Source organism: Lonchura striata, chromosome 2 (genome assembly GCF_046129695.1).
Source record: "Lonchura striata isolate bLonStr1 chromosome 2, bLonStr1.mat, whole genome shotgun sequence".
Classification (NCBI taxonomy): Eukaryota; Metazoa; Chordata; class Aves; order Passeriformes; family Estrildidae; genus Lonchura; species Lonchura striata.
This window is the reverse complement of record NC_134604.1, coordinates 71,501,177-71,645,355: the sequence shown is the minus strand read 5'-3', so window position 1 is coordinate 71,645,355 and position 144,179 is coordinate 71,501,177. Positions and strand designations below refer to the sequence as shown.

Here is a 144,179-nt window from a genome sequence, read left to right as displayed (position 1 = left end):
TACACCAAGTGTTTATGACCTCTTTGCCAACAGACACCAGAACTCAACAGCACATACAGGAGACATGATGACTACTCCAAATCTGCAATTAAATCATTTCACCACTAAAAGAGACCCTCCAAACAAGTATAAACTGAAAAATAACTGCTGCTGCAGTGAACAGCCACATTATTGACAGGGTTTTGAACAGCATTGGAAACAAAAGGACTAGAAACAAGCTAATTGAGTCAGAGAGAGACAGACACATTACATTGCCACTGACTGTTTGTCCAGTCTCCTGATCTCGTGTTTCTGCCAAAAGGTAGGTGCTTGTTTCAAAACAAATACCACAATACCATCCTAGAAAAAGGGCGAAAATATTACCTTTCTGATAGTATTTTGAATTGTGAGTCCACCTGAATCCAGTACACAGTCCAAAGTCAGTCAGTTTGATATGCCCATCGAGGTCTATCAGAATGTTGTCAGGCTTGATGTCTCGATGGATAAACCCCATTTTGTGCACACTCTCTATGGCCAAAGTGAGCTCTGCAATATAAAATCTAGCCAGACGCTCTGGGAAGACCTCCATCCGAATCAGCAGGCTCATCATATCCCCACCAGGGATGTAGTCCATCACAAAGTACAAATTGTCTTTATCTTGGAAGGAGTAATAGAGTTTAACCACCCACTCATTGTCTGCCTCAGCAAGTATGTCCCTCTCTGCTTTGACGTGAGCCACCTGATTCCGGTTCAGCACATCCTTCTTTCGCAGAGTCTTCATGGCATACAGGGCATGGGTGTCCACTTTGCAGGCCAGGCATACTTCTCCAAATGCACCAATACCCAGAGTCTTGATTTTCACAAACATAGATTTGTCCATTTTGGCCCTTTTAAGTCTGTTGTAGTTGGACTCCTTCTGGTAGAGAATTTTCCTCATTTGTTCCTGTTCTGCTTCACAGAGGCCAGCCTTTACAAAGGAAAGCAAACCATAAGAGCTAGTACCATAATATTCATGGCAAGAGAAAAATAAATTAGCATTCCTAAAACACATTTCTCAGAAAAATTAACCAAGAACCAGAAAAGATATATTCATGAGGGATATACTCTCTTGTCTGTCTGTTGAGGTATTTCTGAAAAAAGGGCAAGTTCACTGTGCCCAAACTTCTTGTCTGAATTTGAAATATCTGAGATTGCTATGCCTGTCTCTTTTGGCTGAACAAGAAGACATAGGACAATATTGTCAGAGAGGGGAATACAACGTAACAAACCTGACCATGGGATTTGGTTTACACCTTTCAAATGTGCACTCAGCCACTGCACTCCACTACTTGTATGTGCACTTAAGCCCATCTTAATTTAAAATGAAACTTAAAGCTATGTGTAGCACTTCACTTTGTTCATAACAGTTCCCCAGGGCAACTCACATTAACTATTCCTACCTTGGGCACTATTTGTTTGGTTTTGTGTTGCAATTAAAAAGCTGGTTTTGACCTACACATTCCCAAGTGCCTTGGAACCTTCTTTAGAAATTGTGTTTCTTCTTCTGCCATAAGCATCCTTCACTCTCAAGGTTTTTAGATCTCCTGAGCATCTGTTATATAAAAACTTCTCTTTTTCTCCTCCCAAAATACATACATAAAATCCTCATGACCGGTCTCCCCTCAGCCACTGCAGCCCAGACCCTGGTGCTATTTCCCTCCTAAATGTATTCTTTTCCCTCTCCACCCGAGCTGTAGAACAGCTGGCTTGTCCACCTCCTGCCTCCAGAGAGTCTCCCAGTAACTGCAAGTAACATTTCACAGGGCTGGGGGGGAGAAACCTCCTGGAAAAGAAAGAAGCAGCAGGATGCAACCAGACTTTCCCCATCTTTCAAGACAGAGCCTGCAGAGTACCAACTCTACTAACTTCAGTGTCTGGCCCTCTGCTGAGGGCCACTGGTGGCCTCCATCAGCAGAAACCCTTAGGCTGACCCCCAAGCTCCTCCGATAACTCACTTTCTGCAGCATGCTCTTTTCTTTCTGCACACCCCCAGTTCCAAAATCCTGAGTTAGTTGGCATCAACTGAACTACTTTTGAGAGAAAAATCAGCACCTGGTGAGAAGGGGCCATTGGGAAGGTGGAGGAGGCTGAAGCTGACTGATTAGCAGGCTAGAAGCCCAAGCATACACCCACAGAGCTGCTGCTTAGGCTGATTTAATTTCACATCTGTAGTCTAGGTAGCTAAAGATGAATGTGGGCAGCCAGACTCTGCAATGAGATCTCCACGGTATAAAAATTAAATCTGTATGAATAAAGGATAGGGTAAGTCTACAGAAACTTCAGAACAGGTAGGATGAAGTTTCAGAATGAAGGAAACAGCCAAATCAAAACAAGGTATACTGTTTTTGAAATGGAAGATAATTAAATCCACCCATAATAGAGGAAATACTTTATAGGATAAAATAATGAGTGTACTCTGTTCTTGCTAATTCTAGAATAATGCAATATTAAGATAGTCAAAATTTCCTGCATGTCAGTGATAAGGTTTCTATGGGAAGGAGTTGTTTCTGTTTATACCTGAATTATCTCTGAATGAGGGAAAGCTGAAGAGTCAGAAGAGAAGAACTAGCACAATTAGATACTGTTATACCTCTCTACAAATCATTCTCTATCTCAGTCTCAGGAAAATACTCACAAAACTCAAGCAACACAATACAACCAGTACTTGTAGAGAGGACAAACTATTAACTGTCAGTAAAATGCCAACATTTCAAGAGCTTTTCCAAGAATATTCTCTTAATTCTAACCTCAGTAAACAAACTCCTGAGTTTTCTGGTACAATGTAAGCATCGAATCAATTGACTCTGGAAACTGACTGTGCTAGGGAAGATTGGGTAGTTAATTATTACCCATTATGCATTAATAACAGCTTTCCTTAGAGCTTATCCTTTAATGCAAAAGCAGACAAGTCATATTCCAGTCATGCCTGGGAAGAAAAAAACTCCTCTTCCAGAAGCAAAAATTAAAAACAGAGCTGCCAGACCAACCATCAGAACTTGGCAGCTTTGTTTTAAGCAGCTACAGTTAGGCATGAAAGAAGTTCTATCACTATGCTAAAATGCATCTCCCTGAGACCTGCTTCTAGCTAGAACAAGTTCTGGCAATGGTCCCAAAATCAGTTCAAGCTGGTCCAATATGGTTACTTGCATGACATCATTACTTACATGTCCTCAACAGACAACTTTCAGTCAAGTATTACACAGTCATCTGAAAATATGGCACAGTGACTGCCAAGCTGAGCCATGCTTTGGTGAATGGGCAGCAATCATGGGACAGTGAGGAGGAACTAGAGCAAAGAGTTTTACAAGAGCTGACAAAGTATTGCCAGAACTCTCAGCCTCAAGCCTGCATTCTAAGTTCTTACCTATAATGGGGGGGTGGGGGGGGAAGGGGCTTGCATAATTTTACTTTTCTGGTACAAAGAAGTATCATTTCACATCTCAGGTTTTTCAAACAGCCTCCCAGACTTGCATCCACACTTCTAAAGGGATACAGTCTGCTACAGGGAGGTGTCTTATACTTACTACTTCAGTGGATTCTGCCTTTACCATTTTTTTAAAACAAATTAAAAATAGCAATTATCAGTTTGACCCTATTAGATTTTATTATAACAAAACAAGAATTACTTTTGCCATTTCTTGCTCCAATTGTAACCTTCTGTTCATTTTCTGCTGGTAGGTCTTTATGACGTTCTCTACATGCTGCTCCATGTAGAACTTGAAGGCAAAAGGTGAGTAACTCTTTATTCGGGATTCTCGCTTTTCCTCATCTTTGCCATTTTTTCGCACAGGCACCGGAGACGTCTGAATCTGCTTTTTATCTTTGCTTGGTTTTTCAGCTTTAGTGCTCTTGCTGCTTTTATCATTTCGCTCACTACTCTCTTCAGCCTTGTTGCTTGTTGAACTGGGGACCACACGCAGGGTCTGCTCCATGCCCTTACACAAGGAGTTGATATCAAACTGCTCAGAGGTGCCGGGAAGTAACAAATGCTTGGGATAGGGTGGGGGTGGACACCGCAGCTCCTGGTTACCATAATCCACATCGAGCTGGTAGGCATTAGCTGCTCCAGGCGGTGGCACATGCTGCTCCATGATCTCCAAGCCATCCACAGCCGGTGCCTGTGCAGGCAGCCACGCAGGGTGGGACGGTCCCACTGCAGTCTGAGGCTCTGGTCTCATCACCCGCATGCTCTTCACTGGCTGGAGGATGTGAGCAGACGTGACTGCCGTGATTGTGTTTGGAGATGTAATGGAAGGATCGGGTTTTCCTGGAGGAACCTGTCTCATAGACACTGTCACTTGTGGCTGTTGCTGGTGGTTGTTGAAGGAGTTTGTTCTGCTTGGCACCGTGGCATCAGGTCTGAAGGATACATGTTGCCGTGGAGATGTTTCTATTCCTGGGTTTTGTACAGAATCTCTGCGTGATGGTGCTGCTGCCTGCCACTGCTGAACTTGAGGATTGTTCATGTCATAGAGGTCCATGTTTAGGCTATTTCTAGATGGAGTCAATAGATTTTGTGGTGGACTGTCTGAAAAATCATTAGCAAAGGCTGGACCTCTGGATATCACATGCATTTGATGAGAAGAAGGACTTGTCTGTTTGTGATGAGAATGTGAGATATACAGGCTTGCTGGTGCCTGCTGAAATGCATGACCAGTATTGTTCTGAACAACTGCCCCTTTATTTTGGAGATTGGCATATCCCCCCTCCTGCTGCATCTTGTTTTGGAAGGATGGACTCCGCTGAACACCATATCCCATAGGCTCCCCCTGCACCATCATGTGCTGCCTGCTGTAATGCTGGCTGTTGCAGCCATGGGACACCTGCAGCTGCAAGGCCTGACTGCTGTGATTAGCCACGGGATAATTAATCACAGAAGACTCCATATTTGCAGGGTATGCTTTCTGCTGAAGGCTTGTTGGTGTGCTGTGAGTGCCTACACCAGCAGGTCGCTGTACAGGAGCAGTCATAGCTGAAGACTGAGAAGTAGAGATTAAATAGTCCATGTATGGCCTTGGAACCTCAGTAAGCATATTTGCACCTTCTGCTCCAAAGCCTGTCCCTTCATAGGCTGCATTACCAATCTGATGGTAGGACGGAAAAGATTCATTTGATCCTTCAAAGCTTGGCCTGCGGGTTACATTATTTGGCACAATACCCTTTCCTTTACAAAAAGAATACAGAAGAACGTTAGGAAACAATTCAGATGAAACAATTACTTTGTATTACTCATGCATCTATACATACATACACACACACACATGAACACTGCTGAGGGAGTATGTGTTTTAAAAACACCTTTCAACATCTAAATTAAACAATAAACATATGAAGTTATAGGTGCCAAGGATTCTTACTGATAATGAGCTCCTGGCTCACAATAATGGTCATGCCAGGAATCATCAGGAAATCCTACAAAATCATGAAAATAGAAGCACAAATTCCCTAACTATGAACTCATCAGACTACTCTACAGCCTGTTTCCTAAAGCTGGACTTTGCTCTCAGACAGGAGGAAGCTACAGAGCAGTGTTAAGTACAATGGAAGGAAAAAAGCTCCTGGAAGAGCTTTCCACACAACTTAAAGTCAACAGTGCTATAAGCTACTGGGCCATCACAGAGTCCATCTTCTGCACAGTGAGCCACCTGCTCACACTTGTTTTCTGTTTACATCTTTCTTTTCTTCTCCTTCATTTAAACAAAGGCATCATACAGGTTGTCCTGTATTCCTTCCAGAGTACCCCCTGATATTACTCATTTTTCATCTGTTGGGGAGGAAAATCTTTCAGGGTGTCAACATATTCATCTTATTTTGAAGAATGTGCAGAGACAAGATAGCAGCATTCCTACAGTGGAAGTGTTAATGGCACTTTTCATCGGTTCTTTGATCTGAGGACAAATTGCAGGTGTATAAAGCATTGGCTGTGCTAAAAAGACAAGGGGAGACTCTGTGCTGTTGTTACATTTTTGTTCCCCTTCTGGTTCTTTAGCTCTCACAAATCACAGGACTTGGCTCATTTATGCCTAAACCACTTCCTTTTAAAAGCCCAACTTCATAAAGCCTGTAAGAATAGCCATTCTGAACTAACAGGCTTGAACAGTGCACTACAAGCTTTCTGCAGTACAGCATGCCCCAGCTGGGCTGGATGCAGCACACCTGAGCACAGCTGCTGACTCCTCACCTTGACACACAAGCCCTGCTGCCTTCGGACACACAGGGACATGCACGGTATTAAGACAGGTCTCTGCACACTGAGGGTGTGCACTACACTAAATGACACCCTCATAAAGAATGCAATGTTTTGAAATGGAATCAGGTTGGACAAATAATCAGAGATCTTTAAAGTGAAATCTGTAATTGGCAGCTCTTTTTCCTGTGATAACACAAGGCCAGAATTACTGAGGCTGTTCTTACAACACCCCTGACAGCTCATCTGCTGGGACACCGCGAGATGCACTGATGATGCTGTAGCAATCCAAAGCATTCTAAGAAGTGGGTACTCTGGCCTGGAAGTGGGAGGCAGCCATAAGACCCATTTGTCATCTCTGTCAGCAGGATTCATGCTGAGCCTTGGGTGCAAGCTGACTTTGCTTTCCCTTATCAGAGGCCAAAAGAAAGTAGCAGCAATAACTGCGCTTCTTCGGGACACATAATTCAGGTGTGCAAATAATCTTGATGTCAAGAGAGATATGATGTCCACCTCCTAGATTTATACACCAGTAAATCTGTTCTGATCCAATGGGGGAATATCTGGATTTGAACAAGAGATTTCTGTTTAAGAAGGTGAACTGTGAATGTGTACACAGACAACTCTTTGGAAGCAGGTGGCCTTGCAAAGCCAGGTTCTCTTCACTGGAGAGACTGCTGTGGAACACTGCTGTCCAACACTTCTCCCCAGCAGTGACCCTACTTTAAAAACTAGCTTATTGCAAGAATGAAGAACACAATTTAAAAAAACAAACAAATAAACAAACAAACAAAACACCAACAAAACAACAAATCATGCTTACCTGGTGAGGTTTGCTTAATTACACGTACTATCTGTTCATTTCTAGGATCCAAGTAGCTCATCTTACTGATGTACTCCAGGGCTGCCTCAATACTTCTGCTCCCTGTCTGCTTCAGTGCTCGGACAGCCATCTCCTGTACAAAGCAAACCAGAATTGAATCATGTTGTGACAAAACCCAAGCACTGGACTGCAAGCTGAAAAGCAGTAAGTGTTCTTACATTAATAGGAGCATTTTAAATACCAGATCACAGCTGCCTGAAGCCAAATAGACTCATATTTTGAAAGCATTTGCATGCCTTACACAAAAAAATCATAAAAAGAAAATAAGAAAACATACAACCTACCCAGATTCTAGCAATTAAAGAAGTCTCAAATTAAAATGTGTACTTCAAGAGCCCTTAAAACAATCTTTGAATAAGGAATGGAAAAGCCAGCATAGTTTCACACTGGACGAAATAAAAATTTAGCTGTTAATATTTGAAAGCATGTCCCTTAATCACACCTGAACACAGTAAAAACTTTATCCTTTCACAAATACCACAAAGAAGCTAATTAGGCAGAGGTTGATTTCTGCTCCCTAGAGTCCACAGGGAAGAAAAACTGCTCTTTTCAATACAGCTGGGACATCATCCACTATTTGTTTGGAATATGACTGGGCATCCCAAACTGAAAGCTACACTGTCAGTCTTTTTAGCTATAATTTATTAACAACCACAGTTAGCAACCCCTGCTCTACTCTACAGCTCCTAGCAGTTTGTTTATTCTTTTACTTATAGCTCAGGTATATTAAACACCCTTCAATGACTTGAGCACCGCATGCAAAGCAAAATTCATAAATCCTCAAGAGGCTGAATGGTCTTTTCTGAAATGATGGAGAAACTGAAATCCAGAGCTTTAATGTTGAGTTTCACTCACAGAACTTCACCCATCAAAAAGTTGGATACCTACTCAAAAGTAGTTGCTGAGCACTACTTTTCCACAATCACCTCCAAAAGGCAATTCATAAAATAGATATAAGAGGAGATAAACCTTAGTGACACATGATTAGACAACTAGCTTGAACTAAACTCCCAGCTCTTAGATGGCTGAAGCTGAATGAAATGAATGCCATCACCAAGGATTTGCCTGCAAATGTCAGTATCCTATTCCCTTGCCACTTAACTGCTATTTTTAGGGGAATTCTGTCATCACAACCTGCCCACCGAGCACTGAATCAGAGGGAGGTCGTGCCTCCCTGGCTTGGCTGCCCGGTTGCAGATGTGGCAGCTGGGTTGGCACTGGTGCATGGCTCTCCCGCGGGTCAGTTCTGAGCCCTGGCTGGCAGTCGGGAGCTCCAGTTGGAGCAAAGGGTGGCTCTGCTGCACTGTACACGTCCAATACCCACTAACTGTTTACTTAGCAAGGGAGACCCATCTCAGATGACACCAATTCACACTTAGCACAGAGCCACATGCTGGCACTTGGCATCTTGTTTTGCTTAACTCAGACCCCTCCTACTCCCCCCAAAATGGCAGCAGTTTCTTCATTACTCAGAGATTCTGCTTGTGGAATAGCTATAGCAAGCTGAATATTTTTCATACAATTTATGACTCATAATTCATAGAAAAGCAATAGTTGGTTTCACATTTCCTATAGCTGAAATACTTCACTGGCATCAACACATTACCAAGGACAATTTTAAATAAACAGAAAAATATTATGTATGAAGGAAAGAATTTCCCACAATGTTTTTTCCTCTTTCTTTTTTTCTTCTTGTGGATACATTTCTAAAGTATTAGCAAATTCACATCCTAGTGCTCACCATTCTCATCATCCAGGGACTCTGGGGTTTACAGCTCTGTTCCACACGGCTGTTAACATACTCTGTCCCATTTACAGCAGCTGGATCTAGCCTTAGGTCACAAGTCTTAGTTTCTTAAATTAAATGTCCTCTATAAGCACATTTGGGCTGGTATGGATGTTGGGTAACAATTGTATTAATGATTAATAAAACAGCCCACATGGTCCATTTCTCTCCCTCTGATCTGTGCTGGCTGTATACAATTCAAAGGGGGTAAAATAGGAGAAATGTTATCACCAGCATATTGATACCATCTCTGAAAGCATACTGTAACTTTCTCCTCTTTTGCCATTGCCTGTGTCTGGAAAGTAAGAGTAAAATCAATACTGGTCTTTCTGAAACAGCATGTTCTACATTCAGAACAGTTTAGGGAACTCATATTTAAATTTCAGTGGGAAAAATGTGAGGCTACAGGTACAATACATTCCACTGAGCACAGCTGGATAACCTAAGAGGCCAGCAAGAGCTAGGGACCAGCAAGTGTGTCAGTGGCAATCTCACCCTTGCAAGCCTCCAGTGCAACAGCAGCCCTGTGCTCCAGCTCCCCACTTCTCATCTTTCACTAGGTCAGCTCCCACCCTCCAAAGGGTTTCCTCATTTGCTCACTCTGCTTGCTCTGCATTTACATTACTGTTGGAAAAAATGAAGTAAGTTTTTTTTGTGGTTCAAAAGAACACCCATGATCCTCCTGTACAGCATGCCACAGCTCAGGCCCTTTACCCTGTAAGAGATGCCAATATCCTGAGTTTCTGTAAATAATGCATAAAAACCTCACATCAGCTCCAAAGCTCCAAGCAAATGGAGAGGGACCAAAAAAAAAAAAAACAAACCACCAAACCCACCAAAAATCCACATACAAATGGAAAAAGATTTTCCTCAGAGGCAGATCACAGATAATCACAATTCTCCACCTAGGAGACAAATCCCTCTGGGGGCATGTGATACTCAGGGAGAGTGGAGGGCAACAAGAAGCCCCAGCAGCGTTGCAGCTGGTACTTGTCCTCCTCTGCACCGCTCTTCCTATTGCCACTGTCCATGCCCACGACTCTCTTCTCTCTGGCAGTCACCAGAAAAGAGCTCCATTACCTCCAGCACCTTTTCCTTAGGGACAGAAGACATGCTGATGTGTGGCTGAGGATCACAGAGAGTGTGCTCTGCCCAAGGTGGCTCCTGGCTCCTGAGGCACAGTGTTCTTTCTATGTGCAACACAGGTATGAGCTCTGCTGAGCAAGGGAGCATGGCTGGCATGAGGCACCAAGGGGCTGGCCTCCAGGAGCCTGCTGAAGGGGAAGTTGGCTCCCTGCAGGCAGCTGGCGCTGGGGCCTGGGCGGCATTTGCCAGAAATCAATATAAGGACTTTTTTGAAGTCGAGGAAGAAGGGCAGAAGATGGATTAAACAATTATACTGGTTGGAGAGCAGAGGCTTAAGTGAGATGGAGGGTGTTTGTGAGAAGCAGCAGAATGGCTCAAAAAAGAGGGAAAAAATTGATGCCAAAATCTTACAAATCAATACATAGACAGAAGGGCTGAGGAAATGAGGACAGACACTGGGCAAGGATAAAAGTACCCAGCTACAGTGATATGGATGGAGACGTCTTGATTTTACACCACTCTTACCTTCATAAGTAAGATTTTACACACACTTAACCTTTTTAAGTATCCTTTAGAAAAAGAAGGGAAAAAAGGGAACTAGAAATGAGCCAGAGGAAAAAAAAAGCCACTTGGAAGTGCAGCCAATGCCAAAACACTCAAGTAGGCACAGGATCAAATCCAGCTTCCACTGAGGTCAACAAAGATTTCCATTAACTGCAAGGTACACTGCATCAGGCCCTCTGCTTTAGATTGTTTCCTTCTCATGAGGCCAAGTGCTGTCAGCCGCAGTACGGGCTGAGAACCTTGGCTGCTGGCTGTGCTCTGCTGCCCCACAGCAGCTGCCAGGCCCACGGAGAAACACCAGCCACTGGCAGTGTGCACAGAAACCACAAGAGAACAGAGCGCTCCCAGCCCCAACTCATTCTCTGTATTCCCTTTGGAGGATTCCAACATCTCTGTGCAGGGCTTTTATGCACCTTTTTGCTTCCAGACATCACTAACTATTAATGAAAAAAATCAACCAGAAAAAGTAAAAGGTGAAAAGCTACAAGGGGGAATGCTAATTTACAATTAACTCTAACAAAGCGGTAATTAATTTAACAGCTGCAATACTAAAATGTGATTTCAATGCTCAGCTATGGTTCTGGACAGATCTAATGGAAAACCAAAGTCAGGCCATGAACCAAAAAACAGACTGAGGAAACTGCAGTATCCCAAATTTGTGGACTCAAATACAAAACCAGGAGGGTGGAGCTTCCCAGCTAATTCCTACAGTGGGCTACCTAAACCTGACTGCTGCATGGTCCACATGCTCTCTGTTATTTCCCTAGTCTTGCACTGGTAGATGGCAGCCTTCCAACAGATCTCAAGATTTTGCTACAAGGAAGGCCACCTATGAGCTCAGATGCTCAACAGGAGAAATCCTTGTTTGATGGTAAACAGATATTTGGATGTGTGCACATAAAGACTTCATCGCACTCTGTGCTCTGCAGGCAGTGTGAAAGGCTTTCCCTGTTTTACCCTCCTGCCTGGCTGCACTCCGCCAGCATTGGCAGAGGTTTGCGTTCTTGCTGTACTACAGGGTTGTCCAGCAACATTTTTCATTCAGAAAGCTCCTCGTTGCCAAGATGTATTTATCATCCAAGTGAAGATTGCACAAGAGGTTACAATAAGTAAGATTTTTTTCCCAAGAACATTGTGTCTGAAGGAGACAATAGGTCCTCCAAAATTTGGCAAGGGTAATTAATTGCTAACAACAACAAAATTAATTACTTGCTTTCCATTCACCAAGAAGGATAGGTGACAGATGCAGGAAACAGATACAGGTTCCCTGCAGAAAGGAAAAAAAATAAAGCTCATGCCAAAAGAGATGATCCAGCATTGATTACAAACCTTTCTGCAATAGCCCCCTATTGTAGGATTTTTCATTCATGATTTTAAACATGCAAAACCCAAGCAGTTCAGGAAACAATGTGTAAAACGTATTCTACCAGAAATGCTCCACAGAACAGAAAAACCAATTTTGCAATATTTTCTCTGTAATTATTCTCTAGCTGGACATTTAATCCAATTTTGTACTCTACTTTTGTTTTGCCTGTTTTCAGGTTGCTAACATTAGGGGCTAAATTTTGCACATAAATTCCCATGCCTACCATAACCTTGATTAAAGTATTCTAGCTGCATAATTAAGATATTATCCTGAGTATCATTAGTGCTTTTCAGTTTTAGTGCAGCAGAAAAGAAGGAGGAAATCAGCAGAAGCAGAAACCTACCGAGTGCTGAAGCATCACTTAGTCCATTCCGAAACCATGTGACCCATTCAGAAACAAATGGACATCTACCCCCGATTAGTTAAGCCGCCGCTACTCCTGTTACAAACTCCTCCAAAGCCATCCTGCTTAGGCAGCAATAAACCTCACTCCCAGCCTAAATTATGCAGTGTCATTATACTGCCTTGATTTTAGTTTTGATTGTCTTTTGACAGCAGTTCTGCTGTTACATATACAGTGAGCCCCCTTCGTCCTAATGGATTCTCACAGCTTGGCCTCCAGGATTGAATAGGTTTTCTTCTGTTAAATGGGAATTTCAATCCCTTTACTGGTGTAGTAGCCTGTCTCTGTATCAAGAAAGATCAGACAGGGACATGATTTTGATAAGAGGTGCACACACCATTCTTGATGACATGCCAACAGTGGTGGAAAAGTCATCCCTGTGGTAAAGTCACTTGGGGCTTTAATCCTGGCTTTTAGCCCTTGCTTACAGCATTTCTACCTTTTGTGCTCCTCAATTATTTTTAATTCTGCTAGCACTCCAGCTCTGAAGGTCACCCATTCTTTTGGCTGGATGCTTTAGCTCTGCTTTGCACTGACTATGCATTCCCACCTCACATTGTCAGAGTGCTTCCTTCCTTCTTTTTTTCCCCTCATACCAGGCTTACCAGGGGTTAAAGTATGCAGAAGAGACACACTGTAGGACACAAAACTGGACAGACAGAAAAAGAATACAGACACATGACAAAATGTAACACTCAGTAAATTAAATCACATTAACATATGAAAAAAATGCATGACTGTCAATTAGGAATGGGGAATTGGAGGTAAGGAACAACTTACTGGACAGTTTTTATATACATTTGCAAGGGATATTTGCAGAACTAACAAAGAGAGTATGTGCAAAAGACAGAGGGAGGATTTTGTAAATTATACAGTGCTCTGGTAAATGCCCTATCAGAAGAAAAACAAATAAAAATAAATCTAATGTGACAGTCATTGCTATGCCACTGCTCATTCTGTTTGCCTTCCAACACTTTTAGTCTTAATTTAGCCAGTCACCTACAGAAGATTGGTGTATTTACTACTCTGTTTGTACAGTATCCAGTACAATGAGGTCCTGTTATTGTTGTGTTTATGGTAGCAGGATAACTTACTATTAAAGTAAGGTAATTAAATCCAGGACAAAACATGCAACTTTCAGTACTAGGCAAAAAGATGTTGGAGGGTTGAAGTGTCAATTCTACTGGGTCACAGAAACCCTTGTATCATGACTATCACAAACCAACTTTGAAATAAATTACCTTAATCCTCAAAGCCACAGAATATGACACATTCCACAGAATCACTACAGCTGCAAAAAACCTCCAAGATCATCGAGTCCAACTTTTGACCAAACATCACCGTGTCAACTAGACACAGGAATTATGGCTCCACCACCTCCCTGGGCAGTCCACTCCAATGTTTAATCACCCTTTCTGTGAATAAATTCTTTGTGATGTCCAACTATATTCCTTCCATAGCTCTACTTGTTATTGCTGTGGAAAGAATCAGACAAAATAAAACAAAAGGAACTAGATTATCTGGTTACTTTTTTTCACTTACAAAACCATTCTTTTGGCGATCAAAGTGTTTCTAATATCTTTTAGGATTTAAAACAGCTCTGGATGGTTAAAAATCAAACAAATGAATCAGACAAGTGGTATTAGCCTTAGAGTGAATACAAAATTCTCTCACAAATATCACAGAAAAGACTTTTTTACTTCTCCTTAAGTTGGTGACTAATCAAAGCTATTTAAGTTCTTCCAAGACAAGAAAAAAGTGCTATATAGATTTAGCAGCAGGTACTTATAAAGAACAGCTACCATAACACCTTCATCATCTTATAAAGGATAAGAGTGAAAAAAACCAGAGTTGAGAACAGCAAGTGGAAATATGATGTAATTTCTCATCAGATGTCTTAAAAGGTACCAGTTACATCAAAATACTTTTTAACACTATGCAACTTATACTACCTAGAAGCATAGAACTACTTTTATTTTTCTTTCCTGGTATTTGTTTGTTCTTTTAACTAAGCCTGTATACTCCACTCCCCCACCACAGCTCATTGCAAGACACACTGTGTTAGGCCATGGGCATTTCACAGGAGACACCTCCTGTTTTACACTATAGTCCTTGCTTTCCACAAGATGTTCAAATATGGCTCTTCCCCTGAAAAGGAGAGATATGAACTTCAGGCTATAAGCCAATCCACGGTCCCAAAGTTAAGACATTTGGAAATAAACCAAGCACGACTGCTCAACATATTTCCAAACAAATGCCTCTAAAATGAAGGAAATATTTATAACAAGACATCTCCAGACAAAAAGTGCATATGTAAACACTTCAAGAAGCTCTGATGAACTATTCAAGAGATGCAATCTGTTTAAAGAGAAAACACACGTGCACTGCTATGTCCGTTTTCAAATCCAATCAGAAAACTTCATCAAGCACCCCCTGTTGACGTCCCAGAAAGTGTCTATGTACTGACACACATACAGGTATTACATAATGTCTGCACATCTGTGTAGATTATTTCCTTTTAAATAATCTAATTTCAAGTGAGACCCCTAAAAGCAATATGTAAAAATATACACTTATTGTACCTTTTCTGGAAGCACATCAGGCACTCTGGAAAAGATTTGGAAAGCGGGAGGCTGAAGGAAGCTGGAAGAGGTCCTGCTCCAGGCAACAAAGTTGCACTCTGCACAAAGCTCAAGTGCCATGAAACAACAAACAAGCAAGGAAAGACAGACCACAACATTAAGAATAATAGAGTGAGTGAAAATAACTAAGAGCCCCCATGAATACCACTCTTCTTTCTTTCTTTCAAGTAGTCTGGGAAGAAAAAACTGACCTGAGTCTCTTCCAAGCAGGACACAGGCATGAGAGGAAGGGGAGCAGGATATAGAGAGCTTTATCACAGAGGCAACTTAATAGACAGACCTGAGGAACAGTGACAAATAACCTGTTCTCCCTGTCCCACCAGCCTTGGAAAAAGCACATTTGTGTCTGAAAAGCTGATGGCACAAGCCTTGCTTCCCTAGATATTTGGTGAAGGGAGTGATACTGTAAACATCCAAGACCTGTGATCTGCTGCCTACCTCAAAGGCTCTAATGCCCCTTTCTCAAGGCACCTGCTTGCTCCCGCAGTCTTTCAAAGAGCACACACTCCTGATTTAACAATCATACTTGGCCAACAGGAATAGGCAATAGTAGTAGTTCCCTGAGTACAGAAAATTCCCCTTCTGGAAAACAAACTGCTTCAGATCCCACATTAGTAGAGAGCTGTAAGGAGTGAGCACACAGAATACCATTTTGAACATATGCAGTACTTGGGAACTATTTATACTCCAAAATTCACAGAGGTCAGGTTTACATTAACGATAGAATAAAGGAGGGGGGGAGAAATGTGTATTTGTACATCTGCAGTGCTTGAATTATCCCCTAAATGCACAAAATCTTTTCTATTGTGATGGCACCCTGAAGCCTTTTGCACTGTGCTGAGCTCTACAGACACAAGAGAAGAATCCTATTTTGAAATGGATTTCTAATTTAAAACAGAACAAACAATTGTATATACTGTTGTATAACAGCCATAACTGTTCCTCATTACTCTTTGAGTATGCTCATTGGAGAGCTATTTAAACTATCTAGAGTTCAAGTCTAACCAAATGACCCATGTCAGGTCCATCAACAAACAGAAAGTTGGACAAATCTCTCCTAACCTTCCTTAGCACTGCAGCAGGAGCACTATAATGTTCTAATTCAGAAACCTTATAGTGAGTCAAATCATGTTATAAGCAGCATTTACAAATTACTGCGCTGGCAGGTTTACATTACAGAGCAGCATGGAGGAGCTTTGCTTACTTCATGCATGAGTGAACGCACATGCACACATGTGCAACTGTATACATAATCCCTTTCCAAAGATCCTATTTTACTTCCCTGAAATCCTCTCACTTTGGTTATAGAAACTGGGAACTTCCCACCCTCGGGATACAGTCTGTGTTTCAGCCTGGGCTCCAGTTGACTTCTGTCTGGCAGCCACTGTAGAGACCTGCAACCTATCACGCAGCGCTTCAGCCACATGCCTAGCATTAACTAGTGTGGCTTAAGAGCTTCTGATCCCACAAGGCAAGGCACAGCACTATTCCTCCACACCTCTAGTATTGAAAAGGTAAGGTAACATCCTACAACAGCTTTTGAACACTGAGGGAAAGGAAACAGAGGACAATAAGTAAACAATTTCAAATATAAGCTCATGAGTTGTCTCAAACCAAGCACCACCATCATCTCCTGTAATGTTCACTGAAAACCCCTTCCAGGATCCTCTTCACATTTTTTAATAACTACAGGTGTGATTGCACTCATCATCCCCTTTTCATTCATTCCCCTTTTCCAAACACTGGCAAACTCTGAGGCTTGCAACTCTAACTCAAAACACAAGAGTTATTTACCTGGTATTCCAAAGCAAATCCTTTCTACACAGCACAGAAGTCCAAGACAGTGGAGAGTACTTCACTAAGCCTCTGGATTTTAATTTGCATTACTAAGTGTTGAATGCCACACCTCCCATCTCCCTGTTTTCTACTTTCTTTATCCAACAGTAAAGCAGTTGACATAAAGAGAACTAAACAATCCTTTCAGCAGCAGCACTGAGCAGCAGAATTTGCCAAAATAGCAGACAATATCAGATGTAACAGCCTTTATAACTGGGAGGAAGGTATGCACAAGGCAAGAATTTTCAAATTCTTGGTTCAAAAACCCAGTCACCATTTGGTTTGACACTTTCCTCTGGATTGGCATGATTTACATCTAGAAAGCAACAATGAATCCAGAAACTCAATTTGAAGACAGAATTCAGCTTGAAAAGACAAGACCATTAACACACACAGAAGTATTTTATTATCACTTCTTCATAAAGCACATTGATGTAATTAGCAGAGCAGGAAAGGTGCTGTGCATGTCACCAATGCAATGAGAAAGTTTTCCCACCCAAGAGAATGGGTAGACTTCAGCCAGACTAATTCCTCCACTTTTGCCCGTCTGATTCAGACTAATGAAACACGCAAATTCAGCCAACAGTGCTGATATGAATACCAATGTAAGTATTAATTTTAAGGATATTAATAACACTGCAGCAAAGAACTTATACAAGTTCCTGGGGAAAAAATCACAGCAAGCTGCCTTCAGGAGTTTATTGATTCCACTAAAATCACACAAAATCTCAACACACATACAACATAGCAAAGAGCCTGCTCAGAAGGCATCTTCAGTGTTGAGGTAGATTTGAGCCCAGCCTCCAAGGAAAGGTGCAACACACAACAGAACAACACTGTTGTTTCCAGAAAGGTGCTCCAGGACACTGCCAGGTGTGTGCCATGAATGGTGTATGAAATCTAGCCATGAATAAGAAATGAACCTCCAGCTCTGCACTCTGGGAGCCCAAATGAGGATCCCTACACTCAAGGTGTGCAATCTTAAAACCAAAAACCCACTAATTCCTGATGCAATGTATCTTAAGTCATTAAATACATTAAGATAACAAATTCCTGCAAGAGCAGCACCTTGCTGTGCAAAAGCCAGCTGTCATTCAAGTCTACTCTTGGAATTGGGCTCTCTCATGGTCTTTCAGGTGGGATATTTTGTGGTACTGAAATTTATACTTACTAGCAACAAGGGTATATTTGCTGCAAGACCAGCAGGCCGTCCATGCCCTTCTCTAACCTTCTTTTCACATCCTGAGCTGTGAGAATGATAGCATGACCCCTTCCTGCTACCACACATATCTCCCCTCTTTTCTTTTTTCTTCTCTTTTCTTTTTGTTTCTTACTCTATCAGGGTAAGTAAATCAAGCTGGATAGAATAGCAGTTCAATGAAGGTTTCATGATGAGCTTATTCCTCTTCATTAGCAGCAAGTGATGTGTTTGCTAATTTTGTTGCTCACACATTAGCAAAAATGCATTTGGCTGGCATTACATTTACATTAATGCTATTCATGTATCAAAGCATTTCTTTTCAGTGGCCACAGACACCAAGATGAGGGCTTCCTATTGCTCTTCCTTCTACTAAAAAGATACATATATATTATGTAGAAAACAGGACTTTCACAGATATTCACAGATTTTACAAATTATTTCTTACATAAATTGGATATTAGGAACTTTTAAACAGGATATTTAGACTTAGCAAGATGAGTTATGGAGTGTGCTGTCCAGGAATAAAACCCCAAAGCATAGAAACTAATTGTGTCAAAGACTGGAAGAGTTTTTTTGTGCTGCCAGAGACAACTATTACCCACAAAGTTACATGGTACTGCAAATTTGCAGTGCATTAGTACTGATTATTGCATTTCTCCATATTCAAATCCACACACTGAATTTTACACCTATTCTTGTTAACAGTGCCTCTATCATTTTTAGTGAGCGCTACCTACTTGAGGCATTACAAATTTTCTTTTACTTCAAAAGATTTTAACATTTAAAGAATGATATTCCCCTACCTGCTTTTTCTTGTAATATTATATAGTGGTTTTTTCGGTTTTAAACCATTAGAACTTTGAAGTGTTGTTTTAAAGCCTCAAAGGCAAGGAAAATTCAAGTGAAGACAGCAAAATTAGCAAAATTAAGTTGCCCATTGATATTCAAGGTCAAGTACTAACAATTTTTCAAACAAGGTTCCAGAGAATTCCTGATATGGCCTTTAGAAGTTTATGAGAGTTTGGCTCCCCTAATTTTGCTTTGGGGAGTACTTTAAAAGAACTTATAAAATCTCCAGGCTATCTGATTGGAATGCATTACCAGTGAACTGTTCTCTCCTTTGAGGATTTGTACCACAATGGGACCCCAACAGACATCAAGCAGTAATGCAGAGTCTAAAACAAAGAATATATCTGAGAAATACAGCTCTGCTGTGAGACAAATGACAGTTACTTTCTCTCTCAGCCTCCCAGTGCAACACAGCACGCCTCACGTGACTGAAGAAACATCTGGGTTTTATCTTGAGATAGGATTCCTAATATTTTTCTGTAGAGACACTTAAACACAGAATGCAAGTGCTGTGCAAGGCAACTTGCCATATTTATTGTTCAGAGTACAAAGAGGCAAAACTTTTATATAAAATACTATTTTAAATAATTTTCTTGGCATTTTGAATTTTATGTGTTAATTGTAATGCTATCTTTCTTTTTTCCCCCCAAATTCTCATTCAAAAATGTAAAAAGGTATTCATTCAGCCTTTAAGATTTTAAAATCAATATGCTCAATCTTGTAATGCAATATACACTGCAGCACTAGGGATCTCATTAGACATTTTCCTGAAGTCTCCATGCAGCTCTTAGTTGCATTAACTACATAAAATAAATACATATAACTACAGCTCCAAAAGTAAGAACTGCTAAACAGCACTGACTGTCATTTAATTATTTTCAAGGCTACAAAAATATCTTCGCACCAAATACTTTATACAACTCAAAATTACCACAACTCTCTGCAGTTGCGAGACAAAACTCTCAAATCTACCAATGCTAGAGGCAAAAAAAGAAAAAGAGAAAGAAAAAAAAAAAAACCCTCAGCCAGATAAAATATCTTAAGGTCTGGCTTTTTACATGTAAAGCAGCCGCAGCAAAATTATTCACATTCTTAGCACATAGCTGACCAGGACAAGATTCCACAGAGAGGTAAACAATTCCCCCAAGAGAGCAGCTGCATCTTCTTCAGACTAGGAGCTACAGGGACTGAGGGGTGCAGAAAAGGGAGAAATGACCATTGAGGTCCCCAAAACTGATGAGAAGCATGAAGAACAGACTACTTCTGCTCTGTGATGCTTCACTCCACTGTTCCTTTACAGTGCTCCATGAGAATACAGAAGTGTAGAAAGAAGTAAACAAATAAATAAATAAATTAAAAAGAAAAAATTCCTTTACTGTGCTCCATGAGAATACAGAAGTGTAGAAAAAAGTAAACAAATAAATAAATTAATTAAAAAGAAAAAATTCCTTTACTGTGCTCCATGAGAATACAGAAGTGTAGAAAAAAGTGTAGAAAAAACAAATAAATAAATGAAAAAGAAATTGAAGCCAGTTAGTAACACACACTTTAATTAGTGTCCTAGAGGAACACTGTATGCAGGAATCCAAGTCCAGTTCAACACAAAAGAGTAGTGGATAAATATTACATAGTGTTGAACAGAACTGAAAGGAACTGAAACAACTAAGTCATCCAGCTTTGCTTTTATTGTGCAATTATTATCAAAAGTATAAAGTATAAAACTATTTCTTTCTAGGTTTTCACATTATCTCTGAAATTGTCCTTTCTAAAATTGTTACTTTTTCCTTAACAGTATCTTTACTCAGTTCACCTCAATGTTACTTCTGATGGCTGCCAGCCAAGTGGCACACTTTAATAGTCAAGACACACAGTCCCGAAGAAGCATCTTTCTGTCTCCACTCCATTTACATGCAAAAACTGTGAGATGTATTTTAGGTTGTTGTAAGAAAATAAATCCTCTGGAAAGATTCTCCTCCATGCCACCCCCTTTCACAGAAACCTGCCATGAGCCATCAATGAAATCAGCACAGCAATGTAGAAAACTACCACATCACTACTTTTAGCATTCATAGCTTGCTATTCACATACCTGTTCCAGCTGCAAGTGTGTTGGCAGAAAACTATTTCTGTCTTGTCCCTGGCTGCCTGTCATTTTTCCCTGTGCCGGAGGTATTGTCTGCTTCCCTCTTGCCTGACCACACTTGCCACCAGAGCCAGCTGGGTTAGCACAGACCTGTGATTCAGCTGTTGAAGCATTTTGCCCCAAGACAGCCAGGGTTAACTTCAGCAGCAGCTCAGCTGGGGCAGTAAGACCTTGGGGAGAGGAGGAGTAAGATAACACAGCAGATGGCCCTCCCTGGAGCACAGCTGGAAGGAGGAGAGCATGTGAGTGCAAGGCTGAGCTTTCTCTCAGCATTTCCTCTGATGGTGGTTGACAGTCAAGGTAGCTGCCACCACTCTCAACTTCTCTCCTACTTTCTGTGCCTTCCCCATGTCATACCCCCTCAATGCTCATGTCCCTCCCATCATCCCCAGAAAGTTATTTTTAACCTGGATCACTTCTCCAATCAGTCGTTTCTCAGCTCCACAAACACTGTCCTGGCACAGCTTACAAGAATGAACTGAGGAGAAAGACGAGGGAAAACAGGCAGCTCTGGCAGAAACAAGAGCTACTCTCCTGGAGCTCCAGCCCACGAGTCTCCTCTACTTCCTTCACACCAGCCTACAAATTTCCCAGGTGAAAGGAATATGCTTGTGCTATCTCAGATCATAAGGTCTTTATTTTTTTTTTTTTCCCCTGGCCTTTGTGCTGCACTAAGAAATACTTTAAGTGCCATATTTTGTATGTTGGTATCATACTAAGTTTAACAAGCTAATCCCTCCCTGACTTGTGTAGTTATCACCTAATATTTCAAGGCAAAACTAGGACATCTTTTAAAAATACATTTGATCATTTAAAAAGATATAGCCAAGGGGAAACAGTCTTACATGACAGGCTATAAGTCAACATGTTAGATGAGAAATTTTAGACCACAGAAGAAGGAAAAAAAATCTCACTGTAACAAGCCAATAAAAACCCTCTAACACTCTAGAATATATTGGACCTATTCCACAACAACTATATTTCTTATGAAAATACAGTATTTGAACTCTAGAGAAGTCTGAACCTGATTAAACTAAAACAAAGGAGAGGGAGGAAAGCAGAGCAGAGGATTCTACTCATCCTTCGTTCACAACTGAAGTCTGAGGAGGGAGTCTGAGAAAGTTCAAACAGATACACTCTCTTGAATAAGTTACTTAGTGTTGACACATTTGCTTAGTAGCTCCCAGTAATGCTGGCAGGGGCTCAGTATTCCTCACCTCTCTCCTTCAAGCCTTTACTCAAACTTCTAGGAGACTCTTATTTTCCAATGCTTTTAACCTATATAATTTGATAGGAGAACTGCCAATTGTTTTTCATGCTTCATTATTACTATTAAGTTCAATACTTGGCCCAGTATAATTTTGATAAATGTTCACTGATGACACAAAGCTGGGAGGAGTGGCCAATACCCCAGAGGTCTGTGCAGCCCTTTAGAAGGTCTTTGACAGGGTGGAGAGATGGGCAGAGAGGAACTGTCTGGAATTCAACAAAGGCAAATGCAGAATTCTGCACCTGGGGAGGAATAACCCCAGGCACCAGCACAGGCTGGGGTGACCTGCTGGAAAGCGGCTCTGTGGAGAAGGACCTGGGGTCCTGGTGGACAACAAGGTATCCATGAACCAGCAGTGTCCTCGTGGCCAAGAAGGCCAGTGGGATCCTGGAATGCATTAGGAAGAGCAGTGCAGGTCAAGGGAGGAGATCCTGCTCCTCTACTCTGCCCTGGTGGGGCACTTCTGGAGTGCTGGGTCCAGTTCTGGGCTCCTTGGTACAAGAAAGACACAGAGCTCCTGGAGGGGGTCCAGCAGGGGGTTACAGAGATGATTATAGTGCCAGAGCATCCCTCCTGAGTAGAGACTGAGGGAGCTGGGCTGTTCGGCCTTGAGAAGAGAAAACAGAGGGGCCTTCAACAGTGTATACAAATGTATAAAGGGAGGGTATCAAGAGGATGGACCCAGGCTCTCCTCAGTGGTGCCAAGCAATAGGACAAGAGACAACAGGCAGAAACTGATGCACAGAAGTTCCACTTGAACATAAGGAGGAACTACTTTACTGTGCAGTGACCAAGCACTGGGACAGACTGCCCAGAGAAGTTGTGGATGGAGCCTCCCTCACTGGAGATATTCAAGGACCATCTGGACACAATTCTGTGCCATGTGCTCTAGGATGGCCCTGTTTGAGCAGGGAAGTTGAACCAGATGACCCACTTGGTCCCATCCAACCTGACCCATTCTGTGGTTCTGTAATTCATATCATCATTATTATTATTGCAACCCATGCTCAGTTGCATGAATACTATTTAAAGACAAAAGTATTTCTTCTAAAATCTTTAAGGGTGCAAAACATTAAGAAACAAAAAGAGACAAGTGATCACTTTCCTTCATTCAGGAAACATATTCTTAAAATTGAGGTCTACAGCAAAACCACACTGAGCAATATTCTTCTTGAGTATTTCAGCAGCAGAATGAAAACCGGACCATGCTTTAATGGGGTAACACCAGCAGTAACAAGTACAACACTACATGGCATGGGAGGGAGGATTCATAAGACGTTCCAGAAACTAAGACCCAACAATGTGCAGTAATGCACAGGTGAATGTCTTGATTTCTGCATGAAGTGAAAAGAATTCAGTTTCTCCACACCTGTTTGACAAAGCTGCCAAAGGTAAGGACAATATGCCTGGTTAGGCAATCAAGTTTCAACTTCCTAAACTTGCCCTAAGAGAACTGGGTGGAGACAGTCCTCCTAGTGATTGCTAATCTGCAAGCATGTTGCCAAGTACTGTTAAATATGTCCTCGCATCAGATCACACTGCAGGTTCATGGGAAGATCTGTGTTTGTATTCTTCAAGCATGCCAAGCACAAAACAAAGCTAAGCCTCCATGGCAATGATACATGGAGATGGTCCCCTGTATTTTGATGATCAGGGTCACTCTACACCAAGAGGTCATCTTGGGGTAGTTTCCACAGCTCCAGAGAAATGGTCTTTCCTCACTTCCACTTACTTGGCTTCCAACTGTGTGCACACTGCCTTGCACAGTGCTGTGAGATGCAGAATCACAGATGCAGTGATTCCTGAACAGCAGTGTTCAAGCAGTGCTTCCAAGGCCAACATCTGATTCCTTTAACAGGCATTGTAGCTGTCTATTCCTCTTCTCCAAGGCATTCATCAGCATTTTAAATTGTTTGCATTATGGTTAATTACTTTTAATCAAGCTCTCCAGTGTCTGCCACCACCTTCAGAGACTAACCAGAGGCCAGTGGCAGGCAGGCTTAGAAGTATGTGCATATATATATATAATATATGTATATATATATACACACATACAAAACTATGTATGAAAACCCGAATTCAGGAATATTTTTCCACAAATGAAATGTGTAGGATTTATGTTTCAGAACATGCAATAGCTGAGGTTGTTGGAACTATCCAAAGTACTGCCTTGCAAAAGAAAACAGTAATACAGCCATAGTAGTTCCATATGTAGCCCATTGCTTGAGTGGCTATAATGATTCTTGTATATAAATTTTAATAGTTGGTTTTCAACTTGCAGCTTTTCTCTGCAAAAGTTTAGAGCTAGGAAACTAGAGTAGATGTACCCTAAACAGTAATAATCTGACAGTCAAAATTTTAAATAGGATCTATGTGCTAAAAGCCAAATGAGCTTTCAGTGAGTATTACAATGCTCCCATCTAAGCAATCTCTACACCGAGTGGCTTTGCAACCTGAAGTGCATGGACTGGGCCATCCCACCAGCTGACTACTCATTTACTCCTGTCTGAACATTAAGCCATTTTTTCAGTACAACTTCAAGGTGTCCTCTTGTAGAACGTTAAATAAGCAGACAGTAAGAACAACAGCGATCTCTATGCAAACAATAAAACCTCTGAACATCATTATCCTTTCATCTTTCCTGCATTGCAGTCTTCTTACATCTCTACCCTAGAAAAATCAGTCCAGCTTGTCACATCTTCTGGGTAGAGACCTCATTTTTTACAACAATATTGCACGAAACAGCTTTACGCCAATGTCAGGATGAAATGGTGGCTTTTTATTTGATTATCACTGCAATGTAAATGTGAAATCCAAAGTGAGTAGTAAAACTCTTGTTAGCCATTTACACTGGTAATACCATCCAAATCATACTGAGGTTTTATCAGTTTCTAACATGCAGCTCATAAACCAAAGATTCTGTTGGCCAGGAAGGGTACAATAATTTTTTTTATAATGTCATTACAAATGCTTAGAAAATTCTGTGAACACTGACAGCATAATTTAGAGAAGAAAGAGGGAAAATACCAGGTGTGATACAAGTTACAGGAATATCTTGGCTGTTTATTATAACTGATTATTCAGTCCATGTAATCTGAAATCCTACTTAATCTGTAATGTGAAAGCTACCAATATTAAAGAGATTTGAGCATCATTTAAGGCCAAAATCTGTGCAAAATCCTAAGTCTAGGACTTAGGTGAAATAGGAGGACTCTTTTATTGCTCCAAATAGGCAGCAAAACTCTGGCCTGATGAAATCACTAGGAATTTTACAGCTGATCCCAGTGAGGGCAGAAATTCAGCTCAAGAATTTTTGTATTCTAACACGGGGGGGCTGGGGATACAATCCCAGTCTACATGCATAGTGGATCTGAAATCCTGAACACACTGCTCTTCCTTCACACTACTTTCACAAAACACTCTCATCCCACTGCATTCTGCACAGCAATGCTCAGACAACAGATGGGTTCTGAGCAGATTGTGCAGGAAAAAAGTTCACTTTTTGTCTTCTGACTCAAGCAACCAAGGTGGACCCCCTGTTGCTGCAGGTGGGGTCTGAGGAAGGAGGACAATGTTACCCAGTAGTAGATAAAATTAAATAGCTTTCCCATCCCCCTGCAGCATTTCCTGCAATGCTCCATACACTAAAAGTCATATAACACTACAAGCTGGATCACAACTCAGTGCATTCCACTGCACTTTGTCACGCTTCCCTGACCGATACTATGCCAAAAATTACTAGCTTTAACAGTTCTCTGGTGAATAAAAGAGCTTTTGCAACTCTGAAACAGAGCTGAGTTTTAAATTCATGTTAAATCTGCTTTTCTGTTCTGAAGGAACATTTTTAACGCTGCCTGTAATTCCCCTTCTGTGCTTTTTTTACTTCTGTAGTGACTCTTGTGAAGCTAAAGGAAAAAATCAAGCTGACTAATTTTAAAAGCCTTAAAGAGATTTCTAAAACATGCCTGAAGGAAGAAAAATATGACCTAGCAAAATACAAAGATGAAAAAGATACACATCACATTCATATAAATCTAAATCATGGCAACAAGATTCACAAGAAGGCTACTATAGACAACAAAATCCAAAGTACAATTGCCAACTGAGCACAATCTTGGAAGAATACAAGACTGCTCCAACAAATTCAGATACTCTTGCAGTATAGAACTATGCCCTAAGAGATTTTCCTTTGTAATCTTTTATGCAAAACTCATGCCTACAATTACCAGAAGAACCTGATTATGAGAAAACTGTAAAACAAGCACAAGCACTTAACAGAGTAAAATGCTTATTATGGCAATGCTTGATTCCTCTCCGTAGCAGAAGAATACCAGCATGATGCACGTGCACCCAAAAAAGGGATCCGGTCTCTGTCCAAGCCAGTTAGCTTTGCTCAGCAGATCAAGAACTGTTGCTGGCTCCAGCCCATTTTTGGAACAGCGGGTTTCACTATCCAACCCCATCTCCAGGCTGACCTGGAAACATGCTGGCTCTGATTTCTCCTTGCATATGGAAATAATAAAGCTATTTTTACATTAAAAGAAAATCCTTTATTTTCTTAAAAATAATAACAACCATTGCAACAAGCACAGAAGCCAGGTGTTTCAAATAGAGGAGGGTGTTACCTGAGAGTACAAAAATCAATTAAATCTCGTGAACAGAGCATGTGGGCAGAATGAGGGGTTAAGCATGACTTTAGACAGCAAGCAAACAAAAAACTGAAAAGAGGGTGGGAGGGAGGAATGCAAGGCAGCCTGGAGCTCTTAAATTCAGTAAACTGAGAAGGTGGGGAAGCACCTCTGCAGTGACACCAGCTAGAGGCAGGAGCAGGCACACACTGGGGGAACTGTGGTGGGAACCCCACACTGCTCTCCCTAGCATGCAGGGAGCAGTTCAGGCTGCTGCTTCTTCCACCCTGCAGAGTGGAAGAACAATGCTTTCCCAACACCCTGAGCATGATCTCTTCAAGCTAGATACACCAGGTAAAACAACCAGTTTCCTATTAATGGTTGAGTTCAGCACTACCACCTTTGAGACCCAACTGCCCTTCCCACTCAGGTAAATGCCAAATATCAGCCTCTCTGCTCACACACTCAGTTCCTGCTTTTTAGCAGGAGCTTCATCCTTGTTACACTTCCCATTGGCCATCATCATTGTCAGAGATCACTCTCCTGTCAGAGTTTAAACCCCAACAGTGATACTTCCTCTATCTATTAGCTGCCCTAATTTGTGAATCAAAAAGAAAAGAAAAAAAAAGCCTCTTCTCAGACTTGGGCTACAAAGCTACTATGTGAATGAGGCAAAACAAACTAGCTCTCTGTTTAGTGGCTGAAATTTCCCCAAATTCATGGGCTCAATAGTTTGTTTTCAAGGAGGGCTCCACTAGTTTGACTCAGAGCTTTTTCTAAAGCTAGGGAATGGTCCTGCTTCCCTAAGTCAATAGGAGAGAGGAAGAGAAGGAAGTTACATGCATGGCAGAAACTAAGACAACTGGCCTGCCCCAGCTTGATGTAGATGCTGTGCTGATGCTGTGGCTGTTGCTGTTTGGCCTGTGTAGGGCAGGGTGAAGACTGAGTTTATACTCCACTACACAGTGGCAAACTTGGGAGCACAAACCCTCCTTCTCAAAGCAAGAAATGATTCTTCACAAAAACCAAAAAAATCCTGCTAAGCATGTAGCACTGGTATTTGCTCAAAATAGTGCTCCTGGAGGTGGTGAACACATAGCAGGACATTCTGACCTTCCCAGGAATCTGGGAGAAGGCAGCTCTGCCTCCAAAGCAGAGCTGTGTCCCACACTCTCCCCATCCTGAGCAGTGGTGTTCCAGGTTTTGGGGGGCAACAGATTCTCCCTGGCAGGAAATCTGAATGCCCATTTCTGCCTGAGTGAGGAGCAACAGCAAGTTCTCAACCTCCACCAGTTTCTAACACTTAAAAATCACAGAGAAGTTCCTGGAAAAATCTGTTGCTACTGATTTTACAGCACGAAAGTAATACTGAAAAAATACTTTTTCAAGTTACTTTCATGTGGTTAAGAGCCCTGAAGGTTCTCTTCTCAGCAAACAGAGATGAGGGGCAGGGGGAGGCACACCAACGCAAATGAAAATTCTTGTGGTTTGCTTTCGAATTTGCTGGCACTTCCCAGTGAGGTCCTCTTGTAGTATGGGGAGCTGGCTCATCACATGTCCTAGCTGACACTGATGACTTTTGCCCACTTGTAGATTCCTAGCCTCTAGGTCTTCAATTTGCACTGCTGAACACTGCACCAGTAACTTCTCTCCACTACTTCCATGACCACAACACCACACATTTCACAGGCTCGTCATTAAACACCTTTCAGAAAGCACTCAATGGACATAGTGCTTGCATTAAAGAACATAATAAAAAATAGGATGGCCAACATGCAAGAAATTATCACAGGAAGAAGATGGAAGTGATTTGCCAGCATAGCAACTGCTGAAGCACCTGGAAGAAAAATAAAAATTCCACCCTGCTCCAGCACACAGCCAGTAGGTTGTTACCATGTCTGGGCAACACAGACCACATGGGCAATCAGGGGATCATCTGAAATACAGGGATCATCTGAAATAGAATCAAACTGTGCTGGACAACCAGAAAAAACAGGCTCCACCAAGGTGTAATGCATATCATTTGGAGCACTCACTTGGAGACAGGACAAACACAGCCCAGTATGGAGTGAATTTATCTTGATTCAAAGGTCTCTGTCTTTTGACCACAACTTTTTATATTTTTAATTGGTACAATCAGATTTTTTTTGTAAACAAGGATACCCTACACAAATAAGTATTTCAATTACATTGATTGAATTGGATTTTATGCACCTTTATCAGGCTGACATCTGGCAGGATGGTGGAATGAATACAGCAACTGTGGCAATGCTGGAAGAAAAGCATGAATGGGACAGGTGGCTGGTTTAAGCACAGTCTATGAAGCCCTGATTCTGAATAGAAGAAAAGATACAGAAATGAACGCATACAGGGTGTGCTGGCAAAGTTACATTACAGTTGCATCTATAGTTCTTTAACATGTCACACCAAATTTTTTTATATGAAAGGCTGAAGTCTATAAGGGAGTTATTCCTTAGTAGTTTGCAACTATAAAAAAAAAATCAACTAATTTAGGGTATTCAGAGGCACATTGAGAAAGGCCTGTAGGAGGTGTTGAATATTAGTCATTCAAACCAATGGAGCAGAAAAAGCAATGCAATAGGACAACAGGGAAATAAAGGAAGGTATAGACCTGAAGAATCTGGAAGATAAGATACAGTGGGAAAACAAAATAAAACAAACAGGGAGGGAATGAAGCTGCAGATCAGCAACAGTGATCGCTAAGCCACAGCTGACATTTCCTTTTGTTTTGAACAATCCCCATCCAAGAGATTCAAATAGTGGATAAAATCCAAACGTAGCCATATAAAGACTTTTACAGGAGTAATTTTACACTCCTAGATCTTCTTCTAAAGTCAGTCTCTTAAAAGGGCAGAAACTTAACCATATTATCACCCAGTAGCAGCAGCCTTCTTTCTAGCATTTTATGCGTGTGAGGTGCAAGACCCTGCATCTTTGCATGCTTTGGATTAAATGAGTAATTTACAAAACTTGCGTTAGAATAATCAAGGATATAGAGAAGAAGGATAACGAAGGGTATAGAGAACAGTTGCAAAATGCTTGGCCATTCAAGCAGTATACATTTAAATCCCACCATTTTCCCAATTCCCATTGTATTTGTATTTCTCTAAGTGCATACATGACTGTGTGTGTCACAGTAAGTTTCACACATGGACACATACACTGATAACAATTAAAGACAAAGCAGCAGCACAGGACAGAGTTCTTTTCACAAAATGCCCTTGCCATAGCCATTACCTGATTCACAAAGTTACAGGTACCCAGTGTTCTCTGACTTCAGCCTTCTGAAAATTAACTGACCTAGAAATAATTTTTTAAAAGTATTTTCATATCCTCTCTTGTTCTTTTCATCCTTCACCTCCCTAAGGAAATATTTCTAATTACCTGGATTCACTCAAAATGAAGAGCACAAATTTCTCATCAGGAAAAATCCATCTCTTACACTGCAGGGAAGCAGAATATAGCGTCAAACATTAGAATGTTGTTTCCTTAGACTGAAAAAGAAATCCTCAGTACATTACTGTGGATTAAGTTCTTCACAAACAGCTGGCACAGTGCAGACACTGCAGTCATCCCAATACATATATGCACACATGCATTGCTTGTATGAAACCAAATTTCTATGTGTCAATTTGTAATCCAGAAGTTTCTTGTGAACTGCCAGTGACTGCCCAGATGGCAGGAGAACTCCATTAGAAACAAATCAGTTTTGCTGTGCTGCAATTATAATGGGAGACACCATCAAGATCAGAGCTCACAGAACCACTTCAACAGAAGCTGCCCAATAACATAAAGCCAATATTATTTCTATCAGCAACAGTATTTTGGGTGATGTGCAGCAAATCAGCATGATGATGAGCAAGAGTTTGACCAGCTGACTTTCACCAGGCTTTTATTAAAGCATCTTGTGGAGATGGGAAACTGGGATCCCTCTCAAGCCTGGACAATATGAGACTGCTACTGCTAGGATAAGACCACAATGCCACAGCAACTTCAGCCTCTAATTTGGTAATCAGAGGCCTTGTTAATTTTTTTTTCCAAAAATCTAGGGAATTATAAAAACTTAGAAGTAAGGGCCAACATTTCTCACTCTAAGCCTTAGCTCCAAGCAACATAAAAACGTCAGATCTGATCTACACTTACAATTAGGTTATGAACATAAGCAGGAGTGAAAGAAGTTAGATGTATTTCACATGCTATACACCTAACCTGCAGAAGTTTAAAGCCCAAGTTAACACAAATATTTGTAGCTTTAAGCAAACTATGATCATATGTCTGTCCCTGCTTGATTTTACTGGTGCAAATTGCATTTGTTCCAGCAGTACTTGATTGTGGAACATCTACTCTATAGCTAGAGTAGCTATAGCCACAGGCAGCTTATAATCCACTCAGAATGCAAGGAAAACCTTGGTCTAACCATCTGTTTCTTAAGAGTGATTCAAGGCAATGGTGGGAAATTAATGGACATACTCACTACATGAGAAAAATAGCAGCTGATACCACCACAAGATTTGAATGTCTCTTTCACATCTCCTCTCACCTACTTCAGACAGCACTGCATACAAGCATTTGCAAGTCAGAGACAGGCAGCACCCAAGAAAAGATTGCAAGTACTGGAGCCTGATTTATGGAAGATTAGGGGGACATATGGACAACACACATGGTACATGGACATTCTATAGGAGGTGATACCACAAGCAGCTGCTGAGCAGAATTTGAATGCTGAGCCCATGGGAGCACCAACAAGCTGTGGTCTGCTCGAGATGGGGGTACAGCAAGAAAAAACTGAGTTAAAACAAATGTAATTGTATGTTATTTTATGTATATTTGCCTATGCTTTAGAAAAAGAAAATCAATTTTTAAAAAAAAATCACTCCACAGAAGTATGACACATACCTGCGTATCACATGAGTAGCAAGGAATTTTTATTTTCATTGTACTGATATTTAATTAGCAGCTTTAACATAAGCTTTTAATTAATTTAGTAACTACTAAAAAACATTCCTAGGTTGAATTGAGTTCTAAATGCACACCTTGACCTACCCTAAAAACTGTAGCATACAAAAGTCTTGTATCAAGTCCTTCCACTGAAATCTCTCTAAGTTTACAAGTGTCATTCAATTATTTTAAGAAAGAAGAGAACCCCCACAGACAAGCAAAAAACACCCCACATCCCCCTTCCAATGCAGAGATGCTATTTTTCAGTCTCAGAATAAAATATAAAACCACACTGATCCCTCCCAGATACTGAAGCTAAAAGAACAGCAGAGATTTAGGCTGAGAACAACCTAAAAAATGCAAAAGGAACTGCTACACCCTACTACCATTGTGATATCAGCTTCCTGTTAGAATAATAATGGCAATCTTCACTTTTGGTCACGAGGGCTTTTTATTCAGAGACTGAAGTAAACGCTTATGCAGATTTTTCAGTGACTGTGAAGAAGTAATTTCCTTTCTCACAAAAAAAAAAAAAAAAATCCAAAGGTCAAAATTCTGCTGGCAATTAGATTTTAATAAGTACAATTTAAGTATGCAGTGCAAGTTAATCCTGTACCCTGTTATAGCAATATACAATTTTATATTTTTATATTAACTCCCAAGCTTCTACAATGTTTATCTGATATGAGGAATAGGAACGTTTAAGATAACTCAAGATTCACACTTATCTACAGTTGAAGTCTAGCATCTGATTCCTGTGCTATCATTTCAAAGACAAGATGTAATTTATTCTATAGTTCAATACAGAAGAAAAAAAAACTAACAGGAATTAAGGGCAGAGTTGAAAATATTCTTGTTCAGTGCAATATTACTGCCCAGCTGCCAAATCTTGTCATGTGAAGGAGAATACATGATCATTTACAACTGGTAATAAATATTTCCACCACCACAAAACTCAAGGGAAAATACTTTTCTTCCTTCTCCAAGAGAAGCGTATTCCAAGCCATGCTTACACAGAACAATACCAAGAGCACCTTCTCAAATACATTGTGGGAGTTGTGTCATGACACAGACGATCTAAGTATGCTCATTAAGCCAGTACCATCAAGAAGTGGCAGAAACAGAGGAAGACTGGAGACAAGACAAAGGGCTTAGGAGAGAAAGGTGTCAGAAGCTATCAGCTGAAAAGCAATCTCCACCTCTTGCTTTCAGCCCCTGGAAAGCTATGACTCATTTTTTTTCTGAAGAACTGAAATTACTTAAGTTGCTAACCTCAGGCATATTAGTGGGAAAACACATTCCGTTACATGCTTTGATGGAAGAACACTGTATTATACTGGAAATCTCTCAGAAAGACTGAAACCAAAAAGGGAGGTTAGAAAGAAAAAAGTGTTGGAAAAGGGTATGAAACAAGTCCTCAATACATCTATTAAAGAGAAGGCAGAGTGAACAATTTACCTTCAAATGATGGATGCAAATGAAACACCCAAGAGACTGTTGGCCTGAATTATCAGATCTATTTCAGTTGCTAAAATAAAACCTTTCCCCTGCATTCAGCAGTGAGTGCCCTCATTTGAACATCCCTTTTCTCCTCCCTGTAACCCAAAATAATTCTACAAGCAGCACAGCTTGTTATGACTTGCACCACATTAGCTCAACTGGTCAGAGCATGGTGCTAACAACACCAAAGGCACAGGTTAGATCCCTATATGGGCTATTCACCTAGGGGCTGGACTTGATAACCCTTGCCGATTCCTTTCAATTCAAAATATTCTGTGATCCTCACCTTTAAAGTATGTCCCATGGAATAACCCAGGCAATCTTATAACAGCTCGTTCTTCAGTCATTTTTCATTAACCAAAATATCTGGACTTAAAACATCCGGAACATGACTAAGATGTTCATCCTGGAGGTTTTGGTAAATAGCTGGGCAGGCATAACTCCTAACACAGGTAAAGTTTACTCAAGCAAACACAAAATTTTGTTACAGGACAGGCCAATGTTATGAGATTAATTCTCTTATTTGCTATTGCAATTTTTGTGTCCTTCACCTTGGAAGGTAAGCGGTCTCTTTAAACTTGTCCTCTTAACAAATACATCACTACAGACATTTTACTGCAGCAAAGCTTCAGCAAGTCTGTTATCAAAACAAAACTCTACACTGTATCTGCTTCCTGTCACCACTCCAACATTATGATGAAAAGTCCTACTGCTCAGTAACACACTCCTTGATGGCACATGGATCATAGGTGTACAAGCATGACCTATACAGAACAGGAAGAACAGAACACTAGTTCTACATGCTAAATGCAAAAAAAGGACTTTTTGCTCAAGCTCTATTTTGCAGAACAGAATTTCCCTCACTTAAAGAACTGCAAATATTTGTTCAAATTGAGAGAAATACTTTATTCCCCATTCTCAAAACCTGAAACCAATCAGCATTGCTGAACCAGGGTAGAAACTTTGCCAAATGGGTTCAATAAAAAGAATGTAAGCCATGATGAAGAGACTGAAAGAATCCTGGAATGCAATGAGGAATTAAAAAAAAAACAAAAAACAAAAAAACCAACCAAAACCCCCACCCCACTTCTACAAATTGAATGTCATTAATTCAATAGCATCGATGACAAGGTAGTCACCTTGATACTCTTATACACATTATTACACCATTCCACAGGCACCATTCAATTTCCTTGAAAGGCACTACAATTAGTAACCAATGGACAGATCTTCCCCTTCAAAATATCCTGATATTGGCACAGGGGGTACATGTTTTACTCCAGATATTCATAAAAGCCTCTGGAGAAAATGAAGCATAAGAACTTCCCCACTTCACATATTCATAGTTGTACAGCCGATAGTATGTTACTGGCAGTATGTAGCCTGTAAAAAATCCTAAAACGTGATTTTTTCTTAAAAATAACTGCCCAGACAAACCATGTCTAGAAATCTTACCCAGAAAAGGCACCCTTTACTCAAAGGAAAGTTTGCTTGAGGGAAAGAAAAAAAAAAAAAAAAACAACAAAAGTGACAAGTGTGTAACATTCCACAGTTCATCTAGAACTGCTGCAGCCCACTCTAGATTACAATGTCAGTGGCTGTTTATGCTCTAAGGAAGTACAGTAAGTACAGTACAGCCCATTCAGGTTGTTGGAATGCCACTGATCATACACTCAATTGCATCTATTCATTAGAAACACTCAGTCCACAACAGCAGCTCCTTTTACCACCACACCCCAAACGCCACCCAGTTGCCCCAGGTGATTCCAGTGGTTTACCAGCCCACAGGGACAGATGCCCCACACTCTTGTCCCCCTACAGTGACTGCAAGTTATACTTCCAAGCCCAAGGACTTTTATTTACTAAAGAATGGCATATTAGGTGTGCTCTTGGCTTCAAGCTTTTACAAAGAAAAAGCTTTGGTCTTTTGCAGTCATGCTCTATGAGTTTCAAAACTATTCAGGCTGCACTAATTATTTTTGATTGAAACTCACTAAATAATTACTGTTGAAAAGATGACTTAAGCAAACAACAGACAAGTTGCACCATCCATTTCAGAAAAATAATGACTAGTTATGTGTGTTGTTTTGTTTTTATCTCTTAAAAACAAGAAAATATATAATCGTGGATTCTTTCAGGTGAACAGTGAAGTCTCCATTAAGTTTAGGGGATCAGATTTCACTATAAAACCAAAAACTACACAATGGCTGAAAAATAAATCTTTCTGGAAGAAAATAGGTAATTTAAAAGAATACTGGCAACTTCCTAACCAATTAAAAAAAAAAAAAATCTGTTTTCATATGTAACACCTATCATGACTGAAAGACATGAGAATTTGATATTTACTTAATGAATTACAATGCATCTAATATACTTATTAAGTCTACCAATTGGTTTATAACAAACCTCCTGGCTGTGTGGGATTTCATAGAGCAAGAGTAAAGTAATAAAATGTTATGTTTCCTTTTTATTTAATAAAGCCAAATTCAACTTCATCTTGAAACTTAAGAGTCACTTTAGGTAGAACAGGAAGCTATAAACCCCAATAAGCAACATCTCTTTTAGGATCAAAATGGTTGCTAAAATCTATCTATGCTACAGATATGTGGAGCTAGTTAGAGTAATTAAAGTATCCCTTTCCTAACCTCTAAAATTATTTTCCTTTTCAGTTGTCACTACTTTCCTTCACCCTTGCAAAAAAGCCCTTATTGTGGCTTAATAGACGGACTGAAGAAGAATCCTAATACTTGCATGGTGTCCACTGCAACATTTTCCACAAGATGATGCTTTTCAGTGTTCCATCCAGGACACCAAAAAGCATCAGCTCAAATCCAGCTGGAAAATGGAGTTCCCATAAAATAAAACTTTCAGTGTTATAGCCCTCTACTACTGCTTCACAGTTTCCTAGAATGCTCATGAATAAAGCTTCATATGACAAACTGCCAGAAGCTTCAGGATACTTGCAGCACCTGAAGAGCTGATTTGTGTACCATGAAGCAGGATCAGGAGAGGTAAGATTTTGTATTCTGCAGGCTTGCTCTAGTGGAAGGCTGAAGCAGAACATTAGCTGTTCATGGACTGAAGTCCTTAACCTCAAAACAGCTTCTCATAGCTTTGAAAGGGGAAGGTTGGGTGTAGGCTTCAATGCCCATTTAGCAACCTCACACAAGCAGTGGGTTCAGAGGTAAATAAAAACATTCCCAAAGAAGCTGAAGCTGCCTTCACTTCTCTGTTAAATCGGAGATCTTTTACTGCCCACAGGACTACAGAAGATGTCCACATGGTAGGAATTTAAAGGCTTTGATTCACAAGCAGGGAAAGGATAGCTTGGGATCACCGATTTAAAACACATCATGATATGAAACAGTTCAACATCTGATTCAAATCAGCTCAGGCACCAGAGGGAAAAGAAGAACCCAGAGGTAGCAATCAGGTCTGTCACCCTACACTATGCCATCTCCAAGGTCAGGTACCATCCACATCGTCTCAAGAAGCTCCACTCATTCACAACCCCCCAGGACAGTGAATCTTTATGTGGTTTGGACTCACCCTAGGAAGCTCAGCACTTTTATTCACAGCATTCCAGTCTTGAAACCTCTATTTGGACTCTAGTCAAATGTGACCCTGGTTAAGCCTAGACCTCAGTGCCAAACACGCTTAAAAAATAGGCCTAATAATGCAATTGCCAGGCAACAAGTCACAGCTAGGGAGAAACAACAAATGGGAGGATGGAAGCATCATGGCCAATGAGGAGGGGCAGAGAAAGCCCAACCAAAAATGTGAGCAAAATTTAAGAAGCAAAAATCTCCACATCAGAGTCAGAACTAGATTCAATGCTCTAAAAGCAGCAATACCACTGTATGAACATTGAAGTCAAAATAGCTGAATATATAAAAAAATTTACACATATATTTCATTACATTGCTTTGAATACCAAGACATTTTAACAGGTGTTCAGGTATTTCTGTTTTATACATTGGCTTAACATTACAGTGCTGTAGTGTGCTCAAAGTAGTTTCCAAGATTTCAGTCCAACAAGCCAAGTTCTATGTGTGAATGATTTGTCCCTGTAACCTACAAAATTTGCATTTCCAATCCAGAATCCAGCTGTGCTCATTTAACCTTGGCTCTTATGCACAGGGAGTGTTCCCATCCTAAACAACTAGGGAAATTTAGAGGCTAGAGTTCTAAAAAATACTGTTTTCATGGTGTACAAGAGATCAGAGAAAATCCTTATTTCCTCCAGTTAAATAATTCAGTACAGCATCTTGGTTCACTGGACTAGGAAGTGTTTAGTTGTTCTGCAGCACTTCTTATTAGATATGCAATCTACTCTAGCTCTGATTATCTTTGTGTAGCATAAACTCTTTGGCATAGAAACAGCACTAATTAATATTTATATAGCTCCAGGGAAATGCATACTGTTATACTGTTTATAATAATGCTTGATGTTAGTTTTGTTATACAGAATCAGAATATAGTCTAGGAGAGTAAAAAGACTCACATTCTGCAACGAATGAATGGCTAAGTTTTCAAATCAAGGAGATACCACTGAAAGCACTTTGGTTTTAAATCTCTCCAAATTGTATCAAGGACTATAAATGGAAATGTTTCAGCTTGTCAACAACTGCTATTCAATCACATGGGAAAAAAAGTGCTCCTACAACACTTTGAACATAAATCAGCATTTTTTCTCTAAAAAGCAAAATTGTGAACTACTACTGGACAGAGGTCAAAGTTGACACCAACACTGGAAGCACAAGCAAGATGAATGCAGCTCAACACAAAAAGACTGCACCACGTGAAAAGTCTTTGAATTAAGAATATATTCCAGCACCAATCCTAGGATGACATAAATAAAAAGCATCTCTACATCAAGTCTCTCATCTGAGCAGTGCTACCACCTCTTAACAGAAGCAGAGAAAGCGAAGAAGAAAAGGTGTGGACAGAATCACTGCAGTCAGCTGAACATCCATCCAAGCCCTCCTTCTGGCCAACAGCAAGTGAGATTCTTCAAATACCAGATATTGTGTCTATCATTTCTTACAGTTTTTTCTGACAGTGAGCTGGGCTTAGATATGCTAGACAAAATTCCACCCTACTACTCACAACTAAGACTTGTTACTAAGTATTGCAGGGAAAATGAAGAAACAAAAAAGAAAAAAGAAGAAAAGAAAGCTAAAAAAAAAAAGAGACAAGCTACCCTGTTCAGTCTCATATATCAACTGGGGAAAACATAGAAGTATCATAGAAGAATCCTAGAGGTGACCATGACTGTCTTTAACATAAATGAACCCAACACTAGTCACATCTGTCCCCAGTAAGTTCATCTATTCTGCTGCTCATACAGCAATATGACTGCCAGAAGAATCAGTGCATTTCCATGATTTTGACAGCCACCATCAAAATCCTTTCTTCAGCCCAGAGTATAAACTTGTTTTGACAACAGTCCCAATTCCCACTCCCAACTCATACGTACCTGATCACAACCCGCATTCACCAGTTCCTGGAGCATCTGCCTGTTGACTTCCACAGCTGCTGTGGTGCTTGACTCATTAGCAAAGGGTAGCAGAGAATATCTGATTTCCCGCAGAGCTTTCTGATATGGTCCAAACTTGGGAGTTTGTCTCATCTGCTGCTGCCTTGCAGCATCCTTCCCTATTAAAATCTTAGGGTCCAGAGAAGTTTCACTGCCTGCTCCAATCGGCAGTCCCTGACCTGAAGATTTGGATGGCTGCTTTAAACCTTCTCGAATCTCTTGCAACCTTTGTCTGCTGTTTCCAGAATACGTCGTAGCAGGAAAAGTCTTTGGCCTCATTGTTAATCCAGTTTTCTCTGAGCATAAATACAACTTTACTCTTTGTTTCTTTTAAATTATTTCAAAAAAATATTGATGGTCACTTGATGGTATCAATTTCTTGTAAACATAATCCTTGAAAGCGAAGAAGAAAAGACAAAATTCTCAAGAGATTTCTGCCAACGTTTCACTTCAGCTCACAATCTTCACATTTCCTACGGAAAATGAAAATCTGCGGAATCATCGTTTTGCAGACTGACAGTGACTGAAACAAAAGAAAATAGAAAGTATGTTCAATTAAGTAGATATTGTAAATGCCTCTGAAGGGACAGCATGACAATTAATCAAGTGAAAATGAATCAGTTTAACCTCTTAAGCTGTCACAGTTGGATATCCTTTAATGATTTTCACTTTATCAGCAGGATTCTAGAATGTTCTCTCAATATAACCAATAAATAACTCATTTTTCTTGTGAGTTTCATCTTAAAAAAAAAAAAAAAAATCCTAAAAATCAAGGTTTAAAAAAAACTAGTTTAAAACTTTTACAATACTAATTGCATAACTGAATTTTGGACAAGCCTATCCTATTTCATAAATAGGGAAGAGTACACTCATGAAATGTTTTTCCCCTACTTAAGATTTTGTTTGTTTTACACTAGCTGAGCACAGTTTCAGAAGTTTATGAAAGAGATTTATAATGGAAATATTGATGACTCTAACCATAGCAACTTCTAATATTTCAATAACAAAGTGAATAACAGAAAGACAAGATATTTTGCCTTTCCACATGATTAACTTAGCAAAGTCCAAAGGTAACAGTTCTCACCAGAACTGGAAGGAAGAGAGGAGGCAAAAAAAGAAGAGAGGAAAGGGTAAATGATATTTCATTAGCTGTGCCTTATAGGGAAGGAAGGGAAAAGACAGGTAAACGGAGCTACACAGTAAGAGCAGAAGATGAAGAACCAGATCATACAGCATCCCAACACAGAAAAAGAAGACTTTGAGACAGCTTTATGTTCTCTGCTGCATGTCAGCTCTTCTGAACACCTATGCAGCACAGCTGAGCTACTATACAACTTGTGATCTCCATGCAGCAGAGGTTACAAGAATCCTACCTTAACTAAAACTTTATGCATTGCCATAACACAACTATGAAATAATGGTGTGTTTGGAACAGGATCAAAAGACAGCCTGATCAGAAATGCAACCTCGCTATTGATGCTGGTTATGCGAGTTGGCTTCTTCTGCTGCCATTTGCACTTGCAAAGTGACTTCTGAATGGTGCTCCAGCCACCTTGCTGGTAAGGGAAGAATTCCATTCAGTTGTTTCCAAATTGCAAATACAGAGGATGGTAACACACTGTATGTTTCTCACCAGCACTCAGAAGTCAATTCGATTTTTTTTTTAAAGGTGCTTCACTTTTGATCACAGGACGTTTATCACTGGAAAGGGTTTCTCTGGGAAGTACTGCTCGTTATTTTCCCATGCTCATACTACAAACTCTTTTTGTTGTGATAGCTGTAGCACTTCCCAAAAAAACAACCATTTCCATGCATTTATCATCATTTCTCACCACCAAGCAAACAGCTTACTGCTGTGAAGCCCAACAGAATCGGGACACATTCACTTCTGAAGCCCACAACCACCCCATCAGGACAGAGTCTACATCAGGCTTTCCTCTACCAAGGTCTGAAATGCAACAGTGCAGTCAGACCCCAGACTCTTCTATGACAGTTCACCAGTCTGAAATGCAGGAGCACAGATTAATCGCTTGATATTAACCCAAGTCAACATTTTTTGTTAGGATTTAAATGCTCCATTAACTAAAAACCACCTATAATGTGTTTGAGGACTTGAGCTCCTCCATTCAGTGCTCTGCATTAATATACTGCAACGCCAACTCACAGAGAAGTGACAGCAACATTTGCCAATTGTTTTAAGGGAAGTGCTAAAGCTGTTCATCCAAATTTTAATGCTTCCACAAACCAGCTATTGGTCAGTAACAGATCAAGCTTTCATTGTCCCAAGCAAAACAAAAGCAACTGCAGGATCTCAAAAAAAGTTTTTTATTTCTACTTGGACAGAATATAGCAAAAGATAATACACAGGCTTGCTAAAAAATAAAATACAATAGTATTGCAGCCTTCTGTGGATTACATCATAACTAGCTAGTGCTTAGTAGATACAAAGCAATTAACTGGTCGATAATTTTCTTTCTTTTCCTGACAGCAGAAGGCACCATATGGCTTGGTTTAGGCATCTAGGTTGTTCTTCCTTTTCAGTCCCTGTGCCAATCCTCAGGCCTGGGACGCACTGGGAAAGCTTGCAAGGCCCCCACCTTTTTGCAGCAAAAGACTGCTTTCCCACTTACACACATGCTTCACATAAAGAACTTCTGTGACCTTTAGCCTCAGCTCGAGTCTAATAATGCTGGGTCAAGCCAGCTGGCAACTTCCTTAGCTTTACATTTACAATACTGCTTAAACCAGAAAGAAATGTTGCTCGCTTAGACAGTATGGATGAGAGCAGCAACAGCAGCATTGGAGCTAACTGCAAACCTGTTTCATATTTTGCAGAGTTTTTTTTTTTTTTTCTTAACTAAAAATGTAAGATAAGTAAAACAAAAAAAAGAACTAAATATTACAGATGATTTACAAGGAAAGACAAGCTGCTGGCTTTTTTATATCTTCCTGTGATCTGCATTTTTCAGAAAAAATCATTAAATGGTTGTATGCTTTAAAAGATATGTAGTGTGTCTCATTCTGTCTAAGCATTTTTAACTGTACATCTGGATTTGGATAATTTCAAATCCTTCTAATCTGCACCCTGCCTGCAGCATAGATATAACAACAGCCTTCCTGCCAGCAGAAGAAATTATTTTTGAGCTGTTAGCCATTCTGACTAAACAATCCTAAGGTCTTTTCCAAAATGTTACATGTTCTGTACTAGTTAGAAACTTGTCCATTATCCTGAAGGATAATGGACACTTCAAGCAGGTGCAGCATTACTTTAATTACATCAAGTTAAACAATTACGGAGTAACTAATTGTTTCATTTGAGAAACACCAATAGCTGCTCTGTCAGCAACTAAACAACCGATCAATGACACACTGAAATTATACGTTTATGTCTGTTTTCCCAGCAGCACTATCTATTCACTCTCCTGTTTCTTCATTCACCAACAGGCTGCATGTGCTAGCGGCTCACTGGAGCTGGGACACAGGCAAGAAACTAAAGCTTACCCAAGCTGGTGAGCTGTTTCCCTGTAACTGTGCAGGCATGGAGTGGGCTGAACTTGAAATCACTGCAGTATAGGAAGGAGTAAAGTTTTAAGAAACTGCTACAACTTCCTTCTATCTCTCAATTTACAGCGATTGCTTTGGGGGCTTTTTTAGAACACCAATTCAAGAAAGCAGGGACTGTTCACTTTGTGTTGAAGGTCTACAATGGGGGGGGAAAGCGTTTCAGGAATTTCATTATTATACAAACCGTGGTCCTCTTTATAAGTGGGCACATTGTGGAAACGGAGAAAAGTGAGAAGGGGATTTTCCCTAAAACGATTCTGCCTTTCCTGCCAACAGAACTGTCCAAAACTGACTCTGCCCGTGTCCCACTGCCAGCCACAAGCACCGGCCCAGCTCAGGGCTGTGGGAAGCAGCTCACCTTCCCCCTCCACAGCAGCCCGGCAGTGACTGACCGCAAAGTCCGGACACTCCAAACGAGCCCTTTTTGCGTCATTTGCGCGAGTGCCTCTCCCGGGGAAAGGGGTATTTCAACACGCACGCCGCTCACGGAGCGGCGGAGAGGGTGGCGAGCTGCTGGCTTTCGGCAGTGACCTTCAGCCGGCCGGGAACAGCGGGTGCCCCCGCGGGCTCTGCGTGCCCCGGCCAGCTCCCCGCGGCCCTCGCTCCCTGCCACACCGGCCCCGCAGGGTCTGCCCCGCCGGGTCGCCTCGCACCTCCTGCCGCCGGCAGCCCCTTCTCCCCCCACTCCTCTCGTGGGCAGAAAGCTCCCAAAATAAACTCCGGCCATTTACTAGAGCTCCGGCCAGCTGGGGCAGAGGCCTCGGACAGGCGGACCCCCAGCCCGCTCCGCCGGAGCTGCGCCGCGCTGTCACACAAGTGTCCGGAAAATGTCGGAGGGCGCGGGCAGGGCGCCCGGACTGCCCCCGCCAGGGGACTCACACGCGGGACGCTCGCTCCCGCTTCCAGGACCGACCCAGCTCCGCTCGCCCGCACCCCCCGCTTCCCCACAGGAATCTCCCTTCCGCGCGGAGCAGTTTTGGGGGGTGGGGAGCGCTCCGCCCGGAGCTGAGGGGGAGCCCGCGCCCCCCGCAGTCTCTCCGCTCACCTCCCGGGGCGCCCGGCGCCGCCGCTCGCCCTCCGCGGTCGGCTCGGCGCGGCTCAGCAGCGGCGGCGGCGCGGGCCGCTCTCCATCCTCCCCCTTGGCCGTCCCGGGCGCCGAGTGCGGGGCGCAGTCGGGACATTCGCTACATTGTTGGCATTCCATTCGCGCCACGTGACCCGCGGCGCCCGCGTCATTCCACTCCCCTCCCGGCGCATTCCAGCGGGGGGAGGGGCTTCCAGGGCGGGAAGGGCCGGGAAGGGCCGGGAAGGGCCGGGAAGGGCCGGGAAGGGCCGGGAAGGGCCGGCGCCCTCGGGACCGGAGCGGCGCGGGCCGCCCGCGCTCCGCCCGCCGGCCCCTCGGAGCGCCCGGCCGCAGGGGCACGGGCAGGAGCAAGGGACGCTTTTCCCCCTCACAAAACCCACTCCGCGTCACAGCAGCTCCTCGCTGGGCTCTGGCGGGAGAGGGGTGGCACTGCCTCCACTTGTTGCGGCAGAATGGGCCGGAGTAGAATCATGGAATAGCTTGGGTTGGAAGGGACCTTAAAAGGCCATCTAGTTTCAAACCCCTGCCCATGGAGGGCACCTTCCACTAAAACAGGTTGCTTAGAGCCCTATCCAATCTGGCCTCTGACACTTCCAGGGATGAGGCATCCACGGCTTCTCTGGGAAACAGGTGGCTTGGAAATGCTCTTCCACTCACCGCATGCTCCAAACTAATTTAGATTGAAAGGTGTGTGCTGATAACCATTATTTCTGCCAGTATCCATCGCATGCTGGACTAACCAGACACATAAAGTTGCAGCACTGATCAGTGCCTTCTTAGGGTTTCCTTTTGGTTTCTGGTTTGCTTTGGGGTTTGTTTGTTTTTTGTTTGTTTGTTTTCTTTCGAGGACCAGTTACTTGTTTTTCATATTGTTTCATAATGGTGAGGAGACAAGGGAGCTGTGAGGTATCAGAGATCAGAGGACAGACAGGGAATTCACATCTGGAACAAAAATGCAGAATGAAGCTGCAAAGGATATTTGGATACAAAGTTCATATTTGACCTTGCTATGGATGGAAGTACCTGGAACCAGATTCATAGATTCACTAAGACTGGAAAAGATCTCTGAGATCATTGAGTCCAACCATTAACCCAGCACCAATGTGTTCACCACTAAATCACATCCCCAAATGCCACATCCATGTACCTTTTGAACACTTCCAGAAGTCCTGACCTCCCAACTTCCCTGGACAGCCCATTCCAATGCCCCAACCACACTTTCAAAGAAAATTTTTTTCCTAGGATGCAATCCAAACCTCCCCTGGCACTACTTAAGGCCATTTCCTCTTGTCCTGCTGCTTGTTACCAGGAAGAAGAGACAGACTCCCACCTCACTAAACCTCCTTTCAGATAGTTTTAGAGAGCGATGATGTCCCCCTGTGAACCTGTTTTACAAGAAAGCAGGAATAATATAATTTTAGCTATCTCTCTGGTCTTAAATAAACACAATTCACAATGAGAAATAATCCCCACACTCCCAAATACATTAATGTTTGGATGTGGGACGCTGGCTAGTCATAACCAGGGGGTATTCATACAGAGTAAAAAAACACAAGAAAATAAACTTTCTTATATATAGGCATATATCTTTAGATCATTAACATGGAAGAAGCCTGCAGTCCTGAAATTCTTCAAAATTCTTAAAATCCTGTTGCACAGCTGAGAGGTGCTCATTGTGGGGTTGCTCTGTTTGGCAGGGAAAATGTCAGTCTTGCAAACTGTTAAGACACATTTAATCATGTGATGAGCCCCAGTGTCTTCCACAGGACTGCAAGCACAGTCTGTGCATAACTGTCTTTCCAGGATGGGAGCTATATTTACAGCCTTTTCCAAGCCAGGGAGACTATTTTTGTAAGTAATATACTTATGGACAGTCCTATCTCAGGATATTTCTCTGAGCTTGCTTATTGTAGTTTTTTTTTTTAATGTCTTCCATGCAAAATTGTCAATAGTGCCTATATGAATGAATAATGCTTATTAAAAACATAGTGCTTATAAAAGTCCTGGTTTGGGAGAAGAATAGAGTGCTGCATTTCAGGAGAAAAATGCAGCCTGCATAGAAATTGTTTAGCATCTCATCTGAAGGCAGTCAGTTACTGTATATAAATTGCTGTCAGAATTTCAATAGTGTCATTGACTGGAATATATTGTAGGGCAGGGTCAGGGCGGGGAAAGAGGAAACTTTTCTCTCACTCTGGAAAGCTAAAGATAAGGAAATCCATTAGGTTCAGACCAGATTCCAGTGTTGGCAGAATATTGCAGGAAAATGTGGGTCATTTTGCAATCTTCAAATACCTGCAAAACTGAAGTAAGTTTTAAATGATATGACAGATGCAGCATGGCTTCATTTTCTGAATTACTGCTGTGCTTATCCGATGAAGCATAGCAACATGATTGCCCAAACCAGACATTGCTCAATGGCTTGAGACCTTTTCCCAACAAAGTTCAGGCTGGTTTAAAGGAACAGCATCAAGATAAAAATTGCTTACTCTGTGCTATAATACCCTTTTGTAAGATTTACTTGTTAACAGCTTTCTTAAATCTAAGTAAAAGATATTTTAACTTACTTTTCTCCTTTGGAATTTTTTGTTTTCCTATTGCATTCTGATCCATCTGGGAATGAGACTCAGTTGCACGATTTTGCTTCCTGGTTCCAGCCAGCTGCGCTTTCTGAATTTAACGCATTTGCACAGAATTGGGAATAGAATTCCCACCAGCAGAGCAGAAAGTACAGGGGAGATGGGTTGCATCCATCCTCTAGAAGGTGCCCGTATTCAGCAGGTGCACCACAGATGTAAACACTCTGTAGATGGTTTCTGGTTTTACCCTTTTAGAAACGCAAACTAGTGGAAATTGCATTCCTCAGAAATACAAGGGAAATTGAAGTCAGCTAGGTTGATACAACAACTTGGTTAAAACATGATTTGATCTTTCTAAGGTTTTTGGAGGTTACTGTGAAAGTAATCTCTTTGGAAATTACCATCAAGTCTTTCTTCCCAGCTATCTTCTCCCCAGAAAGGCACCTCCAGAAGGAAAGATGTTCCATAAAAAGAATAATGCAATTTGGGCTGTGCCAGCAGCAAGTCTGTTCCCAGAGTAGACTACGAGATAATAATCGACCATGAGTAAGGGTCATTGTGTTCATTCATGGTTTTGCTTCAGGGAGTGATGCTACTGGGTCTGTGGTGATAACAGCACTCATCTGCTGACTTGCCTGAGCAACTGTCTTGCCGTGTGAGCAAGTGGGAAGGACCACAGATCCACTATTTCACATTCTTTCTCCTTCCACCCACCTGCAACAACAAGGGTGGTGGGAGCTCTGCGCAGCTCCATCCTGACATCTGATGCTGTGTGTTGCCTCATCCCCTCCTTGTACTCTTGTTTCACTGTTTGCTGGGCCACAGTGTCTCTTTCTAAATTATTGTATTTGGAACCATTTACCAAATTGTGCTGCTAAAAATACTCCTAACAACCAAGTAATTATGATGTAGGTGGATGAACCTTTTCTTTACACAGTACTAATCGCCACTAAAAGCTTGAATCCCTTCAGAAAACTTGAAAAAGTAAAGCAGGAATATTATCAGCAATGCTTAGTCCTCTGCTAGTTTTTTTTTCAAAAAGAGGAACACACACATGTGAAATAATAGTGAACATCTGAACACATGTAAGCATACATACACAAGGAATTTGCTGACAGTGACATCCTGTTTAGAATAACAGTGACATATTTAGAATAAACCAGTGTGATGTAACATGAATGATGTGCAAGAAAAAAGACTTTACAATGTCACTGAAATGTTCTTGTTTCAACACATTGATTCTCTTTGCAGAGTGATACTGGGGAATCATTCTTCCCTAATCACCAATGCAAAACCAGATTGAGACAGCAGTTCTGAGTTCTCCAGCGCAGTACAGACAATGCAACCTATATGTGAATATAATATGCATGCTTAACCCTGATGCAAAATTGCATTTCTGATGGTCAAAGTTAGGCTCAGTACTTCAATAATTGAGTAGGTAAAAAAAATAAACTATAACAAAATTCTAAGTATGGTTTAGGTATGGTTTTTTTTCACCCCTTAAGAGTATGCCTATGGGATCTATCACAGAACTCTTTTGGAGTAGCAAAGATGCAGTGAACGTGAGACCTGGCATTCAGAAACTCATTTTATTTCTGCACAAAGTGGTGAAATAGGACAAATCTAACTGAGAAACTGTCTCAGCTTGCACACAGACTGGTTAACTGGGTAAGGTATTCTGGATACTAAGACTGCCTTTACAGCATTCATAGGTTCAAAAGGTTCAAAACTGAATTTCACAAGGACCCACGTTCCTATGTACTCTGCTCCCAGCCCCAGACTTTGTATCAATTATTGACTGCAGCTGGAGCCCAGCAGAGCCCAAGAGGACTGTAGGAATGTCGGGACTTTGTGTGGAATTTCACCAGTGTGAGCCAGTTGTGCTCTCCATTTGGAAGTGAATTGCTGAGCCAGTTGCACCCTCCATTTGGAAATGAATTGCTGAAGTGTTCAAGTCCCTGCAATCAGCTTGATGGCATCACTTTGTTCAGATGCAATGCAGATGGCTTTTGAGCAACACTGCCACCCAATCTGGAAATTTTAGAAGTTTTTAGGCTGTGCCCTTCTGATCCCAGAGAAAAAGAGAAGGGTAATACAGGACATGTGAAGTCCTGGTGACAGGTCTGGGCATCCAGCAACCATCAATCTAGCCTGCAATTATCTTTTCATCGAAGGCCTAGCACAGCAACATCTCCCAGCATAACAATACCCCCACCACAGCTTTGTCCTTCCTGCCACATGCTCTGAATGATTCACACTCCAGACAGAAGGAAAAGGTGTGGGAGGAACACATGCGTATTCAAAGCCCTTGGCTTGCTGCAGAAAATAAGGGACTGGTGAGGACAAGGGTAGTTTCCCAAAATGTCTGTGTGGAGGAAAAAAAATGAAGGCGTTGTGAGGAACCCCTATCATGAGGGAACAAATTAGGAACTTTTGAATTCCCAGGGCAACTGGTATGGAGGTAAGGATTTTGGAGTAGGATACTCCTAAAGGAGCACAGCATGCAAAGGGAGCACCAGAGCACATGGGGAGGAATGAGCCACATGTGTAGCCTGTGGAGTGCCCCATGCATGCACACACACACACACACACACACACACACACACACACACACAACACTCACACACACCCCAATGAAAGGGCATTTTGCAACCATAAGGGACCATCCAAAGCTTCAGAAGGCTGATACACCACCAAAATGTTTCATGGTGATCTGGGTGAGGGGCTGGTAGCCAGGTCTGTAGAGCCAAAGATAACATAGATCAGTATTGCTGGCTGGGGATCTATTTTAAAGATTCTAATTTTAAAGATTCCCACAATCAACTTTTTTCCACTTCTTGTCCCTTTTGGGACTGAGAGCAAGCTGTTTCACTTCCACACCTGAACTTCCCTGCCTGTAAGGAGAGAGCAGTAATTCCCATGTTTTAGAAAAGCTAAGAAATCTCTGGATAAATAGCTCTTTCTGTGACCTATCATGTTAAATTCATGTCTCAAAGCCCAGCATCAGAATTCAGCATTAATGTAAAGGAAAGCTGTGTTCATGTCTCTGATCATTTACTGTATCTGTTTAGAATGTCTGATACTAAAGTCCTGTGCAGCTCTATCCATGAGTAACTCATACACAGGGAAAGATCCAAGTCTTGTTTAAAGATCTGATCCCATTAGATAAGATCCTGGAATTAGATAGAAATTACTCATGTGACAGACTGAAATTTACTCATATGAAGCCAAAAATAGCATTTAATAAAACTTTACTGAAATGGGTATTTTCAGTTGATTACTTGCTTGCAACTAATGCCTGATCACTAAAGCTAAATGTCACATTTCCCAAAAGCATATCCTAAGAAGGCACCTTCTCAACACCTCACCAGAGAAATCTGATGGATAATTGTCAAGTGGGAGACAAAATGTAGTAGTCACAGCAGGGAATGCACACAGCTCACATTCTCAGGGTTAGTTAGGAACCCAAAGTCCATTTGCTTGCAAACCAGACTGAGTCACAGGCATTTTACTACAATTGTTCCTAACCCTTCCCAGAGCAAAAAACCAAAACCATCTCAGGAAGCCTTAAGGTGTACAATTCTTAGAAACTTATCAAGATCCTTCTTGTCCTAAGGAAGGATAAATGTCTAGAGAGAATAAATACATTAACAAAGAGGTTCTGCAGTGAGGGCTGGCAGTCCATGCCCTTGGAAAATAATACTAGATGGATTACAACCATCTCACCTTGGAAAAATAGAAATGGTTCTCCCAGCTAAAGGCTTGAATGGAGTCCCAGGTTAGCACATTTAATAGGCTGCCTTATCACAAGCTTTACAAGGAAAAGTCATACTTCAGAAAAGGACAAGGAAATGCCAGATTAGATATCAATCAAACACGTTTTGGGTTCCCAGCACAATGTGTGGTTTGGACTACATGTGGGTCTCAGAGGAAACCATTCCTCTTCTGAGATGTTGCTGGATCTGACAGAGTCAGAGGAAAAGGAGGGAAGTATAACTGGAAGATTATAAAAAAAATAGTGACCATGGTAATGAGCCTTGGATCAGATGTTTGAACAAGACTTGGATCTTTCCCTGTAAGCCTTGTTATTATGACTAAGCCAGCTCTAAAGGGAAAAAAATAGCAGCAATGAATTTCAACTGATTAAGTGCTGAGAGAAACTGGACATGGAACAGGGTAAAGGAAGGAATGGAACAGAAAAAGCAGCAGTGGCATATGTTAAGAAGCACTATTAATGTGCATTCAAAGACAATTAAAATAATAGTACAGATGGGTAAGGAAGTACATGGATAAGAAAGACACACTGCAGAAGAAGAGAACTAGAGAGATTGCAGACATATCTGTAATGCACAAGGAAAAAGGAGTGAGTTTATATAAAACATGGAAGTCAAATTGTAAGAGATTGAATTATATGCATTCAAATACTCCAGAAACACTGAATAAAACTTCAGTGGAAACAGAGGTAGAGGTAGATGTCAGCTACAAAAGTAGAAAACACTTATTTCTACCTTTATTTTTAAAAAGTCTGCTTTTGCATCAAAGTCGGAGAGAAGTAGCCATAAATTTAAAAATAAATATAAAGAAGACTATGCTGATGCAAGGCAATCACATGTGTGAAATAGCTACATAAAAAGAACATTCCAGAAAGGCATAGGGAAAATATCAGTTAGTCTTGCTATATATGATGGTGCACCAGAAGACTACAATTGCTACCAAAAACCCCAAACCCATAATAAGGGACCACCTCTTCAGAGCAGAAATTACGTCTCTGCCGATAAGATGGACAGAGGAGTTGAAGAAAGAAGCAAGGCTAGGCTGCATGAACATTCACAAGGAACATAGCAATTCAGTAGCAAGCCAGGACCAGAATCCTTATTTACCAAACAATGATCAACAACTACATCATACTGTCACTAAAAAAGAAACAAAATTACAAGAGGATGCAAAATACAAAGAGTCAGAGGGGATGTCCAATTTCTCAGTTCCTTTGCATTGCCCAGATACAAAGCTCTAAGGCAAACCTGTAAGACTTAGGTCTTGCCCCAGTCACTCTGCAGAAATTCAGATCCTCACTGCTTAGCCTCTCTTGGACGCAGTAATTTTCCAGTGGTGCTGTGAGCCTGTTGCTTCATCTCATTTTCCTAAATAAACTGGCTTTTCACAGTGACTGTGCCAGTGGAGCTGGCCTTACATTGGCATACCTGCCACATCTGCATGACAGCGTGGAGCTGCCCAGGGCTTGCTGCTGGCTCAAGGCATCTCCCAGCCTGGGCACAGCGGGGTTGCAGAACTCTGCCTTTCAGGGTCTGCCCTCAGCAGTGGCAGGCTCTCAGAGCTCCTGCTGAGCGCAGCACTGAGCCACCACGTTTCTTGTGCTGTAAGAGAGGGCCTGGGAGCTGAGCAGTTGTGTGGTGCAGTTGTGAGGGACAGGGTTCCTGTGGAAGCCTCCACTGTTTGGATTGCCTGCAGGAAGGAAGTGGGATAGCATACAATTTGGCAAGGCGTCTCAAAGCAGCACAAGAAGCTCCAGTCAACAAACCTCGCATATTTTCTTGGGGGAGAAAGAATGATACTGAGTAGAGGAAAAACTACAGTCACACCTCTGTGTACTCTGGGAGTCAAAATCCTGTGTGCTTTGCACTTGTTTACACAGCTTTATTAGCAAAGAAGGATACCAGAAAACAGAATTATTTGCTATTGTCTGTGAGGTGAGAGACTTGCACAAATAAAATAACTTGACCTGACCCGGTGGAAATATGGGGATTAAATATCACATGGCCTTGGCAATGGAAACATAAAATTGTACATTGGGACTTGTCATCCATATAAAAGGGAAAGTTTTATTGACATTTGGTTCAGGATTACAGTCTCTAAACAGTTGTCAGGGAAAATACTGAGTGGACCTTTGTGTAGTTCTATTGGGTTTGCACGGCAAGGCTTTGGTAGTAGGGGACTACAGGGGTGGCTTCTCTGAGAAGCTTCTAGAAGCTGCCCCCATGTTGACAAAGCCAATGCCAGATGGACCCGCCCACTGCTGGCTAAGGCTGAGCCCATCAGCGTTATCAGTAATGCCTCTGGGACAACAGACTTAAAACGGGGTGGAAAAAAGCTGCACAGCAGCAGCCAGAAAGAGTGAGAAAACATGAGAGCAGTAACACTGCAGGCACACAGTTCAGTGAAGGAGGTGCAGGAGGTGCTCCAGGCACTGGAGCTGACATTCCCCTGCAGCCTCTGGTGCAGACCTTGGGGAGGCAGCTGTGCCCCTGGAGATTCAGAGAGGAGCAGAGATCCACCTGCAGCCATGGAAGAGCCCAGACTAGAACAGAGGGAATGCATGAAGGAGGCTGTGACCCCATGGGAAGCCCATGCTGGAGCAGGCTCCTGCCAGGACTGGTGAATCTGTGGAGAGAGGAGCTCATGCTGGAGTAGGTTTGCTGACAAGACTTGTGACACTGTGGGGACCCATGTTGGAGAGCTCCATGCTAAGAACTGCAGCCTGTGGGAAGGAATGATGTTGAAGAAGTTCATGGCGAATTGTCTCCTGTGGGAGGGACCCCACACTGGAGCAGGGGAGCAGTGTGACAAGCCTCCTCCTGAGGAGGAAGAAGCATCAGGAGCACATGTGATCAACTGACTGCAGCCCCCATTCCCTGTCCTCCTGCATGACTGTGGCGCAGGAGGTAGAGAATTCAGGAGTGAATTCAGGAAGGGAGGGGTGGGAGAAAGGTATTTTAAGAATTAATTTTTATTTCTTACTATACTACTCTGATTTGACTGATAATCAATTTTCCCCAAGGTGAGTCTGTTTTGCCCATGACTGTAATTGGTGAGTCCTTTGTCTCCCTGTCACTAACTCAGCCTGTGAACTTTTTGTTTTATTTTCTTTCCCCTGTCCAGCCGAGAAGGGCAGCAATAACAGTGGCTTTGGTGGGCACCAGGTATCCAGTCAGGATCAATCCACCGTAGCAGGACACTCCAGAAAAATCCTCAACTCTCCATAATGCTTTACTAGAGTATCATCACAGAATAATAAACATGAAAACAGCACAGAAATGGAAAGAGTTTCCCCTCCAAAAATGCTTCACCACGTGTTCCTGTTTGATGACTATCATTATCACCACGTCTCCTAGTCTTCCACACAGTCTTTCAACCCACATCTATTTTGAATTAACTTCCCACACCAGTCGCTGCTTTTAGCTCACTTCAGGAATACAAAGTTCCACATCTAAAAACCATCACAGCAATCTTAAACATGCTTTCAACTTTCTAGTTACTTTCTTTCAGTCTCTTCTCTTTGTTACATTTACATACTCTGCTAGAGCTCATCAAAACTCCAGGATTAAAGAAGAAAGGCTCTGAATGTTAGGGAGTAGCTTTTATTCATCACCAGTCAGTAACTGTAGGTTCGATAATATGTGATTTGCAAATAATTAAAATACAGATTTTGATTATAATGAATCTGTAATTTAAATGAGTAAAGTTGTATTTAAGTCTTGGAATGTGATAAACACATGAATAGGAATATTGTTATACTGTAAATCAAAGTGAATAGAGTCACAGAAGTCACAACCAATTCTTTTAAAGCAGCATCTCATGACAGCATGCAGAACAACTCGAGCAGCCCATGCTTTTCTCTCCCCGTGATTACAAATCATAGAATCATAGAATGGTTTGGGTTGCAAGGGACCTTGAAGATCATCTAGTTCCTGCCATTGAGACAGGGACACCTTCCACTAGACCATGTTGCTCCAAGCCTCATCCAACCTTTAACACTTCTAGGGATAGAGCATCCACAGCTTCTCTGAGCAACCTGTGGCAGTGCCTCACCACTCTCACAGGGAAGAATTCCTTTCTTATATCTAATTTAAACTTGCCCTCTGTCAGTTGAAAACTACTCCCCATTATCCTGTCACTACATGCTTTCATAAAAAGTGTCTTCAGCTCTCATGTGACCCCCTTCAGGTACTGGAAGCCTGCTCTAAGGTCTCTCCAGAGCCTTCTCTTCTCCAGGCTGAACAATTCCAACTTTCACAAGCTGTCTTCATAGGAGAGGTGCTACAGCACTCTGATCATCTTCTTCATGGTCCTCCAATGGACCCACTCCATTGTTACACTGGGGACCCTAGTGCTGGATGCAGCACTGCAGGTGAGGTCTCACAACAGCAGAACAAAGAGGCAGAATCCTGTCCCTCCCACTGCTGCCCACACTGCTTTGGATGCAGCCCAGGATGCAGTTGGCTTTCTGGGATATGAAAGCACACTGCCAAAACACACCTAGGGGTGCTGCTTGTCAACCAGCACCCCTACATCCTGCTCAGTGCTGCTCTTAATCCATCCTGCATTCAGCCTGTATTTAGGCTTGGGATTGCCCTGACACAGGTGCAGGGCAAGTGCAGGTACACTTGGCCTTTTTGAACTTCATGCGGTTCATGTGGGCCCACCTCTCAAGCCTGTCAAGGTTTCTCCGGGTAACATCCCTTCCCTCCAGCATATCAATTGCACTACACTACTTGATGTCACTGGCAAACTTGCTGAGGGTGCACTCTATGCCACATCACTGATAAAGCTGTTAAACAGCACCAGGCAACAATCCCTGGGGAGTGCCACTTGTCATTTTTCTCCCCTTGGACTTTAAGCTGTTGACCACAACTCTTTGAGTGTGACCATCCAGCCAATTCCCAATCTATTAAGTGGTCCACCCATCAAACCCATGTCTCTCCATTTTAGAAATGAGGATGTCATATGGGACAATGTCAAATGTCTTGCACAAATCCAGGTAGATTATGTCTTTTCCTTTTTCCACTGCTGTTGTAAACCCTATTATAGAAGACCACAAAATTTGTCAGGTATGATTTGCCCTTAGTGTCACCATGTTAGCTGACACCTCATTTTCCATGTGCCTTAGCACAGTTCCCAGGAGGATCTGCTCTGTGATCCTGCTGGGCATAGAGATGAGACTGACATGCATGTAGTTCCCTGGGTCTTCCTTTTTTCCCTTTTTAAAAATCTTCTTTGTGCTCTGGCCATTTTTTGCTTCAAGTGCTGCAATTAATGCAGTTTTTCACCATGCTCCCTTTAGCCTAATAAGAGCAGTCTAATTGCTCTTCTGTCTATTTTCCACTTCTCAAAGATTCACATATAAGTCCAGATACTCACATGGCCTCTGCAATGCCAAGCCCTTAGTGCATATGGAGCAAGAGGGCAGGGTCTGGCTATGACAAGAATTTCAATGCACCCCAGGTCTGTTTAGCCATTCTCTGTGTACATAGTGATATGGGTATGCAAATTTGGAGATTACTTTTTAAGCCTTGTGCAATGTTGTGAAATGCAAGCAAAGACTGTGTTCATATGCAACAAGTGTTTTCTTGGCCACTTGAAATTTCAGTTACTGCTGCTCCTCATGACCATTTGAAACACCAGGCTGAATCCTCATCTTGACAAATGAGGTGAGGCATGTGCCCGGAGTGGGTGACACAAAATGTGTAGGTGGAGATTTTTGTCTGGTGGCCCCTGAAACATGGCACTGCTGATTGTTTCATGCTCCTCCCCTGATTGTACCTGATCATTTCGGCCTGCACCTTTCTAGAGGGTAAATGATTTTCTATTCTGTTCATGACTATCCAGTTGTAGGTCCCTGTGGCTTCTAAAATTTCTTCTCTTGAACTTCTTGCTACTATTACATATTAATTATTCTCAAATTGTTTTTGTTTGATATAAAAGTATCAGTTCTCTCAAATCTGATGTCTGTAATTCTTCTATATTTTCTGTGTTCAGTGAGGGCTTTTTTAAACTTCTTTGCTTCTATTTCACATTACTGGTCTCTCATGAAAGGCCTAATCTGAAGCATTTAGTTTCTGTCTCAGTACTTCTTGAAGTGGTCCTTGCTTTTCGATCACCATGACTACAGTTCTTTTCTATGCTCTGGCCATTACCTGTTTTAGCTACTGTAATTCACTGACAGCTTCTCTTTCAGGTTTTTGTACTCCCTTGAGCCTAACCAAAAAATTGTTAATCTATCTTCTCCTCCCCTACACTTGAAGGATCCCATCTCATTTCTAATTCTTGCCATTGGCTCCCTGCCTCTTCACTCTTCAAAGGTTTTCCTTTACCCCTGTTCCCTCTCTTGCTTCCTGAGTACCTTATGATATTATCCTCCTTCAGTACCTCTTGTCTTCTCCCAGTCTCTGTTTCATAGCCTGTCTTTATTTTGGAAAACTGAGTGAGTTGAAGTAATGCCAGTTTTACAGGGACAACCCATGCACAGAACCCTTGTCTCCTGAAAGTCACCTATGAGATCCATGGCAGATTAGGAAAGAAACCACTCAATGTTTGTTTCTGAGTGACATCCAGTCATTCAGCTCAGGAGTTCCCTTCTCCATTCAGACTGGATGCCCTGGTGATTCTTCATCTCTGCAGGATCCATTTTTTCCCTGGAGACAATTGCATTGTGTTTTTTCTTGATCACATTCAGAGTTTGTCTCTGAATTCTTTGGGAATGACTTTAATGTTTTTGTACTTACAAAGCAAGTTCAAAATGTTTTTACACTTGCAAAGCAGTTCACCTTTATAATGCCACATAAATTTTTCCCCCATTCTAATTATAGTAGCCAGTGGCTCAGACATGCTGTACTGTACTTCGGGAGGAAGCAGAGAGATTTCTGTGCATTGTACAGAGGAAATTGACAAACTGTGTTTGCTCGCTAATTGAATGAAACATTTCACTGACTTCAGCTTGAGCAATATAAAACGGTCTTGAATAGCCTAAATGTGCCTCTGTTAAATTTCAGATAAGATCTCCTGCCAGAACTGTGATGCTGCCTTGGTAACAGTGATGATCAGGGTAAAGCGTTGGCTCCAAAGCATGGGAACATAAAGCATGACCCTATCTCTTCCCTTATCTTCTGGAATCCAAGGGACAGATATTCTTAGAAAATTCTTCATCTTTTAAAGGATGAAAAATCTTCATTGTTTTTCTGGATTTATTGTTGTAACAGGTTCAGAGACCCTCGGTCCTCCTTCCACTGTATTAGCACAGCACTGACTGGAGGAATGGCTGCTCCTGTCTTGAACTGGGAGAGTTCCCATGGGACCACAGTGTGTTAATCCCATGTAGTACCCAACTGTCTCTTTGACTGTCTTTTTCCCAGAAATATGCAACTGGGTTAAGGATGGACCAGCCTTGGTCCACATAATTTTATACCCAGCCTCAGGAGAACCAGAGTCAATGAGTGAATATCAAGTACATTTATTCAGATTGTACCTTAATAATTTACCATAAAGCTGGAAAGTGTCAAAAGGATCTGTACTGACGTTTGGTCTTTGGTCATTGCCTGTCTATTCAGCTGCCCAGAGATTCTGCAAAGCCTCCATAAGTGGAGATTTGCAAAATCTGACTGAACATGGTCCTGAAAAACCTGCTCTAGGTGATGCTGCTTGAGTAGAGGTTTGCACTAGATCACATCAACAGCCCCAGGTATTCTGTTACTCAGTGAGATTCCAGGTTTATATCATCAACAATCCATATGTTTCTTACAGGCAGCAAGGGAACTCCTGCACAGGATGCAAAGTCCTTTGTCCGAAATCAGACAAAGGGTGGGGGAGGAGGACCCCTGTTCATCCTGTAAAGAAATTTTAGCTGGAGAACTGTTCCTTTCCTATCCTTATTTGCCTTATTCACATATTTTATAGGGAACACTTGGGAACCCAGAGTACAACAGGCTGAATTTATTCATAGTCTGAGCATTATGAAAGCACCCTCTGAGGCAGTTTCCTCTCGTGCTGCCACACCATTGAAGGCAGCCCTGACCTTTGGGGACCACCCTCTTCAGGAATGGAGGGTTATTCAGCCTGCATCCTGTTTAAGAACCACACGCCCCTCCTGAGTACCAGCTCGCTGCTGAAGCACGGGCCTCACCATCTGTTTCAGTGTTCTCACTGTGAAGCAGCATTCCTAAGGCAACCAGCTGTGAGAGTGTGACCCACTCTTCCTGGTGCTGGGTCAGAACTGAGCTCCCTCTGGGTGTACACAGCTGAAGCAAGACTGAGCCCACAAACCTGCAGGTAGAGGTGTCAGCAACTTGGATGGCATCAGCAGGAAAACACACCCTTGGGATATAGCCTTGCATATCATTTAACCTCAACTGAATACATGTAGGAAGCAGTGATTTGGTTCCCTCAATTCTTATTCAAGATAAGCCCTTTGAAGTCCTTGTATTTTGCAGGCAGGGCCAGCTTGGCATTTTTGCCAAGTCAGTGAAACATTTTGACATCAACTGCTTTCCTCTTCCCCAAAACAACAATGAGCTCTTGTTCTGCTTATTTTAATCCTGAAAAAAACTTCATCGCATTTCCGTCTTGCTCTGCATTACTATGAGGGAACACCATTGCTGCCACAGTTTCTCTCATGCATGAATACACAGACTCATTGCATACAAATCTCCCTTTTCTCAGTGTCCAGCCCCAAGTTTCTGTACTGGGTTTCACACTGATTCCAGCAAGAGGCTGGAGAAGGAGAGGGCAAGTTGCAGAGCAGAGAACAGACTGTGCTTGCCATTCTTCATGCTGCAGAGAGTCAAACTAGTCGTTTTTTACAGGAAATAAGGGAGTGAGGGATCTAGTTTAGGCTGACTTCACTATGGCAGATACTTGTCTAGTCTTAAAAACTCCAGTGCGAAGAATCGTCATATTTCTCTTTGGAAGCTCGGTCCAGTGTTTCATGATGTGTAGGAAGCTCTGACTTGGGGCTACCCTCTATCCAGATTTGCTAGATATTTTATTTTTCTGCCCAGAAAGATGTTTTTCTGCCTGCACAGATGTTTGAGGATTGTCTGTATTGCAGCTTGGATAGGAAGGCTACACATGTGGAAAACCTGAACATATCCCCAGGACCTGTGCTGACCTATTGTACAATCTGTGTACAGGAAACCAGACCAGGAAACACTGATCTTATTCTATGAATGGGATGTGGTTGCTTGGTGAATACACAGTACATTCAATGTCCCAAAAGTGTGGGATTTACTACATATAAGCAACATACCTGATTACAAAACCAGAGAGCAGTGCTGGATTCACTGCAGAGCATGACTGAGACATACTGAAACTGGGATCCTGAAGACGCACACCAACAAATTGTGTGATGCTGAGGTTATTAGACACAGACACTTCTGCAGTATCTTGGTTCCTGCTTTGAGTTGCAGTTATCCTTTGTGGCCTGGCCCAGCCCTCCTAGGCCTCTACTTTCTCATTTTTACCCAATTATTATTTTCCCCCTATATTAGGTTTGGTAAGTACCAAATATATTTTGGGAGGACACCCTGAACAGAAGCACAGCAGTCCTGTGGTGGCTGCAGGACATGCCACAGTCACACTTACCTTAATCATCTGGAGGTGCTGCAGCCCCAGTGAGCACTGCAAGTGAGGGGTGGCAAAACACTGGGGTGAAGAGCAGAAGGAAATCAAAAGGTACTGGGCAGCAGTGCTTCCCTTCTTGTCTTCCACCCCTCCTCACTGTCATGCTTTTATACTGACACAGCTGTTTGCATGACCACAGGATGATCTAGAAAAAGGGAAATTCCACAATAAATAATGTTTTGGGTTTTGCTTGGGCTGTTTTTACTTCAGCCAACAAACAATTGTGCTGGTCTCATTTAAGCTGCCACTTGACTGTCTCTGAGCAGAAGAGTGCAGCAGGGCCAAAAGTCCCTTAGACCAGTGCTGTGTAGAAGATCACAAATGAGGTGGTACAGTAGCAGTGCCTGTCCAGCTTCTTCATTCCCACTCTGCCATGTCCCCTTTACTCTTGTCATCTCCTCCACTGACACTTGGGTATACTGTGCAGTGCCATGGGTGGCTGCTTGGCAAACCAGCCCAGGCAACCATTCCAGCTGCAAAAGAATCCATTAGGATAAAACTAAAAGGGACCATTTTCAGTGCCACCCCTTCCTCAGTGGGGTCCACTGCACAGGTGGAGAGGAGCAATGAGGGTATGGCTTGGTTCACCCTGTGCTCCTGCCTAAGAAGTCCCCCCATGACCCTCAGGCTTTGCTGTATGAAACAACAGTCTGAACATAGGCACTTTCCTCACATCTAAACTAACTGTATTCTCATATTTTGTTTCTCAGCACAATCTTCCATTCTGAAGGGAGGGTGGTAATTTTTCATGAAAATTCACATTGTTTTGTTAGCAAATAAACTCATGTTTGACACAACATTTGCCATGTCTGCCAGATTGGCAGGGGTTTTCTTTCTCTGCTCTGGCTCTTTTCCTCTTTGTTTTATTTTTCCCTTCTAGTACTCTCTTAATTTAGACTGGACACTCTTGTAACAGCAAGTCAGCGGCTTGCTTTGGGCAAAACAATTTGTACACTAGATTTATTGTCTTCCTGCTTGGATGTCCATCTTGTAATGTCTTCCACATCCAAGTCCATCCAAGTTTCTTTCTTTCTTTTTTCATCTGTACTTTGAGCTTAGTGTTTTGAAGGAAGTTGATCAAACTGAGCATTCTTGTGAATTTAAGCTGGGTTGCCAAGAATGTAAGTGATTCATCCCCCTGTAAGGAAAAGTGCTGGCAATAAAACATTCCCCATTCCCCTTTTTTACATGCAAAATACTGTTACTGCTCAAAACAGCAGATCTTTTTACTTAGAACAAAGTGTTACCCTATTAATTGCACAACAACTAGAATTCTTAAAATACCTTTAAGCTCTATTCTTAGAAGGAAATACTGCTACCAGAGGCCTTGAAAGTGATGAGATGTAAATCACAAGCACTAGTAAAGCACAACAAAATGGTACCTTGCCTCATATCCTTCACATTGTTATCTTACCCTCAGCAGGACCAAATTCTAACAGTTTTTCCTTTACGCTTTGTGGCATGAATATTTTAAGAACCCTTCAGGGAAATACAAAATAATTTTAGGGGAGAAATGTGTTATTTCCTTGCATGAGGACAGTGCAGGGGCTGAATCAGCTGTGCAGTGAGAAGATTTTAACATCCTAGTTGGTGCTGTTGTGGCTGGACAGGTGCACACCTTGGCTCAAACTCCCCAGGGACCTGCCATAGCCACATTTCCTGTGCAAGGACACGCTGCCTGAGCCATGCTTGTCTCATTCCTCTTCTGCTACAGCACTACAGTGAGTGAAAGTTTGCATATGTTCATCAAATCTTGAGCCTGGTGTTCTGCACACTCCTTCCCCAGAAGACAGAGGGCTTGTTTACAATTTGGCAGCAAAAGACAAGGTGATTTGGGATTAGGTATGCATTGCTACAGTCAGGAAAGCAGGATTCATCTTTTCTGCATGTCTTTTAAAAGCAGAAAACATTAGCAAAAGACTCCATTGCTATTTGTCATAGTTTTGGCTTTGTTCCTGGCTGGGTCAGGAAATGGTGTGCACGAAGTATAATTCCCCTGTTTCAGCAATGCCCCTGCAGCCTTGCTCCAACAGTGACAGGTAGGGCCAATAACAACTGCACCTGATGTTTTTCAATTTTGCCAAGGACCAGCTGCTTTCAACTGCATTTTCCCATCTATTATCTCTGCCAGCTAGCCGGTGATGAAGCTACTCACAGTCCTGGTGGCTGGAATCATGGGATTGCTGTCCCAGCAAGAAGCCAAGACTCATTCAGGCAGCCTGAAGAAACTGTAAATTCCCCTGCAGTTCAGCTGTCAGCATGTGCACAGAGCTAACGGAGCTGTATAGCTCATAACCCACAAGAGAGCAGGAGGAAGATTAATTTTGGAGCTCCCAGGAGCAGGTGCACAGCCCATTCTTGGTGGCCTTCCACCACTAACACCACCAAAAATTACCAGCTTAAGAGGCTCAAAGAATGTGGGATAAAAAAGCATTCACCAAAATCCAGGCATCCCTGAGTGAAAATTCAGTAGGAACTTCCCCATGACTGACCAAAAATGTCATCTGCCATCTAACCATAAAAAGAAGAACGTGTAATGCCTCCACTGGCCAAATCATTTGCATCAGCTGGCCACAGCTCAAAGAACAACTACAACTATGTTAGCACAAATACAGAAATCTTCCCACTTCATTTGCAGCCCGAGATGGACAGATGCTCATAAATCTCTCATTCTGACTGGTCTTCATGGTTTCTAATCAGAAACCAATTAATATCTTTGACAGTGTATTACTTCATCTTTGGCCATGGCTAAAATCCTTGCTGAACCTCATTCATGTGACTGTTTGAAGCATGTTTGAGCATTGGCTCCATATTTTTTTTGGTGAAGCCAGACACAAGTCTGAGAGAAGCAGCCAGACTGCTGAACTTCATTTTAAGATCTAGCCCATACATCAGAATCTGTTTGCAATAATTTAGCAATAACTGTGCCCTGTGTTCTTAATATTTCACTTTGAAATTTTCAAACCTGTATGCTTAGCAATTGCTCACCTCTAACAGGCAGGGGAATTTATCCATGTCTCTGGGAACAGAATTAGTGTACTTTTCATATTCAGGAGTTTCAATTCCTTCCATATAAGGGGGCTTTCTTTTTCCAGTATTTGTGTTTTTTGAATTTGAAAATTCAGAGATCTCTTTTTAACTCTGAGTTATTATCACTCTTTATCTTTAAGAACTCTAGACATCTGCATTAAATTGGTGTATTAGCTCATAATTATGCCTTTACTTTCCTTAAGCACAAATAAAACAGAGTTTATTTTATCTTGTTTCACATTGAAGAAATCTAATCTAAGACATGACATTTCTCCTGCTCTTCTATGCCCTGAAGTTTTGTAGAAATTATTGAATTATTCTTAGATTTGTAACAGGCATAACAAAAAATGAAGCTAAATGTAAAGAAGTGTTAACCCAAGATTTTTTTCCTATCCACTCCTTTTCTTTTCTCCCCCTTCCTTAATTTGCAAGAATTTTCTCTTTAGCAAGTCTGTGAGGCACTTATTTATTTTTTTGAGTACTGTGCTTTCTTTCGCAACTTGTGAACACAAACAGAATGCTGTTCACAGCAATCTGAAATGTCACAGTCTGTCATGCTGTCACATAACCTGTCACATTGTACAGCCTGTCATTTGAAAACACCAGGTTATGGACAGATGTCATCTTCTGACTCCAGCTGAACCACAGCAAGAAGGACGCCTTTTATCACCATCCCCTCTGGCCCACTGATGTGCCAACACAGTTGCTTGTGTGAACCCTTTCTCACCCAATCCAGGCAAGAGCAGTAGAATTTTTGTAAACTCTTTAAGTATGAAGCCTTTGCTAAGCTGCTTCATTGCAACAACTCTATGGAGAGCTCATCATGACCAACTCTGCCAAGAGAGATGATAGGGAAGGAAGAGCAAGAAATGTAAAAGCAGTGATTTCTTCCGCCAGCACCCTGGACACTGTGTGTACTTCTTCCCATGCCCTTACAATCACTCATCTACAACCCCAGCCTTAATTGCTCTGCTGCAAGACTTCCTACATTTGCAATTTCCACAGCACCTCCTGCCACTTGCAAAATGGAGCATAATACATAACCATTGTTATGAGAGGTTATTCTTTCTTGGTCTAAGGAATAGGCATGCACAAATTTTCTAGGAACTTTTGAAGTTACTGTGTAGGGGAGCCAAAGCAATTCTGCCTTGCATTGTGCCTGCAGCACATTCTGTTTTACTGGTGCTATTCTGCCACTACCATTAGGATTATTTCAGTCTTTCCACTAAGTACTGTGTGTCTGAGGAGCTTATGGTAACCAAACTATCAGAATTAATTCTGGACTCAATCATCACATATTGTAAACTCCCAGTGATGGACAGTTCCTTTCTTTTAAAAAGATTGTGAGAGTTAATTGATATTGTGCAGCATTCAGTAAAGAATTTGGTTTTATATTAACTATTCAAAATGTTGTGGATGATTTATGGCAGCCAGAACATTTTCATCATAAATGGCCATTCAGAAAAAACAAAATAAACCAAAAAGAGAAAAAGAGAATTGTGTTTTCTGACCTTCTTGTTGAGCCACATAAGATAATTCTGCAAGGCAACTGAGCTGTCTCAGGGTGCTGAGGCTTTGCTTTGTGCTTGACAAGTCTGGTCACATGGAACTACTTATTTTGGAGAAAAATTTTCCTTGACTCTTTATGACAATGCTTCTGGAGGCAGGACACATGTAATGGCTTGCACAACACCATCGTTTCTTATGAAGGATACACACTGCTCTCATAAACCTTCCAGGGGCTGTGTGAACCCCATAAGGAAGCCAGAAAAAACATGCCTCCTACTGGGGCTACCCAGAGAGGATTTATTTGTCAACAGTTCCCTCATCATTGCAGAATCACTGCGAAATGTCACAGACACAGGAAGTTCTTTCTCTTAGCATCCATCATACTGGGGTAGCAAACAGAGAGGGAAATACCTTTTCTTGGCATGTGGGACACATCTTTATCCATTTACTGTTTTCAATAGGAACTGTTTTCAATAGTGTGTGCCACAGACTGGAAACTTCTAGGAGTGTATGGCAAGATGAGAAGTGTAGCCAGGGAGCTGCATATAAAATATGTGTATGTTGGTACACTCAGTTGGAGTTTTCTTCTGCAGGAAAAAAGCTTAAGTACTTTAATATGATTCTTCCATGGGAAGGGAAAATAACAAATATGTGGGGGAAGATACTTAAATAACCACCAACCTAATCTGTTAACACTTACTCATGGAAATGTTCCCACCAAACCATGAACAGGAATGTGTCTTTGATGAAGACACTCACCCCCTTCTCAGACTTTTGTGTCGTGTTCAAGGATAGGATCACATTAATCCGGGAAGCAGGCAGGGAAGGCATTTGTCTGCACAGGAAATGTGGAAGACAATATTAAGAACATCTCTTCCAGCTGCTGATGTTGTGAGGGAACACACTGGCTTTGCCATGCAGGGCACTTGGAGGACAGTGCTGTTACCTCAGAGCAGTCAGCACAGGGGCAGCGGGTCAGGCAGCTTCTGTGTCCCCAGGGAAAATCGATTCACTCAGTGGATGGCAGCAGCATCTGCAACTGAGGAAAGCACCAGCAATGAAAGTAACCTTCACACTGCTTTGGTTTCTCACTACTGCTTCCAGTAGTGGAGCTGACCCAGTGAAGGCAAACCAGGAAACTCAGATCCCAGGGAGTGCAGGCAGGGACCCACGCTGCAGACCTACCTATCTGCAGTGAATTACAGGCTGACCAACTTCCAGTGTTGATTGTCCTCTCTATAAAATATGTCTCATACACAATTTAAAAATTTCCGCTGATTGAAATGACAACCCATTTGTTCCTCCCTCACAGTGTATGAAGGCTTTTGTACTGAGGTAATTTCAAACAAACAGTAGGGGGGAAATCAGGAATCTATGGAAGAGTATTACCCAAGTTATAAAAGCAGTTTATTACTCTATTGTGTGGCTAAAATTTCTGGAATATTGTAGCAGATGTATTTTATAGAGAAATGACAACATGTTTTAATGAAATCCAGGTTTAGAGTCTGGCAACCTTTCTTCCTTGATTTTATATTTTGTAACCAAGTCCACAATTCCACCAGGAAAAATTAATAGAATATTTAGCACACCTCACCATCTCATCTTAACGGGTATTTGTATAGAGAAGAAAATATCTCTGTGTAACAGACCAGGAGTTACTTTTTCTTTACTTGAAACTGAAGTCTGTTTTCCTCTGCTGATAACTACAAGCTCCAGTTTGCTCTGATCCGCTCCAGGTGTAATTCAAGCATTAATTACAATTTTTTGCTGGATCTCTCTTGCATAAGTTGTACACTCTAGCTGATTTACATTGTGAATAGTTTTGCATTGGATCAGCCTGAAGTGCTGTGGCTCTCCAGCTCCCTCCTCACACTGATCAGGCGATGCAGACAGGGTCACATCCTGCATCCTTTATCACTGCCCACTGTGGGAAGCAGCACCCTGAGGAAAACAAGATAAATCCCCACTGTTCCCAGCTCCTGTGTTCAGGACTACAGAACTCAGGAGCAGTAGAGTACAGTACCAGAGCTCAGGAGCAATGTAGACATCCTTCCAAATCCCTTACATGCCCAGGTGTCCAATATTAGTCTCCTCAGACTTCAGATAAGTTGCAGGATTTTTTGGTATTTTTTTTAATATTACTGTTCAATCAGTGTATCTGCTTTATGACAATATTTCTAACAGGAGTAAGCATAACTAACAAATTGTATTTCTTTCTCAAAAGTATGTGGATGCTGCAGGTTTCTGACAAACTGGCATTGGTATCTAAAATGAACGGAAGTAACAGAAATGTGAGTGATAATGCTTATCTGCCTAATACATTATTCCTTGAATATTTTTTTCTGAAACTGAAAAGAAGTATCCTGAAAATAGTGTTTTAGGAAACACCTGATATGGAATAGTTCCAGCAGAATGGCAGAATTATAACATTTGGCAACATCACAAACCACTTTCAACTTTAATTAAGGTCTTACACTGGCAGCTATGAGGCAGCTTGTTTACAAGGCACAGCAGCGGCTCTGCCTCGCGAACGCTGCCTGTGTGTCTGGAGCAAGCACAAACCTGCACAGCCTGACTGGTGCTGCTGTCACATTAGCAGTCAAACCATTTTGCAATATTGTAGAACACTAAATCACCTTCATTTTTATTAACTTTCGGTCCTTCTGATGACTTTGCAGGAAAAAAAAAGAAAAAGAGAAAAACAAATATGTAATTTATAAACAAATACAGATTCCTCCCAGGTAGCTAAGTCTTGGTGCTCCTGAATCAGGATGCTGCCTCGGGGGTGTCTGTAGGCTTTACACATCCAGTGCCAGAGTCCTTTTCTACATCTGAGCCCCACCAGTCTGTCCTGCACTGACTCATTCACCTGCTGCCTCTCAGGCAGGTTGAGTAGGACCACGGAAGAGTTACAGTGAATTTTCTGAGCCCAAACCATCTAAATTCAAATTAGGGAACAGAAACTGAAGCTTATATAAAACCAGTGTAATTGTCTAGCAGCACTACAGGCTTTTTGAAATTCACACTAACTTTGGTACAAAACACAGGAAATTAAAACACTGTAGTGAAATCTACTGCACTTGGAGCATTCTGAACATAAAAACACACCCATGATATCACCATGACACAAAATGTAGGAAATACCAGTGATTGCATTTGCAAAGAAGTTGTTCTTGTGTTGCATTTGCAAAGAAGTTGTTCTTGTGTTCTTCCTCCACTAGTTAAAGCTGGTTTGCAGTAGAAGCTCCATCAAATTTGAGACCTTGCTCTCTCAATTGATTGTAAAGATATTTGAAAGTTGATTGTGCTGTTGCCAGAATAGGGTAGTTGAACTTTCCAAAACCAAGTTAAAGACCAAGTCCTCTATCAAACAGACTTTATGAGATACACATACAACTAAGAAAAATTAAGGGGCTGTATGTAGTCCTGGTTAGAAAGAACTCAGAAACACAGCCAATAAGCCAGAAGTCCTGGGAGTCTTGGGAACCTGGAAGTAGTATGCTGCTGAGGCTAACTCATCTTCCTTGAACTCGTATTTGATACACTCGTAGGTCTGAAATGTATGGAGTTCTTTATTCTGGTCATGATGTAATATTTCTAGTTTCTGGGAGTTTTGTCTCCATAGCTGATATCCCAGGTTCAGCTACACCATTACTTCCTGTGTCTTCCCAAGGATATTTGTTATTTGCTACAATCCTGTTCTGCCTAGAAAGTTTTAAGTTACCCCATCCCAACTGCTCCTTTTGTTTTTCCCTTCCAGTCACAAGTTACAGTGTTTTGTAGGCCAATGGGCTCCTTGACCCACAGTGCTCCTCTCTAAATGGCAGCTTTGCCCAGTTCCATATCCTAATGGCACCAACTCCCCAACTCATTCATGCCTGTCTCAGGTGCCCCAACAAATAACTCACAGTTTGCTACTTAAATAACCAGTTCCTTAAGAACACGTGTTAACAATACATAAAGGGACAATTCACGCTTCCAAACCACTCATCTCCTTCTCTACAGGCATTCCCAGCTGGAAAAGTTCTAGTCATATTTTGGGTCTTTTCACAACAAAAGCTGGAGACTTGCTTCTATGCACATTCTCATCCTGCCTCACTGCCTCGGTGAGGATCTTTCATTTTCCTTACAGCGCACCCTATATATATGTGTGTTTGCATGTACAAACATCTGGTGCATAGCGCACAGTGACCATGAAAAAGCAGAGGAGACCTCTTGGCCCCCAAAACCTAAGGAAATGTGAAGGGAGGGTGAAGCAATCCAGCATCCCGCTGCCACTGAAGGGACATGGCTTACTCCAGTCCTATTCTCTCCCTCCGCCCCCCAGCTACTCCTGGACATGTGTTTCCCACCACTCGCCTTGCACCAAGTCTCCGATCGCAGAATCAGTTTAAAAGTTTCAAGTGAAATTAACTGACAGAGAACCAGCCCCCACTAGATAGTTTTCTATTAACTTGTATTAGGAAGCATCTAGTGAGAGCCATGCCTGGCAGAAGGGAGGGAAAAGCCCGTCACGTGAGTAAGGACAAGCTCAGGAGCCAAATCCCCCTCTGGCAAAAGCAAGCACTTGGACCAACTCCAGTACACTTGAGACCTCAGCCTCAACCTGAGGGAACCCCCTTCATGGTGTTATGCCTTGTTGAACCACACAGCCCCATCCCGAGTAAAACCCACACCTTGCAGCCACACCACTGCATTTTCATTTCCAAATAAATTTCAACCTTTGCTTCCAAACATAAGAATCTAAGATTTTAGACTGAATATAAATTGTGTTAATGCATAAAAAAAATCAATGCTTTAATTTACTTAAAACTCAGGCCCACTAGGGTCATATTTCATATAAATAATGTACTCCAAAAGTTCTAGCAGAAGGAACTACTCAGATTTGTAATGGAATTGTGCTTTATTTATTACAGCTGTTCCCTTACAATACTTGACATAAATTCTTTTGCTTCAGAAATGGTAGCTCACACACTGAGCCCAAAGTGTGTATTATCATGGCAGAGATAATTAATTTTAGCAGAGCAATAGACTGAATTGTTGCTGGTGAAATCAAATTCCACAAATGGTGGCAAGGCTGACTCATTGCCTATGGTAACAAAAGGATTATATGCTGTAATTTAATGCAGATTAAAAACTGTACAACACTATCCGGACTACTACAAAAGGAAGGTAATAAAAATTTAGGGTGAACTGTAGAAGGTTGCTGGCTGTCTTATCTTGTATTTGGTGAGCCATAAATCAATATTTTAAACCAAGTACTGTTGATGATATTAGAGTGAAATGCAAGAGGTTTTTTTTTTGTTTGGGTTTTTGGTTTTTTTTTGTAGTATGGACTCATAACACTTTTTCTTCTTTATGATAGACACATAAACATAATACATTAATATATTTTTATAATATCTATCTCCCCTAAATATTTTTTCAATAAATAATACAGTTGAAACATATTCAGAAGAGTGAAATCAAACCCGCAGAGCACAGGTACTTCAACACTTACAACACCTTAACAAGCACCTGCTTTTTGCTTTTTGCATGGTGAAGAACTTGGAATACTTCCTTCTGGTGCTGGAGGTACACTCGGACAGCAGCCCAAACTCACCCGAGCCTCCTGACTCAGGGACGTGCACTGCACAACGGGGACCCGAGACACGGCTCCGATGGCGCACGGGCTGTTCTCTGCTGCAAGAACCAACAGAGCATCGTGTGAGGAGCGCGGGCACACCGCAATAATACAGCATCAAATACGGCTTAACGGGGTGCTTAGGGGATGGGAGGATGGGGGTACGAGGACAGGCTGAGGGAGCTGAGACTGTTCACAGATTCGGCTCACCATGCGGAAATACCTGGCGGGCAGGAGCAAAGATTGACAGCCAGCGATGCCCCGCCACAGAACCGGAGGCAAAGGGCACAAACTGACATAACAAGAGAATTTGTTTTTTTTAACTGCAAAGGCCAGAGAGCACTGGAGCCGGCTGCCCGGAGATCTCCATCCCCGGGCACGCTCGGAGCCCACGCACCCTCGCCGATCCTGCTTCGCGAGGGCTTTGGTCCTCCAGAGCTCCCTTCCAGCCTCAGCAAACCTCTGAGTCCCTGATATGGGATTATTTTGCACCTGCAAGAGCGCTTCTGCTTTATTTTACAGAGAAACTTAACTTTGTTTTACTCTCAAAATGAGAAATAAATTCAGATGAAATAATCCAAGCGTAAACTCAGTGAAAACTGAGCCCCTCTGTCCCCACCGCTTTGAGTAACAAGCAACTCTCGACATTTTAAAAAAGCTATCACAAAACCACATATTTCGTATTCTTTTATAGATATTATACATTCCCCGCTTATTTTATAAGACACAACCACAGACTCAAATTTAACCCAAAAAAAAGGTTGTGGAAAAAAGAAAAAAAAGAACGTAGCGGGAAGCGTATGCATTTGACCTTTTCCTGACTGTAAGGGAAGGTAGGCCCTAAGGCGATTTCGCGCCCGTTTACCCCACCCTGCCGGTGTTTCCCCGCGGCTTCCCCGGGCCGGGCGGCGCCTCAGGGCGGGGCGAGCGCCGCGGGGCCGCCCCCGGCCCCGCCCCGCTCTCGCGGGATGGGCGGGGCGCGGCGCGACATCCGGCAGCGGCGCGGCAAGATGGCGGTGGAGTCGCGGGTGACGCAGGAGGAGATCAAGAAGGAGCCGGAGAAGCCGATCGACCGCGAGAAGGTGTCCAGGGTGCGGGTGCTGGTGCCGCGCCGCTTCGCCGGCCGCGCCAGGGCGGACAGCGGGGGTGGGGGGGGGGGTGGGGAGCGGCTAGTGGCGACGTGAGGCCTCCGGCGGAGGGGGGAGGGCGTGGCGAATGGCCTCTGATCCTAATCCCCACCCCTGCGGCTCCTCGCTCCCCTCCCATCTCCATCCTCACCCCCGCCTCACCCCGCAGACGTGCCCGCTGCTGCTTCGCGTCTTCACCACCAACAATGGGCGGCACCACCGCATGGACGAGTTCTCCCGCGGCAACGTGCCCTCCAGCGAGCTGCAGATCTACACCTGGTGAGTGGCGCGGGCCTGGCCCGGGCCCCAGCCCCAGCTGGAGCTGTGCGGGCTCGGACACTCCGTGCGGCTGAAGTGCCCAGCCACCGCTGCGTGTAATCGGTGGCTTCTGCTGTGGCGGTGGTTATCGCAACACATCCATTCGACGCAGGGGTTTTCCTTTAATGTGTATATGTTGTTCTGACAGCCCCGTTTATCCAGTTGAAACAGCTGTCCCAGAAGGCTTGAAATGTTATGTGAATGGTTCGTTGGTTGAACTCAGACCCTTCTGAGAGTGGAGCAATGAGTATTCTTTTTGCATCGTCAGGTAGCAGTGCTTTAACAGACATGTGCCTTTTATTACTCTCAAATTTATTTTGGAGAACTGCCTTAGGCTCCATTGCAAACACGTTAGGTTTTGTTTGTATTCTTTTGAAGGATGCCTTTGAAAAGGAATTATGCTGCTTTTTAAATCCTTCATGATGTTTGCCAGACTTGTAACTTGTATGTTGTGTAGTTGAGTAAATCCATCTAAGTGGGATTTATGGACTTTGTCCAGGCTGTTGGTGGTGTCTGAGTTGTTTCCCATGTGCAGAAGTCAGTATGGGCATTGTCTGTCAACACACTACTCCTTGGTTGCCTGAAGCTCAGAGCACCGTCTGTATAATTGGAGTAAATTCACTTGCGATGACTGAGTACTTTTGTTCTTGAAATTCTAGACATGAGCTTTAGCCCTGCTCTGGTTGAAGGCTGGGTAAAGGTCAGAAACAGAAAGCTATTTTACTTTCCTGCTTTTCTTACATTTCCTCTAATAGTTAATAACTTTATTTTAATACAGATGTCAGTTTAGGTGAGGAAACTCACACTGTGGTTTGTATGAATGTATATAAAAAAAAAAAAGGCTTCTGCTGTTTAAATGGTAACTCTTCAGAGAGACCTGGAAATGCATATGTTGAGATGTATACAGAGAAGAAGAGATTAATCTGAACATTGCAGTGAATCAGACACATTTGCACTAGAGCAGGTTGCCTCCAGTGTGCAGTAAGTGGTGAATTCTCCTAGGTGTTACAATCAATAACTGTGGACATAGGGTATGCCAAGGCAAAGAAATATGGTTAGGTTGTAGCAATATATTGATTCCATCTTAAATGTTTTGGGAAGCTTTTTTTACTGTTCCTTTGAGAGTATGAAGTGCTTTGGTTTGTTTGTTTAATCTAGGATGGATGCAACTCTCAAAGAGCTGACCAGCTTGGTGAAAGAAGTTTACCCAGAAGCACGGAAGAAGGGCACACATTTCAACTTTGCAATTGTTTTTACAGATCTCAAGAGGCCCGGCTATAGGTAAATGGCATTTCTTCTCTGAGTTAATAGAATACTTTGGGCACCAGAACAGTAAATTATTCTTCATTAACACTGATACAAAGTTCGGAACCCGCATACCAAATGTCTGAAGTTCTGTGTGATGACCTCTACAAACCGTTAAGTTGTGCTTGGTGACCATCCCTGTCAATGTGTTCCCAAAGCTATGAACATGTGTGCTTGAAGGCTTTGGTTTGTATTGGCAACTGGAATGTGGCCTTCCAACTTGAGATAATACTTTGTTCCTGGTAGGTCTTTCACCTGAGTTACAGCAGTGATCTTGTAGCAGGTGTTTCTCTTCTAAAATGGCATGAGCTAATCTTTGTCAGCATCCCTGCTTTGGAATCTGGTGGGGTGTCTTGTTCTTTGTCTGTATGGCAGGGGATAAGTGGTTCTTACTAGTATTTAACATAATAGGGTAGGAGGCTTCTCTGTGCTGTCAGAAAGAGCATTTGGCGTAGCTTTTCTTTTTCTCTGCACCCAGGATTGCAGAGAAAACCTGCAGTGTTTTGAGTACACAGCCACATGTGTACAGTGCAGAGAATGGCATGGGAAGGGGGTTATGAGCCACTGCAGTTCCTGTTTTGGACATCTGGAGAGATTGGCCGCTGATAACTAACTTGCCTTTCCTCTCACAGGGTGAAGGAGATCGGCAGCACCATGTCGGGCAGGAAGGGCACAGATGATTCCATGACATTGCAGTCGCAAAAATTCCAGATAGGAGACTACTTGGATATAGCAATTACTCCTCCAAATCGTGCACCACCCCCATCAAGCCGCATGAGACCTTACTAAAGTCTCGATTCTCGTTCTATGATTATGTATTCTGTTTACTCCTACTTGCTGTTCTAAAGCAGGCTTATTTTTTTGCTTTTGTTGCTAAGCACCTGAAGACAAAGCTGAGCATTGTAGAAGAAAGTTAACTCTTAAACATTAACTTTTAGTTTGTTAGAAGAAACTCCTTCAGCAGTGCCATCATCCTATCCCTGATTGTTATAGTTTGAATAGTAACTTAGTGTTTCACCAGTGTTCTAAAGACTTCCATTAAATATGACCAGGAGGATTACAGGTGTTCTGTAGTTCTGTCTTGTTTGGAATAAAAATTGATGTTATTATTCCTTTGCCTGTTTAGTGGTGTATCAATGCTCAAGGCTGCTCTGTGTTAGAAGTTACTAATGGTGCTGGGGGGTGTTGAGAGTGTTCAGCAGTCAGCTTCTAGAATCTGAAAAGTGAGGAAAGGGTAGCGTAGAGATCTCAGTTGTCCATGGGGCAATTGGAAGACTGGTGTGTGTGGTGTTGCCTGGTACCCTAAAGAGCAGGATGAAGAAGGGGTGACCTATGTCTCAGCATAAGTGATGCTTGGTGCTTGCCAGCCTGACTGCCTCTGTCACTGCAGGGGGAGATGCTGAGATGTGCTGGTGCCTCTGGTCTTCCAGTAGGGTCCAGCTGTCCTTGGCTGACTGGGAGCATCCAGCTGGTCTGGGCAGGACCAGGTACTTGGTTTCTACACCTTGAGCTGCTGTGTGCCAAGAGCAAGGCAAGGGCAGGAGCAGAAGCAGTAACTCATTAGAATCTCTACTTTCCTTGCCTAAGGCCTGAGCAGAGGCTAGAACTGAAGTAAATGTTCCTGTCTGCTGAGAACAAGGTGTGCTTTCTGTCATGAACTGGGGTCTATATAGGTTTGGTTTTTTTCCCTCTCAGGAATCCCTTGGTTCAGTATAGCCTGAGGGTGTTCTGCCCTTGGCTTAACCCTCTTCTGTCCCCCTTCTCTGGGTTCTAAATTAGGGAGTTGCAATTTCAGCCTTCATGAATGTCTCTCATTTGCAGAATCACCTACATCTAAGTCACTTCTCCCCTAGGACTGAGAAGTGCTCCCCACCTTTTTTTGAAGAAAGCTCAAGAAGACACTTCTAAATGCTGCTTATTGAGGAGTGAGCCTGGAGGTGGCAGTGGAGCTGATTTATTGTTGTCAGAGTTGGCATGGGCAGGATGTTTTCTTGTGGCACAGTCACCTCTGGTGTGAGGCAGTGGTCCTTCAAATAGTGATGCTATGAAAAACCCATGTGTTGGAACAGCTCAGGGATTTGTGTTACCAGGGAAAGGCTTGCTCAGGTTGGGGACACTTGACAGACTGGACAAACAGAAAAGCAAAGGCTACTGCTAAGTGGTCTCACTGATTGCCCCAGGGCATCATCTGTCCTGCAGTGTGAGTGCGGTGAGTAACCAGCATATAATTACAGTGCACTAAAGGGAAAGACAAACCTCCCATTAGAGGTACACAGGAATATGGCCATTTCCTCAGTTTTGCACCCTGGTTTTTGCTTCAATTGCATTTAAGGATAATTCTTAAATGTAGTCACTATAAAAGGCAACAGTGACAACTGAGCCTGTGTCTGTGACTCAGCTGCTCTGGGAGGTGACTTGACTTTGCTGCTGGAATGGGAGCCATGGCCAGGAAATGCTGGTGCCTGCCCAGCTGGCAGAGAAAAAGAACCTCTACTGGCTTTATATGTGGTGGTCCATGAAGCAAAATCACCAGGAAATGAAAGTACAGAACTGTCTTCAGTAGCAAATACTTAATTCAGCATGTTTGGTTGAGGAGTTTACCTTCCCTTGACTGCCATGAATGCATGAATGTCAGCTGATCTCTTCCCCAGCTGTTTCAGGATAAACATCTTTTGGGATCTCTTGCTCTCAAATCACACAGAAAGGTAATGCAGATGTGCAGAGCTTATTATTATGGGAAAAGACACTTGAGAGAAGAATGTAGTTCAGGTTAGGGGTTTCTTATATCAATATATATCAACTGGCAATCCAAGCTGATGACAGCAGCTGTGAAAGCAGATGTGGCAAGAGGTGAAAGGGAAGTGAAAGTGTCACCAGCTGAGCTCCTAGAGCACAGGAGAGGATTCAGTCACAGTAACCTGGTTATGTTTATCTCTGAAAGCTGCTATAGACATTGAGGAGGGATGTCAGTCCATAAAAAGAGCAAAATATGTAGAGCACTGTGGTTTGGGGAAATTAAGACAGTGAAAAATCCCATATGCTCAGGAAGTGGTGTAGACAGCACTGCATCCCAATCTGTCAATCCACAGGATTTGCTTTGTAAGCAGCAAGGCAGCAATTTGATGAGGAATTTTTGTCCCTCATCAAGGCAGCTGGATAAGGTGCTTTCCTTTTTTTTATCCTTAAAGGCCTAAAAGATGCAGCTCTGTTACATATCTACAGTGTCAACAGCAACCACTCCTCCAAAACTTTTTGTCTCCCAGATGAAACTAGGATGATAGGATGACAGCTGCCCAGAAAAGGTTTCCTGACTTTGACACTTCTCAGAGGTAATCCCTCCCCTGCCCAGCAGTCCAGACAGCTCTCACTTCCTGCCAATGCGCTGTGAGGGATACCACACCTACCCCCACCTCCCTTGCATGAGTCTTTCCAGGCCTCCCCTTCTTCCTGTCCTTTCTCAGATGGCCATTTTTCTCTGCCTCTAAGCAGTGACAAACATCCAGATCACTCCTGCAGGTCCCCCGCCTGTGTTCCCTGGCCTCTGGCTGCAGCAGCAGCAAGCCTGGTGAGCTGTGCTCCCTGGCAGGGCCAGTAGCATTCTATGTCCTGCCTGTGGGGTGCAGCACAGTCAAGTAGACTCACCTACAGAACCAGGCTAACTTCCCTTAATTTCTTTTTTACCCTCAGTAGCACCTGCTGAAGGCTGCCCTGCTCCCATAGATGGGACTTCTTCCTCTTTCTATGTCCCTTCTGGCGTGTCTTTCCTGCCTGTCTAGGTTTGTCTTGTCATGAAGGACTCTGCTGTGCTTCCCCAAACAAACTTGACTCTTAGTTCTGATTTTCCCCCATCATTTTGTGCACCTAAACCAATGGGTTTTTTTCAATCTAATAAGCAGAAAAGAAAGTGTATAAAAAAATACTATTTTTTTTCCTCACAAAGAATCCTCACACTATCACCTTGTTACACTTTACATAAATAGTGTTGATGTCACTATTGATCATTAGCCAGGCTTTCAGTTAACATTGGGAGGAAAAAAGATTCTTTTCCACATGCTCAGGCCTTAATTAAGTTTTCACAGTCACTGTCTGATTTCATCACCCCTCTAGTACAGGCACATACAAGTGTGTATACACACATGTATGCATGTCCACAAACAGGGACTACAGCATCAGAAAGCCAGTTCCTTTCTTGTAGTGGCAGCACGAGCCTGATATAAGTTCTGCAACATTTCTGGGAGAGGTCCTGGTGTGGAGATTAATTCCCTCCATAGTTTAAAGAGTGAGGACAACTCACACACTTTTTCAATAACCTGGGCAGACATAGTCCTCCCTCTGTGTTTGCTATCTGACTGAAGAAGTTGTGAAGAATTAAATTTTACAACTCTTGTCAAAAGCAGATCCAGCTGCTATGCAGCAGGAACATATTAAGCATTATCAGCAAATTCTCACTTTTGCAATTAAAAGCAGGAAAAATTAGGAGGTCTCTGAAATCATGCTGTATCAGAGCAGGTGAATGATGATGGCTAGGGTAGTATTCAAAGAACAGCACTATAAGTAATACAACAACTAAGGCTCAACTTGCCAAAACCAAAACAATCCAATTATCTGCTGTTATCTAAGCCCTCCTGTCTGGACTTTGTGCAACTCAAGATGGGTTAAAAACAAGAATATCCATTCCCTCTGAGGAATGTGCCTTGCAAAACACTCATGTAGTGCTGTGCACCTGGCCACAAACCCCTGTTGGTGGTGAGGAGGTCCCTGGCTGGCCCACTGGGGCAAAGTCCTAACTGCCTAAGGGCTGGGTTCAGAGGGGCTGGGGTGTTTCCCTCCCTGGGATATTTCCAGTTTCACAGGCTTAAATAGAGACAACCTGACCCAAATACTCAGTTGACTTCCTCAACACTCAGCAAGAAAACCCAGTGCAAATGACAGCTTCCAGGGCTCCTCTGGGTGAGCTCCTGCAAGTGCTGGCTGTCAATTCATGCTGTCAATTCCCCAAGCTTCTGGCAAACACAAAGTAGTGTTTTCAGACTTAAAAAGACTTAGGGGTCTTTAACAGCGGCCTGCTTTAGAGGATGGGAGGGGAAACCACAACAGTGGTTTCAGGAAGGGCATTTGGGGAAGAGCACCAGGCACACAGTAGTCCCCAACCCCCAAGTGCCTGCTCAGCTGGGGCTGTGTAGAGTCCAGGTTGGGGTCTGCTGCCAAACTCACCCCACTCCTGCTGTCTTTGCTTTAACAACTGCAGGGAGAGCAGGAGGCTTCTGCTAGAACAGGAGAAGGGAAGCAGGTGCTTAGAGAAATACTAAAGGTTGGAAATAGGTCCCACCAGCCAGAGCAGCCTACATGGCCAGGAACAAACCACACCACTCTGCACCTATGCATAGGGCCCTCTTCCAAGTGTCAGGTTGGTCCCAGCAGCTCTATTCTCTCCAGCCCAATTAATGCACAACCACCCAGTTGTCCCAGGGAGGGGGAAGGAGAGTTTGTGAGGAGCGCAGTGGTGAAGAGGAAGAGTTTCTTCAGCTGCCACTGAAGTGATTATGGAGGAACAGCCTCAGGCAACCTTACTAAAGCAGCCGGACAGACAGGATAGGATTCACCAGCCAGGGAAGGAGGGCATCCTGGCTCCCATGCCTGTCCTTTCCCTTCTCATGCCTCAACAACCACCAATGCCTTCGCAGGCAGGCAGTGATTTGGGTCAGTGCACAGTCCCTGAACAATTTAATCCTGGAAAACTGTAATTAGCTCCTGGTGGTTGTGCAAGCAGGAATGGATTTCCCTGCAGTCACAACTGCTGTGATGCAACCAACAACCTACAGCGTGGGACCTGCAGCTGGCGTAGGAAAGGTGGGAACATGCAGAAGGCCCTAGATTGGCTTACAGCGATGGCATAAGCAATCATTAGAGAATGTAACCCCAGGGCTTTAAGCCAGGAATACAATATGCCAACAATTATGGAGGCATCTGAACACCCTCCTGCTGAGTATTCTGCAAACTATGTTTTCCTTGGCCCCTCCCCAGGATAAATGCCTGTGTGACAGAGCACCTTATTCCATGGATCATTTCCCATGCAGACACATTTGTGCTACTTTTTAAAAAACTCTTCAACTTGAGTAAGGCAAGATAAGTTCAAAAAAATTCCTGGATCTGGTCAGGTCCTACTATGATTTCAACTCCCTCTTTGTAAAAGTAGGTATTACTGTAAGAAAAGCAAAACGTTTTACATTTAAGTTGATATAGGCAGCATCAGCCAATGTCTTCCTGGCAGAAAATTGTGCTCCTTTGGACTAACACACATGTGATTCCATAGTGTGGCCACTGAATATTGTCTTTGCTTCTTGTAAATGCCATAATATCTGTATTATTATCCCATGGGGAGCAAAAAGTACTCCCAAAGCAGAAGGCAGATCCAACACTAGCTACTGCTGTTGATAGAGCACGTGCAACCACCATGAGTGCTAGAACATTCAAATAGTGACAAGTGAGAACAAAACAAATATGACATTTTACAGGAAATTTAAAGCAGCGATGGTGCTTTAAAAAAAAAACAAAAACAAAAAGGAAGCCCAGACTCCACTTCCTTCTCCAGATGCTTACTTCCCAGATGCTTTTAAATACTGAAGAGCAATTTTGTGCTAGGTTCAATTTTTTCTCAGAGCAGGCACTGCTAGGAGATGTGTTCCCTCCTCACCCTTCCCTTACATCTGATCCAGCACTCACATGGGCAAAAGCTGAGCTTGAGATTGCAGTTGGGAAGTACACACTAGATGAGAAAACAAAAATAATTAGCCTTTCAGTGTCTTGGCAAATGAAGAAATCTATTGTAAAACTTTACAACCCCTAAATTCTGTGCAAGGGAATTGGCGAAACAGTTTCTAGTGGAAGCAGCCCCCAGTTAAACAAAATAAAGCACAACACAAAACTGTACTCTGGCAGTTTTGCTTATTTTCAGGTGATGACTGTCTCTTACAGAACCACTGTGTTTGCTACTTATGTAGCTACTGTTTATCCAAACTGCATTTTCCACAGGCCAATGCTGTTAAAGAGATTCACTCCACAACAAACCAACTTGAAAATTTAAGTTCCTTTGCATCATTCCCACTTTGACATGTTACGAACTTCAGAGTGCAGCTGATGAACCTTTTTCCAGCAACACTGGCTTAAGAGGAGTTTTACTCTCCTCCAGCCCCATGGCTGCATCCTTGGTTGTTCCAATATATCAGACAGCCACACACCCACCTGTCCCAACTCCCATGCTACAGCAGATTGCACAAGATTGCATCCAAGTGGGTTTTGAATATTTCCAGAGAAGGAGATTCCCCTGCCTTGCTGGGCAGTCTGTTCCAGTGCTTACACATTCACTGCTGTCAACTCCCTCCTCCGGCCCCATCCCATTACTCAAACTACTGTTTAGGACATCCTGAAACCTAAAAGAATTTCAAAGGTGAAGTATAGCAAACTAAAACTAGTTTTTGTTTTGCTGTCATGATTTTATCTGTCTCAGAACAGTGCTTTGCCTATTAAAAAAAAAATACAAACACAAACAACATGACGTGTATTACAGTAATACTGAAGACAAGAGAAACAAAACTGATGCATACAACTTCATTTCTTGATTCCAAAAGTCTCATCCCTGTATCACGTCATAACAGCTTAAGTATACCAGATGATTTTAAGGTTTCAATTGTCATATTGAAGATAATTATTAGTTAATAATATGGCACAGAAAATGTTAATAGGCAAGTAAAATTATTCAAGTGCCTTGCAGTGAGAAACCCAGCACTGCAAGGTACAGCTCCACAGTTTCCTAATGAAGGAAAGCATGGTGGAGTGTTGAGTTGTTCTCAGTTTAAGGGAAAAGACTTCACTAAACCCTTTTGTGAATTTCATTAGTTGAAGGCAGGGGGAATACAGCAAGGTTGCAGTGGTGCTGCTTGTTCCATTTCATGTTAAAAGGGTATCTGGCTTGCTGCAGGGCAAGAAAAAGACTGCAGGCTGTGAAATCCCTCCTTTTTAGTGCTGGTAAATCTGTCTGGTTGAACCCCTCTTGCATTGCAGCAAGAATACTTTGTACCTTTCCAAGGCTATGAAATGCCAGAACCAGCGCTCACCCCATCAGGTTTTAATCTACACAAAAGCTGGAAGCAGGTGTGGCCCTCACTCTTTGAAGAAGATGGGTAGAACAAATAAATGTTCTTATAGCAGACACCAAGCATTTTAATCAGATTTATTTAGTATCCAAAAATGTTAATTAAGCTCACAGACTGACACACTAATACTTACATAATTTTAAACAGAAACTAGCATTTTCAATGACTGCTCATGTCAAAGCTAGTAGAAAATTACCTTCTCCAATTAATTTGATGTACACTTATCCTGGAAAATTAATGTAATAGCAGGGAAAAGGCACCTTTACTTGTTAAGTTTTAACCAGGACAAGTCTAAGCAAATGAAGAAATACCTGTGTTGCTCTCTAGATGTTTGCATATCCCGAAGACTTAAAAAAAAATGTGGAGCTGAGTTCAGAAAAACATCCACTTATCCCCATCTCCTAGGACAGTCTCTCCCTTCTCATGTGTTGCATGTCTGCCCTCAGGTAAATGACAGAATTTCAGTTATCGACTGGAAGACAAATAGTAAGAACAGTCCTGGAGTCACTTAGAGGAATTGCTGACACTGGAAATTGCAAACTGGTTCCAAACAAGGATACAAAGCTGGGTTTTCTGGTGGAAAACAAAAATGCTAGTAGGAAAAAAATTCCTAATTACTACGACTATCAAAAGAGTGCCAAACAGTTCTGCAAACTTCAGCTTGGTGAGCTACTACAGGGTTATATCTGCACATTTAGAAGTGACACCAGCACTGAAGAGAATACACATGGGAGCAGCAGGAGAGGAAGCAGGAGAGGAGACCTGCCAGCAAGTTCTTCCAAGCAGCTCAAGATACATATAACCAGTAACAATTGCACATTTTGAACTGATTCACAGTAGAGCCAGAGTCACCTTCTAGGACTACAACTAAACCAGATGCATAGCACCTGATTGTCACCCGATACTATGTAGATACATAAAGAGTGAAGCTGCATGGGAAATGCCTGTCTGCTAGAGAGGCAACAGTCAGTCTGATGCAGGAATGTGTCAGATACATCTTAGCACTGCAGAAAGGACTAAAAGCACAGAACTGCTTTAAACAGTAAAGCAGGACTTACTCTTCCAATACAAAATTTTACTTGTTTCTGTTGATGATACCAAATACTGTTGAAGTACTAGACTTCAGCCTCAAGCCCTGAAAGGATGTAGAGTCACCAGAATAGCCAGAGACATCCACTTTTTAAAGCAATATACAGGACTTCCTTTTATTACAACCTAACTGCACTCTACAGCCTACTGCAAATGCAATCCTACACAACAAACAACTGAAGTACCACCTTGTACATGGACCTTCATTCCTCTTTGAAGTGTAATATATTTAAAACTCCTCAATACATTTTGCCAATAATGTCAATAAAAAATTAAGCACAAGCTGTTAGTTCAAACAAGTTTGTCCATGCCACGGATAAAAACCTTTTCTCAGTATGGCTCCTTCTTCCACAAGTATTTCCTTTTGCTTTTTGAACTTGTGATGATTTGGTGATAAGATCAATGAATGTGAAAGTTTCAGCATGGTCTTCAGCTTCATTTCAGATGTTTGTCTTGAAAACTCCATGATATCCTCTGAAAATATACCCAGATGTGTTCATGAGCTTATTTAAATCATATTTTGAATTAGCAGAAGATAAAAACATTGAAACCTTGTCTTTTTTTATCTTGACAACAAAAAATGAAGGGTCAGGTAAAGTGAGATTACTCAAATGTATTCTAACTTCCAAGTATAGTAATTTTTTTATCAGTCTTCCTCTGGGTTGTTGTTCCTTACATGTTCCTTGTACCTCCTATTTAAATAATCTTTATAGACCCTAAATTTAACAGATAATCAACAAGCATAATATATATTACATTTAATCAAGAATATGTACACTTTGATAAAGTTTTTATTACAACTTCTTTATATTCAAACTGATGGTGCTCTTTATAAAACTATAATTCAATTGTTCTAAGATTACTTTTCATTTGAAGAATTTTGTCTTTACCAAAACAAGTGTGAAATCAATTCTCACTTAGATACTTTTCACCAAATTCTTTCATTTTATTGCATAAATTTACCTAGAAAGCATCCACTGATGCTTTGATAGCCACAAAGCAAAGTATACCTACAAATAAACCTACAGTAAAATTCTGTCTTCCTTTTTTATTTTTAAATTTGGGAGGATCCAAACACACCATCAGCTATAATATTTGTTCTTTACAAACAGGTAGTCATATACCATGCCAAAACCCCAGTTATTTAGTCACAGAAACAAGAGCTGTTTGGATAGTTGAAGAGCAAGCAACTACATGAATTTCTAAGTGTATTAAAGCCTCTTTGTACCTCCTACAAATTAAATTACTTAACCAAATTTGTAAAGTGTAATCATACCTGTTTTCTTTGTTGCTGTAATCAGTGGAACAACTTTCATATCTTCTTGTATTTCCTGCCTTGGTCTCCATTTCCTTGGCTTTAGAAGAGTCTACCTTTTGATTATATTGGGAAAGGATCTATAGGAAACATTAAATATGAATAAAAAGAATTACCTAAGAACTCAAAACAGATGTATTACAGATAGAACTAGGCCCTTTAAATTATTGTATTTTGATATTAAAATCAGATGGGGGAAAAAAGGCATATAAGCTAACCTTTAAAACATTATCTGGTATCCTTGTTATTTCTGGAGGTGGAGGAGTATTGAGTAAATGGTCATAGTGTTCCAGATTGGGAGGGGAAGGGTCCTCAGTATGTTTAAGATACTCATCACAGCTCGCAGCAAAAGGAATTCTTTCTTCTTTGTATGGTGTATCTTTTGCATCATTCTTTTTCACCGACTCAAGCTTCCCCCCTGGTGTTACCTGCTGCTGCAAAAGAAGAATTAAATGTCTTAGTAAACTTATGTTAGGTAAAGTACTTAGCAAATGTTCTTACAGAATTACTATTAGAAAGAGCTTTTATAGTGACATAAGAAAAAATAGTATTGGAAAAGAACCCCAAACTTACATTTTATAATCTGCTTTTGGCAAAGTGTGTGAAAATGTACATAATTGCTATTTGCTACCTTAGCTTCTGCTGTTAACCATCTTGTTTGAAAATCTGGACACTGTGGTGTTGCTGCATGACTGGGAAGAGGCAGTTCCTTTGTCTCTGATGACCTTGATAATCCTGTATTATTAGTTTTGGAAGAGTCCTTCACATCAGGAGTACAGAACACAAATACCATAGGAGAATCCATCCAGTCAGCTGCTGCTATCAAGGGTGAGCAGAATAAAATTAAAAATATATATGTACACACACACATATGTAACTGTTACCAGTTCTAGTTTCATTTTCTAAAACATGTGTATCCTTTTAGTTGATATTTTGCTTGATTCATCCAAATTACAGTATTCCTTAAAGGCAGTAAATGCAAAGTAGTCATTCTAGTCCCACTACTGAATATAACTGAAGAAGCCCAACTTAAATCAGCATTGCTTTACCTTCTCATTTACCCAATTGTCACTATGTTTGTCTCAAGATATAAAAAATAACCTATTTATCCTCTCAAAGAAGTTCTAGCATTACTCTCGAAAGTCTTAAAGTACTGTCTTGCTATCCCCTTTCAGGAAAAAAATGGCTAAGTTGGCAAAACAGTATTTTTATTTCAAATATGGATAAGCTGCAGTTACAAAATTATTAATTCCTCTGCATAATTCAAATTGGATATGAGTACAAGAATGAGAAAAAAAATTATAGGGAGTAAGAAACTTTGCCATAGAAGCCACCAAAATTTTTAGACATTACTATTCATACAATGGCTTACCCTGAATTAACCATATTTAACCAGAAACACAATTTAAGTGAACCATGTTTACAATGCATTTGCACATGCATTCTGTAAAAATGCATACGTATATTAATTTCACAGATTGTTAACTTACCATTTTTAGCTCTCTTACTGGATTTTGATGCAGGAGTAACCATGAATTCCTTGACTGTCATTTCTGGCAAATTCCCTCCGTTATCATCTCCTCTTTTAACCAACCTGAAAACCAAATCCCCAGTTAGCTCTCAAGTATTATGAAGAAGTCACAGTTAAAGGAATATTGCCAACCTAGTCACCTTTCTAGTATTCATTATGAATATGCAAGTAAAAAATTAGTTTTCTCAAATGTTTTATATGAATATTTAATATATGTTTAAATGAATGTTTTATAGATTTTTTAATCTGTGATTCTACTGCAATTTGTGGTATGCAAATGTTCGGTCCAGCCACAAATTATCAAATACACTGAGATTTCAGTCTAAGGCATTAAGAAAAAGCCAAACCCTAACCAGATGTACAGGGTAGGACAAATGCCAGAGATTATCAATTCTGTATTAGGGGTTTCACTTTGGAACTGCCTGTAGCCTATGAAATTATATGGAACAAGAAGAACTCTTTTCTGCTTTTAAACTAATAAGGGTCTTGTGAACAGGAAAAGATTTTTTAATTGAATTTTTAAGTTTAAGTAAGATTGTTTATCTTGATCAAATACTATAGAGCTTTCAAGTAATTTTAGTAATTACATAACTATTTAAAAGGAGAGATCCCCAAATTATTTTAAAAGAAAACGTAGTGATTTCAAAGTGACAAGCTATTTAATATCAGTTCTATAACACTGGAAAGAGAAACTAAAAAAAATATTTTTTTGTATCTAAGATTTTCTAGTGAAAAAATGGCATATACACTTAAGAGAATACTAGGCAAAAGGTGGAAACTTAACTAACATACACACAAATCTGTGTCTTTAAAGAAAATTATTTTAAATGCTTAAAAAGTAATTTAACTATCATAACCAGATTTAGATTGTCTCTACAAAATGTCTAAACTGAAAACATCCCCCAATAAACAGTATAGGCAGTATATGAGGCAGTACATTTTACTTAGATGAACACACCTCAAACTTTGGGTTAAATAAAAAAGTAACTTTTCAAGTCAGTTTTGTCTTCAAAGCCTTAGAGGTAGTTGAAGCCATATGATTTTTAGTTTTTACAGTGAGTAGAACCAGTAGAATTTTTAAAGTGTTTTTCATGGATGTGATCCTTGTTTTCAAAACAATTTCTCTAAATATCAAATATTAAGGTACTGTCAACTTTTAAAATGGAACATATTGCTAATACTAACTATAAAAACATGACCTATTAACTACATGCATGACCTCACTGCTGCAATTATTTTCCTTTATAATTAGAACAGTGAAAATCTAGGTAAGTTCTTTCAAGAGAAGACTGGAGCAAAAGGAATAAACTGTAAGTTGAGGCTTATGTTAGAGACAATACAGTGCTTCTACAAATTCACTGAATGCTTAACAAACTGTTTTCTGTTTATATTAATAAAGCTTCTGCAACCTTTACACTGGCTGTGTAATATCTGTAGTAGACAAGCCCAGGCTGAAACCTTTGGTTAAGGAAAACAACAGATCATATTGTGTTTCTCTCTTTGTAAATACATTGTGTATGGATGATTCTTATGCTGCAGTCAAGGCAAGCAGCACAGCAGATATATTTTAAGTCAGCATCTAGCACTGCAATGGGTATGTGAAAAGATGTGTAGGGAGTTAAATGACATAGGACCCAGCACCTGAGAAATATCACCTGAGCAATCGCCCACCTCAAGACAAAGAAGAAGGCAATAGGAACAAGAAATTAGTACAGCAAGAAGAAAATACAGAAAATTCAGTAGAGAAACAATCTGAACTCCAGTAACTTACTTTTTTAATGTCTGAGAAGCTTTGTGAATAAGTGACATCGTATAATCTTCATTCATACACATGGTATGTTCACTAATGCCGAAGTGCTCAAGTTTTGGTGTTACACACTCATAGTCATCCATCTTCAGCCTACATTTTGGTGTTTTGGGCAAAGCCTGCGGCGTCCGCAACCTTAGTGGAGTCTCATTCTTTGCCCTCAGCTGGCGCGCACTGCTCATGTGCTGTGCACTGTGCGGCGCTTCCAGCGCTCCCCAAGGCCTGGGGAACGTGTACTGTGAAAGCCCAAAATCGGAGAGCTCGGGGATACGCAGGGGGTCTTTGGGCAACGGCAGCTTCTCTGTAGAAGCAGATAGGTGAGGTACATCATTTGCTTTTTCGTCATCAGATTTATTCTGCACAGACATTGCTGATTCACTGTCAGCTTCATCCTCCTCTTCTTTTTAAGAAAAGAAATGAAAAAAAAATTACGTCAGAAGTTTGTTTTAAGAATTTATAAAATAAATTGCAACACTTCCCCAGTATTCAAGTTCTTTTACTTGTTGTTGTAAAAATTAGATTCCTTCTTTCCCTTTAAAGTACTGAACCTGAAGTTACAACAGGTATCAAAACCTTATATGGCTAAGCTATATTTATAAGTCACACATTTACTGAGTTTCACTCTATTGGTAAATATTATTTCTAGGGAAAATTAAATTAAAAGATGTTTACCTAAGTGTATTTTTATCCCTGCATGGAGATGAAAAGGTTTTTGGAGAAAGAGCAAAGGCTGCATACAGTACTAAAATGCCCATTCTTCAGAAAAACAGTATTGAGGAAAGGTTGTGAAGCAGCAACTAAGAACTTGTGAAAGGAGACAGCTTTTTCAGTAACAGTAGTTGACTGCAAAAGTATGTAAATGCGTAATTTGTACATCTTTGGAGTTAGATAAAGCAAACAACCCAAAATGTTTGTGAATTTCTGCATGATGTAGTAAGTAAAGGACAATTAAAATGGTGAAGGGTCTGGAGCACAATTCCTGTGAGGAGCAGCTGAGGGAGCTGGGGTTGCTTAGCCTGGAGGAAGGGAAGCTCAGGGGAGACCTCACCACTGTCCACAGCTGCCTGACAGGAGGGTGTGGCCAGGTGGGGGTCAGGCTCTTCTCATAAGTAACAAATGATAGGACCAGAAGACACAGTCTTAAGATGCACCAGGGAAGATTCAGGTAGGACATTAGCAAGAATTTTTTCACAGAAAGGGTAATTAGACATTGTAATGACTTCCCAGGGAGGTGGTGGAGTCACTGTCCCTGGAGGTGTTTAAGGAAAGACTGGACATGGCACTCAGTGCCATGGTCTGGTTGACTTGGTGGTGTGCAGCCACCAAGTGAACTTGATGATTCAGATCAATCAACTTAATTGAATCTGTGAGGTGGGTAGGGGGAGGGAGGCTATTTAAAGTAATATACCTTCTGATGTGCAGTGATATGTCTGCAGACGCACTTGGCTTAAAAATACAACTTAAAAAATAATCTAACCTTGTAGCTCTGTTTGGAGACTTCTTTAAAAGCAAAGAGGGTATAGGAAGAAAGGTACTATAAAAAAATCAGAGTCTTCTGCCCTATCTGTGTAAAACAGCTATAGGAGCTTAACTTGGACATCAATATGGTTCACAACCATAATTTTGTTTTGTGTAATGACTGGATAATAATCAGAGAAAGTTAAGACCACGTCAAAAGCTTTTTGAAGTCTGATTGGGCCCTTGATAACAAAAGGAGTAAGTGTAGTATAGACAGGTATAATACTTTAAGTCATTTGGCATATCTGGATTTTTCAGAGAGTTCTATGTATATTTTCTGACTGGATTAAGGACCTCCTTCCCCTCCAATGATCAAGGTGCTACTGCTTGTCACATGCCACCTAATACCCCAGCATTCTTCTCTGGTCCCATTTATGCTGTGAAACAGACATTTTAGGATTTTCTCTAGGGTGATTTAAGTTAATGAAACCATCACATGTGAACACAAACCAACTCAGATGCATCTACAATAGTTCCTCATGCATGAGAAGTTGAAGCAGTATAATTCTCTGGGTTATGAAAACATGCTTGCTAACATGTTTTCTGAATATATTTATTACTGAAAAAAACCCCAAAACCCAACAGACACTAACCTAACGGCATGCCAGAAGATCTAATTTCAAGTGTTTGTGTTTTAGTTAATTCCTACAGTGCTAATCACAACCAAATCTTTTACCCTCTGGATATTATTAAAAAGCAAATAGCATGGATGTACTTGATCTCCTAATTAATAGAAATATACACATAGTTAAAGAGAAACATTTTATAAAAATGATACTTTTTTGCACATACTGTACTAACAAGAAATATTACCTGTAGAGCCTTCGACATGTGGTTTGTAGCCATATTTCTGGAAATGCTCTCTTATTTTTCCAAGATCTGCTGCATTTCTTTCTATCAAGATTTCACTTGCCTTCATAAACTCATGAACTGCTTTATTTTCATTGGAAATCTTACCAAGACTGGCACTAATATCTTCCTTTGGGGACACAGAAGGGAACATAGAAATAGTGTTTTTCAAATCATCATGATAGTTGTTTACACATGAAGCATTTTGGAAGTATTTAATTGCAATTCAGATGAAGATAAGCAGCAAATTTAGGTCTTTTCTATACCTGAAAACCAACAGGCATATACATCTATGGAATACCAGGAATATACAGAGCCTAAGTGTATGAAAACTTACAAAAGTAACTGTAACGATAGCTCACAAAATGATAACTACTTACTGGTAACCTTGCCAAGGAAACTATATACATTTACTCTGGAAAAATATGAGGTAAGAGCAATTAGTACAGACTCTTACTCCATATGTACAAAGAACTAGTGCAGAGCAGAAAGTCAACTTCATTGTTATATCACTCAATTATTTCTATATTGCTCATTTCTATAACCCATTTTTTCTACTTAGGTATTAGGAATAGACAACTTTTTTCACAAATTTAACTGAATGGCTGAAGGTACTGAAACTTCTGTGAAGACTGATTTTATTCTAAAGGCTGGTTATGGAAGACAAGCAAGCTTGTCTCTTTTGTTGGGAACTGCTGTTCCAGAATCATTCTCCTCATACCTTGGCACCACTCCAACTTCCTTGTAACCTTTGTTCCCTGCTTACATGAGCGACAGTAGTGACTGCAAACTAAGAAACATTCCTAAACTTACTTTGGGTAGCCCACAAGTTTTTGAGCATTACCCCAGTATCCATGGCCATTATGAGGACTTAGATGTGAGTAAAAATAAGGGTTATAACTACTGACTAATGAAGTTGAATTGTGACTTAATGACCAAAACAGAACCACAAGTTTATGGAACATGCACACACATATAATTTTTCAAGAAGGAAGCAGGCAATGATATTACCTTCTGAGTCTTGACTTCACAATGGAGGTCATGCAAGATTGCTATTGGAGATTCATCTTCACAGTCTTCACGATGAATGTTCACATAAAAGAGTTTAGAAAGTAAAAGAGGTGTCTTAGTGTTTTAGCATGAAAATCGCATTCTACACGGTGAATGAATGTAATCTCCTGTATTAGCAGAAGAGAGGCTGGCCATGAGCTGTCAGTGTGCATCCACAGCCAGCCCAGAAAGCTCAAATGTGTCCCGGGCTGCATCCACAGGTGGGCAGCAGGGCCAGGGAGGGGATTCTGCCCCTCTGCTCTGCTCAGACCCCACCTGCAGGGCTGCATCAGCTCCGGGGTCACAGTGCAGGGAGGACAGGGACCTGCTGGACTGAGTACAGTGGAGGGACACCAGGATGTTCGGAGGGATGGAGCTCCTCTCCTGCAAGGAAAGGCTGAGAGAATTGGAATTGTTCAGCCTAGAAGAGAGGCTGCTTCAGGATGAACTAATTGCAGCCTTCCAGTACCTGAAGGGAACTTCCAGTACCTAAAAGATGGAGAAGGACTTTTTTTACAAAGGCAGGTACTGACAGGGCAAGGGGGAATGGATTCATACAAAGGGAGAGAAGATTTAGATTAGCTATTAGGAGGAAGTTCTTTGCTGTGAGAATGATGAGGCTCTGGAACAGGCTGCCCAGAGAAGCTGTGGCTGCCCCATCTCTGGAAGTGTTCAAGCACAGGCTGGATGGGGCTCTGAGCAACTTGGTCTAGTGGAAGGTGTCCCTACCCATGGCAGGGGATTGGAACTAGGTGATCTTTAAGGTCTGTTCCAATTCAAACCATTTTATGCTTCTATAATATTAGAGATGTTGGAAGCATACATTAGAGAAAGAGAGTCCATATAGACAAAACCAAAGAGAACTAGTTCATGTCAGGTACTTGACACAGCAAAAAACTGTTCTTTGTACAATGTGTTAAACTCCACAGAGAAATTGCCTGGGCTTTCACTTCAAGGTTGCAGCTAATGCTGTATATGACAGATATTGATAAAACAAATACGACCCTAGGCTGTCAAGAATTGCTTGTGTTAAAATTTTATCATTAAAGAGGTCAGATGAAATTGGACAAATAGCGATATAGAGACCAGTGGAAAAAAAAAATCAGCAGAAAATTGAATTCTTCCATCGTATTTGCCCGTGGGCAGATGCATCGCTCACGTACACAACACAGCAGACATTACTTTTTAAACTGCAAACCAAGGCTGATGCAAACAGTATAGCAGAGGGCACCTGCTACGTGACAAGACGTAGCATAGAGATAAACACAATTAGAAGCTTGAGCTATCTGTCCAGAGAGAATATGCCCTGCAAATGTTTTCCTACATCGATCCACGAAAAAAAGAAAAAGAAGCAAGAACGTGAGTCCCATTTCATCCCAGTCATTCTGTTTTTCTCCGTGATAAGAAAACTCAGCCACACACCCACAAAGGAGCTCAGAGAGACCAGGAGGAGCCCGAGCAAGCCGCAGGCTGAGCTCCGGGCCCGCCGGGGGCGCTCCCAGCGGAGCGCGGGGGCAGCGGCGGGCAGGAACGCAAACCGAGCCAGGGGCCCCGAGAACAGCCGCGGAGCCACCGGCCTACGGCCGCGGGCTGCCCTTACCCGCGTCCTCCCGGCGCAGGGCCTGCTGCAGCTGCTTCACCTCCTTCTCCACCGTGAGGGCCAGCTCCCGCAGCTTGCCGAAGAAGGCGCCGGTCACGGCCATGGCTCCGTGAGGGGCGCGGAGGCGGCGGGGCCGGGCCGGGCCGCGCGCGCCGCCGGGGCCTTCAAACTGCCGCCGGCGCGAGCCCCATTGGCGCCGCCGCGCCCCGCCCGCCGCCGCCTCTCGCGAGAGCCGCGCCCCGCCCGCCGCCGCCTCTCGCGAGAGCCGCGCCCCGCCCGCCGCCGCCTCTCGCGAGAGCCGCGCCCCGCCCGCCGCCGCCTCTCGCGAGAGCCGCGCCCCGCCCGCCGCCGCCATCTTGGCCGCTCCCGCGTGCCGGCGCGGGGGGCCGGGAGGGGCCCTGGCGCGGCGGAGCCGCCGCGGATCCGCTTCTCAGTCGGGCCGGAGAGTGGGACACCGGCGTGCACCGTGGGAACGGGGTGGGGTGGCTTCTGCTAGCGGCAGTGCCGGTGTGTGCCGTGCTGGAAGTGCTTAGGTGACTTGTCACGGCAGCAAAGCTGACGGTTCATGAAGGGTTTGGACAACTCTCAGGTACGTGGCGTGGTTCCTGAGGATGTCGTGTGCAGGGCCAGGGGGACTCGATGATCCTTGTGGGTCCCTTCCAACTCCGCGTATTCAGTGATTCTCTAAAGCTGATGAAATTCGCTGTAATGTGAAGCCCTGGGCATTAGCGGGTGTGGGACTGATGAACAAAGAGCATTTCTGTGAAGTTTAAACGTCATTCGGTCTTCCTGCCCCTTACACCCAGCGTGTTGTGTCAGGGTCTGTTGGTGCTTTCCGCTTACGCCACTTGGTCTAATTCAGGATATTGCTTCTCCCTAGCAACCAGATTTCCCTCGGCCAGGATACAGACTAGGTAATTACATACTAATCAGTTTACGGAGAGACTGTAGTCCAAAACCTCATGCTGAGGAAAGGCCAGATTTGGATCGAGAAGACAGAGCTGGAATACTGTTTTGACAACACAGCTATTTGAAGAAGGCATGAGGGAAGTGAACCCTTCATTCTTGAATATCTGTGATTGGTTTTTTCCTAAATAATTTAGGGAGGATATGCTTTAATTGCAGTGTAAGGATAACTGAATAAATTCATAAGTTACATAATTCTCAACTCCCTTTTTCTGATTGTTAAGTTTCCAGTGTGTCTGGCCTTGTGCTGCCTGCTGTGTGTGATGGTTTGTGAGTACCCGGCTCTGAGCTTAAACCTTCAAACCAGCCAGCTGAAAGGCAGTGGAGTGAATGCAGAGCTTTTCATCTTTCTTGTCAAAGTTTTATTTTTGTCCCTAAGGTAATGAGTATTTTATATTTCTGTTTATGTTTTAAGGCAAAATGTTTTTAACAACAGTATTACTGCGGAAGAGAATTCCTGGGAAACAATGGATTGGGAAGTACAGGCGACCAAGACAGGTTACCATTTCAATGAAGCAAGCAATGATCCGAAGGTTGGAAATTGAAGCAGAGAATGAATATTGGCTCAGCCAGCCTTACCTGACACAGGAACAGGAATACAAACACAACACTGAAGAGAGACGTGCCAAGTGGGAAGCTTTCAAAAGCCTGAAACAAGCCAAGTTTCCTGAGCACAGATACATCAGCGATCATTTAAACCACTTAAATGTGACAAAGAAGTGGACATGTTGAATAATACAGCATATTTATATTTGGCAGGTGTTGTGCACTACCCTGGGATCTGCTCTCATACCTGTTATGGTATTTCACCATAATTATGGTGGGTGACAAATAAGATGTTGCTTTGGTGTACAAAATACTACATTAAAAGTAGTTCTCTGAAACAGCGTATGTTTCATTACTATTGCTTTGTTAGGGAAGTTCTTTGTATGCCTCTCTACCATCTGCCCACCCTCTTTCCTTCAGGGCTTAAACAGCAAATTACCAGGTGCAGTGGTGATGATTTATAGATAACCAAGTTTATAGCTTCAGTGATTGCCTTCTGAAAGCCTGGAGAACACTCCTGCTGTGTTGAAAAGGCTCATCTGCTGGTACTGGCCACATGGCTTGGGCCAGTCACTCTCCCTTCCTCAGGGATTGTTCTGTGTACACCAGGTACTTGAGACATGACTATCACACTTGCCATCAGGCATGCAAGGACCAAGGGGAACTAGGACTGTAGAGACAGGGGTATGAGGCTGGAATTCATGGAATGTTATAAATGTTCAATTTTTAAAAAAACTTTCTGGAAAGAACTGTTGATCTTAACTTCCAGTGTCATTGTCATGTCAGTGCCAACTTGGGTGTTACAGCTCTCTTACACAGATTATTCCTGACCTAAAAGGAACACGGCCGATTCCTGTTTGAGCAGTTGATTTCTAAGTCAGGTTTAGTGTCCTGGAGGAATAAGATTTAGCCACAAGTCAGGCTTTTTATTTCCCCACAAGACCCAATGACCTGGAAGATGTGTCAAGAGTGAGTGTAATCTTAGGTTTGTTGTAGCTGGAGTGTAAAAACCAGAGCAATGGTGCAGTGTTTCCCACGTAGGCAGTTTTCCTTGGTGATCTAATAACACAGATGCTACAGCTGATCACTTTCCAGATTCTTTCACATACTTTTATTAAGTTGATGTTGCATTCACTGATGAATTCAAGTGTCAAGTCTATTCATATAACTTTGGAAAAGAGGCTTAAAATGGTACTTTTTTATTAAACACAGATTATACTTCAGAGAAGTATGAACAGGTCTGAACACTGATGTACAAAATCTTGAATGCACTTTCATTGGTTGTAAATGGCTTAAGAGAACTTTATGGAAAAGTATACATATGGGGAAATTGCAAATACAATTAAAACATGAAGGAACTTCCAAGCAAAGCAATGTGATTTTGTATTTAATTCATTTATAAAAGCCCATTTCAAAAAGTTACTTCAAGTATTAAACTATAAATGGCAACGTTTTCTCTGTGCATAGGATGAGTCCTATCTGTAACATACAAAAAAATACAATAAGTGCGTCATTATTACAGGTATCTTACACATCATCCCAAACTTAAATACAGCTCATTCAAAGTTTAGGCAGCACAATTAAAAATAACCTTGTGGCAATAAAACAGCTGAGACATTGTGATTAGTGCAAATGTTGATGACCCTTGCTGGAAAATACGAAAGGAACTTCAGAGATAACCCAGGGATGTTTCATTCATCTAAGTTAAAAGCGGAACAGACTTAACAGCAGGAATGCTGCCCCTCTCTGGGATAGCTTCATGATTGTAAATTCCCATTTCGGAAGATTTAAGTTTCCCATAATAAAGCTGATAACAGGATAAGGGACAGGAGAAATCACAGAGGACCATGCTTCAGTGTCTTTAAGTTGTCAGCTAAGCAGTGTAAACGGAAGGGAATCAGCATGTCACTCCCAATGCTTTGGTGACAAAGTAATACAAATTCTTCATCTCTGACACATCTACTTGACTGTTAAGCTCCGTTTCTTAGGGCAGGGGGTAGGAAGAAAGATACGGAAAGCTCCCAAAACCGAAGAAAGTGATCTGTAAACATTACCAGACTTCACTACCTAATGGAAACAAATTCAAGTAAAGGCTTTAGAAAACAAATGACCAAACACCTGTTTAATCCACATGAAAAACTACTCATAGCTTCATGATGTTTCACAACAGCTACATAATTAAGAAAAATGTGTATAAAAAGCTCTATATACAAAATAAATGAATAGAAATGAGTGTAACAAACGTGTTCAGTACTAAATCACTTCATGTGCAGCTGCTCTCTTTGGTGCCATTTAGGGATAGAAGAGCCTCTGAAGTTGCACGCATTGCTGTTTTTTAGGTACTGCAAAAAGATGTATTTGTGAGCTAAAAGCAACTGCTGTTTGGAGCCTCTCTAAATGCACACCCAAATCCCCCAGTCAGAACATACACTCTCCCCCTTGGAGAACATATGCTATGAAACTCAAAGCTGTTGTGGTTTTGCTGTTACCCAACTTTTAAATAAAAGTCTGGTCAGTTGGTGCTCCAGATCCAGGCAGATTTGGTCAATCTGTGTTGGAACCAGCACATCTTAGTAAATCTACCAGACATTAATACTGCTGCAACCACTGCAGTTTTTGTCCTCTTGGGGCTCTGCTTAGCCACAACTGGACCATACTTCGGTTAGATCATGAAGTCTTTGTGTACATAGTCAATGGTACTGAAATTCATCCCAACCCAAAAGACGATTTATAATTAATAGAGAACCACACAAGACTAAAGGAAAGAAACAGTACCTGAAAACTGAGTATTCAGCACTCTGGAGAACAGGACCAGTTTGTAAAAACAGAATACCAAAAATAGCTTGGTACTTGCAAATTCCACACTTGAGAGGCAGCTTTAATAAAAATATTACTGTGATTTCTATTCACTAAAAATAGAAGTGCCCAAACTTCCTCTAAGTAACCCTCTGATTATTTTAAATGGAGGTTTCTAATCACATCTGACTTGTATCAATACAGTATCAAAATAATACTGTAGGAAGTCAATTAATGGCAGAAACCTATTCCTCTTCCTGCCCTCCTCCCATATTACGCCTTTGGTAGGCACAGCAATGATGTGTGTCTTGTACACTCTGTGAGTAAGTAACAATAAGAAAAAAAAAACAGTATTGTGCAGTTTGAAGTAATTTCTATTTGTGGATTTTCCTGCCTCATATTCACAGGGACAGGTTTGTTTCAAGACATTTCAGAAAAAATGAAATCCTCCCCTACATCAGGCTTCTGTTCTCTCACTGGGAATTTAAAGCCTTTTTAAAATTATTTTTTGAGTGTATGTAGATTTTTTTTTAAAGAAAAAAGCAGAAAGAAACAAGAAAGCAGTTTCTAACTGCAGCCAATGTCAACTATCCTACAATAACTACTACGTATGGCTTGTAGTAGTCATTACTTTAATGGATCTAAAAGCTTAAGGGCTGCTATTTTTCATGACAACCTAAGTATTTTCAAGACTCCCTGATAAAAAATAGGCTAAACCACAAAACCAGCATTTACAATACGGCCCAACACCCTAAATATTTGCTTTCTCAGGATCCATCCCCCTTCTGATCTGACCATGGGGCAAAAGTACCCCCTTCCTTCAGCCCCTGCCTCTGCTGGCAGGGACACATGGCTGCTTCAGCCCAGCAGCCAAAGAGCCATCCTGCTCCCCCATGGACTTGCTGGCACAGCACAGCCTAGGGAGTGCTCAGGACAGAATCCAAAGGCAGAGGATGTTATCCTGGCTGCCTTAGCCATGATACCTCCCCCAAAGCCCAGGCGTGCCAGGAAAACCTAACTTCACTTACTGGCATGCCCTTGGAGTTCAGCAGTACAATTCCCTTAGAGAACTTAATTCCTTTAAATCAACCTGGGGTTTCTCTTAGTCCCCAGTTCCCCAGGAGGAAAAAACCAAAAGTGATTGTGGGTCATAAATGTGGGAGAATCATCTTTCAATCATTTTACTATGTTTCCTGGTTGTCAAAGTGACTTTCAGTAATGCCTGCTTTTACACCAACAGTAACTCTGGCCTCAGGATTATCCTAAAACCACTGCTCCTTTTCTCACCTCAAATATGAATTAAAACCTAGGACAAAATATTCCTGTGATCTGCATAAACATGTCAGAAATGTCAGTTCCTCATGAAAACCCACAAAAATGTCCATCAGATATACAAATAAGTGGTTTCAGAACAGCTGCACTTGTTAGAAAATGCACATGGAGATAGCACAGTCTGTTTACTTGCAGTTTTTTCCTGTAGATTCACTATCCTGACTAAACAAATCAAACAAGTTCTCCTGATGTTGGCCTACAGGATACATACATTTTGCTTATAGTTCTGCTGGATGATATCTGTGCATGGACGTGTTATTTCAGCTATAATACATGGATGCAGTAAAAGCCAGATGATATCCCAGACCCTCCATGACAGTTCCACCAGTGTTTGGGGCTGCAAATTTTGGTATTCAGAACAAGCCATTTGAACATGCAGTCTTTCTTCTCTGTTATCCTCCCCAAGAAATTTTGCTGGTACAATACTGCTGAGAGCTTGTGTTAAAATGGGCACTTCTCAATTAACATTTAGAGAAGAAAAAGCTAAACCTTTCCGATCAATGTGTAGCAAATGCTTTTGTAAATTTTGGAATTAGCAAATGCAAAATTTCTTATACAAGGTTTGAAGAAACATTCTGCAACTTTTATAAAACATGCAAGTTTGGACCATTCCTTCTGTCGCAAGAATATCCAACAGTGAAATCATAGGTTCTCAAAGAGTTCTTGTTCCAGAAGATTAATATTTAAGAAAAATTTATTATATCCAAAGACAAAAAAATACTTATTTTAAACCTTACATACTCGATACCTTAGTATTTCCATCATAAACATATTTAACTCAAGTAGCAATCAGTCTGGGAGACAAACCATACAGGTTCTTTTGGACTAAATCATCAATTTCACTACTACCTTCAGTATGTATCAAAAGGACTCATGTCTATTTGTAATCATCAGCAGCTGAACATCAGAAATCTCACAGACAGAAAAATAGTATTTGTCACTTTTTCCTGGTGCAAAATTCCAATACCACCCAAAGATGAGTTAGCAGTCTTCTCTGTAGAGAAGTGAGGAAAAAAACCCCCATGTTATTTGCTGTAGGTCTTGAGCTAAGAATGGGATGGACTTGAATCCTCACACAGGGAACACATTTCACCTTTTGTAAGCATTGCTGCACAAAGACATCGGTCTTTAGCAATTTCAGCATCATTGAAACTGGACTTGAAAGTGGGAGACTAAAGGATGCAATTTTTCAGTGTGCTAACACAGATCTATGATGTAACACTAACCTTCTTGTAAGTACCTGATATTTGTACTTTAGAACCAATAAAACCTTGTTCCTTTATTAAAAAGATAAAACAGAAGTATAAAACAGTATTTATAAACCATCAAGAGTCCCATGGAAAAAACAGTACTTTGCTGGTTCTGTTTTCTAGAAACACACAACTGCAGTATGGTTTTTCTCAGGGGTACTTTACCATTTTGTTGCTGCTTTACACAGAACACAGCAAACAGTAGCAGAAAATGTAAGAACTGTTAATTCCTTTTTGGACTGCCTTTTCCTTGCATGCTGACTGACAATCGTTGGAAAGTAATAATCCATGTTTTTTTCAACTAAAACACAAGTTTTCTTTTTTGAGCTCTGTCCTTGGTATGGTTAAATAAATCAAGTTAAAATTATCAGGAAGCTCAATCCTATAGCAAAAAAGCAACACCCAAGTTAAAGGTTTTTATGTTGTTGGCATTACCTTGCTCCAAAGCACAGCTAGTAGAAAGTACCCTCAGTCCCAAAAGACTTGGAGAGCTGTGATCATGGGGTAGATTGGTTAACAGGGAGAGAGGAGAAGACACCATCCAGTCTCTTCCCCATCACCTGGCATCTGAACTATGTATATTCCCACTTCAGACTTGCTGACCATGCTCTAGGCTGACTCTTTTTTTTTCTTCCTTTTCTTCTGTACTCTGGAGACCTGCTATGGAAGTGCCTTCTGCAGTGCCTAAGGTATGACGTTTGCCCGTGAGGAGGTAAGAGTCACTGCAATATACCCCCACCACTGCAGCATAAAAGAAATGCATAGTTCCCACTCTGGACCTTGTGCATCCAAGCAGGGCACTTCTGGATCTGGCCCTTTGGTAGCAGTATATAATTCAGTGTTGCATAAATGCACATTAAGCATCTTAAGGCATCTGTCTTAACTTCCCTGCTCTGCAATAGTGCTTACAAGAATCCATTGTACTGTGCAGAAACTTGAATTTCTTGTCTCTTCCTAAAAAGTTCATGTTCCATTTTTTCCTGCTCAACTTCTTCCAAACAAAATTAAGTAATATTCAAGCTCAAAATGTGTTGCAGAAACCTAATGAAACAAAAAAAAGGTAATTAATGGAATTATTCAATTAGCTTTGAAGAAACACATCATATTGCATTACACAAATGCATCTGGGTAATATGATTTACAGACTTCTCATTAAGGTAAGTAGTTAAGGCAACTTCAACTCAGAAACAGCTTCTGGGAGGTGTGGGGTTTTGATCTTTTTATGTTTTAGAAGCTTATCAGTGCTAAGAACATCAATCCATCAGCACTGATCTGCATCTAAATCATCCTGGATCCCTGACTAGCAATTCAATTTTTTAATTAAATTGATAGATGTGAAGACAAAAATGGTATTTACCTAGGTGAGGCTGGGGGACTGGCCTTCTTCTGCAAATCAAGCTTTATACACTAGAATAAGCCATGACTTTGCTTCTGCTGTGTTACGGGCCCAATATTCAAAAATACAACTATTGGCTTGCTACATCATTTTATGGAAGTGCATTGAACAGATCCTGGATCTCACAGCTACTGTACAGTTGCTTAGAAATGCAGGATTGGGATTAACCATCTTGGCCTAAACCATGATCAAATCCAACTGAACTCAGAATGGTTTCAACATTGTGTTACTGAGTTGATTTAAGGTAACACATATCCAAATGCTTTTTAATTGGGTGCAATTGTGCCCTTTTATTTATACAACTTTTAAAACTAGTGTAGGTTGGGAAAGTGCAACACAAAGTACAGATTCTTCCTTTATTAAATCTGGCCTCATTTTAGGAAGTGAGCAAGATAGAAAATAAATTGATCTCAAAATATTACCAAATAACTGTCTAGCTTAAAACAGTCATCTATGCTCCCTCTCTAGGTCAGTGGAAAGAAAGATTAAGACCTTTCTATAATACCCTATCAAAGGCTGCTGGGATGAGCTGCTCTCAGAAACTTCTATTCCTCTCCATGAAGAACAGAAAATCCTTTGTAACCTATTTAGATCAGATTAGGTTTTATATAGCTGGAGACTGAAAGGAACCCCTTGCTTAGGATATTCTTTTGCACATTTATACAGCATTTAGAAGAGTTGGAAAGGGGAAACTTATCATTGGTGAGTTCTCATGGTTGAGTAGGTTTTTCAGCAGTTATAACTACTTAGTCTAATCTTGGTCTTGTATGAGTTTACACTGAGCAGTCTGACCAACATGAGCCAAAGCATCACACCATCACCCACAAAGACCTTTTAGAAAGATTTTTTTTCCTTGAAAACAAACTAACCCCCTCCCAAAACTATAATTTTAGGTCAGAAGGCTCCTTAAAAAAATAAAAGGAAAGGAAATAAAAGTAATCCTAAAACTACTTACCAAATTCAAATGTAGTGTTTTATTTCTGAAAAAAATGTGAATTACTTGCAAAAACATCCCTCCCACCAAAAAACCCACAACAACTGAAAAAAAAAAAAATAGGGAGGAGAGGGAGGGGGTAATGACTCAGCTATAGCTTTTACAGCTGTTAGTTGACCAAATAAGATTTGTTTCTCTTCCAAACAGAAAAACTTAATGGTAACTTATAAGCTCACTACAGTAGAAAGTCAACATAAAAGAAGTCTAATTTAGTCCCTGGAAATACACCAAGAGAACTTTCACATAGGCATCAGAATGCACTGTATTTCCTAAATGCAAAGTGCACACAGGGCACTTTAATGCAAGAAGCATTCCAGAAAATCATTGTCAATTCCAAATGTGACAGAGCAGTCTGTATGCAGAGACCTGTATTCACTTACTGGCCTTCCTTCCTCATGCACATGCACCTTCCTAAAGAGCAGAACATGGCCCACCAATATATGATTAAGAAAAAGACATTTAAGGAGCTCCTCCTCAAGACAGTGTTTCATCTCAGAATTGCATTTAACATCAGATTATTTTCCCTGGTCAGGTAACAAATCCAGCACTACCCACTTTAATCTAAATTACATGATTCATCTGACTCATCCCAGGCCTAGCCAACCCATGTTTCCTGCACTACAGCATTGCTCCCATTCTTGTCTTCTCAACAGCCATTCTGAATTTTGTTTAGACTTTGCTATTACTCATCTAACATCAGCGGACTCCTCTGCATTCTGTGACTAGTTGATTTTTGACTTTGAGATGTTAATTTTATTCATACATGTACAGAAATAGCAATCAATTATGTTAGTCTTACCTGTTTCTCATTGAGATGATTGGTTAGTAATTAGCTGAGATCAGCTTTCCAATGAAACTATAATATGCTTTTTTGCACCTAGAATGTGAGAGAATCTCAATTATGTGTTTTTGCAGATTTGCATAACAAATAGCAAAGATTTCAAACCAGAAAGCACATTGGCAGTGTTGTGCTTACTTTTACAAAAATATTTTCCTCCCCCTTACTAAACATAAAAGATCCCAAGTCTCAGAACTGAAGTGCAAAAGTGGAATTACCTATCCCTCTACCATACACTCACTACCTTAACACAATAACAAATTCTAGAGCAGAACATGGGATGCAAGTTATCCTTAAGTTCTAAACATTCTGACTTGATACCATGAAACACATTTTCGTCTCTATCATTCCAGCCAATTCCTAAGGACTTTCTTTTTAGGTGCAAAAAATTAAAAAATAACAACAACAACAAAACAAAAAAAAAAAACAAAAAAAAAAAAAAGGAAAACCGAACCACAAACAAAACCACTACCTGATTTCACATTTTCCTCTTCAGGACCAGTTTCCACCCACTGACAATCACCAGATAGCAACCGATTTTGTGATTCACTGAGTGGTCGAGTAGGAAAGGACTGATTGGCTACAGAGCTGAAAAGTAAGCAAAGTCAACAGGAATTCTGTAATACCAATAGCTGCTTCAGACATTTCTAGAATAGTGAAGTCACTTAAAAGCAAAGCTGATAACAAAAAACCCTACAGTGCAAACTGGAAATGGCCATCTGCCCTGAACCCTAATTCCTCTACAGGCTTGTTCCAGTCATCAGTCTAAAATAAACCCCGACCTGACACAGGCCACTCACTTCTAATGGAAAAAACCCATGGATTGATACACAAGAAATGGCACCCTGACAATAAGACTGCCACACATCTAAAAAGAAAACCTACGCAATTCCATCTGGAAGAGCAACCAAATGCCATCTTATCCCATGCAAATGCCAGGGCCTTCTTCCGAACAATCTTCTGAATGTAAAAAGATACTTTGCACAAGGGTCCTGTTCTTGTGTAAATTCCACAGGTTATGTTGCACTGGAAGCAACTTCTTCTCTGTATTGCCTTTGAATCCTCTAATATCTGGTGACTCAGGTGACTGCTGTTGGCAACAACCTTCAGCTTACAAATTCATTAAACTATGCAGAAAACTTCTAAAGTGGCAAATATAAACACCCCCAGAAACTGCACACAGACTCTTGTCACTTTAAAAGTACATTAAAGATACAAAACAAGCAAATTTGGGAAAGATAAAAAGCAATGAGCTAAAAATCCCAGCATGAGAGATCTACTTCTCTTGCAAACTGTCTCAGCATTACTTGTTTAAGCATGCTTCAGGAGATGAAATACAAATAATACCTTGTCTTTCACAAAAAAAAAAAAACAAAAACCCAAACCAAGCAAATAAACCACTTTTTTTTCCCATGGACAATTTTTCAGTCTTCCCTAGGGCTTCTTTGATTGTTGTTAAGAGCCAGTAAGCTCCCTTACTTTTCTCTATTACTGCTTCCTTAGAGCCTTATCCTCTGTTACACTAAACCAAGACACAGTAAAGTTTTTAGTCTTAATCAATTCTGTCCTTCACTGAAGACTTACAAACTTACTCTGAAGATGATAAGAAGCATAAAGAATTAAAAAACTAACTTTGAAACAGATTTTTTCTCAAGATAAGTACAAAACAGTGTAAAATCAGTATTTAAGTGCTATAGTTACCTTTTGGCAGGTTCATTTTGGCTTGAGACTGTAAGTTGCTCTGGATCCATAATCACCAAGCGAGTTGGGAAATTACATCCATCACCCAAACTAAGTGAGAAACAAAGACTCTAATCACTGTTGGTAGCAGACTTAAGTGAACTGAAACAAGGACCCATGGAAGAGGCAAAGGCTACAGGGTCAAATCAATTAGCTGAGCACAGTGCTAAACTCCAGAATTTAGCAAGTTCTACCACTAAATCAGATGATCAGTTAATTAAATCTTGGAACTCAATTGATTCACACTTTACCAGTGAGTATGGATTGCTGTGCACAAGCACAAGTCTGTGGATTTCAGAAACACAGATGTATTTCAGTAGACTGTAGCCCTAATCTTCCCCCAAACCAGCATGCACACATGGTAAGACTCTCTGGTATTTACAACCTCAGAAGCTGTATAATAAATAACATTCTGGTGGTCATGTTTTCCCCTTCACCCATAACTTTGAAATTAGTTAAGCCTTCTTTTAAAGTTTATCAGGATAAAATGCAATCAGCAAAACAGATTGAGCCATCTACAGTGGAGCTTCAGTCTTTAATCACATGGTAGTTGAGCAAACAGCTGAGTCAACTAAAGCTGCTGGTATTACCTCTGCTGCTCTGAGGTCATACCAGACCTCAGCTTCGCAAGCAGGTTCAGCAACATTTTTACCTGATACATAGCCCCCCAAGAGCAGTGTTGAAACACAATTCCTACTTCATTCTTCTGAAATCTGGTAGTGGTTGGAATGGACAGCACGTCAGTCTTGCTTCATCAGTCTTGTCTGCAACTCCCTAATACTGGCTCAGCTGACATTTTAATTCCAGCATTTTTCATCATATCAGATATTTTTTTCCTCCTCTGTTTCTTATTTACATGCACTTTCTTAGCCTTTAAATCCTAAAGTGTCATCTACAGCAAAAGGAAAGCTGTCAAGTTTTTCCAGTGGCAAGAGAGGGTGTTTTTTTGCTGATGTTATGATGCAACTGTTTGATCTCCTCTGAGCTGCTGATTTCTGCTCTATAATCACTGAAACTACCACCAAAAGGTGCACAATTTTTGCAATACACTTCTCAAAGCTTTCCAAACTTCTGCATTTAGAAGCTCCCTGTCAGGAATGTCCCTGTCTTTGAATGAAAACCCTGTACAGAGTTTGATAGTTTTCTCTTGCATATTTTCCCTGCACCAGTATTTACTGTACTGGATATACAAGTTGGCTTTTCAGCTGTGTTTTATTTTTTAGTAGAAAGGGAAGCATGGTGGAAGTCATGGAATCAATTCTCTAATTCATTACTGTTTAGACTGAATACCTGGTAAAGATAGGAAGTAACCAATACTTCTTTTCATCTCCAAAAACCTCCCTTAGATTTTTGCTGCATCCAAGAGAAAAGCCATTTTTATCAGGACCGTTTCGAAATGTGGGTGCACGGAATGTTTCTGTAAAATAAAAACATGTAATTCCTTAAACCAGTAAGGAATCAGGGAACATGAAGAAACAACCCCAAACTTCTCTTGCTATGGAGCCATTTTTGGGCAAGGTGAGGTGATCTTGATGTATATATTATAGGGGAAAAAAAAATTCAAAATCTCAAGTAAACAGAGAAAAAAAAAATCACAGGGTTAGTGAAAAATAAGAAAATCAGGTAAGGAGAACTGTCACCTCGTCAACTTTCTCTCTTTACATTTAACAAAGACTGAGATAAAGCTAAGTACCATCAGCATGCCAAAGATAACCACATCCATCTCTTATTCCTTGGTGATTTGCTCTCTCTTCAGCCTTTTTTGAGCAGATGATTTTCCCTTTTAGGAGTAATTTACCATAAGCACTGCTGAACCTAAGCCCATACAGAAGAGGTTTTTCCACATCTGCCAAGTTAGGAAGCTGAACTAAGAGCATTCCATACTATCAGAGGAAGATGAAATCTATTACGTTAAAAACAGACACATTATGAATTATAGCAAACCACCATAATTTTGCCATTCAGTCCAGTTACACCATTGGCCAAGTACTGAGAGGACTTACTGCTCTCCCTCCATCTCAATATCTTGTCTTGTAAGATCATGATCCAGAAAGCAGATAAAGAACTGTGTTGCCAATTATGACCATTGACTTTTGGGTAAGGAATATGTTGAAGTTTTCAAAGCTAAAAAGAAACGGTGAGTATTCCTTACCTGTACATATGTCAAAAGAAAAATAACTCTCCTATTAACCAATCAAAAAATTCTAGCAAAAAAATTCTAGCTGAAAATTATTTTACTTTTAATCAACCCACTTATTTTTGAGATTAGAAATTTAAATTCCAATGAAAGATATAAGATTTTGACTTACTCAGTTGTACAAATACTCTTCAGTCTCTGTCTCCCCATACACTGCAAAAACCACTCTCAAGTGTTTCCTAGCAAGAGCTTCGAATACTTTAATTAAATGCACATAGCTTGTTTATGCTGATCAATGCCATTTAAAATGTTTAGGCATAAAATTATGGGAATCTTTTATTATCTGGAAAATGTGCATCAGTGTTTTAAATTTTATCACTCTTTTACAAGCCACTTTATAATAAGGTCAGCTTTCTTTCGCAGGATTTAAGAATACTGGTTTGTATCTAGTTCAAAATGTAGTACATGTTCATGTACAGCAGAGCCTCCGACTTGGTAGGGGATACCCAGATACTTAAAGTATTAGAACAGAGTGGCAAGTAGCAATTGGGTTGCATCACACTTTAAAATCACAACAAAAATGCATGATACCGCAGAGGGCTCAAAAATACAAACTAAAGAAATGAACAGTTATCATGAATCTGAATGATTGACTCCAGCAGAGGATCCCCCACAGGCTTCATCTTCCCATTTGTTTCACCTTTAATTACTTCCACCAAATATGCTTTTTACTGCACAGTATTGAAAAAATCAATTTATATGTGATCATGTAGGCCTCACATTCTCACTGAATTGTCATTTTTCTGGACCAGGAAAAGTTTCATACCCCAATGAACTCACCTATAGTTGATCTGTTTTTGCCAACTAGCCAGCAGTGGTAGCTGAAGAGTGACAGTATACTGATGAAGAACATGGCTGCCACAAAGAAAAGGAATAGTACGTGGAACTTTGCATGGGTATCTGGCAATTCATTCTGGGGAGAAAGAGAGAAAGAGATTAATATGTTAACACTTCCCAGCAACTAAGGCACTATTGTCACTGAACATTTCCTGCCACACCCAGACTGCTATAGGTCATTCACCTCCGTTTTTGCCAAGGAAGAAAAGCAGCAGCTATTCCTTTCACGTCATGTTAAACTGGAAAACTACAGCATTTAAATCTCATTGGTATCCCTTCCCCCATGTTTACTACTGTGAGCGCACTTGTTCATCCGTGGTTTTCAAATGCACAGCAGGAGGCAAGGCAAAACATCTTCTATACAAGAAAATGTTAACTGTGCAGTCTCAGCCAAAGAGACATGGGGAAAATATGTCCAAAGTCACTTCCTCTGAAGGGGAAAAAAAGTGCAATTCCTGCCACAAGGTAGTAATACTGAATCTAATTCTTAACTGGTATCATGAACATAAAAGGTAAATGGGTGTCATGAACAAGTCCTAAACAAGACATAGGATAGATCTTCAATTTTTGATCACCTCTAATGTTTAAGCAACAAGCATGTACCTAGCAAAACAAACTTGTCATATCTGACCAGGTAGAAGTCGATCACCAGAAATCTATGTGGAAAACAACAATTTCAGTATAACCACCATAAAGAAACCAATTCCCACCCATATCAGATTGTCAATTCCACCCCAAACTATTTTCAGGCTTTCAAAAGGCCAATGGGATTTGTAATAATACTATTCCAGCTCTATATCCTCAAAATCACAGCACTTTCAAGCAGTTGACCTTTAACAACATTATGAAAGCAGAGAGGCTATTTTTACTCAGCTATTTACTTAGCATTACTGCCATTACTTTTTCCATTAGCGTATTCAGTACACCCATTTATCTACGTCTGACTTTCTTTTTTAAGCTAAAACACATTTCAATTAAGATCAAGTGCACATAGATATATCCATTTCTCTGTACATGGTTTATATTTATAGGCAACAGATTACTAGTCTCTTTCCTTCCGTGATGATGTAAATACCTGCCATGAATGACGGGACTAGAAAAATTGTAGTACGAACCACATTTAAATAATGATAGCAATATTGGATTTTACCTTTGGACAATTCTCTGCAGCTTTCCTGCGGCAAAGCTTTGCGCAAAGAAAGACAATTTATTAAACACTAGTATTATGTTAATACAGGGTGGTTGAAAACAGCACAGGCTTTGCTAAGAACAAAATGGCTGGTGTGCAAATGTGCTCTTGCATGTGCCAATTTCCAAAGCACATCAGAGCTTTAGCCCCTGTTCTCCAAGAGAATGAAGAAATATGCAAAAGCCCACTACTAACTTCCAAGCCATGAAATCTTCTACTGAAGCATAAATGTATTGGAATTCAGATTGTGACTGGATCACTTTCAAGTGGTTGCTCAGCTTAGTCAGCATGACTACACCAATTTCCTTCTTTGCTAGTTGTTTCCATCACAAATAAGATTTATGTGAATATTCTGTATGATGAAACCATTCACAAAGGTCTGAAAAGCTCAGGATACTCCTGAGATATAAAGTAATGGCTTATTAATCAAAAATCTTTCTGACTTCAGAACATATCAATTACCATTAGATGTAGTTTCAGCCAAAACCATAAAAAATAAATTGCCATTCTTTGCACAATTTTCTTCATTTAAAAGAGATCTGATAACGAATCAGTACAGTTTTTCTTTTCCCCAATTTCCTTCAATACAGAGCAGTTTGTAGGGCATATCTTTAGTATAACACCTGAAATTGAACCAGTGCTTGAGAAAACAAAGGAAGAAACTGGAAAGCTGGGTTCAAATTAGCTTTTAAATTCTAAACTTTATACTTAAAGAGCGGTATCTTGGCTAAGATGCTAGCACTTAACTGATCTGTTGTAGGCAAGATGTATGGCTTTTAAATTCCATTAATATGTGCAAAAAGCTTAGGGAAAGCCCAAGCATCTACATTAGTCAGGCAGATATACACAGCATTTTCAAAAGTGCTAGCTGCCATTAGATAATTCTACAGTAAGGAAGTGACAAGCAGAGTCCAGCTCTCTAAACTGCCATTTAAGTTCAGTTTCCTTTTTACTGTCCATTTTATTACTTATTTACTGACAATTTGTGCAACAGTCCCTCTTCCACCTGCAGTAGGGATATGTTGGGTTTTGCGATCCACTGAAATCCAGCCTAGCAAAATACTCCAGTTGCTGCTTATTCCTAAGCTTCTTGTTGAAGCAATAGTAACTCTTTCTGACTCAGAGTACACTGCAGTGTTCCCCACCTGCCCAACTGATTTTTGTAACTTGAATTCCTATGACTTTTTTGAAATTACATATTTAAACAAAATAATTCTCTACAAGGAATTCCCAAGAACTTATTCTGATGCTAAAAGAGCAGCAGCAGCTTAAGTCTTTGTGTGTTCTGTGGATCAGAAAATCTAAGTTTGCTTCACTTACATCTTCCTAAACCAGCAGCTCTAAAACCTGGAGGATTTTTTGAATTATGTATGATTATTCTGCATGATCCCCAGGGAGCATTTACCTCTTCTGACTACCCAATTTCAGCCACTGGTTGTAACTTCCTGAATGACTGTTGCAGAACTGAAGCATCTTTCAAAAAAGGCCAATTCTTTACTGGAGAGAAGCATGCAGTCTTTCAGTGTGTATAACAAGCTTATTCACAGTGGTGTTCTAGCAGCAGTCCACATGCCCTCCGCATGTGGAAAGAGTGAAACTTCAGACATTGGTTATTTAAGATCATTATGCTCAGCAGCAGCACACAAGCAGAGACTTGCAGGTGAGAGAGCTGCAGAGTTTACAAAAGGAAGCAATTTGCACAACACAATCTGGACTACTGAGCACACAATAGGCTGAAGCCAGTCACTATTCAAGAGTCTCTTACAAACTCTTTCACAGAGTAATTTGATTGCTACCAGGTCATTAAACCCCTCAAAGAAAAAAGTGCTGTCTGAGCTTGATTTGTTCCTCATTTTTCAGTACATAGGTCTAGCTTAATCTTTGAAAAAAACTCAGACCTGGTCTGCCTCCTTAGTATAGGCAAGAGGAATAGTTCTAACTACTGATGTGGAACCACTCCTTTTTTTTACCCCCCTATTATGAATACAACCAAAGTTTTGCAGAAGCACATGCTATCCACCCAGGACATGTATCACATCCTTTATTTAGCTACACTCAGGATTGAAAATTAATCTGGAGGGCAGTGAAAGACAATGAAAATGACTGGAAAACATAATGGTTTCAAGGAGGTGGCAGTGCAGCAAGAATAAGAGTAGACACAAATATAAGCTGGGAAGCATCACCATGCACTGTGTAAACAAGACATCAAGCACTGGGCGTCTGGCCAGTGCTGGTGTTTGTGTCAGACATTTGGTTAAACTGGCATTTTATCTTTAACAACCTCTGAGGTAGAAATAAAAATGTAATGAATATAGAAAAAGCAGTTATAGGTATAAATAAAGAAATCAGTCACATTCCCTTGATCTGCAAAACAGATTTTAACATCAGCATCAGGGTGCAAGCCTGTGGTAAACATTCCCAGTCTGTGTTGTTGTTCCACTATTGTATGCACAGAATCAAGACCTTTCTTCAGCACTTCTGCATAGAGCATGATATGTACTGTGTAAAACTAAGTCCTGCATATGCAGGTGAGAAATACAAAGGCTTTCTTCAAAAGAAGAATTTGGTAGGTGTGCAAGTCTCACAATGTTTCCAAGTATCTGCATAGGAGCATCATGTTTCTATGCTAGTATTATCAACAGTGCAAAACAATGGATTGCTACATTTGTGTAGTTAGCACATACACCTCCGCAACCTCATTACAAGTTCTTCCCCCAGGCTACATTCCCCAAGAAGCAGTCAATACTTCTTTCAAACACTGGATATATCCAGCAGTTTGTTGCACAGTCTCTGAAAAACATCTGTGAGGAAGCAAAAAATAAGCACTACATTCTGAAGGTATACTGTAACATTTCCTATAGTCAAGCTTTGTGGGGAAAAAACAACCTTGATTTTGCTCAGTTTTAGAGCATGATTCTAATAACATCAAGCTTGTGGGTTTTTAATCCCCATATGGGCTGTTTAATGAAGATTTGGACTCGATGATCCTTGAGGGTCCTTTCCAACTCAAAATATGCAGTGGTTCTGTACATCTAGACAGCCTCAACAGAAAATGTCCAAACAGCAACTGTCTGATGCTGTAGCAGACAAAGCTGAGGATTAGCAATATACTGAAGCAGTCTACAGACAGCATGTGTCAGCAGCATTCTGCTTTGGTTTGCATACAGATGTAGAGAGAACCTTCCAAGAGAGCACTTACCTAAAAGCTTACGTACAAGAGACACACAGAATTTGCAAGCCTACATGATTATGGAGCTGCCACCTCTTTCTGGAAATGTACTTTTGTAAGTCAGTTATAAGCTCAGAAGAGTCTTAGCTTTGTGAAGTGGGTGACTTAATATGAGTAAAGTGAGTCAGAGACCTATTCTACTGATAAGATCAGGGCATTCCCAGGTTCTGTCTTGGAAATATCCGGAATTGAAAGCAAGTACACAACTACATTGTCTATTGTTACATTTCAGAAGTAGCCCATTCTTGCAGGAAGCATTTTTAACAACTGAATCAATAATAAAAAAATAATCCCTCTTAAGTTTACTTCCTCTGCTTGAGAGTCCACTTCAACATTGTGTCCGATGAGCTTTGTAAGAGTCCTGCTGCAAATGTTGGTATTAAATGTTCATTCATTGTAGACAGTTGTCCTGTGGCCTTTTTAGTTGCACTAATAATTATAAAGTAATGTAACAAAGCAAATTCTTTTTTTCACTCAAGCGCTGACTGCTAAGTATGTAAAAGTGCATCTACAGTTTCCTTAGAAATTGCACACAAAGCACTGGAAAGCAGCCAGGCAGATGTTTGGAAATGGCACATTCACAGACTGAAAATTTAACTATTTACAGCCAAGCAAGACTGAACAGCAGAATCAGACCATTTAATTTGAAATATCTCTTAAGAACCCAGCTATGGCTGATAAACATGTTTATGGCTTTCATCTCACAGTACTGACAGGTCAATTCCTGCATGACTCCTTGCTCTCCAGTGACAGGCTGCTATAAAGAATTCACAGGTTAAGAGAAATACAGTACTTTGGCAGATCAGACCCACAAGTTTAGATGAACACAAACTTTTTTGCACAGTTTATCTTACCTAATGCCAACTGTCTCAAAGTACAGCTATTTTGAATACATGATCAAGCTTCTCTTACCCTGACATGGCAGCAACCTTTTGCTCCAATAAAGCAAATATCAATATCTATTGCTGCAGATAATTACTAGTTTTCCCAGTTACTCTGACAGCAGCCAGCATTTAAGAAATATGTGGTGTTATTTACCCAAAGTTGTGATTGAGACTCTTCCACTTGTGGTAACTATTTGCATGCTCATTAATGGAAATGGATTAAGGGAATTCTGCCACTAACACTTCAGACTAGAGATAGGAAGGTACACTACAAGTTTTTGTAGATGAAAGGGAACAGCTACAGAAGGAACTGTGTTCAGTCTGGAATATGATAGGAACAAAACTGATAGGAGCAATATAACACTGACATATAAGGATGGTTCCCTTCACATGAATGTTATTAAACATACAAAGATGTTATAGGTCTTAACCATTTGACAACCAATAACAGCTGCAAGAAAGATGTATAATATCCATACTGTACATATCTTAGCTTTCTACTCATACCAGATCATTAAAGCCACTAATATGAAGTTCAAACATGCCTATGTAGGGACTCCAAAAAAGAGCTCAGACAGTTCCCAACAAATTAATCTGCTTTATCTGGCAGCAGATTATCCATAGACAAGTCTGGGAAGATACACAATTATTATTTATATTTCACATTTGTCAGTATTTATATATATGAATACATAGAATTGTTTGATATGGTCTGTTCTTTCTTTATCTACATATCTGTATCCCATAGTCTCATAAAAACTGAGCTGTGCCACTCAATTTTAATAGAGCATAGAAATTGCACAGTGTCCTCATCAAAACTCCTTCCCCCAGTTCCTCATCCTGGGCAGTGTAATACATTTACTTCATCAAAATTCATAAGGTTCTCCTGCTTCAGTCACTTTGATTGATGTCACTAATGATAGTGAACCACAGAACAGAGTAAATGGTGAGTGACAACATGCTGATGCAGCCTCCAATAACACATGCAAGATTAAACAAATTTAAAACAACCAAAAAAAGCCTTAGAACTTACTGTCCAAAACTTTATGAAGTACTGCAAGACTGTAGCAGCAACAAACAAACAGTACAGTAAGGAATACATTAAAAACAGGAGGAAGAATTTGTAGTTAGAAAATCCCACACAATTATTCACCCTAGAAGGAGGGGAAAGAGAAAAAGGTTACTAAGATATACAAAAAATAAAACAAACAAAAACCCACAATACATTGTAGAGCAAAATGTGTATGATGTCAGTGGTATGTCCAAAACATTCTGGCACCAGTGTTTCAGAAGCATTTTAAGCCACTGTTTTGAAGGAAATTTCTCAGGCTGAATGATCTGACATGAATTTTGCCTCTCACATGAATTTTGCCCCCCATGATTCTGTAGGACAGGACACGACCTGGCAAAGCATTACAATACAGACAGTCCATATGGGAAGCAATTCTCACTACAATCTAACTGCAGTCACCACAGAAAGTAAAAGGAACCTTGCCATCAATTTCAGTGCATGCTGCCTTGGTTACAAAACCACCTCTAAGTCAACTACTGGTAGTAATGCTTTTCACAGTGATAGCAGATAATATGTTTACTAACTACCAGTGAACACAAACTACAGAAGAGTCTGAGTGGGTCATACACATCATCTAGAATCCAGAAATTACTCTCCCATTGCAGTGGGTATCTCCTCTCCTGCTAACACCAACAGAGTAAACAAAGGAAAGAAATGGACTTTTTCACAGCTCTTGTCAATGTCAAGGTTTCTCTACACAAGGAGAAACTGCATTATTTGGATTACTGGGCTTACAACTTTACACAGCATCATACATTTATTCCCACATATTAAAGAACTTCAGTGGAAATAAAGGTTTAATCCAGAAGTACATTTTTGAAGCAGCATGTAATTCATCATTCTTATACTGTTTTTTGTAAAAATAAACTTACCATGGACAGTGGTGGTCCATTTTTAATACACATCTGAAAGAGAGAATTTCCAGCAAGTTAAGAAAAAAAAACCATTTTCTTTCCAAGATACGTAACTTTAGCTTCTACAGTTTCAGGTGTTGTTTTTTAATGATTTTTTTCAAGTGTTTTGCCCTAGTGTATCTTTTTCAAGCCCTTCTCAATTCATACCAATTCTCTTGATTAGAGCAGCTGTTCTTTCACCCAAAAGGACAATTGAGATTCAGAAGACTTAAGAGGAGAGTTTCTTAAATTAGCACGGGGAGCATTACAGAGCAACACCATGTAGCAGTTCATTAAGCCATACTAGTTTTATGTGCACACAGAGAAAACAAATCCAAATAATCTGTCAGGGTTGTGTGGATAAGGTGTGTTAGTCTGGCATTCACTTCAACTAAGTCTACCTTAGAGCTATTTTTTCTACCATTTTGTTTGCTGCTTGTCTTTTTTTTTTTTCTTAAAGCTAATGGAGGAAAAGATCAGCACAAAGGGCAATTTGAATAGTTCACATGCCACTTTAATCTAGTTTTAAAGTAAAGACCAATACTGGACATTTCAGACACAGAGACATTCATTGTATTTGCTAACAAATTTGATTTTAGCCAAAAGATGTGTATTAGGTTCTCCAGCTAATGAGATTTCCGCAAGTTCAGCCTACTGAAGTCTCATGCATAGCCTCAGCCTTCAGTGCCTGTGCAGACTCCTCTGATGATTCACATTGAAAATAGGGAATAGCAGTGATGTTTTTGAAATGTTAAAGGCACATGATTTTACTGTCAATTTTTGAGATAAACCTTTTTAGCAGAACACATCTGTTTCAATGCTACAGAAACAAGATACAATGAGCTGGTGGCTGTATCTCAGACCTACCTTTCTTTACTTTCAGTCTGTATGATCTTTTACTTTTTAATTAATTAATTTTTTAATAAGCTTTATTTTACAAAGCTACCAGCAGGTTTCCTAAAAAGTTCTGCCACTTTAGACAATCAGGCTGTACCATAATATTGCACCAACAGAAGGAACTGACCCACTGAAGACATGAACACACTAAAGTGATGATAGCAGGAAAGAGAAAATCTGTAATTCTGGATTCAGACACTTACACGTCACATGCAGAACAGTGGTGGCAGCGGTCAGGTTTGATCAGCTGGCATCGATCACAGTATCTGATTGCTGTATTTAAGTGCAAGAGTCAGGTCAATAGAACTCATCCGATTTAATGAAAGCTTTCCCCCTTAACATGAACTGAATCTTAAAAGAGCTTCCTGCCCTCCCCTGCCACACCTGTTCTCACAGACTGTCACACACCTAATCTCATATGATATGTAGTTTTGATTTTTTAGGAAATGTGACATTTGAAAGTATTCAAAAGTATCTATTACTACTCTGCTGAGTCCATTTTCCTTTACTCTTTGACTCCCCAGTCTTCCCATCCTTCATCCTCTGGCACTGCTCCCCCTTTCACCTCTGCACAGGGTACTAAGGCATCTCACTGTGAAACTACATTCTTTCAGCAATTCAACCTTCTGCACTGGCCTTCTCTATCCACTCCACCAAACAATGATCTAGCAGACTGTTCAGTAAATCAGTTCTTCCTCATCTTTCCTGGATATTTTTAAACAATCCTTCAGGTTTTTCTCAATGGAAATAAGATACCAGTACAGGCAGTTTGAAAGCAGGAATAAAGCCAACACCTACAGCTAAACAGAATTGATAAAAGCTGGCAACAGCTTCCCAGACCATTCCAGGAACTTAAGACTGGGATTCTCTTGAATGGACCACTCCAGGAGCTTAAGACTGGGATTCTCTTGAATTCAAAAGAGCCAGGTGTCCTTAGACTTTCTTTAGAAAAGTCACAGTAAACTTTGGCAATGGTTATTCTGAGAAGTTTACATTCTTGGAAACTCTATAGTGTTGCGAGTTTCAAGAAAGAGAAAAAGATACTACACATATAAAAGCTACAGATTTTTAAAGAATATACATATGCATAAGACAGCACTTTCACAGAACATTCAGCTATAAATTGGAATAAAATGCCTACATATAATAAAAGCAAATCCAGAAACAGTCCCTAACTAGATTTGTACTGCATTGCAGATGGGAATGAAACAACATTTAATTGTTTTTAAATTACAAAATTATGTTAAGAGCTTAAGTATGTTTCTCCTCATGCTGAACCAAAACAACTCAAAAAGAAAAGTTTAATTGAGGATAACAGTGATTATAAAATTGAGCAACACATTTGATTTTCCTTTTTTCAAGCTATCTTAGCTATATTCATTTGCTGTGTTTACCTTTAATTGCCACAGCTGGAGATAACTGCCGTCATCTCTCTTCTTGCTAGAAGATATATATTTTTTTTAAATTTCAAGTAGTGGCTTTATGTTGAGAACCCCAGAAAAAGGAGTGCTCTTTCTCTCAGGAGGATTAAACACCAGGGCAAACAAATTACAAAACATCACAGCATTTGTAATATGTCCTTAATATATTGTTCATTCAGTGGCAACAAATGAATAAAACACCAACTTCAAGAGCATACAATTATCTTTATATTTCACCTCTCGATGCTGTTGTCGTATAGATAGGCAAGTCTTTGGCAGCTCTTCTTAAAATCTCCTGCTGGGATTCTGGTCTCTCTTCTTTTTCATATTGTTCTTTATCAGCTTTTGACAAGCAGAACTAAGAGGGATATAGAAAATGGATAGGAGGGGAAAGATTAATTACTACTTTGCTTTCGAAAGAAAAGACCCTTTGGGTGTTCTCATTCACTGACCCAAAAGCACCACATAAACAAGAAAAAGAATGCTACAGGAATTACGGGAGATCCTTAGAACTCCTAAGTTTCTGGATGTATTCTGGATGTATTTTCAAGAAAATAATCTTTATCTCTGTTCCATTATCTATAGTATTTTCTCTTCAACACAAGGGAACACAGACTCAGAGTGAATTTTAAGGTACAAACTTTCCTTTAATTCATGATAAGCGTAATTTAAGTGAACTGTGAACAAGAGGAAGGTGCAACAGTCCTTTGCTGCTACAAGGCACTGAAGTTCTCTTATCCCACTTCTTATCTAACACAGAGAGGGGTACAAATCAGATGGGGGAAAAAAAAGGCAGGCAAAGGGTGTGGTGAGCTTCACAGCTCCAGCACAGAAGCTGGAAGAGTTTAACTGGATTTTTAACTCAGAAGTAGTCAACACTAGTCTCAAAATTCTTAAATTGTATTGAAAGCAACTGTACAGTTTGAGAATGTGCTACAATTCCGAGTAAAGCCTGACAAGCATTCCTGTTGAAACCTCACTGAAATGTAAGTGTTTACCAGAAAATCCTGGAGAGCTTTTATTCATTTGTGAAACACTTAGTTTGGTATCTGCTGAAACAGTATTTCCCAGCAAGCCCCACAAAACCCAGCATGCTGACAAGGCTCGGTGCAGTGGGGACCGAAATGATGATTTCCTTTGGTATTTTTCTGTTCCAAAGCACTTCTAAACTCTGAGCTTCCTGCATGGACTACAAGAGCCCTCTTTATGAGCACACATAGACAAAGCATTCATGGTAGAGAGTGGAAAATGCTATGTGTGCAGCTGGAACAAAAACTGGCTTAGTGTGGTTTAATATGATCGCATTTTCCGACCAAAAACATGTGCATGATTAGTTCACATGGATTTTCCTCTCATCCTGTACTTTTTCCTCTTTTGGATTACAGTCAGTTGGCAAGCAACAAGGAAGACTCCACTTAGAGCAAGGAGGAAGCAGTAAGACATTGCTGCAATTTCTGCTGCTATTTCCTAACCCAGAATGCAAGCAAGATGCCTCACAGCTCACAGGATCTAGTTAGGTCTCCTGTCACATGTAGTACCATCCCACTTATTGCACCTACATACTCTTCAAGTGTGAAACATGAAACACCCTTTTAAAGAACCAGACACTAGAATTAATCTATGTGAAGGGTGAAATTAAAGTTTAACATTTCAGCCATCACCAAGAGTTTGACCTAATTATTTAAATTTAACCACTCATATCGATATTTATTCAAGCATGAAAAATGGAGACACTCACATCAAAAGTTTAAGAGAGATGTGAAGCATCATTCCAGCAAACAGTAGTGCAATACACCTTAATCCCTACTACCCCTATGAGTCTGCCAGGTGACCCAGATCTCTGTGACCTGCAATCAAGCAGAGGTTGCAGGAAACATGAGTACTCCCTCTATATGACATTTCAAGGCAAAGCATTCGTGTACAGAAAAGGAACCCAACAAAACTTTTTAAATTTGTCATGTAATATCATAATATTACTCCAAAAATCCTGGATAGGATTTTGGTTTTCCGAAAAGCTGCATTTCTATTCTAATTTCAGAACTTAATAGGGCTATGAGACCACAGCTTCTCAAGACAATAGCAGGATATGTTCAAAGGCATCAAAAGTTGTCTGCTACCACACAGCAAACAGAATTCCCAATGAGGTTCCAGCAGTTCTTACTGAAAACAGAAAGAATCCCTTTGTTTCCTTCCTCTTTCTGGATCTTGTATAATGCTGATTGTTCTTTCTTAGGGCATATGCACAGGGATTACACGAAGACAACAGCAGCTGAAGAATCTTTATTTTAGTTCAATAGTAAGATCACAGGATGCTATTTGTTTTGCAAGAATGGCCAATTTGAATGATTAAAAATATATATATTTACACTCTCACACAATGGAGAGATACTGAAGTCATGTATCTCTAAGTATAAATGGCATAAATTACTCACTAGTACATGAACAGAAGGGATCTGCTCAGAAACAGAAAAAGTGGTGCTGAATTTTAAATATGGTTGTTTTTTTGCTTTTTTAAATTTTTAAGTGTGTTTTTTTGTTGTCCTGATGGAAGAGTTTTTTTTTTTTCTTTTTTAACTTAAAGCCAGCTGTAGAAGAAAATTTTATTAAATCTGATCTCTCTCCACAGTTAATATACAAAAAATTCATTACATGCCATATGCCCAAGCCATCCCTTTCACTTGCTGAATACAAAAGCCTGCAACATCATCACTGTAACTACAGGAAAAGTACTGTCAGAATAAGTTTGCTATTAATGGAGAACTTAAGAAGACAGTAAAAGTTACTAGGCATTAGCATTAAGAGCAGCTCTAGTTCATATAGCTTTATAAAACCTAGAATAACACCATTTTGACCATGTTTTAACTAGTTAACCTGCTTAATTCAACCATTTTCCTGAAAAAGCAAAACCAAATTACCCTGAAGACAAATCCCTTTGAATTTTTAGGTTTAGCAATTCATAGAATCATTTAGGCTGTAAAATATCTAAGGTCATCAAGCCCAGCCATAAACCCAACACTGCCAAGTCCACCATTAAAGCACATCCCCGAATGCCACATTTATAAATGTTTTAAAACCTCCAGGGATGGGGATACAACCACATCTCTGGTCAGCCTGTTCCAGTGCTTGTGACAACAAGCCTTTCAGTGAAGAAATTTTTCCTAATAGCCAATCTAGACCTCCCCTAGTGCAACTTGAGTCCATTTTCTCTTGTCCTATCGCTTGTTACCTGGGAGAAGAGACAGACCCCCATCTGGCTGCACCCTTCTTTCAGACAGTTACAGAGATCCTCCTTTTCTCCAGAATAAACACCCCCAGGTCACTCAGCTGCTCCTCATAGGACTTGTGCTCCAGACCAACAGCTGGTGCTCCAGCTTCAACAGCTGCATTTAGACTTTTTGCTTAGTTAAACAGCAGAATAGTGTTTAGCTGTTATCACTTTATATTCTATAACTTTAACATACAGATCTCTAAGTCATAATTAAGCATTACAGAGCAGTGTTTGCTTTTTTCTTCAAAACATGTCACAAGAATGTTTGTGAATAACATGAATAACTCGTCTCAAGAATGTTTAAGGTTGACATTAGCACTGGATGTCACTCTTGCTGAAAACAGAATAAAAATTCAACCCCCACAGAGCAGCCAACACCTCAAACAGTTTAGGCAGTTTAAAAGCTCTGTTAACACAAGGAAGAGAAGTGCAATATTTTAAATTCAGTGCCTGTATTTAATCCTTACATACACACACATTAGAGAAAATGGAAAACAAGGTAATCCATCTCAGGCTTATTGGAATTAATATGGTTCTTTTTAAAAACAAAACTTCATAATGCATTCTTTCGCTATTATATACAGCTTCTTTGTGTAGACATATCTCAGTGTTCCTAAACTTTAACCCTTGACTAAAAAGTGGGTTCAGTCATCCAGGTCATAAGTATACGTAGCATTACCACCCTTTCTTAGTCGAACAATATTCAAACTGCCTAAAAAGGAAACATAAAAATGCTGTCACTGTATTTCATTTACCAGTTTTAAAAAAATCCAGATTTCAAGCAAGCTACTTCATAGCATAGCACTGTACAAGACTGCTAAACTTTTGATGGTTTAAGCACACATTTCGTATAAGGAAATGTCATTACACAAAGCATATGGTATTTTAAGATTAACTTGTTCATTTTCATTCCTGATACACTGTCATGCTGTTCTATTTTAGACAATGAGAAGGGAAAGGTGAATCATGCAGTACTGCAAACAAATTTCATCACTGAAAACAGTTCAGCTATTTATAAAAAAAGGCACTGACATTTTCATAACATTATACTTACCTCATTAGAGGGGGTTGCAGGAGATGTGAAAATTGTCTTCCCATAGGACCATACAAACATGACGAATGACAGATGAAAAACTACAAGGTAGACAACTGCAATAAAATACAAATAAGAATTTGGTGAATACAGCTGAAAAGAACAAAAAATAAACCCCTTGATCTTTGAGGAGGGCTAAACAACTGCACTTAGTACTCTAGAAATGTTCACTTAAAAGAAATTAAATGAACACCCACCCTCACTCCCCAAATGTTATAGCTGATCTTCCTCAAGGAAATAATGTTTTTATTATAGATTACAAAGTGACCCTGAATGCTTCCAGAGATGGAGCATCCACAACTTCTCTGGGCAACCTTTGCTGCTGCCTCACCACTCCCACAATAAAGAATTTCTTTCTAACACCTAACTTATACCTGCCCTCTTTCAGTTTGAAGTCATTCTCCCCTTGCCATATCATTCCATGTCCCTGTAAAATGTCTTTCCCCAGGACTCCTGTAGTCCCCCACTTCAGGTACTGGAAGGTGCTATTAGGTCTCCCTGGAGACTTCCCCAAGATAATAAAACCACAGCTCCCTTAGGCTGTCTTCAGCTGGAGAGGTGCTCCATTCCTCTGATCATCTTTGTAGCCTCCTCTGGATTTGCTCCAATAGGTCCATGCTCTTCCTGTGCTGTGACCCCAGAGCTGATGCAGCCCTGCAGGTGGGGTCTGAGCAATGCAGAGGAGCAGAATCCCCTCCCTGGCCCTGCTGCCTACACTGCTTTGGATGTAGTCCAGGACACCACTGGCTTTCTGGGATGCAAGCACATGCTGCTGAGCCATGTGGGGCTTCTCATCAACCAACATCCCCATGTCTTTCCCCCCAGATTGGATTGCTTCTCAATCCATTCTCTGCCCAGCCTGTACTTGTGCTTGGGATTATCCTGACTCATGTGCAGGACCTTGTTGAACTTTCCAAAGCAGATTTTGCAGGAGAAAACAAATTGACAAAACCCACCCCACAAAAACCAATCAAACAAAATACACCACCGAAAAAGGCCCCCACAAAACAAAACCATACCCTCTTCTCCAAAACAAACAAACCAACCAAAAAACCCCAAACACAAAAACCCCAAACCTCAGAACTGAACACAGCTTCACTTCTGGCATGTAAGTGACTAACCTTGGATAAAGATGATGCTGTAATTCTGTTCCAGATTATCACAAAGTAATTGATTACTTACTGACCTACATAATTCAATTTAATTTCTACTTCTAACAGAAACAGCACAGTACTGTGCCATTACAGAAGGCACTGGTCATGAATGACAGTTAAAATTCTCAAAAAGGGATTTGGAGAGTACTCCACTCCAGTCATGCCAGAGTGAGTTAAAGATTTTCTTACTATCTTCTCTCAAATCATCTGAGAAATACAAGCAGGAAAAGTCCTATTACAGTCACAGTGACTAAAGAATGTAGCTGGGTTTAGGAGGGACCTCAATAAATTTTCTATGAGTATACATGATATTGCTGTCTTAAAGACCAGAAATGCAGACCTTATGACCCAGGAAGTTCCTTCCAATCTTGTTTCCTCTAATGGTTTATTTTATCACTTGTCAAGAGGAAACAGATCAGTTGTGCCAGAACAGCAAATCATAGAGAAGTCACATTAAAATTTATATTATCTTCATTTATATTATCTTCAGTTGCAGTAAAATAGGAAATTTGACCTACTTTTCTGTACAGATAGAGTACTTTAAGAAGCTGTATGATATACTTAATGGATAGCAAAAAAGTCTCAAAACTTTGGGAACCTCCAACAGCTCAGAAAATGCTTGTGCACAGTGACAGAAGACATAGCTTTAATTTATAATCTTTCAGGATTTTCACTGTTTATTGCAATGAAAACAAACAAATTGCATTTGAGCTTTTGTCAGAGAATTCTTTTTACCTTTGCCTGTGACTCCTCTAACCTCATAGGCAGACTTGGCAAATTTTCAGCTGTGGAGCTGATGGAAAATGCCAGAAACAAAACCCTTTTCTAAAGCCCTCTAAATCGGTTGCCCAACAGGGAAGAACTTGTGTATTACTGTAGTAGGCACTGTGTTATTAGAAGTTGTCTGTTATGAAAAGCATATTCTACATTGAAACACAATGTGGTTAAGCAATTAAAGAATGAGAAAATGCTTTGGAAGCAAAGAGAAAAGGACGTAAAACTGGAGTGGAATCAGTGGCACAGATCAGAACTTTGGTGGAGAAGAGGGCAAGAGAAATTGAATAGAAGGAAAAAGGAAATGAGATACAGGGGAGGGCAAGGCACAGCAAAACTAACTTACACAGTAAACAGTTCTACTCTGTCCATAAAAATCACACCAGAATTCAGAGGCTTTTGAAGGATTATTTTTAGTGTACACACAATGCGTCACACAGCAGAACCTCAACGCTTTGTCACAGACTGTAAATACCCCTAAAACCCACAGAATAACAGGGACCACAGCCAGCTGCATCACGGTACAGATCTGTGCCAGTGCTACCAGGATTTAATAGATATAGGCATGTTATTAAAGTGCTTTTCATATAACTGAGCTCTTGCAATCTGTCACCATCATTAAAACCAAGGGCCAATAGTCAGTAGCCACTGATGGGCACCACCCAGGCAAAGACCCTGCAACTGGCAGTCCATAGTGGCTTCTCTCTGAATAAATTCTTGCTTCTTTTCCTACACCCATGCTGCCTTTCCTACTGTGATTACGCATAACTGTCCTGTCACTGCTCCCCAGGAAATGAGAGGGAGGGAAGATACCATTTTTAACAGCTTCACTTTAGCAGTCCATCTATCCATCACTTTGGGTATTAAACCTCAAACCCCAGTATCTACCAGTTTAGCCAGACTCAGAGTCACAAGGAAGTACTGGTTAAACTAAGGAAACCCAGGATTCTCAGTGCCATGCTGTGATCTAGTGATATCAGTTCTCTTCAAAATGCACTGATGCATACTATAACAAATTTATGGCCTCAAGAAGACAATGTCTTAAGACATGCTCTCAGAAGTCTCCTAAAATATGCTACACTCTCCTGAGATTTGCCCTTAACATTCTTTTCTGAATCATTCTTAATACTACTTTCAAGACAGAGTCAGATTACAGAGAGGCAATAATATATAACATCAGTATAATACACTGTTAATAGAGATTCAGAGTTGACTTTCTTCCTCTGTCCTGATGGATATAAAACTAGACAAGAATATAAAATTACAAAGAAAAAATGAGCCTTAACGGGGTGAAGAAATCACCACTAATTTAATCAAAAGTTGTCATTACAATAAAATAATTTTTCTGCACTACTTATTACACTGAAATATGGAGCAAAGCACACTTGCTAAGATGCACATTATTGATTTACATAGTAATGTTTCTGGTACTTTGGTCTTTCAACTCTTCTGATGGCGATTTCTGGTTACCATGAGCTGGCTTATAAGAACTTTAGAAAACTTATGGCAGCTTTCTTTTAAAATGAAAAAAGACTTCACATGTCATTTTAAAATCAACTTTCATAGTTGATAAATTCATGCCTATGACATGATTCAGAATGGGAGGTGCAAGCAGCATGCAGGTGACAGCTATTAAGAGCCTAACAGGTTCCAGTGATACTGTCACTCTCATTAGTTAATCTCACATCTTCCCTTCTCTGGCAGATTTAGAAGAACCTGTTCCAGTCAGATAGACACTGCATTTGAAACAGAGATCTGACTGTGTGACACAAACATTGCTCTGCCAGACTTCCTTAACTGATACATGACTCTTGCTTTTCCAGAAGAAATTGGAAAGTAAAACTTATTACTTTAATAAAAAGTAAAACTTATTATTATTAATGTACAGGTCAACAGTAAGTACAGCAGCAACTTGCAGAATTTTTTGAAGTCAAGGTAAAGCCCAGCTGTAAAATGGGATGAAAAAAATCCAGTGTAACACAAACTCACATCTTGAATGGCTTACAGTTTATTTTGAAGATTTTCCTACTCTTTCAGGTCTCCATTAGAAATTAAAAACCAACAAATTCCATCAAGATTCCTTCTTTTTACAATGTTCTGGTAGACATTCACCAGGAAGAAAACTGCTAGATTAGCTTCCAGTTCTGTGCTCGTTTGCAAAATATTTAAGAGATGAGAGCTTTTACCAGTCTGAAACAACCCTCTGTGGATAATTAAAGTGCAAATCTGTGCTTAATCTACCTCTAATGTTTCCCCATAAACTGGAATAAACTCCCAAACAAATATCCCAGCAAAAATACGCTAGAATTTTTTTTGGTTTGTTTTTAACTCTATCACTGTGTACTACTATCCACTGTGGCTCATACTTGCTAAAACCAATATGAAGATTAAAATTTCTCAATATAAAGCCTCAAACACTTGACCTGGAAATTTAAAATTATAATGTGTAGCCATTTTTGAAATGGTGGTGTTTTGCACAATTCTAACTACTCCGTAAGAATGGAGTTCTGAGGAATTTGGTGAGCTTTTTGGAAAATATTAAGCAGTACAACAACAATTCATCCTCTTCCAGAAATCTTTCAGGTCACAGGCCTAAACAGAAAATGGAATTGTGGATGTGCTGCCGTTCCTTCTCTCTTCTCCTTTTTCTGTTCTTAGTAGGTACCCATTTAAAAATAAATGCAAACTTAAATCATAAGTTGCATTACTTGGATTAGTCACAGGTCTTGTCATCATCCCAAGTTTATGGTATTAGAAACAAAACAATATTTATCTTGTTTCTTAGCACTAATCTACTCACCACACAAGAGCTCACACATTAAGGAGCACATTTAAACTCTATGTCCCTTAGGATTTGCATGCAAAGCAGCTATTCACATCTTCATAGAAACTTCAAAAAATTACCTTTTTCGGCAGTTGAAGAAATAGTAACTGGAAGAAAAAAAAAGAACAGTTAGGTAAATTTGTACAGAATTAAATAATTGGCTAAAAGTGACATATACAAGGTTGTTGACTTGTTCCAAATCATATTTCAGGTGTTAGCAGAGCCTCCCCACCCAATACTGGGGTAAAACAAGAGTCAATACTCCTCCTGCCAGCCCCTGATGCTTGGTGAGTTACTGGAAGAGCTGAATGGATGCAGTTCCCCAGGCTAATGAAGCGAGCACATTCCAAAGACAATAATTAGACAGAATTTATGCATATTTCCCTTCCTATATGCTGCATCTAACTCATTTTTCTGAGTCAACAGCTAGGCTAACAGGTGTACCACTGGAAAGCAGAAAACAAAATTAGAATTTCTTACAGAAATCCCTGTGAAACTGTTACACATAACCTTCTTCCTTAAATTTCCCTCCTCTCTCCACTTGTCTCTTCCTGTCACATACTATTATTTGCTTTTTTTCCCCCTGACCTGAATTCTTCATGCATAGTTAAAATCTCTCCACCTCCTTATCTCCTATAGTCTCACCTTCTTTTACGACAACAGCAAATTCCATTGTTCAGATCTACCTTGTACACTGCCTGACTACTACATCTTCCTGCCCTCAGGCTTCTCCAAAACCTTCACACTCAGTTTATCGGTTCAGGGATGATGCTGAAGAGAGAGCTGCTGTACTTGTTGGTTGCTGTGTTCATATAACTTCCCTTGCTGGATTTCTTCCTTGGACATTGAATTACTGAAACTCAGTGAGGAAGGGATCCTTCCTGACTCCATCTTACACAGTAAATTTAAGCTTCTGGTCACCAGCATAAGCAAAATCTTAACAGGGCACACTGTGCCTCCTGCAGTTTAGCTCACTACACACTACTTCCCCTCTCCCAGCTCTGACAGTTCTACTGTCATTAACCTGTGCAACAATTCCAAAGAGCTTTTTCCAGATGCACATTAGACTGCTAAATCTGCAGGGCTTGAGTGTGCATTGTAGATTTCCTTCTGAAGGACAGCTTTGTTACTGAGGTGGCATTTGTCACTTACCTGTAGTTATCTACAGGGAAAGGGTCTACAACCACACTATGCACCTGTGCCTCTTTTCATGGGCAACAAGAGGCATTATGAGATATCAATGTATAGATGACCTCTTTTTGTTCAGATATGTTTTGGGGTTTTTTCCTTCTTTCTTGCCCCCCATCCCTTTCCATTAATTATCCACCCTCTGTCTGTATACACAGAAGCCTCTACAAAGTTAATGAAACAGGCTCCGATTCCTCCCACTTAAAGGAGGAAGAAATTACCATTTGGGATAGAACAATGTTGCCTTCAAACTCAAGGAGGTCAGTCCTAAAGAACAGCTTCATTTCACATTAGTTATGCATACTTGCACAGCCTGCTCCCATGTTTCTGCCTGGAAATCCAGTGCACAGTTCAGAAGTCATTTTATTTTTAAAGCAAATCCTGTGAGTGCTTTTGCTTAAAATTTTACTAATGTGTTATTTCTCCAGTTAAAATGTTTTCAACAATGCAAGGAGAAGAAAAAACTTATTTTAAAAGTGAGAAGTAAAATAAGTTTGCAAAGTGTGTTTAACTTTAAAAAAATACTAGAAGTATTATAGATTTAACTTTGCCTTTGGCTCCTCGTATCTTAAGTAAACACCTTTGCACACATTCATTTATACACATATATTTCCTTGGACAAGAAATATAAAAAAGTTCTTAATTATCCTCTGTTGGGGGTGGGAGAACATAGTTATCTATAAAACTTCAGGATATCTGGATGTAATTGTCATTAAAGTACTCCTTAATCTGTAGCCTAATTTCTGCTCTCAGCACAAAACAAAGCTGTGAGACAAATCTGAAGACTCAAAATAATGAAAAGGTTTTGCATGCAAAAACAAGGCAAAAAAAAGACAATACTTTATCACATGTGGGACTTCATCAAAAAGATTCCTAAATAACCTAAAAAAAATTACTTAAGCTTCACAGCACCAGGAAGACAATTTCTCTTTCATACATAGGTCCCTTAGGTTAGAATGCAGTTATTAGACTGTGTAGAACAATTTTCATTTGAGAAACTCCAGCAGTTTGAGGTAAAAGCCAACATGGAAATGCTTATGACTTTCATCCTGTCTTAACACCCTCAGATGAAATAAAAGATGTCCTGTCCTCTTCTGCCTCAGAGGCTCATGCAAGTTAATGTTCCTGTTTCTATCCTTTTCACAGTACTAATGCCCATTGTCAGGTGGATTAAATGAACAGCAACCATACTAGTCCAAATCTACTCAGCAGATGGCACATGTACAATTTTACAGGATCTTTATACTACAAAGCAAAGCCTTTCTTCACATAAGTTAATAGTCAATCTTTATGTAAAAATGACTTTTTAAGTATTTGCTAGGCTGGCCATCTAACAAGAAGCTTTGTACCATCAATAAATCAATTCTTGCTTTTGAACTCTACACTGGGGGAAAAAACCTCACAGAACATGACACTGCCATTATGGGCCCCATCCCTGGCCTGGTAGTTACAAGTTTGCTCCATATCACTTTTCTCCTCTACTGCTTGTGATGTTTCGATGGCTGCCAGCTTCTCCTAAATTAGTGCCATTTTCACTTCCAACATTTTTGAAATATGGTCTCTTGTTTGGGGAAAAATCCCAAGGCAGCACTGCCTTTTTGCTTATTGATTTTCTTTAAACAAAATAAACATTGCTTATGATTTAAATGTTAACCTTAGGATGCAACAGCACTATACACTAGATAGATGTATCAGCAAAAGTTAGTGCCTTAAGCACTGCAATCAACACAAACTGTTCATGATTCAGAAACAGAAGTGGTGTAAAACAGCTGCTCTTTTAAGGATTTTAAAACATATCGTCATATCAGTCTATTGATCAGCTACAAAAGGAAAAATATTCTTTGGATTTGTTTCTTAATATTAAGTTCCTGGTTTGTGAGAAGACTTATGAAGTTCTAGAAAGATATTGCCAGGGAAGGATAAAACATTACCATATAGTGAAAGCTGCAGTTTACTTTAATGCAAAGAGCTCAGAAGGAGGCACTTGCATGCTCAGGCACAGAGTTTTCACTATGGCCTCAGAATTTTCAGCCTCTCAGTGCTACAGCACCAGAGGAGTTGAACAAAGTGAACAAGCCCTGTCTGTCTGACTGCAGTGCAGAGCTTTATCTTGGCTACCTCAGGGTTTCCAAAATCAGTCCAAGGAAGGATGTAGCAAACCTGTTTGTAAAGAGAGGCAGACAGGCTTACACTGAACTTCATGCTGCTGCACCTTGCCCAGAAACACACAGGTGCAACACACTGCTGCAGGTCCACTGAGCAGCTTACACACGGGACCTCCCAACATTCTGGAGTCCCTCCAAGATGAAGCACACAATTTGAAGTATGTGGAATCCCTTTCTACAGATTACCTCTAAAATACACCATACAGCCTATATTAGGCTAGATTCAAATGTACTTTATAACTCTGTCCACTTAGGGGACAAGCCCAAATTGCACATTTGACTTTCACAGAGGAAAAAGTAGTTTAGTTTTGATTTACACTTAGCATCACCCCTGGCAACAAAGACAGTCTTTCCTTTATGACCCCAGCTGTTGGTTATACTTTCCTAGATACTCTTCCTCACATTGTTGTCTGTTATCTTTCATCTCACCTATGTCACAAGAATGAAAGAGGCAGGAGCCCACAGCTTTATCACAGGAAACAATCCTGGAGACACAGGGACATCATTAGCTGTGTAACAAATGAAACTGGGGTAAAATGTCACTTGTTGGAAGCATTCCTCTTGGAGTGTGAAGTGATAGAAATGTCAACTTCAGAAAACTTTGGAGCATTTTTAAAGTTGTTTCAAGGAAACACTCTCAGAATATCTCATCTCTAAAAGAAAAATATGTTAGGGAGCTGGTTTGCTTTTAGTTTCAGGCTAATTTTCAGGGCTGTTATGATGTGTTCAAGCATCTTCCAACTTACTGTGTAATAGGAAAAAACCAAATCTCTCTATTCTGAGGCAAGGAGGTGCTATGATCTCCCAAGACCTTGCAAGAGGCATGCTAAAAGACATTTATCTTCAGGCTTGGAATAAACTCCCCCCTCCCCAGTCACATCTTCCTACTTCCCTGAAAGGCATGTTCCAACCATAGCTAGATATGCTTCTTGCAGAGGAAGAAATTCAACTCCAACTAATATAGAAGTATAGCAAAGGACAAGAACTGATCTTGTTACTGAAGTGCTATGCTTATTTCCCCATCCACGCCCACGATGGCTCTTAGCAGGAGTCATACTTCAGTTATTCCAGCCATTCCACAAATTTCCAAGTAACATTCACATTTTGGCTGACATTCCTTAAGGGTGGGAAGAAGGAGTGATAAAAGTGTAATTGCATCCCTTCACCAGCTACACAGCCTTAACTTCTCAGCTTGTCATGAAAAGGGCACAAATAAACAAATAAATAAACATAAATATATACATACATATTTACATACCTATACATACACACACACACACACACACTCGTATTTCCAGAAGTTACCAGTACTGAAATGCAACAGAAACCCCCTACAGGCACTGCCCTGTCTGCAAAGGCAAACACCACTAACATAATCTCACTGTTCAATTTGTTCAGAAAATGGCGTTTTATTGAAAGTGTAGCTTAGATTTATGGTAACATAATTTCCATTTGCAAAAGCAGACCTTAATCAGTCACAAGAGGCTGATAGAAACTATTTACTGATACAAGCAGGACAATGAGTAAGTTTTGGTGAGCAAATACTCATTTGGCTTTTGTTACAGGGCAACAACAGAACATGAAGACCTTAGTACTTCTGCACTGCTCTCTAAAAGCCTTAATTCTGTGACCTTTCCACACTGAGATATTTCTTATTTCCCAACTGGCAGGCACTCACTAGGTGCTCTCCTCCCTTAACAGCTGGGAATTGTTCTAGAGAAATGATTCAAGATGACTAAGCTGACAGCATCATGTAGCCAAAACCCTAAGCAGGAAGATCCTGCCAGGTCCCTGTTAAAAAGCTATGGGAGTCCAGGAATCACACACTCAATTACCACCATGAATGTTCTTTGCAGAATTTTGAGCCATATGAACTTAGAATTGTATTATCTTCATATGGTACTAGTCTGTCTGATGTATTTCAACTTCAGGTACTCAGGAATAGGACACAGGTTTCTCCACAGTGCATTGCCAGGGGATTCAGAAAGCAACATTTTCTAGAATGGTGCTGCAGATGTGGCTCCACAGGCATTTGTACTGAGCCAGCATGAAGGGTCACATTGCCACACCATGTGCCTGAGCAGCAGCACTGCCTGGGGCTGGTCTGCAGCATGTCTGCACCATCAGCCAGGTCTGACACGATGCTTTTCTCAGAGGTGTGGCCTGTGGTGGCCAACTCTTGCTGCAAGAGTGTATAAAGTTACCCCTCTTCACCATCTATCCACTGCCCCATGGCAGACAAACAGCAAAAGTGAGAGCTTGCATTTGACCTACCAATGAAGTTGGTAGCTACTTCTCTAAAAGTTTGCATGACAAACAGCAGGGCATTGCAGGGGTGAAGGGGGGATGGCAGTGAGCAGCCTCTCACTGTCCCGGGTCATACACAGTCATGAAAGGGGAAAGAAATGCTCTCAGGGCCACCGATGCCTTAAAGCACAAGCCAGAGCCCAAACTCCTCACACATTCGGTGCTCAGCAGGACCACTTGAGAGAGCTGCCTTGTGACTTCAAATGATCACAAGATGATGCCTTCAAAGGCACTGCAGGTAGTGTGTATGTGTGAGAAATCTGGGGTGGGAGAAAAGAGGAGGAAGAAAATCCAGCCAGGGAAGAGACATGGGTATAAAGGGGGATGCTCTGTTTTATGACCACATTTCCAATACTCATGATTGCCATGCCCATTGGTACAGGATTCAGAGAAGCATTATCACAGTGACAGGCAAAATGAATTAATATTTCAAACAAGGCAGTTCAAGCTGCACTGCAGAATGTTTCTGTTACTTGTTACCAGCTATCATTATGATTTGTTTTATGGTTTAAACAATATGAACATGATTCTTTCACTAGAACAAGTAATTGAGAGCAGCTGGAGGCTTGCTGCCCATAAAATACTCTCCTATCACAATAAAAAAGCAACTTTTTATTTAACCAAGGTCTTTTCAGCCTCAATACAGAGAGTACATGCATAAATACAACCAGTCTACGGCAGAAATTAGCATAAGCAATGCAAGCTACTTCTTGGGTACTGAGTTACATTTAGCAATGAATTTAGCTATGACAACTGGGAAGATTTCTGCCATGTATTGTGGGAACAGTAAATTCCGTGCTACCACTTACATAGTTCAAAAACATAGCTACAAAGGCAGCTTCTGGAACCCACAAAATCCTACAGATGTCTCCTTACCTCTGCATCTAATAAACATTCTTCAAAGTTATACCAAAGGTCTCCTAATGGTCTTCTCAACAAGAGTGCCTGCACTTTAAAAATTATTTCAAAACCAAGACTCACACATGGTCAGCATGCAGAAGGAAGTGTGGCTAGGTCTTAACCTCATTCCCACACTTGTGTCTGCACCAACTACTGTGTATTAAGAGATGTATCAGCCCAGATAAGTAAAGGATTTTTCTAAATATGAAGTTAGCATTCAGCTCCAGCAATGCTCCTAGTCTGCTGTCCCTGAAAAGCCCCATTCCTCAAGAAGCACTACTCACTTTCAATTTACCATAATTGCTCAAAATGCCCCTAATGTAACTTGGTTTTCTTTGGCTGTTTAATAACTATTGACACTGCTCATTCTATTTGCATTTTGATGGGTTTTAAACCCTAGAATTACGTATACGTACTTTCTTCAGCTGGTTACTCATATTACTGGACTTCATTCAATTTTTTACCAAAAACTCTGCTTTATCATAACAGTAACAGCTTTATTGCTCAGTAGGATGGAAGTGCTGTGCATAAATTTCTTCCAATATTGTCTTTAAGCTATCAGACAGAGCCAAAAGAAAGCCTGGTTTCTTCTCAAAAGACAAAGAGAGCTCTTACTTGCATCAGTCAGTGAGCTGTGCTCTCTCTGGCACATCAGCAAATAGGAAAAAGCAGAATTGTCAGAAAGGCATGGAAACTCAGAAGCATCTGAGTGGAGCTAGCTAATGTCCACACCACTAATTAATTACATTTACATTTGAAGCAAAGGTATTCATCCTCAGGCTGGCCAGATCAAGCTCATAGTAACACTACACTCCAGTATCTACACATGTGAAAATGCTTTTTGTGATAGGAATAACTGTAGCAGTTCTGTAGCTGACACTACTAGGACACTTGCAAGAGAGAGGAGTGACACACAGGATAATCAGCTGGTGTTGACAAACACTGCTGTACAGAGCTGTTGTAAACACATCCTGTACAAGGTCAGGTGTTCTGCAGGTAATGCCAGAAACTGTCAGTATATTTAAAGTAAAAACCAAAGCAAACTAAAATTCCACCCAACCAACATACATTTTCATAACAGTATTTTTCAAGTAACTAACAATTTACCAATTCTTTTTGATTAAAAGAACACCAATGTGCAGTTTTTGACTGCCAGTCAATACCTGCCTTGAATATAAAGGTCACTTAAAGCTGACTGTCTTATGGCTGAGGACATTACTAGTAAATCCATTTGCTTCTACATCAGACAAATGAAAATAATAATTTATTTATCCATTCCACACAGCTGGCAGGAGAGCAGAGGTGCTAGTTCATGGAGAACAAAAATTCTAGTCACAGCTGCTGTGACCTGCAGACCTGAACCCTCACTCAGCAGCGAGAATGGTCAGCAGTCAGGAAGGACCTGCTTTGCTAATCAGGCACCTTTTTCATGTTTGCCTTCAGACTCTTCCAAAATCAGTTTCCTTGCTTACTTACTGGCCCAGCTTGCAACAAGTGTTCCCTGAAATGTGAGGATAAAATCTCCTTGCAAAACTCCGTGGATAAAGATCTCCGTGTAAATCTCCTTACAAAGTATTAGGCACTCTTTTTTCTGAGAGGAGGATTTTGCTGTCACCACGTTCACTGAGTAATGGAAGAAATCAAACTGCCCATCAGACTGACCTCCTCTCATGCATTATGTCACTAGATTCCCTAAGTGAAGCTTTAAGTTTGCAATGTTGGTCAGGTTTGACTGGTATTTGCCACCTGGGGTTAAATATAGAACTGCCTATGATAAGAGCTAATTTTCAGCCAGCAGTACATTGACACCAGAGCAGCCAGTAATGGAATCTACATGGATTCCTATCAAGATATTAATAAGCCAAGCTCCTGGACTCAGCCCTTTAAGGAAGTTTTATATTGAAAAACCTGTCATTTTAAAACAAGTATATTAGTTGTGGGAGAGTAGTGATGGGGAACTCCTGTCTTCAACAAACTGGACTTGTAGATACTAATAAATATTTAGTATTTTTTAAATTATAAAACTATTTATGGAATAAACAAAGGTTCAAAAACTTCTCATGGTGATTTAGGGAATCAGTTCATATATGGCATATCAAGTTGATTGATAATAAATGCTGCCATCTTTTGATGCTGGAGGCTTTGCTGCTTGTTCCTTTCATAAAACAAAATGTCATACATTAAACCTTACTTAGACTGAGACATCCCAAGACAAAGCTTGACTAGCTAAATCTACATTCTCTAGTTTCTTTGCAAAAAGGAAGAAATAAGAACAACTCCCCAGGAACATAAAAAAATATCCAGGTGCTACAGAGGGAAAAAAAACACTGGTAATAAAAGGACAGAAAGTTTTGGATTGAGGCCAAGGTCAGGAGGACACCATTTTGTTGCACCAGGTCTCATTTAATTACCAGATTGCTTAGGAATATGAAAAAGTGTCAGCAAAAAGACTGTACGAGCCACTGCAAAGGGGTTTTTGGATACTCTAGAACATCTAGACTAAATATTTGATGGTAGTCCAGAGCTAACAGAGAGAGGCAAGCATACAAAAGAGCAGAGCCTATCATCCAAGAGCTCTCATTCAGTAACTGTTGCTTCCAGCAAATAAATAAAACTAAAAAAATCCTCAGAGCTCACCTGCCTGCTGACAGCTCATCACATATTCTTGGAAAGTATAAAGTCAGCACTCCAAGAACGTTAACTGAAATACTGTAAATCCTAATTCAATGAGTGCCAAGGGGAGAACAGTTCTGCCTACTGCTCCTCAGAGATGCATTAGGGCTCCCAGGGAAAAGCAGGGCTGGCAGGCTGCCTAACAAGAAACAAGCAGGGCTTGATGCATGCATGGTTCCTACTGAGAGAATTAACTTCTGTCACCTTGCTAGGCTACTGCCCACCGTAGTAACACAGTTGCAAGAAGATCCTTGGTTGGAGATGAAGTAGTTGGAGCGGGGCACTCTGGTGGGAACTAGTGCTTGTGATGTCCAAGAAACGACTGCTGCTGATTTTAACACAAAAGTCAGCGACCACAGTGAGTTGGAGGAAGTTAGATCAGGAGAGTGGTTGCTTCTAAAGACCTACAACTAGTTGTGAGTTGGCCCAGATCCTTAAACCTGTTGTCTCCTGAGAGGATACACACAAAGACATCATTTGGGATGGGGGCAGGGTGTGCATCTGCTTGACTAAAAACTCCAGAGAAGGCATGCAGCAAGAGGAGAGCACTGTCACAAATCCTGAGGCATGGAAGCACAGCTCCTGAGGCCCTGCATGTGCCAAAAAGCTCTCCCAGATAATTGTTTCTGCTCACAAACAGATTCCCACTTCCACTCTTAACTTGGCAATAGGGTTCTGCAACTGTGGGAAGTAGTGAGAAACACAGCATATTTAAACTTTGAGGATGTTAACAGAAAATAGCCACACAAAAGAGAAAACAGAACTGAACCTAGTACTCAATGGTCTTTAAGCTTTCAATTGCCAAAATTTATGATTTGTCTAAATTATTAATTATTACAGAAGTTCAAGCCTACTCTCTGCACCGCTTGCTGCTTTAGCTTCATCTCAGCAGGCATCTACCACAGAACACAGCCATAATATCTCTGTAAGCAGTTACAAAGCTGAAGCCAAACTTTTAAAAAACACAATTATTTAAACCCCCCAACATGAACCTTAAGGAGCAGCAGATTAAATAGATAAAAATATACATACATAAAACAGACCCACAAAAATCCTGTGCATACCTTGCATCCTTTTTCAGATACTGCAAAAAAACCCACTTGAGTGTTAGTCACGTAGGATTTTTCAAAATAGAACAGAAATCAAACTGCTCCAAGAGCTCTCTTCCAAGTCTGGGCTCCTTTGCAATGTTCCAGGTAAATCTGAAGGTCGCAAACCAACATGTGAAATTGTTCTGTCAATCACAAAGCAAAATGTGGAAATACACGTCCTTTGTCTCTTTTACTAAAGCCAAACTTGACAAAGCTAAAAGCAATGACTACTTGTCATGAAGAATGATACAGTAACAGGTTCTCTGCAGTCACACCCATGACAAGTGAGTAGATGAGGCACTTGACATAAGTTTTATGTCCACCACACACAACTACAAACCAGCTTATACAATAACTGTGTTTAGGTCTCCTCAAACAAATAGCGTCTGTTTCTTTCAAGGTTATTTATATTTAATCTAAACATTGGTTCATTCTCTCTGCACTGGCATCTTGCATAATTCTAGATTAATTTCTTCAAGCTCTAATTTTTTTTGGTCACAAAACGGTTTAAAAAAGAAAAAACCAAACCCCAAACACCTCTCTCTGCGCTTAGCACTCCACAAGAGCTGCATAAAAATTCCCCACACTGGAGAAAAACACACATCGAGATGCACAAGTGAAATACCACAAACAAAAGAATGCTGCTTTGAAACCCTCTCTCTGTAGATCATATGATTGAAGTGGTTCCATGCTTCACATTTAAGACAATGCTGCACCATCTACAGCACCAGAGAGACTGCTGCAGAAACTGCAAAGGCAAAGCATGCTGCTCTTGTGATCTGCTTGCCTTTGACAATCTCACAAGACAATTTCAAGAGTCAGAAGAAAAGATGAAAAAGGAACAGATGAGCCATTTGGTCTTTTGAGAAAAAAGGAAAAGCAGCGGCTTGAAATGCTGCAGAGTGGGGGAACTTGACTTCTAACACAGATAAGGGAAGACGGTCAAAGATTAGGTATTCCACTGAAGATTGTGGGGAGGAAGGAAAGTAGAAAAGTCGGGAAAATCTGGCTTGTTTGTTTCTTGATGTGGGACAGAAGGAGTTAAGCACATCCCACAGAAAACAGTTTAGTGACAGCAGAAGGCGGTAAATATTGGGGAAGCAGCTAAAAGAACAAATGAAATTGTTGCAATATCATTATCTCTTTTATCCCTGAATCACACGTCGGTGGAGATTCAGCTTACACAAAAAAAAAAATGGTCTGTACTTACTTCCTGAATGTTTCTGTTACATTTATAAATTCTAATGAGAAAAAAAAATGGATTCTCATCCTACTACAGGAAGATTATGCAACAGCTGGAAGAAGTTAATGACTGAGATCAAAACTCCATAAAAGCTGTTACAGTTTGTAACACTTGTAAGAAAAGTACATGTTAAACCAGCATAAACTCTTACAGTTGTAGGACACTGTTTAACAAAGCGATGCACTGAATGGGTGAAAAATGAACGGCATGAACCCTCAGCATTTACAGGCACAATTTTAGGTAGACAATTAGAATCTATCTTGCTCCCATTTTCCATCACAGTATCAAGTTCCAAGAGTAAAAGCAGGTCCAGTGCCATCCAAGCATTTCAACTAGCACAGGTATACAAGAACTCAGCTCTGAGACCTATATTTTAATGCTGTAAATTCTTTGATTATGAAAAGCATATTACATTAACTCATAAAAATATAACTCAGTAGAGAACAAAGTTTTAATTGTTGAAATTTCAACAGACAGAAGAACCTAAAATACACTGTATATAGAGGGTCAATGACCTCAAAGTAATGGCTACTGAACATATATGCTTGAAATTCTGGTCCTTTTATCCATAGCATCTTGTAGGAAAACAGAGACTCGTAAGTGACGAAGGAACATAAACCCCCTGATTAAAAATGAAAGTGACATTTAGATCACTGTTCTAACTCTAGAGGCATACAGAAATCTCCTACTGCTGTTACCAGAGGAAAATTTGAGAGACTTTATTTTCCATAATATTAAATACCCATGCTATCCACGCCCTAGGAGAAAAGCTCTATGCTCCACATCACATCTAGAAGGCAATCAGGAAGCACTGCAGCAATGAGTGATCATGGCTACAAGAAAGTAAAACCACAGGAAGAGCTCCTGCTTTAGCTCAGCCACTTAGCTCCTTGCTTTCCTTAAGCCCCTTCTCTTCCCTACTCCAAAACCATCCTGCCCACAGACCAGTTTCAGACAGGTGCTGAGGCTCAGGGTAGGTCTCACACAAAGTAGGGACCACTAAGTTTCATTAAAGCTGTTGGACAGCAGAAGAGACAAGCCCAAACTCCCTGTTGGCAGAGAGCTGCTCTGAGCTCAGCTGCTCATTTTCTGCCTAGTCCCCTGAGCAAGCTAAGCAACACCAAACTGGTCAGTGCACCACACTTCTTTTTGACCAAATGGTAATTAGGGATCAAGGAAAGATGCCAACTGCTGCAGAGCTGTCAAGAATGGTTAGCGGATGCAGGGGCTGGGGCAGGCACTGCAGATAGAGGGCTGGGAGGGAGAAGAGGGATGGAGTCCTTCTGATGACAGAAGAGAGAGCAGATACAAGGTAACTCCTCAAGAAATCAGGCACTTGGAACAATTTTTTCATTAGAGAACTGCCAAGAGAGCAGATTGCATTTTCATATAAAAGACACATATCCACCTGTCCCTATAAACTAGTGCAAGGCACCATAGAAGATAATATTTCTCCTCAGCTGAGCATTTAGTTTTCCAATAATCTGTATCCAGTATGAGCACTTCAACAGGAATGCTACTTATTTATAATAACATAAAAGGTTCTCATTTAAGATGATTATATGCATGCTTATGCTGAGAGATTACAACAAAATTAAGTGTATACAGAGTGGTTCAATTTCTGTATTTTTAAATTCACGAGAGGCATGTAAATATAGTTAACTAACTAATGATCTAACTTGTTTAATTTGCTTTCCTTTTCTTGACAGGTAACTCTCTTTTCCTACAGGAATGCCTTTTACATGTTTAACATGCAAATATTGCACCTCAGTGCCGATACTTCAGCTTTTTCTGTAGTTGGAAATCAGAACTGCTGGTGGTATCACCTTGCCATTGCTTGCAAGATACTGCATTAGCATTTTCAGTAGAAATTTCTTTTGGAGGAGGCAGATGGAATTACCTTCTCTCTGTTTATGCAACAGACTCTTCAGATAGGGAGCGTTAGGAGGGATCACCATGTGCTTCTCATAAGGGCTGTGCTTTGGGGAAATCAGAGCTAGCTCCCTACTGACAAGAGACATTGCAGTCTCCTGCAACAGCAAGGAGTATAATTTGTATTACTAACACAAAGGTATGCATTCTAAATTACAGACTGCTTCATTTGCCAGGATTTTAGACACCCTAGATATTACACTGTATGAGAAAAAAGCAAACCTTCTGCAACTAGATGCCATGCAAAGAATACACAAGTTTCTCCCGTAGCTTTCAAAATCAGAGTTTTCCATACTTTGCAGACCCCGAGGCATGAAAACACTCATTCATTCACAAGCCTATGAAATATATAAAAAAGTCATTGTCCTGAAAATTCCTGGCTCAGGAGAAGAGTCAGGACTGCGATTTTGAGAAAATGTAGTCTTCAGTATAGAAATAAAAAGCTAACCCGATCAGGATTTTTAGTTTTTTTTTTTCTTTTTAATAACACCAGTCACAACACTTAGTTAGGGGCTGCAGATAACCCAAAGTTAACTTACTCCTCTTTTTCCCAGTGCAAGGCTGCACTACAAAAGTCTTCAAGGGTTTTAGCAAAAGGGTTGCTTGTAAGAAACGAGCTGACTTCACCCACAAACTACATGTGGAAAAACAGTGTCTTGTGACCACCCTCTAACCAGTCCGCATGACAGCCCACCACCTACAAAAATGTTTGTGATATATAATAAGATCCAAGCCAGCCATAAATGAAAGCGAACCACGAAAGAAGCGCTTCACTCTTTCTGAGCATCTGAGGGATGTGGTAAGCAAACACAATCAGCCCAATTCAGCATCAGCATAATATAGCCATTGTTTACAAAAGCAATGTTAAAAGCAAAACATGTTTTGATAACACAAAGGAACACATGAAATGATTTCAAACTAGCAAAAAGCTATTTCACAACATCCTTTATGTATTGCTAGGTGTGTTTTCTTGCAAGCAGAGCTCTGGGCAAGTTATGTGTGAAAAGAAGAAATAGTCTAGTAAGGAAGTGTTCAGTCAGATTTTTCTACTTCAAAGCATTTAAAAAAGCCGCCTGAGACCTGCCTCGAGTCTTTTGTAGTTCCTTCAGTTATACATATTCACTGAATTTTTACACTACAGTGACATTCCCTCAAGTTACATTGGCTGTTTTCACCTTTCCAATTAGCTTAAAAGCTAATTTACTTGATGGATCACAACTACACAGCAATAGTGGTCTAAACAAGCCAGTGCCCAGTATCTTCAGAGAGACAGAATGATCCTGGCAGTTCCCATGGGAGGAAAACAACAGACAAGCTGATGAGTCTCCTTTCATCTCATCCACACCAGTCTCCCCATTGTTCACAGCCAGTGTCTAAGTGACATAATTTAGGGTTATAGAAGAGGCATAACCCAGTAAATACATACTAGGAGTGAATTACAGAGAAGCCCGAGTCCATCAGACACCCAAAGACATTGAGCAATATGTGAGCACCCCATCAGAGGAGCGTGGGGCCACAAAGCACAGAGAAGCAAAACTGAAAGGAAAAGGGTGAGGTGACAAAAGAAGCAGCCCCAACGTTACCATCTCCTTTATGATACTACACTAAGTCTGGCTTCCCACTTGATCTACTATATATATATGTATATATTCAACTGAATATATGTTCAACCTTTAATAAATGACCAAGGACTACAAGGAAAGAAAACCAAACCAGGAAGAAGTAATAATTGGAGGAATACAGGCTTTCCCTCTTCCTGTTTCCTTGTTAGCATCACATCTGAACAGTTACTGATTTTTTTTTAAGAAAAAACTTTGAAAAAACACTGATGTCTGTGGGGTTTCAGTTTCTTTTACCCAGATTTACTCGAATTTTTCTATTGTGTCTCCTCCTTTCTAAAGCTTCCCTTCTTCCATCTCTCTTTCCTTTACAAGGCACAGATCAGCCTCTCACCAAAGCCATAAGCCCCGCTTCTGCACCCGCCCCATGTGAGCATCAGCAAAGGCCAGTGTGGCCCTCATTCATTAGCTGTGTGCTGGAGGCACATCCTTTCTCCTCTTCGTAGTACACAGTGCTGTCCTTCCCAAAACAAACAGAACACAGGGAGCACCAGCAGAAAGAAAACATACCTGCCAAGACAAACAGAAAATCCTGTATTTTGCTCTAAGTCCTCTCAATCCTGGTTTGAACTCAACCTCAGAGTGAAAACATGCAAAGGAAAAAACCCACAATGTCAAAAAGACCCAAACACAAAATCTTTCCTCTCCCTTGGTGAGATGACTTTTTCTCGAGAGTGTAAGCAAAATTCAACAGATTAAAAATAAACAACAAAAGACAAAAACCTCCAAACTCACAACAGAAAAAACTCACAAGACAAATAAAATCCTTGGTCATCAAGCATGATTTAGACAAGTTACAACTGAAAAATTCAGTGACAGCAACAGAAATCAGTAAATATTTTGCTTATTAAATGATGCTTTTTCTTAAAAGCCTGTATGCACAGACATTAAGAGCAAAAAGTGCCAGTCTTCTAGAAACCAGACAGAGACGCAGAAGCTTTTGCATCAACAGGAGCCAATCTTCTCAATAATTTTCACACAAACAAAATCTTAATAAACTCAGAAGAGCTCTTTGCAGCTTCTCTATGATCATGATAGACAAATCATTCACTAGCATCTAGTCCTGACCCACTCTGTGATCAAAGACACAAATCTGGGACTCAGAGCTTGAGGCTCTGTTCCCAGTTCAAGCAGAGACCACCTGTTCGACCCTGGGCAAGCCTCTTAATCCCTGAGTTTTTGTTCTTTGTTTAAAAATAGCCCTAATCTGCCTTTTGTCATACTAATTAGACTGCAGTGGGTACAGAAAACTTGTAAAATGTGAGTCTATAACCTCACACAGCCCCTTTCAGGACTACTGTTACAGCCACCCAGACCTCCAGTAGAATGACCCAAATTTATTTTCAAATGTTTAAAGCATGATTTCCCAGAAAACCTATTTATTCACATAGACAACTGAACAGTAGTAATTTGGCAAGTTTGGATACACAGATATATTTGCAACTATCTCACGTCAACATTTCATGTAGTACGTCAACAAACATTATTTTACAGCTGTGTGTCTGCTATTTACAGTTTAAATAACATTTGTGCCAGTGGTTCATGTTCTGGTCTAGATATCCAAATACAGAAGGCTGTGAAATAACATCAGCATACAGAAAAGTTATCCAAAATACTAAGTCATCACAGAAAAAAATGAACTGATTATTGCTAATGGAAGGCTGTCTATACCACTTTACCCAGATACAAAACACATGCAAACATTTCTTTTCTAGCTAGGGATATCAAAGCATGTACTTTACACAAATAAGTAGTACCATGACCTACAGATATTAGACAGACCTATATGTAGCTTAGAATAGTTCTTAGCACTTTCGAGGTTCTTCCCCATTTCAGCTTCCTTACTTAAACACACCAAATGCTCAGCAACCCGTTCCTTAGTTTTGCTATCCAAGTTTCAGCAATGCTGATGAATACTGCACATCACAGTTCCCCTCCATTTACCCTGCCCAGGGAAAGCCAATATTCTCCTGAGCAGAACTTGCCTCCTGAAGACAGCAAAGGGAAAATACCTGACTGACATCGGCTGCAAGTCAGATTTATGTAAAGACGAATCCTCGTCCAGAAAGCCTGGATACGGCCTGACAAAACCCCGTAAGACTTAAATCCTGTCCCCAGCCCGCTTAAGTTGGATGTTTCCAGCCTCGTAATGCTTCAATGGCACCGGGCTTCTGAATGAAAAGGAGGAAGGGGAACCTCCTGTACACCCTTAAGGAGTTATTTGATACATCAGATGGATGAACAACAGTAAAACAGAGGGGAAACTCCTCACGAGGAGACACGAGGGGCTGAGTTCTCGAGATGTCCCTGTCCCCAGATGAAGCACCCCGGGCCTCCTCCTCCCCGCTGAACCCGCTCCTCGCGTCTCCACAGGCGGCCGCAGGCCGGACCCCGCCACCACGAGGCACCTGAGGGCGGCGGACAACAGGTCAGCCCGGCCGGAGGGAGGGAGCCCGAGGCAGGGTCTCCTCCGCCGCCCGAGCGAAAGCCCTCGGGGCGCAGGGGGCAGCGAGCCCTGGGGGCGCAGGGGGCAGCGAGCCCTGGGGGCGCAGGGGGCAGCGAGCCCTCGGGGCGCAGGGGGCAGAGAGCCCCCGGGGGCGCAGGGGGCGCAGGGGGCAGAGAGCCCCCGGGGCGCAGGGGGCAGAGAGCCCCGGGGGCGCAGGGGGCGCAGGGGGCAGAGAGCCCCCGGGGGCGCAGGGGGCAGAGAGCCCCCGGGGCGCAGGGGGCAGCGAGCCCCGGGGGCGCAGGGGGCAGCGAGCCCCGGGGGCGCAGGGGGCGCAGGGGGCAGAGAGCCCCCGGGGCGCAGGGGGCAGAGAGCCCCCGGGGCGCAGGGGGCAGCGAGCCCCGGGGCGCAGGGGGCAGCGAGCCCTGGGGGCGCAGGGGGCAGCGAGCCCCGGGGCGCAGGGGGCAGCGAGCCCCGGGGCGCAGGGGGCAGCGAGCCCCGGGGGCGCAGGGGGCAGCGAGCCCCGGGGGCGCAGGGGGCAGCGAGCCCCGGGGCGCAGGGGGCAGCGAGCCCCGGGGGCGCAGGGGGCAGCGAGCCCCGGGGCGCAGGGGGCAGCGAGCCCCGGGGCGCAGGGGGCAGCGAGCCCCGGGGCGCAGGGGGCAGAGAGCCCCGGGGGCGCAGGGGGCAGCGAGCCCCGGGGCGCAGGGGGCAGCGAGCCCCGGGGCGCAGGGGGCAGCGAGCCCCGGGGCGCAGGGGGCAGCGAGCCCCGGGGCGCAGGGGAGGGGCGGCCGCGGAGGGTCCTGCCCGCCCGCCCCGCAGCTCCCGCGCCGCGACCCTCCCGCTCCACTCACACACACACAGCTCCACCACGTAGGCGTAGTAGGACCAGGCCACGACCAGGGCGATGAAGGCCACGGGCACCCAGGCCAGCACCTTCTGGCAACACTTGAGGACGTGGGACGGCGCCATCTTCCCCGGCGGGCACGGCGGCAGCGCCGGCGCTGCGGCGGGCGGGCGGCGGCTGCAGCTCCGGCCGCCGCTGCGGAGCGGCCCCGGGCGGGCCCTGGGCGGGCCGCAGTGCGCGGAGAGGGGCGGCCCCAGCGCCGCCACCGCCCCCTTCGCGGGGCGCCGAACGCCTCGCTGGAGCGCAGCGCGGCCAGGGGTGGAAGGGACCTCTGGAGAGCGCCCGATCCAGCCTCCCTCGCCAAAGCACGGCCACCTAGAGCAGGTGACACAGGAACGCGTTCAGGTGGGTTTGGAAGCTCTCCAGAGAGGAAGACTCAATGATCTGCCAGGGCAGCCTGTTCCTCTGCTCTGCCCACACTCCAAGGAAAGTTCTTCCTCATGTTGAAGTGGAACTTGTGTTTTAGTTTATGGCTATTGCTCCTCGTCCTGTCTCTGGGCACCACTGAAAGGAGCCTGGCACCACCTCCTTGGCACCTGCCTTGGAGATATTTATATGCATTGAAGAGACTAAACAGGTCCAACTCCCGGAGTTGGAGAGGTGCTCCACATCCTTAATTATCCTTGCGGTCCTCCACTGGACCCTCTCCAGTAGCAACTTGTCTTTCTTGTGCTGAGGACACGGCACTCCAGATGTGGCCTCAAAGGCGCTGAATCGTGGGGGAGGACCCTCTCCCTTGACCTGCTGGCCACATTCTTCCCGATGCATGCTTCGCCATTGCACCGGCGAGATCCTCCTCCAGCC

The 144,179-nt window shown here is 41.3% G+C and overlaps 5 protein-coding genes and 1 long non-coding RNA gene across 12 annotated transcripts in view; 2 read left to right on the top strand and 4 right to left on the bottom strand.

The window, feature by feature from the left end:
- The window catches only part of LATS2 (large tumor suppressor kinase 2), a 48,719-nt gene extending 5,100 nt beyond the window's left edge, over window positions 1–43,619 (bottom strand). The window contains exons 1-5 of the mRNA XM_021539969.2: window positions 43,469–43,619; window positions 38,800–39,382; window positions 7,029–7,161; window positions 3,645–5,182; window positions 364–946 (exon numbers count right to left, since the gene is read on the bottom strand). Coding sequence (XP_021395644.1) covers window positions 364–946; window positions 3,645–5,182; window positions 7,029–7,161; window positions 38,800–39,138 — 2,593 coding nt within the window. The 5' untranslated portion in view covers window positions 39,139–39,382; window positions 43,469–43,619. The remainder of the gene's footprint in view (window positions 1–363; window positions 947–3,644; window positions 5,183–7,028; window positions 7,162–38,799; window positions 39,383–43,468) is intronic.
- A 25,310-nt stretch (window positions 43,620–68,929) lies between these two features.
- On the bottom strand, window positions 68,930–70,550 carry LOC116184302 (uncharacterized). Its single transcript, XR_004149068.2, has 3 exons — window positions 70,470–70,550; window positions 69,638–69,717; window positions 68,930–69,124 (listed from the first exon to the last, which is right to left on the bottom strand). It is a non-coding gene; the product is annotated as an uncharacterized LOC116184302 (long non-coding RNA).
- A 57-nt stretch (window positions 70,551–70,607) lies between these two features.
- On the top strand, window positions 70,608–73,520 carry SAP18 (Sin3A associated protein 18). Its single transcript, XM_021539971.3, has 4 exons — window positions 70,608–70,740; window positions 70,955–71,064; window positions 72,262–72,384; window positions 73,041–73,520. The coding sequence occupies exons 1-4, from the start codon at window positions 70,627–70,629 to the stop codon at window positions 73,195–73,197; spliced, it is 504 nt and encodes a 167-aa protein (XP_021395646.1). The 5' UTR covers window positions 70,608–70,626; the 3' UTR covers window positions 73,198–73,520.
- Window positions 73,521–80,623: 7,103 nt separating this feature from the next.
- On the bottom strand, window positions 80,624–91,510 carry SKA3 (spindle and kinetochore associated complex subunit 3). Of its 5 annotated transcripts, none has more exons than XM_021539977.2 (9): window positions 91,321–91,510; window positions 89,682–89,746; window positions 88,635–88,800; window positions 86,268–86,703; window positions 84,456–84,559; window positions 83,597–83,784; window positions 83,184–83,399; window positions 82,927–83,045; window positions 80,624–82,124 (listed from the first exon to the last, which is right to left on the bottom strand). In XM_021539977.2, exons 1-9 carry the CDS (start codon window positions 91,421–91,423, stop codon window positions 82,091–82,093), a joined length of 1,431 nt encoding a protein of 476 aa, XP_021395652.1. In that variant the 5' UTR covers window positions 91,424–91,510; the 3' UTR covers window positions 80,624–82,090. The 5 variants fall into 5 exon arrangements, with proteins under 5 accessions (XP_021395652.1, XP_077637591.1, XP_031360256.1 ...); XM_077781465.1 differs by having other exon boundaries at window positions 83,184–83,396; XM_031504396.2 differs by having other exon boundaries at window positions 83,597–83,781.
- Window positions 91,511–91,657: 147 nt separating this feature from the next.
- MRPL57 (mitochondrial ribosomal protein L57) lies at window positions 91,658–93,170 on the top strand. The gene is made up of 2 exons (XM_021539982.2): window positions 91,658–91,909; window positions 92,702–93,170. The coding sequence occupies exon 2, from the start codon at window positions 92,707–92,709 to the stop codon at window positions 93,016–93,018; it is 312 nt and encodes a 103-aa protein (XP_021395657.1). The 5' UTR covers window positions 91,658–91,909; window positions 92,702–92,706; the 3' UTR covers window positions 93,019–93,170.
- A 750-nt stretch (window positions 93,171–93,920) lies between these two features.
- ZDHHC20 (zDHHC palmitoyltransferase 20) lies at window positions 93,921–143,513 on the bottom strand. 3 transcript variants are annotated; one of them, XM_021539978.3, is made up of 13 exons: window positions 143,323–143,513; window positions 124,991–125,017; window positions 120,120–120,214; window positions 116,035–116,155; window positions 114,580–114,649; window positions 113,459–113,491; window positions 112,548–112,668; window positions 106,156–106,288; window positions 104,469–104,595; window positions 103,140–103,229; window positions 101,911–102,026; window positions 101,400–101,477; window positions 93,921–99,251 (listed from the first exon to the last, which is right to left on the bottom strand). In XM_021539978.3, the coding sequence occupies exons 1-12, from the start codon at window positions 143,438–143,440 to the stop codon at window positions 101,440–101,442; spliced, it is 1,089 nt and encodes a 362-aa protein (XP_021395653.1). In that variant the 5' UTR covers window positions 143,441–143,513; the 3' UTR covers window positions 93,921–99,251; window positions 101,400–101,439. The 3 variants fall into 3 exon arrangements, with proteins under 3 accessions (XP_021395653.1, XP_021395656.1, XP_021395655.1); XM_021539981.3 differs by having other exon boundaries at window positions 143,405–143,480; XM_021539980.3 differs by lacking the exon at window positions 101,400–101,477.
- Between the last annotated feature and the right edge of the window lie 666 nt (window positions 143,514–144,179).

What these genes read in the sequence shown, in the direction of transcription:
- SAP18 (XM_021539971.3), top strand. Translation starts at nt 70,627, where the DNA reads ATGGGCGGGGCGCGGCGCGACATCCGGCAGCGGCGCGGCAAGATGGCG. An exon ending in AGCCGATCGACCGCGAGAAG is followed by an intron (nt 70,741 to 70,954) that starts GTGTCCAGGGTG and finishes CTCACCCCGCAG; the next exon opens with ACGTGCCCGCTGCTGCTTCG. An exon ending in GAGCTGCAGATCTACACCTG is followed by an intron (nt 71,065 to 72,261) that starts GTGAGTGGCGCG and finishes TGTTTAATCTAG; the next exon opens with GATGGATGCAACTCTCAAAG.
- SKA3 (XM_021539977.2), bottom strand. Translation starts at nt 91,423, where the DNA reads ATGGCCGTGACCGGCGCCTTCTTCGGCAAGCTGCGGGAGCTGGCCCTC. An exon ending in CCTGCGCCGGGAGGACGCGG is followed by an intron (nt 89,747 to 91,320) that starts GTAAGGGCAGCC and finishes TTCATCGTGAAG; the next exon opens with ACTGTGAAGATGAATCTCCA. An exon ending in TACAGCAACAAAGAAAACAG is followed by an intron (nt 82,125 to 82,926) that starts GTATGATTACAC and finishes GTATATTTTCAG; the next exon opens with AGGATATCATGGAGTTTTCA.
- MRPL57 (XM_021539982.2), top strand. Translation starts at nt 92,707, where the DNA reads ATGTTTTTAACAACAGTATTACTGCGGAAGAGAATTCCTGGGAAACAA.
- ZDHHC20 (XM_021539978.3), bottom strand. Translation starts at nt 143,440, where the DNA reads ATGGCGCCGTCCCACGTCCTCAAGTGTTGCCAGAAGGTGCTGGCCTGG. An exon ending in ACTTCATAAAGTTTTGGACA is followed by an intron (nt 106,289 to 112,547) that starts GTAAGTTCTAAG and finishes CTTTCTCCCCAG; the next exon opens with AATGAATTGCCAGATACCCA. An exon ending in CAAAAACAGATCAACTATAG is followed by an intron (nt 104,596 to 106,155) that starts GTGAGTTCATTG and finishes TTTATTTTACAG; the next exon opens with AAACATTCCGTGCACCCACA.